Here is a 137,014-nt window from a genome sequence, read left to right as displayed (position 1 = left end):
AATCATTTAACTGAAAGTCTTTTAAGAAAGCAAGACTAGAAATTATGAATGATAAGTTAAAATCATATATAAATAGGCTCTGACCGAGCACATATTTTAAAATGAAGTACTTCCTTTAAGGAACCAGCGATCAAAATTAATTACATAATCCGCAACAACCATATTACATCCAAGACATTTCAGATTAAAGAGTAAGTCTAGCCCTAGGACGGCACCGACACCTCGCAATTTAGCACGCGAAAAACTCCAGCGATGCACTCATCACGTATCCTTACAAAATCCAAGAACAGACAGCCAGCTTCCCAATAGCGGAACATTCAACCGCGCACAGCATGCGGGTTTGCGGGATGTTCATCTCGCCCTTAACCTCAACACCAGTTCAAATACTAGTCAGCCTACAATCTTGAACTACCAAACACATTCCTTCAGTTACTGCATAGAAAGCCAATGTGATAGGCAAACAGACCAGCATATGATAAAAGCTTAAGCAATTTCCTTACTAGTAAACCCTTATGAGTAGTAGCCGTAATTTTTTTTAAAACGTGAGCACACCCACAATCAAAAGACAAACAACGCCAATCATAAGGACAGTAGCACGTAAGCAAGTAGCAATGGTAACTTCTGCTTAGATTGGCTACAAATCAGCGTGTGATTTAACACACCAGAGAACAGTCTTTACAACATAACCATCAATACAACAATACAATAGCAAATTACGCCCACATACTCCCACACGATTTCGATTCGCAAAGCCATAGACAAAACGTGGAGAACGTATCACTTAGACCAACGCAATGGTGCTCCCTTAGTTGCCCAAAATAACTGACTCCTTTAGTTGCACAGCAAAGAACCAGACCTAATGAAATCACCACAGTTTTCACCTCTAAATTGTCATAGTACACACAAATGTAATTTTACATCACCAGTTCCCATATAGTCAATACAAGCGCCTGATTTTCACCCATTTATAAAGGCAGGCAGCAACATCGTACGGAAAAGAGTGTAGACACAAGCTCTTACCAATTCTCTTCTCCGAAAGCAGCCAAGGCAACTCTCGGGAACCACTAGGACATCCAATGCAAAATCGTTACTGCTTCACACAAATTACAGGGTGGCCGCTTCCCGCTGCTGTATATCTCCATGCTATAGGTCCGGTCCCACACTCGCTGCATCAACCAGACAACCGTCCTCCATCACGTCCCGGTGCAGGACCTTGCCTCGTTACTCCTCACATAGGCCCCAGAGAGCATTGCTTACCGCCCTGACCGTGGCAGGAAAGATACACCACCTGAGTGGCACTATCGATATGAGCCGCCACGGCTTCGTTGCACACATTACTCTGAACGACAGTTCTCAGCTGAAATTTTGCCGAGCCAGATCTGTTCCTCTTGCCTTATGGGACAAAGTCCCTGTTGAACTTAAAGAATTGCAAGATAATGGAGTTACTGTGCCCGTATCAGCCACTCAATGGGCAAGCCCACGGTTTTTTTCCACAGACCTTCAAGTCGCATTAGCCTTCATGTTGAATTTAAGTCTACAGTCAACCCTCAAACTGTAATTGATACTTATCATTACCACGCCCAGAGGATCTCATGGACATCCTCCCGTCAGAGGTTCAAGCCCTCCCTCAGGCATGGGTGTGTGTGTTGTCCATTGTCCATCGTGTAAGTTAGATTAAGTAGTGTGTAGGCTTAGGGACCGATGACCTTTGCAGTTTGGTCCCATAAGACCTTACCACAAATTTACAATATTTTTCTCATAGACAAATTAGGCACTGGATGCTACTTTTCAAAAATTGATTTCCGCGATGCGTATCTTCAAATACCGCTCGATGAAGAATCTCAAAAAGTGTGTGTAGTGAATTCACTTGGGATTGTTTAAATATTTGCTTTTGCTTTTTGGCAGTGCTTCCGCACCCGCCATTTTCCAATGATATGTGGAACAGCAGACTGTACATGTCATAAACAGTAAAGGAGTACATCTTCTTCAGTCACATTTGTTGGCCATACGACATTTTGTGGATTACTTTTGCACAGAATTGGTGATAAAGACAGGCCTATCGCTATCCAAAGCCCAGTGTAACGATTCACAGATTGAAAATGTGGCTTTGGTTATTGTGTATGGTGTCACCAAATTCCACCACTATTTGTATGGAAGAAAATTCTACTTAGTAACGGGACACAAGCCTTTGCTGTCTGTGTTTCATCTGATGAAACTGGTTCCTGAACGACTGCACAAAATTTGCAAAGATGGGCTTTGTTGTTGTCTCAATACCAGTACGAGACTGTATATCATCCGACAGCTCAACATGGTAATGCGGACGCACTTTCATGTCTTCCGGTTGGCCCTGATACAGATTTTGACGCTTCTGCTGCATCTTGCTGTCATATCAATTCTCATGATTCTGAATTACTTCCGTCTTTTCCGCTAAACTATAGGAAAATCGCACAGGCCACGGAAGCTGATTCAGATTTCAACATTTTGCTAACATACATTCGCACATTTTGGCCTCGTTCCTTGCATAGCATAAAGAACTCTGTACTGCGCCGATACTTTGCACGCTGGCATAGCCTCGCTATACAGAAAAGTGTGATTATTGTTGAAAATGACAGTGGACAGTCACGTGTGTAGATCCCTAAAACTTTGCAAAAAGAACTATTGCAGTTACTTCACCAAGGACACTGGGGGGTTTGGTTTTACGAAACAGTTAGCGCATCGACACTGTACTTGGAAGGGTATGGACACCCAAATAGAACAGATGACGTCGCAGTGTCTCACATGTGCTGACAATCAGTCCTCTCCACCACATAAATTCTCTGTTCGGCCTAAGTCGCAATCACCGTGGTGACGTGTGCATATAGACTTTGCGGAACCTTTTTGGAACACTCGTTGATTGATTGTGGTTGACACATACAGCAAGTTCCCTTTTGCTGTGCCAATGAACTCGACAACTTCACTTAGCACAATTCAGTTGTACTCTATTTTTTTGCCTCGAAGGTCAAGCATTGCAACTGTTTCTCGCCTCCTCTCGTTTGCACCCACGAGATGGACCACCGCCGGTGGAACTGCTTCACGGACACCGCCATGAGACACTGCTCCACCATCCTCAGCATCCGGCGCTGAAGGAAGGCAGCAAGTATCGCTTCGCGTCGCATGATACTGTGTTTTACGCCTTCTTAGTGGCCGTAGACAGTGGGCGCGAGGTGAGATCGTCCGTTGACTTGGCGCTTGCATGGATCTCACTGCAGGTCCAGACTGATTGCAGCACCGACATCACTGTCAACTACGCAACTGTCATGTGCACCGTGATTCTTCTGTGTTTCTTCGCCCGGATTCACGAATACCGAGGACAGTGCGGCCACAGCAGCCACCAGAGGGTGTCATCACAACACCGCGGGACGACCCTCATGGAGTCTTCGCCTCCTCCATCTCCTCTCGTCCTACCGATGGAGCTGGACCCGCCCACACGGCAGCAGCCGACGCCTTTTACATCACTCCTCAGGTCGTCAAGAAAACTGGAATCGTGCGAGGCGCAATATTCTCAGGGCCCACAGAAGACAAGCTGGTCCCTATAATAGTAATCGACGAGCCTTCAGGGTAGCCCGGAGATCATGTGTATGTCCACAACTTTTCCGGGAGGGAGGTGCGTATTGGCAACCTTGGTAAGTTTACTCCCCATTTTCTGGGCTCATGTACGATTATGCGGATTTTAGGCCCAGTTGATCTTTTGATTAAGGACAACCGTACTGGTAAACAATACCAGGTCCACCTTAAATTAAGTTTGGTTAGGCCGCTAAGCCTAGGGAAGATCAATTTGGATACCGTAGAAATATTGGAATATGTGAGGCAATACTGACCCTACGGCTTACCTCAGAAGCTAGATTAAGGAAAGGCAAACCTACGTTTCTAGCATTTGTGGACTTAGAGAAAGCTTTTGACAATGTTGACTGGAATACTCTTTTACAAATTCTGAAGGTGGCAGGGGTAAAATATAGGGAGCGAAAGACTATTTACAATTTGTATAGAAACCAAATGGCCGTTATAAGAGTTGCGGGGCATGAAAGGGAAGCAGTGGTTGGGAAGGGAGTGAGACACGGTTGTAGCCTCTCCCTGATGTTATTCAATCTGTATATTGAGCATGCAGTGAAGGAAACAAAAGAAAAATTCGAAGTAGTTATTAAAATCCATAGAGAAGAAATAAAAACTTTGAGGATCGCAGATGACATTGTAATTCTGTCAGAGACAGAAAAGGACTTGGAAGAGCAGTTGAACGGAATGGATTGTGTTTTGAAGGGAGGATATAAGATGAAAATCAACAAAAGCAAAACGAGAATAATGGAATGTAGTCGAATTAAGTCAGGTAATGCTGAGGGAATTAGATTAGGAAATGAGGAGTTTTGCTACCTGGGGAGCAAACTAACTGATGATGGTCGAAGTAGAGAGGATATAAAATGTAGACTGACAATGGCAAGGAAAGCGTTTCTGAAGAAGAGAAATTTGTTAACATCGAGTATAGATTTAAGTGTCAGGAAGTCATTTCTGAAAGTATTTGTATGGAGTGTAGCCATGTATGAAAGTGAAACATGGACAATAAATAGTTCAGATAAGAAGAGAATAGAAGCTTTCGAAATGTGGTGATACAGAAGAATGCTGAAGATTAGATGGGTAGATCACATAACTAATGAGAAGGTGTTGAATAGGATTGGGGAGAAGAGAAATTTGTGGCACACCTTGACTAGAAGAAGGGATATGTTGGCTGGACATGTTCTGAGGCATCAAGGGATCACCAATTTAGTATTGGAGGGCAGCGTGGAGAGTAAAAATCGTAGAGGGAGACCAAGAGATGAATACACCAAGCAGATTCAGAAGGATGTAGGTTGCAGTAGATACTGGGAGATGGAGAAGCTTGCACAGGATAGAGTAGCATGGAGAGCTGCATCACACTAGTCTCAGGACTGAAGACCACAACAACAACAACAGGCCGCCAGTTGGGTTTGTCGCGGGTTTTTCCTTGAGGGGGGGGGGGGGGGGGTTGAACCATACTTCGGCTCGTGTTGGTGCTGTTTGTAGGTTTCCGCCCTCTATTGGAGGCCAGACGGTATCGGTGGATTGAAATGCACTCATCTTAAAGCTTGCTGGATCCGGTTTACGACGAGATCGTGCACCCTCATGACCACAGCCCTTCTATCCGGCAGTCCATGTGTGTCGCCAGCAGTCCGAGCATGTTATTGCACTGCGTGGACCTGGCTCCTCCTGAGTCCCCAACCGACCTCACACTCTCACACAACCCAGAAAAATAACGACGTCGCCCCAAAGATATGACAACAGTTACTACATACCGATAACCGCCGCTGCTGTCACTAGCGGACAGGACACGCTTGCGAAAGCAAGTGGTGCCAGTTAACGCGAGAAGAAGACAAACAACCGCCACCATGCCAACTAAACGATATCCTCTGGCCTCAAAGAGAGGGCGGATACCTACAAACAGCACCAACGCGAGCCAGAGCACGGCTAACCAATACCGTACCTGGACATCCACGCAGTGGCGACAGGTGGCCTTTTCAGATGAATCGTATTTTGTTCTCGATCAGACAGATAGCCATTGAGACGTATGGTGTGAAATGTCTGGAGGCAAATACCATGCAAGCAGTTGTCAAAGCATTATGGTCTGGAGAATGTTTTAGTGCCATTTTCTGGGTGATATCGTCGTTCTGTGGACACAGTAGATCAACTCTAATATGCATCAAACCTTGGGGATCATATCAACATTTACATCCACTTTAGCAACTACCAGCAGGACAGTGCAAAGTGTGACACAGGTCACAGTGTACATGCATGGTTCGAAGAGTACCCAGATAAGTTTACAGTAGTCCTATGACCACAAAACTCACCGAATTTAAAGCCAATTGAGAATCTGTGGGACCATTTCGATTGAGCTGTTCACGTCACGTGTCCTCAACTGAGCAACCTAGCGCACCTGCATTGGAGTAAGCATGACTCCACATCCCTACCAGTAACTTCCAGATCCTTATTGACTCTCTTCCTGAACATCTGAGAAATATGATTATTCAGACTTTAGTCAGGTCGTCACGTTAATGCGACTTGACAGTATAGTGGAGATACACCTAGGCTGTATGGATAGACCAATGTTTACACAGAAGGTATGCCTTTACATGTTACAGTTAGCTGTGCTGGAGAAGCCACCTGTGATTTGGCTGCAACATCTGGCTCGAACGGCGTCCTAAAGACTTTAATCTATCGATCCCTTATCATGCTGGACGCTAATAACGTCCAAACGGAATTGTAACACTGGCAAACTGTGATTCTGCGCCATGGATATTCGTCTCAGCAATATAGAGAGCGCTGCGGAGCAGACGTACAAACGACAGGTCAAGCAACAAGATGAAGCTTTCAATACGACTGTTTACCTATCATATACTGCAAATCTTTCAGCGAAAATAGGTAGAATGTTAAGAGGACATAAAGTAAATCCAGTCTTTCGTTCTCCTTCTAAAATCTTGGCGCTACTGGGGTCTGTTAGACACGACTTAGAGCCGGTTGTACAACGCCCAGTTCGTAGCCGGTAAAGCTCTAGCCCGGAATAGCGCGAGAAACGCGTTGTACGAACCCGCGCTAACGCCTAACCGGTGAATAAACTCGGGGATAGCTTAGCCGGTGATTTCTAGCCGGTAACGAGCTTAACCATGGAATAAGTTTTAAAGATGGCAGAATACCCATAGATTCAGACAGCGGTGACGAGTTTTTGGCTGAAGTGTTCATAAAAATGAGGAAGGAGAAGAAAGTGAGACGCCACCCGAATTATTTTGATGAATTCGACGACTCAGAATATATATGCAGATTTCGCTTGTCAAAGGAAGCCGTGCTTCGTCTTTTCAATCTTGTACGCCAGAAACTGGAACATAGGGTGGACAGGTGAAACTATTTCTCTGTTTCCTAAGATAATACTATTAAATTGTGTAAAATGTGTTTCCTTTCCGTACTTCGAGAATTCCGTTGTGTTATTTCTGTAAATTAGGCACATTAAAACGACGATTCGAGCCAAAATAGTCTTGCGTATCTGGCGTGTGCTACAGTTGTTGCAGTAGTAGGAAGGATTGACTCGTTTTATTTAGAAGACAGTCCCATAATAGACTTAAAGAAATCAAAAATCCACACCAGTTATGGGTACTATTTGTATGACAGTTTTAACAAAAACGTGAATTCTCATGTTGCAAAACGCTTTGATAAAACAGTAGTGTCCCAATTTCAGACACATGACGTCAATATTGATACACAATGTTTTCATTTGGAAATGTGCCTTTTTGTAAACACCACAGCAGTCCCAGAACAACTTTTTTTTCAATACATTGTGTAATTACTGTGTTGTTATAAAATCTGCAGTGTTTGTTACTCTTGATGATCAGCTGTTTGACCACTGCAGATTTTATAATAATAACACAGTAATTACACAGTGTATTTTTGAACCATCCATGTGTATTACTTTTCTTCCTTGATGATGGTTGAAAAAACCGCAAGTGGTAGAGAATAAAGTGACAATGTACAGCTATTGGCAAGAAAATGGATTGTTTCAAATACATAACAGCTGTTGACAGATATCTTTATAAGTTAACAAGAACAACTTCAGCCTTTAGTGAATATATTTGGATGAGAAGCCCATTTTTGCTTCAGAGCGACGACATTGTATTCCACCATTCTTCACTGAAGTCTGTGAACTGTTTGTGCTTACTCAAGCCACGTTTAACATAGTAAGATTATCAGGAAATTATGGAACATAGCTCTTGTGTTTCTCAACATTAGTATTATCCATGCCAGCCCATCTGAAAACAACTCGACCTCTCCTTCAGTTTATCTGTATATACTTTATATGGATTCCAGCTCTTAATTTTGAATAACTGTATTAAACAGGCTTTGATTTGGCCTATATAGTCAATAGTGATCTGTCTAATGTCACATTAATGCTCCATTTCAAAATAGTAGCTGAGTAACTGTAGAAGGGCATTACCTGTTTTAAAAAGAAATTATATCCTCCTAAGATACATATTTCTAAAGTAATTTTCATGATAGATTATCACCATTTGGAATGTGTTGTTCGCCTGGTTTACCAGAATTAGCCTGTTGAGTCCACTTCTGCTCCTTAATAACTTGTTCCATAACCTTCCATGCTCTTTATGACAGATTTACAGAAGTGTATGTATTAATTAGTAATTGAGTCTATGTGAGTTTAAAACTGAAAGAACAGGTGATTCAGCTTCAAAGGAGGCTGTAAGCACCAGACTTACATTGAATTATCTACTAAGAAAAAAGCTCAATTTTTAAGATTACTTTATTCATTTTTCTTTCTTTCTTTCTTTCTTTCTTTCAGGAATGATGCTGTTCCACCAATGATCAAATTATCATTAACACTAAGATGTTTTGCCTCAGGCGATTTTCTCATATCTGTTGGAGATTTCGCTGGAATCGACAAGGGGACAGCCAGCAGCATTATTAAAAAGGCCTCAGTGTCCATTGCTTCCCTAGCACCAGCATTCATCAAATTTCCGAAAACACAAGAGGAAATTTGCAAAAGCACAGGAGAAGTTCTTCAGAATAGCGTCATTTCCAAGAGTTTGTGGCGCCATAGATTGCACACATATAAGAATTAAGTCTCCAGGTGGTGACAATGCGGAAGAATATAGAGGAAGAAAAGGATATACACTCCTGGAAATTGAAATAAGAACACCATGAATTCATTGTCCCAGGAAGGCGAAACTTTATTGACACATTCCTGGGGTCAGATACATCACATGATCACACTGACAGAACCACAGGCACATAGACACAGGCAACAGAGCATGCACAATGTCGGCACTAGTACAGTGTATATCCACCTTTCGCAGCAATGCAGGCTGCTATTCTCCCATGGAGACGATCGTAGAGATGCTGGATGTAGTCCTGTGGAACGGCTTGCCATGCCATTTCCACCTGGCGCCTCAGTTGGACCAGCGTTCGTGCTGGACGTGCAGACCGCGTGAGACGACGCTTCATCCATTCCCAAACATGCTCAATGGGGGACAGATCCGGAGATCTTGCTGGCCAGGGTAGTTGACTTACACCTTCTAGAGCACGTTGGGTGGCACGGGATACATGCGGACGTGCATTGTCCTGTTGGAACAGCAAGTTCCCTTGTCGGTCTAGGACTGGTAGAACGATGGGTTCGATGACGGTTTGGATGTACCGTGCACTATTCAGTGTCCTCTCGACGATCACCAGAGGTGTACGGCCAGTGTAGGAGATCGCTCCCCACACCATGATGCCGAGAGTTCGCCCTGTGTGCCTCGGTCGTATGCAGTCCTGATTGTGGCGCTCACCTGCACGGCGCCAAACACGCATACGACCATCATTGGCACCAAGGCAGAAGCGACTCTCATTGCTGAAGACGACACGTCTCCATTCGTCCCTCCATTCACGCCTGTCGCGACACCACTGGAGGCGGGCTGCATGATGTTGGGGCGTGAGCGGAAGACGGCCTAACGGTGTGCGGAACCGTAGCCCAGCTTCATGGAGACGGTTGCGAATGGTCCTCGCCGATACCCCAGGAGCAACAGTGTCCCTAATTTGCTGGGAAGTGGCGGTGCGGTCCCCTACGGCACTGCGTAGGATCCTACGGTCTTGGCGTGCATCCGTGCGTCGCTGCGGTCCGGTCCCAGGTCGACGGGCTCGTGCACCTTCCGCCGACCACTGGCGACAACATCGATGTACTGTGGAGACCTCACGCTCCACGTGTTGAGCAATTCGGCGGTACATCTACCCAGCCTCCCGCATGCCCACTATACGCCCTCGCTCAAAGTCCGTCAACTGCACATACGGTTCACGTCCACGCTGTCGCGGCATGCTACCAGTGTTAAAGACTGCGATGGAGCTCCGTATGCCACGGCAAACTGGCTGACACTGACGGCGGCGGTGCACAAATGCTGCGCAGCTAGCGCCATTCGACGGCCAACACCGCGGTTCCTGGTGTGTCCGCTGTGCCGTGCGTGTGATCATTGCTTGTACAGCCCTCTCGCAATGTCCGGAGCAAGTATGGTGGGTCTGACACACCGGTGTCAATGTGTTCTTTTTTCCATTTCCATGAGTGTATTTCTTTGAAAGTGCAAACAGTCGGCAGCTATGATTTAAAAATATTGGACATTGTCTGTAGGTGGCCAGGTTCAGCACATGATCAGACCATTTTCAATAATTCTAGGCTGAAAGCTCGGCTTGAAAGTGGTGAAATAGGTAATCATGTGTTGTTGTGTGACTGTCAGAAAAGTGGCACATTTGGAAAGCAGGTAACATCTGATATACATATCCACTCTATTCCTGGGAGAAAGTAATAATTCCAAAACAGACAGGACATGACAGCAACGATGTTAAATGTAAGAGCACCTGACGATGGCAATCAGCCAAAATGAGCTCATTGTGAATGAGATAAAATATAAACAACTTACACAGCAGTGTAACTCTATATTGTTAATAAATAATCATGTCATTAAAAGACATAATTTGAACTTTAAGCCCCAAAGAACAAAAGTTAAAAAAATTCTTGCTGTAATAATCTTCAGTCAAGACTTGTACTAAAATCTGACATGATACAGAAAAACCAAAATCAGGTTTGAAACTAGAAGAGAAAATACTTCAACTATCACCTTATAGTCATCAAACATCGTTCCAAATATTTTAAAATGGACCATAGTGTGTATATTGACGTTAACAGTATTACTACTTTCACCTACCGATTATTTGCTGTAACTTAAACATACTTTTTTCTCATTCAATGTTACAGAATCTGTAAGCAATGGCTGTCATATCATGGAAAAATATAACTAATCATGACGAAATTAGAAGAATTCTGAATAACACAGCATCTCAGCAAAGGTAAGTCTAACGTCTTTCATCACTGATTCTTCTTGTTAGAATGTTTCTTTTAGATGATTAATCTGAGTTATATTTCTTATTGTTTCAATTCTTATCCTGTCCCTTACATTCTAATTTTTTGTAACACAATTCAAGAGTGTTTCTGATTCTGTGTTGCATTCCTTTTGACAGTTTCTACTCTATTCAGACCTTCTATGAATGCAGTTACGATGTCTTCCCAAATTCATCTGCTTGCTGTAACTTGGTGATGCTCTTCTTTAAAAAATCAATGAGCACCAGATGTTTTCTTGTATCCAATCGGAGAAACTATTGAAGGACTACAGTGCTTGTCAAGTAGTACCTGATCTGGGAGCAGTAATTGAGGAAGACTGACAAAGACGATTGATGGAGAAATCTCTCAATAAGCTGAACATCATGCCATCGTCATTGACTTTGAGATTAACCTAGTAACAGTATTGCATTCGTGAATTTATGCTAGTTCACAATAGTGGGTGAACTAGCACCAGTACACATTAAGTCATATCCAACAAATGATCTTGCATTGGTCACTGCTGAGTCTGCTTGTAAATACCATTGCGATAGCTTAAGGTCGGATTTTATGGAGCCTAGATATTTCTTGGGTTCCTGTTTTTAGGTTTTTGAGGCAGAGTTTGACTAATTAACAAACCTCTTAAAATCAAATTTCCACTAATCTACAACATTCTCTTACCCAAGTCAGGTGAAGTAAAACAAATGTTTCTCATAACAAAGAATGAGAGTTTAATGCTACTGAAATTATTAATGACTGGTACTCGGTTAATGTTATTGATAAGCTGTTACATAAACTTGAGATTTTTAAGAGAGATTCTAATTCGATATTCAAAGTAACAGTTCAACTATGTGTTAATGTAAATGAAAATAAAGGGCTTGCTGCAGGACCAAAAATAAAACAGACAAAAGTGATAAGAAATAAGTATGCAGTAATAAACGTTTGCTGAAAAAAACAGTGCTTGTTTCAAGGGGACAATTCTATGGGGATTGTGTCCTGCAAATAATTATGCAGAATGTGTAGCTAATTATAACCCATATGCAAACAAATTCAGATTTTCAAAGTACAAAATGAAGGTGTCCCTGTAAATGTGTTTGGCATCCAGTATTCTGCTTATGAATGGGTGGTCACAGATGAAGAGGGAAGAGAAAGAATTTCGAGATGTACTGTTATATGTCCCAAAGCACTGTCATAGCAAAGAAGTAAATCTATTAATGTTTCAGGTTGTTAATACGGATACATACCATTTCTATTGCATAAAAAACTTGCAGAAATTAGTATGTGGTACCATTACTGACCATAGTGAGACCATCAGCGTGTGTGAGCGTTGTCTGTGCTAATTTCATTCAAAGAAAAGTTAAATGCTTGTTCAGTTGACTGTGTACAGTTCAGACCAATTTACAGTGCCATACTCAGTCGCAAGAACAAGGTATAAAATTTCCACAGCCTAGGAATAAACTGATCCCAAATTTATGATTTATGCTGATTCAAAATGCACATTAGAGCCAGTAGTCACCTGCCATCACAGCAGTGACACTGATTGGCATTCCAGTCAGGTACATCTGCATACACAGTTCAGTGTAACCTACTACATACACTATGGCTATGGTGAGGTACATTCTGAGTCTGAAATGAATGGAGATAGAGGTTGTGTGAAATCGTTCTCTGAACAGCTGTATGTAATCACTGAAAGAGTAAATGAGACTTTATTGCAAAATAAAAAGATGGTAATAAGTCCCAAAGAAGACTTATGGTTTCACTTAGCAGAGGTATGCTATAACTGCCAGGAAGCATTTAAGGACGAAGATGTTCAACACATTCCATCAGTGCATACTGAGACACTACACATGTTGGCTGCAGATGAACCACAGGCTTCACTTTACAGTAGCAGTCGTCTTACACAATCTGTGTAAATACAACAGCCATTTATCAATCACAAACAAATGATGACAAATAGACACAAAGAAATTAAATTTGGACCGTGTTTCTATGCTTCCATCTAATATGGAGAAATATAAATCGTTTATAATGAGTTTGCCCCAAGAGAGATAATCCAGTTTATCGATTCACTACATTTTTAATGTGCTGCCTCAAAAAATGTGAGTCATACTTGAAATCAGGTGAACTCATGATAATGAGGACATATTTTCTTTATGATCAAGTGCTTAATCTTGTTAATCAGAAGGGTATGCTTCCATATGAGTAGATGAATAGTGAATAGTTTTTACTGGAAATGATAACAGAAGGCGAGTACCAAGAGCTTGCAGTGTGTGGAATGTACCCAAGTGTATAACACTTGAAGAGTATTCTGATTTATACCTGAAAATTGATGCGCTGCTACTTGCTGCCATGTTCTGTTTTGAATAAATGAACTAGGATCTGCGCATTATATTAGTTCACCTATCTTGGAATTGGATGTTCTGCAGAAAATTACAGGACCAGAACTGCAGCTTACTGCCAACATTGAACAACTCGTTTGTTGAAAGGGTCATTGGAGTCAGTATAGCCCAATATTCAAGCAGATATGCTGCTGCAAACAACATGTGCACACTATTAATCATAGTAGCCCAACATTTGCATGTCTGAATCTGCACCACTCACATCACCTTCGAACAGTACAAGGGAGCTAATTCATCCAGTCAGAATTAGGTTTCTAATATAGGTTTCTAATGTATTGCAATCCACAGGTTGATCTGCATTGTGGTTCTGATTGTAATCTCTATTTTTCATGTTTTCAGTGGTAATGTTTATTCCCTTTATTTTTCCATCACATATTATTTGTCCTTCTTGACGTAGTTCATTGTTATTGCGATTAGTCTGGTACTCGTCGCATGTGTTTTCGTGAATCGGTGTTTTCTGCCAATCTCGTTAATTCTTGCTTGACTAGCAACTGTTCTTTAATTTGTTCATGCTTGACTGCTATCATGTTGTAATCGTTTTGTTTTATACAGAAAATTAGTAATATTTTGAATGTCACATGGAAAAGCAAAGCTTCAACAGCATGTGACTAATAGTAGGCAACATCTCTGCCAAAAAGGTTGCACTGTGAGAGACTGTTAGTAAACATTTCCATGTGAGAGTCTTGTATTCTTGGACAGAGAGAGAGGAGTGAAATTATATCTTGTGATGGAGTAAGATGTGTGTAGGCCATACTGTTTGCTGGCAGTTATTTTCTTAATCTACATTTCATTTATGGAGAGATATTTTGTAAATTCATTAACAATAATTCAAAAGATAGTGTAATATAGCATTTACTGAGACATCCAAGCATAGTAATTAATTTGGTTCCAGGAGTTAGAAATGGAGATTTTTATAATAATGTAACAATTTGTCAAAGATGAATAGCATATGTGTTTGTAAGAAAGCACACATAATTTGTTTAGGTTTTTCCACTATCAATCTAAAGTGAATTTTTAATATTTCAAATGTTAAAATATTTTCTCTTAGTGACATACAATTTTGTTAATACAGTTATTTTATTGTTTTTCGATCAATCACTATTCTTCTCTCTGTTTCAAGTGTCACATATATATTTTAGCTTTTCCAAGATTCTCAGTAACAGAACTTTAATTGGCAATGGTCATTGCAGTAATGAGATTTATTAGCACAGAAGTTTTATGGATGTCTATATAATTTAAAGCATGCATTACACATCATGTTGCAGGTTGTTTCAATTTTTATTTTTCAACTAGCATTGCAACAGCAACTGCAGTAGTTTGAAGATACCAGCAGCACAGCATTTACTCACTGCGCAAACAGGTAGGCTGTTTATAATTTGTGTGTGACACAATTAACATATCAGTAGTAACGTACTTTTCAGAAGGGACATTTTTGGCAGTTATTTATATTTCATATTTTTCTTGCAGTCAGGTTACTTCTATTATTGCTAGCAGGCTAGTTTCTTAAACATACCAGAACTTATTGTACTCTCACCATGAGCATTGCAGTACACAGCTCAATGTCGTATTTCTGATTGACTTCTGAATTGCTGCTCACTTTTCAAGAATTACGAGATTACTTATAAACTTAAACACGAGATTAACTGTTTCTCTAATCACTAATTAACTTCACATTGCCACACAGACAAAATACTGGTAAATGTAACTATACAGTACCATAAAACAAAAACAGTTAGCCACTTTCAATGTGAGGCACAAGCATTAATCTTAGCACTAAACCTATCCTCTTTGTGCACATCCATTGTGTCATTGGGGTCAAGAATTTGTCCACATGAACAGGAAAAGTGACCAATTGTTCTCTGAACCTCTGCAGGAGATTTCTCTTTAATATTTTTAATACATCAGTAGGTGTCATTTCCTAACCTCAATATGTTTCATTTAAATATTTCTCATAGCATGTAAAGTACCTTACTTACTGTTATATTTATCAGGATTAACTACTTATTTTCGTAATTTTTCTTGGTGGCTTTTGACCAGTACTTGGCCAAACATGCTTTTCTGAATTCATCATATACTAACTACTTCTCTGATAATTCGGCGAGCCACAGTGCAAAATCTCTCTGCGAATGTACCTCCTTGAACTTACTGTTTTCTACATCATTCCAGCTATTCGAAATGGAGACACAAAAATCTTTTTCAGCACCACAGGATGGATTTAACATCGTTCTGGTTTAAATTTCGTGAATTGCTGCTGTTGGAGCATGTTTTCCTCCATGATATGAGCAGAAAAAAGTGGCATCAGGCGAACAGCACATGGTACATGAGCTGTCGCTATTTTTCTTCATGCGTTGGTGGCACCCATATGACTATTGTTATGTTTGTTAACGTTGTGTCCTGTGCTAGACATGCTATCTTCATCAAAAACAGATGAGTCATGTTCCAACAATTTAGTTTCTGTTCTACTCTCTCAGGGTGCATGATTTCATTTCAATGTGTGATTTTCACTCGCTAATTGTGGCCAAAAGCAGTTTCAGTCTTGTGCAACTGTTTTTCACTATGTTGCAAATGCACCCTCAGTAAGCAAGTCTGTTCCAACTTCGCTTTGAATTTGTTTAGTCGGATCATGGCACCATCATGCAGTGCAGTTGCTCTGCTATTTGCATGTACTCCAGAGTGGAAATGTTGTCATAGATGATTTCGATTATTTCTGTGCCAGCCTGTGTGGCTGAGCGGTTCTAGGCGCTACAGTCTAGAACTGTGCAACCGCTACAGTCGCAGGTTCGAATCCTGCCATGGGCATGTATGTGTGTGATGTCCTTAGGTTAGTTAGGTTTAAGAAGTTCGAAGTTCTAGAGGACTGATGACCTCAGAAGTGAAGTCCCATAGTGCTCAAAGCCATTCGAACCATTTTTGATTATTTCTGTATTCTGTTGCTCAGCTTAGTTGAAAATATTTTCTCACATTGGAGAAACTAGCTTATTATATATTCCCCTCAACATGATTTTCTATATTGTTCACAATGTTATCCTTTTGGTGAGAACGATTTTCAATACTTTGATTAGTCAAAGACTAATAGCTAGCTAAGCAGTTTTGTTCCACTTCGATTAGGCTAAATCTTTCAATTTTTGAATCTATGGTATTTATTTCATCTTCGAATGTTTCTTTTACTTCCAAGTTGGTTTACTTCACTAATTGTATAGTTTTGTTCTCTAGCCTTTGGGGTAACGCCACCTACAGTTTTTTGCAGTTTAGACAACATATCTCCCATATTCTCTTGTGTAATCTACACACGTGGGCTTTCATGTATAATTTGAGGGTCAGTAGTTAATGTTCTATCACGTTCTGTCCTAATCTCAGCTCGACTATATAATTCTGTTTTCATGGCAGCATATGTTTGAGGCCGCAAAAATTGGCAATAAACCCTTTAATTACTGTTATTCACTTATTTGACTTTAAATAAAAAGCTTTGTTGGAATGCTACTCATGTACAACAATGGATGATTGAAATACAGGAACATTCTCATAGTGCTATGTTCAATAACTGAATAAATCCTGTACATACACCATTACAACTACCAAAATCCCAAGTAACTACAGCTAACTTGATTCTGCATGATTTTACTATTACTATAACTGTACTGATAAGAACAAAGAGTTTCACTACTTGCATTCAATATAAAGCAGAGGTTTTCTTTGTATTAAATTTTTCCATCTCAACTTCTATTCTTCTTTCTTGCCTGAATCTGAATGGTTCATGTAACAAAATGTACAATAATGAAATATTATTTTGCAAATATTTGCACATGTAAAATTGAATTAACTTGTAAGTTTTCTATTGTTTCAATATTAGTCACCAGTTCTTTCACAATGTTTAAAAGTTACAGTACTCCTTAAATAATGGTTATAGTGGTTATGAACCATACAACCCACTACTTCAGACTAGGAATGTTATAACTGTAATATGAGTTCATTGGTAATCTGTGGATAAGGGTCAGGAAACATAAAATATTTTGCATTAGTAATACAAAGAAGACACAAACTGACTTTTAAATTGCCTTATGACTTATTTATGACTTTTTGAGTATAATAATCTACCGCTGATCCACTGGTAATGAAATGTGATACGTTTTATTTGACATAATAATGTAAGTATGCCATATTATGTTCATAATCTTTATGCTACATGTATGGGTGTGTATCAGATAATGGGGGATCAATTTTGAAAAAGTGTCAACCCTCTCAACGATAAACTACAAGTAACTCATCTGTCTTCAGAAAGAGGGACACAAACGATGCTCAGAGACTAATGTGAATCTTTGCCCCATATGGTAAAATCCACTGATGTTGGTATATTATATGACTTGTTGCTGCATTTCGGAAGCAGAAGAACAAAATTGGGATATAACATAAGGAGATTTTTCCTTGCAGCCAAGTTATCAGGTGTCCCATATTCTCCCTTCAACCAAATAATTATTGATCTGGAACTTCCTAATACCTTGTGGTTAAGCTGCTCAAAATGAGCTAACACATATTTAGAACAATAATAATTTTAAAAACACAGATTTCCACTTATCTTAAGCTACTTGTATAAGCCAAATTATCAGCATTATTTGCATACTATATTTGCTGCATTAAAAATCATCCTTTTCTTTCTTATGTTATAACTACATCTCTTTTTACATTTTTAATTTTGTCAATACTTTTGGTAATCCTACTGGTATCTCATTCTCATCTTATTACAATTTCTCTACATTTTGTTAGCTTTACAGTACAAGTAAGATCAAATCGTAATTGTCAACTAAATGAAACTTCAGTTATCTTATCCCAGTCTCACTACTGCTGATCTGCTAATTCCATCAAAACTCCCAGGAAATGCGAGTTAATTATTTGTCAATATCAAATTGAAACAGTATTTCTCAGGTTCACACAATGACAAAATTTCTCCATCTTTCTCTGTATCTCAAATGACATGCGAAGTTATCCACTCATAAGTCCTACATCAATTATACAGCAATTCTAATTATATAAATATTTTCCACTGGCTTGCCACAAAATAGAGAACATGCTTACTTCAACATTAAGTTCCCTTAATTATGTTGCTCTGGCTATATACTAGAATAGTAATATACATACAGGATTATCTTTATAATTAATTAATAAAAAATATATAGGATGATCCAGAGTGAGATTTTCACTCTGCAGCGGAGTGTGCGCTGATATGAAACTTCCTGGCAGATTAAAACTGTGTGCCTGACTGAAACTCGAACTTGTGTGTGTGTGTGTGTGTGTGTGTGAGAGAGAGAGAGAGAGAGAGAGAGAGAGAGAGAGAGAGAGAGAGAGAGAGAGAGGAAATTATGTATTATTAATTGAATTGTTATTTTTATATAGTACTATGAGGCTATGTTGAGTTGTTGAGTCACCTATTTTGAGAAGCCCTATATGTTAGTTCATCAATGCACGCACATAGACCAGTGTCAATAAACGTTTATAAGTTCTGCGTTTTGGCTTTTAGTTTCTTGCGATCCTTGTAATGTCTATTATGTCGCCACTCCTTTTGATAATTATTCGTGTGTTAGCCATAATGGAGGCAAATCAGACAGTAGTGTTCCTAAGTCTTCGTTCTTAGAACTGGCCTGCACTGAAATAGTCAACGATTCACTAACCCACAAACACTTGCATATTTTATACTGTATATTGTGCAAGTAAATTATACAAAATACAATTCGATTTACTCTCACAACTGTTTTGTCTGAACAAGATATAAGACCACCTTGGAGAAGTAACAAAAAGAGATTGTAAAGGTTCTTTCTTCTGTTCCAGTAAAGATTCTTTGACATATTCGATGATTTTACTGTGTTTTATGCAAAATTACACTTAGGTTTCTCTAATAAACATGTGCTTCTTCCTACAAACTTTTACAATGACCTTTTCTCAAAAAAAATTTATCAGCTACAAGTAACATCACAACTGCCCCCACATTCTGAAGAAGGGGCATAGATTACTTCCTGCTTCTGTTAGCAGACTGTATTAGTTGTTACAATGCTTATAAAATAGACGAGTTCCATTCTGGTTTTGAAAACAACAGGCTTTCATCTATGAATAACGTATGTACGAGGGGGTACCAAAATGTGGTGGGCAGAGCTTTTGTAGTACAGTGTTTTGACGCTAGGAGCTCATAGAGAGAACATTCAAAGTCAGTAAGCTGAGTGTCATCACTGAAGAAACTGAGGACTAGTTTTGGCAGAGTTTATAGAGACATCTGTTTTGTGTGACTGTCTGTTTTGCAATGGCTGTTTTTTGTAAACAGTCAGTGGCAGTGAAATTCTGCTTTTTGCTCTGAAAAAGTAGAACAGAGAGTCTTTAAATATTAAAAACGGCGTGCAAGGAGTATTATTGGGACATCTCAAGTGTCGGTGTGGTTCTCTAGTTTCCAAAATAGAATAAAAGATTAGACAAAGCTATTAGCGCAAGTGGAGCTCGCTTAGAAGGGGATTGAAAGTTTGTGCTTAAAATGTGAATAAGGAAGTTCAAAAAATAGAAGTTCGGTTTCCTCTGGGTACCCTTCGTATACGGTCCAGAGAAGTCCCTTTTGTTATAGGACTGGAGGATGGGGAAGGTTGTGAGAGATTTAACGTCTTTTTCTTCTCCCAAAAGCCATGTGTTTACCCAGTTGGAAACTAAAACTTACTTTCTCTACAAATAACATCATACAAAGAATTTCATACAGTGAAAGAAAATACTTAACATTAGATACTCTTCATTGTCGTTATGTTTATTTTGACTTCACTAATAACTGTTTTTGTTATTCAATGTTTTTGTCATATTTGACGAATTTATTTTTTTGGTCGGTTCATACCAGTTAAACACTTCAATTACGCAATTTTGACCCACCTTTCTCTCTGAGTCAGCTTCATGTTGTTGCAGTATTTGAGCCGGCCTTTGGAACTCTCAGTGTTGTTAATTCTCTGGCATGAGTGAATGTATGCAACAGTCTTGTGAAAGCTGAACACTGTATTTTGCCCGGTGACTTTAAGTCACATTCCCAGAGTATTAAGACAGTTCACTTGTTCCACAATGAAAATTGAAGATATGCAAGACATGGTGTTTGTGGACAAGATATCAGTTCAGTAAGTATGCCACACATTTGTAATTTGCTTCATGTAGTTCACCTCATATCACTCCACATCATCCTTTTGATGCGCTGCACATACTGAGTCTTACTTGCATCTTCTCTTACCTCCAAAAATTTCACTTTATTACAAAAACTAAATTTCTTTAGACTTGCTCATAGAGATTCATCATAATCATAACATTTTCCTTTTTCTTGTGAGTTCCATTGTTCTTTGATTGTCTCCACCTTATTTTGTTATCAGTAACAGAAAAGTTTGTCACTGGTACAAATGTTTAAATTTTTTACACACACATGTAGACATTAATTCATTTTTCATATTCAAGTTACAATAAGCTGTTATTGTGAGTTAAATATGTATCAGAAATTTCCTTTTACCTGCCTTGGGCATAAAACGTGACTGCTCAACTAATATTTAATCACGTTATTTGATTCATTGATGAAGTTTAGACGAATGAACATCCGGTGTTTTGCCAGATTCATAGGGCTGCTGAAGTTATAACAGGCAGAACATGGGGACAAGTACATTGAACAACGTCTACAGAAGAATTCACCAAGAAATCTGTTATTCAGCAGTAGAAGTAGAAGTAGAAGGCGAGAATCAATATCAGGTAGAGACATAAGCTACTACTAGAAAAAGACTTCGTTAAAGTACTATGGAAATATGCCATTGTAGACAGACATTTAAGTTCTGCAGTGAATCACACTTTAACACTTACCTATTTACTATTCATACTATGTGCATGTTTATACACCTGTGGCTGCATGTAGGAGGTCACAGTGTAAATCATGTCGTTGTGTCAATAAATGTTTTCTCCCACTATTTGTATTTTTTGCACCTCTCGGCATAAATATGATCACCATTCTAATGGTAATTTTATCTTATGGATAGTGGCAAAAATGTTTGCCTATTTTTATCTATATTTTTACAAATTGTTTTATCATCTATTGATACTCGTTGTGCTAGGTTTCTTCTTTGTATCACGAGTACTAATACGTTGATTTAAAATATGTGCTACACAGAGCATTTTACTTAAGATCTGCATTACAAAAATTCTTAAAATGTAAATTGGACAAACATTTAATCATCTCCTAGTGGTAACATAAGTTTTGTAAAATGTGTATGACCACATTATTGATGGGAAAAATGACAAAAGTTAATTCCTATGTTTAATGCTAAATGCATTGTGGTAACCAGCAAATGCCTAAGTTGTCAAATGTTGTGTAGCTAGATCTTCAGTCATTCATTTGCAATTCATTATCATGTGTCAGAACTAGTATGCTTTCTTATGCTGCTCTCATTATTATTTTCATATTTACAATAATGAGTGTTCCTGCATCTTTTACTACTCTATGTATCATTTGTCATCACACACATTTACATATTTATACATAACTATACTCATTGCTGGTAGTGTCCTCATGGTTTCTATCGCTATATTTATATATCATCTCCTAGGAACACGTGAGGCAATACTGACCCTACGACTTATCTTAGAAAAAAGATTAAGAAAAGGCAAACCTACATTTCTAGCATTTGTAGACTTAGAGAAAGCTTTTGACAATGTTGACTGGAATACTCTCTTTCAAATTCTAAGGGTGGCAGGGGTGAAATACAGGGAGCGAAAGGCTATTTTCAATTTGTACAGAAACCAGATGGCAGTTATAAGAGTTGAGGGACATGAAAGGGAAGCATTGGTTGGGAATGGAGTGAGACAGGGTTGTAGCCTGTCCCCGATGTTATTCAATTTGTATATTGAGCAAGCAGTAAAGGAAACAAAAGAAAAATTCGGAGTAGGTATTAACGTCCATGGAGAAGAAATAAAAACTTTGAGGTTCGCCAATGACACTGTAATTTTGTCAGAGACAGCAAAGGACTCGGAAGAGCAGTTGAAAGGAATGGACAGTGTCTTGAAAGGAGTATATAACATGAACATCAACAAAAGCAAAACGAGGATAATGGAATGTAGTTGAATTAAGTCGGGTGATGATGAGGGAATTAGATTAGGAAATGAAACACTTAAAGTAGTAAAGGAGTTTTGCTATTTGGGGAGCAAAATAACTGATGGTGATCGAAGTAGAGAGGATATAAAATGTAGACTGGCAATGACAAGGAAAGCGTTTCTGAAGAAGAGAAATTTGTTAACATCGAGTATAGATTTAAGTGTCAGGAAGTCGTTTCTGAAAGTATTTGTATGGAGTGTAGCCATATATGGAAGTAAAATGTATACGATAAATAGTATAGACAAGAAGAGAATAGAAGCTTTCGAAATGTGGTGCTACAGAAGAATGCTGAAGATTAGATGGGTAGAGCACATAACTAATGAGGAGGTATTGAATAGAACTGGGGTGAAGAGGAGTTTGTAGCACAACTTGTCAAGAAGAAGGGACCGGTTGGTAGGACATGTTCTGAGGCATCAATGGATCACAAATTTAGCATTGGAGGGCAGTGTGGAGGGTAAAAATCGTAGAGGGAGACCAAGAGATGAATACATTAAGCAGATTCAGAAGGATGTAGGTTGCAGTAAGTACTGGGAGATGAAGAAGCTTGCACAAGTTATAGTAGCACGGAGAGCTGCATCAAACCAGTCTCAGGACTGAAGACAACAACAACAACAACAACATCAATTGGGAAGTGCACTTGGATCATTTCCATTCAAGTAATACAAGATAAACTTTTTAATTGCTCAATGACCTGTACTATAGAACACTCATTTCTCATGCCTAACCTCAACACTTGTAGAGTGCACTATTCTCCATATTTGCAAAACATTGTCTATATTTCTTTGGCAGTTCATTCAGACGAAATTATGGTTCACAAAGTTATCTATTTGTCCTTTGTGTATTGACGCAGTGTTACAATACATTTTATTTTCATACAATAAGATCTTACCCTTCAAGTATTTTACCCATCAGAAAATATGAGAAAAATTGCACTTACTTCTCCTCACTTTAGTTGTAGAATTTAGTTATGTTATCTTTTATTAATCGTAGTTACTCATTGTCATGGTTAGTGTAAAAATTGTAAATAATATACTTTTAGCTGGCTAGTAGTGTAGTGTAGTTCCTCTTTTGTAGTTATTTATTTCTCTGCAGTTTATTTCCATATCGTAAGTCTAAAAACTGATAAGTACATATGTATAGGTCTTTTCATTTCTTTTTTCTAATTCTTGATTGTTATTTGAACCAGGTAATAACATATTTTGTTCTATCCCTGTTGGCTTTTAGCGCACAAACTTCTTTATGTCTTTGTGTGGGTGTAATCACCGTATATTTCCAGAACTGAGTTGACCTAAGAGATAACATCCAGAGTGTGACAAGTCGTTTATTGTATAGAGTCCTGCATGTAGTAGTTGCCTCTTACAGTCTCGTTTCATTAGTTTGCTGGATTTAGAATGCATGCATAAGACTACCTCCTCTCTGACTTTAAAAATGTATGTACATTCTAATCTTGTGTCATTCATTTGTTTCCTCTTTTCTGCTCATGCATTAAGGTTGTTAATGTCTGCCTGGCCATTTCTTCTAACTGTATTTCATTTCAGGGCATTTATGGTAGTGCTCTGACCCACTCATCAATTTCAATCTTTCCAAAAATCAACTTGGTTGTGTGACTCCTGTGGAGGCATGTGGAACATGAATTACTATTTGCTGAAATAGGGCCAAATATTCTATCCACTTAGTTTGTTTGTGAGGAGAGGTTCTCCTAATGAATCTGTACAACTTTTAAATACTCTCTGTACTGGACTTGCTTCTGTGTGAAACTAAAATGTGTCTTATCTGTTGTTCTTTCAAAAAAATCTCCCGACATATTGCTTGTAAAATTGGAAGTGTTATCAGTTAATAGTGCTTCTAGTTTACCAGTTCTCACTAAATAATCATTTGTAATCCTTCTGATAACAGGTGTGGAAGTTAGATTTGTAACCATGTACATGTGAAAGCATTTATTAATAACATCATATAATGCTGTTATATATTTACCCCACTTCTATCTTGTGACAGGGGGCCAGCTGCGTCTATAGACACCAACTTCCATTGTTTATGAGGAGTTATTGGATTAGTTGTATTGAACTAGATATAGGTCATCCACATACACGGTCAATCCATTTAGCAACCCCGGGCCAAATGACATATTTTCTTATGACTAAGTGTACCCTGCATTGGACATAAGGAAAATAACAGTACATAACGTCTCTGCACTTTGATATCCCATTGTATTCCAAAATGGGGTTCGCATATTTGATAAAGTCATTGTTGTATGCATCAGGTAAACATACTCACCATGGGATGTCTCTGGTGTGTGACGAGGTTAGATTAGGTTAGGTTAGGTTAATAGAAAGGACAGGGTTTGGTAACTGCAAAAAGCTTTTGTGTGCTTACCCCATAAATAGTGCCAAAATCTTCTGGACGATTAAAGGACTTTCAAAGCTTCCAGATCTGTTAACAAGTAAGATGTTTCACATTCTGTCAGGGATCTATTTCCGAATCTAATTACACATAGGGTACATTTTCTGTCAGTTTGTCTGATTTGAAATAGGCATGCCTTCTTTCCCTGTATTAATGCATCTGAGCTTAGACAAAAGTCTTCGCTTATACAGGCATGATGTAACTTCTTAGCATTGACTAGGGCCTCTTTAATTGCATCAGAATCTTTCTGGCATTGCATTGTCCACAACCCATGCTGATCTTCCTCAATAAGCTTAGGAGAGCATCACTCTTTGGCAGTTGATGTGGCACAAATTTTCTGAAAAAGATGTTAAGCGTAAGAACGCTTTGAGTTGCCTTTTATTTTGGCGTGCTGAAAAAATTTTTATTGCATCAGTCTTGGCTTTACCTGGTACTATGTTCAAACTTTCGTAGGTTTACTGTAACACCATAGTTTTTTTAAATTTACTGATGCCACATGTGACCGTTATTGCTGTTGTTATTGTGGGACTGTACATTTCCATTACTTTGGAAATTCGGTTACACACCTGAATTATTCATTTCACCTCAACTGTCGTAAATGAAATCAGCTGAGTACAATATGGAGAAAATGGTTATCCAGGTCTGTCTCTGATATAGTGACTAGCCTTTCTTGAATATCAGGTGGTAATCGTCCTTTCAAAGTTTTCAGAATATCAGCATGGGATACGTTCATATATCTTCTTTTGTTAATATATTTTTCAAAATATTTTCTTAATCCTCCCTGTCTGCTACTGAACGGTTGAATGCCATTTATTTCCTTCCATAATCGTTTTTGAATGGCTTTTGATTGAAATTTGTCTATAAGGCCAGTTTGAATTGGTCTACTATAGCTGCAGCCCAGGTCAAGGCATCACTTTTAGTTAACCCCACCATGTAACTTTTTTTTTCTTTTTCGGGTTCTTTCATTAATGTCCTGAATTTGCAAGGATGGAGAGTTATATTCTTGTCTGTCTAGCAAACCAGCTGATATGGTTGCTGTGATAGCATTGTTTGACTGTCATGAACTGATCCTGTCAGAGTTCAATTTAGAATGTATTTGCTACACTGCAGTTTTGATACCAAAGTCTACTTTATCACAGTTTTCAGTATGTTCTTGGACATCAACTTTTCTGTCTTGTCAACGTAAGTTCGTTGCTGTATTATAAATTTAGGTGCAAGTGTGTTATCACTGTCCAAACACTCCTGCTCTCACAGAATTGTTCCATTCCTTTAATTGGTAATTACACACTTTTGTCCAAGCTTTATAAACCCAACCTCCTCTGGCAGTTTTTGTACCTCGTTAGGTAGAACTTTGCAAACTGTTTGCAGTTCAGAATCTTCTGTATGAACTTCCATCGTAGTTTTTGTTATTTCATCATGCACAGTTTGCAGTTTGTCTAATCTAGTTGTAGTTTTCTGTTGTTCTTCTAATATTTGCAAAAACTTCTCATCATATCTTTGATCATGATTTGTGACTTTTTGATCGAATTTTTAATCAAGATTTGTAAATATTTAATTAAACTTCTTGATCCATTCTCTTGGACATTGGACTATCTGAATTTTCCTATCATCTCGTGATACCTCCTTTATAACTTTTCTGGGAAAAAATACTTTCAAGTATTTAGATATTACATCGAAAAATTCTTTCATTTATATTTTCTGTCAAATCCATATCATGACAGCCACTGATTCTTTCATCATTCTTATAAGGTTCCATACAATTGTTTGCACCATCACATCAATATTTACTAATTCTTGCATCTGGTTATTGAAAATATTCACATTAATCTGTTCACTTTTTGTTGCTTCCATTTTCAATGGCTAAACGGATGTTCACATGTGAAAATATTGATGTGAGTCATAATTATTCTTTATATACTGGAAAATTTTTGGCGTAGCATTTGTGCACAACACAATAGCTGCTACTTTCTATGAGAATGCTCTGTGTAGCACAAGATCGCTAACACAGAACATTACATTCTACTGAAAGTTGCTACTAGATAAACTATGTAGAAAAGCCTACTCTTGCTGTTGAATCTAACTGTACATCATTTGACTGACTACAGAAGAATAAATATCAAGCCTTTGTCTTACTTTCAATGATGGCATGTTATTCATTTGCCATTTCAAATATCGTTATTCTTTGTATTATAGTCACTAAGTTTTCTTGGTTACTATTGTCTTGGATTAAAATAGTTGATGATTAACTAACTCACAGACACTTACATGTTTTATACTGTATATTTTACATGTAAACTATACAGAATACTTTTCCATTTCGCCAAATAAATAAAGAGGTTTGTGCAGTTCACACCAGTTTCATCAGAACATGAGAAGAAACCATGCCAGAAAGATGACAAGAAGTCATAAAGATTAATGTTTTCTTTTCCAGTAACGATTCTTTGACATTTTCAGTGATGATACTGTGTCTGATAAACAAAATTGCAGTTACATTTCTCTAATAAATATGTGTTTTTCCTACAAATTTTTAGAGTGAATTTTTTTTTTTTTACAAAATTGTTATCACCTACTAGGTAACAAGACATCTTCATTAAACGATAAGTGACAACCTTTGTTGACTCCACGATACTTCCTTTACATGTTAGCTCTACAGGTTAACCAACTTCTTCACACTGCTCTGCCATCAAGAAAACACACTTCAAAGGCTGATTTACACCAGATGTCAGAAGAACAGGACGTCATATCATGTCAATGTCAGAGCATTTTACCACTAGACGACACATCACGTCAGTTGTCTTAGCACAGCCCTGAAGGGGAAAAGTGAGTTTATAAGACTGTGATACATAAAAACAGAGTATAGTATAGGATCTAAGAAACTAACAACTATAAAGTTTGTTACTGGTCAAAGCAAATTTCATAAAGGATATTTCTGATTAGTTTTATATGTTAAATTGTTGAGAAGTGTAACTACAGCGAAAGAGTGACTTCTTTCTCCTATGTAGCAAATGACTACAAAAGCATTTATATTTTTCTCCTTCAGTAGAGCTGCCTTTTTTCTTAATAAAAGCTTATTTAATGAAAACTGCTTCATCAATTTATGTCCTTATTTATATGCAATATAGGCATCACCTCCGTTCTGTAATTGTAAAAATTAAATCATTTTCCACTTTCATGTATTTGGTATCTCTTATGGAAAAAATATACAAGTAGTCATGTAGCATTTGCAGTTTATCATGAACACAGAGCAAAATAGTAAAATAAAGATTAAGAAGAAACAAAAGTGTAAAATCCACTATTACAACATAGGAAGTGCAATGAAATAAGTTAAGTTCCAATGTTAACAGACAATGACACAGTTTGCACCTCAAACTCAACTTCAAAACTTCCTTCTCAATAACCATTGACAGTGATGTGACTTGATGTGATGTGACGTTCTATGGCACTGACAGCCTGTGTAAGTGCTACCATTTGAAACACCTTGTGGAATATCATAACTTGATGTGATATGACATTCTGTTCCATTCCATCAATTCCATTAACTTGTCAGGTCCTTGGGCAGGACCACAACTTTATGAAATCGTTAGATTCCATGATTAATAACACCTTCTCCAATTAATTCCAGCACGCTCATCATGTTATGTAGTTCCAATAGCCCCTCATCTGCATTTTTGTATTTGTTTATTTTTTATTCTTCTTGTAACTGACAACAGATAAAATTATTTATGCCCCATTTCTCCTTACTTGGAGAATTATTACTGACTGCCATACACTTATGTACATTTACAGTGCTCACATTTTGAGTCGCCCTCATAACGAATATATTTCTTTACAAGCACACATAAGTAAATTGACGTACCTTTCCATGAACTGACAGTGACAATTTCTAAATCTGTAAACATTTATTCTCATTTGAAATTAATTTTCATCTCTGTGGAATGAGACTGCATGCTTTAAATCAGGCATTTAAAATGCAGGTAACTAGTCTAAACTTCACAGAGCGTCTTATAGAAAAACATTTTAGCTGTTTTGTGTACCTGTGGAAATATGGATATATCAGATGAATCACAAATCCTGTAATAATAAAATCAGTAGATCAAGGTAGTCACTGCTTAAATCGATAATTTACACACCCGTGGAATACTGTACATCAGTGAGAGAAAATTTTAATGAGATACCTTCACCAAATTTTGCAGGTGTGAGCTGAATGCTCTTCATGTTAGAAGATTTAGCCATTGTTTTTCTCATTCATTCTCATTCAACTGAGTCATCAGCCTGTTTTCTAAAATATCCAAGTACATAATGTCAATGATTAGAGGTTCATGAAATTAAAATTATCTGTAGACCACCTCTTTTAAAACAGCAAGCAATGTATTAACCATAGCGAGTCATATCCACATTCTAGTAGTTTTGCTTTGCAAATATGCAAATTCTGTTGATTCACCTTTCGTATTCCAGAAAAAGTTTTTGTAGCTAAACATGAGTGAACCTTGACACAATTTGTTGGCTTTACTCTTAGGCAGGCATAGTAAATACACACCCTTGGAAGGCAAGTGTGAGGCAGTGATCGATGAATGTCTGACTAGGTCAGGCTGTCTTAGACCCACCATTATCAGCCTTTCTTAAACACACATCTCTGAATTAAGTGATCTTGCTTAGCTGCACATCCAAGCTGCCTGGCAGTGCTGTCAAACTGTGGTGCCTTGGCTTTCATAACTGAGAACAGAGTGGGAAACATTCAGCTCAGCAATATTTAGTGGTATTACACAGGGTCGAACCCCAGACCAGTGTCTGGAGAAAGGCAAGTGGTGTTAGCAGGTTCTCAGTGACTCAAGTCTTGAGGACCTTAGTTTGACCCTCAGCCCACTTATGCTGCAGCTGGACTGTAAGGGGCTGACAGTTCCATCAGCTTCAATACACAATATGGCAGGCCATGTTGCTACAGGTGTCATGTAAAATGCTCACCAAGCGCCGCCGAAACAAACATTGACCATTGTCCCAACTACTGGGTCATGGTTGCAGAAATGCTGAATTTCGACATAAGTCCTTAGCGTGTCATAGAACCACATTAAAATTTTAATTGAAAGGACAATGATGTGCATCTGAATTTCTGACTTGAAATGAAGATTTCGAAATTTAAAATCAGGACACATGACAAATAAAAATAACTGAAAAACTACAGAGGCAAAAAATGGAAATGGAATTAACTATTTGATAAATAGACTAGAAAGATATAGACAGCCCATTACGTGGTAATACAAAATATGATGTATTTTCCAACACAGTTCTAGGGTACCTTTGACTCTGTTGGCCTAAGAAATTACTCTGCATAAATACATTAAATGTCCCTAATCCCTCAGCTGTAATGCAATCCGAACAGCAGACAAAACAAAGAGAAGATTCTGCTTAGCGTTAAGGGACGCTGTTAGTGACCATGCTAAATTACATTACAAACTGTTCCTTAAAATTGTAAACAGGTCCATGATAATGTCAGGATGTAATTACAGTTCAACAAATGAGTAAAGGAAAATTTATCGATTTATTGTTTTAACTTGATGATGTCCACTATGGACAAACGGTAGTTACTGTTATTCTGAAGAAGGTTGGGTTATCCTGACTGAAACCTAGGAAAATTCTAGGTAAACGGTGCTACTGAGGCTGTTGATTGTTAAAATTAAAATTAAATCAACAGTCATATAAATTGTGGCAAGGCACAGTAAATTCAACAAAAGAAACAAGATAAGATATCTTTGGAACACAGTAAAAAATGAAACAGTAAAATAAATCAGAAAAATGAAGAAATTTCATTGAAGATAGATAACGAACAGCTCAAATATTACCCCAAACTTTCCGGTATTTTTCATGAATTCCTTCTGTCAGTAGGAAATAACGACGACTGAAGAGAATCGTTCAACGTGACAGAAGTGCAACCCTTCAGCAAATGTTTTACGCCTCACTTGGCCCCATCAACACCGACTTTGGATTGTTGGTGACTGGAAACATGTTGCCTGGTTGGACAAGTCTCGTTTGAAATTGTTTCCAGCGGGTGGACATGTATGGGTAAGGAGCCAATCTCATGAATCCATGGACGGTGCATGTCAGCAAGGGACTGTTCAAGCTGGAGGGGGCTCTGTAATGGTGTGGGGGGTGTGCAGTTGGAGTGATGTAGGACCTCTGATACATCTAGATACGACTCTGATCACCTGCATCCATTTATGTCCATTGCGTATCCCAACGGACTTCGGCAATTCCAGAAGTACAATGCGACGCCCCACACGTCCAGAATTCCTACAGAGCGGCTCCAGGAACTCTCTTCTAAGTTTAAACACTTCCCCTGGCCACCAAACTCCCCAGACATGAACATTGTTGGGCATATCTGGGATGACATTGTCACATGGGCGTTTACCATGATAGTCATGAAGCAATTAATAGTTCTTCAGCGAAAAATGGAGAATTACATGTTGGGAATTAAAATTAGGGACTGGAGGATAAACAAACAGATCAGAAAACACAACTATGGGGAAGGACATAATTATGATTGCAATAAAAATTAAATGGAGATAGTGGGACATGTATCCAGTCGAATAAATGGTGGGTGGACCAAGGAATTGTTTTGCTAGATTCCAAAATATATGTTAACACTGAGACAACGATTTAACGAAAACTGGAAAGGTGACATTAAAACATACAGAATTGTGCTTGGCTGTTCATAACTGAAGACCAAAAATCCTACACTGGATACCTATTGCCTGGCGACGATGACCATTTTTTTGGTAAGAATGTGAAAGCTAGTAGAGTCCGCACAGGATACTGTGCCCAATACACAGTGACCAGTTTTTGTCCGAAGCTCTGAGCGAGTTCACTCAATTGTTTGGAAGGGGAGGCAGACATCGTTTGCCCACTTCCGGCAGGTCGGTGACACGCTATAATGATAAATCGAGGCTCACATCCAACAGTCTTTCTCAAACAATTTTACAGAGACTATTTAATAAAAAATATCGTTTTCCCCCATTACTTATATCTCTATATGTTAACTTCGTGATCACATGCCCATCATTCGTTAATGGTCATAGGTACTGTGATATTTGCACTTAAGTAAGACACAGCGCAAATTTCGAAAAAGTTTGCAATGAAAAATAGGAGTTGCTATGATTTTGGGTTTGGTACATGTTACATAATATGTGGTTGCATATGAAATTTAGCTAACATATTGTTTTTTTTTTAGGTTTGGGTAGATGTCTCTATCCATCATCAGTCCCCAGAAAATTGATCTGATATGATGTGATCGCACGCATCGGCGATAAAGACAGAATGAAATAGTCACAAAATTTCTCGTGTTTCATAAACTGTTGGAAATATAGAAATGAGATTTAGGCAAATGACAGCATGCAAAGAGAAGAGTATTTTGCCGTATGGTTACTATGCAGCACTTCATTATCTATCATGTTATTCCACTTAGTGCGTACTTTTTCGATGGTGAAATGAGAACTACTGTGGATTTTGGAACGACATAAATGAAGACATTACACGCTTATTTTTGTACCAAGGATGTGCTTTTTCATAAGCTATTGATGTTACATTTCCTCAGTTCTTAAGGTAATGAAATTAATAAACCACTCTTTCATAATTCTCTCACAATTGTGTCTGCACAATATGTTATTGAGGTGACAGTGTGTTAACTCCACTGTATTTTTTTTTCAAAAGAAGCAAGTTTTAACATGGCAACAAGAGAAGTGTAGGTTTTACTCAAAATTCGCCACTCGTGATTCTTCTGCGTAAGTTGCAAATAGTTAACAATCCCGGTGAAAATAAATCGCTGCTTTTGTTACATTTATGGCAGAATTCTTTTTAGATACTAATCAAAGCATAGGTGACATTAGAGCTTTTTGAATGGTCATCATGCAAGTGTCAGAGTGTAGGAGCTCCACGTAATACGTATATAAAGACTTCAGCTTAGAATGGCACTTCCCCTCCGTGCTCAGCATTTATCCTGCAACGCCTGCCTGCAACACCGACCATTACCGCTCTCCCAAAGCATGCCCTGCCGACTGCACATCTACCGACTTCGTTATTCTGCGTGCACTATACTGTGGCGATCAACCAACTGAAGTCTTGTTTGAAAAGATTTGTCAGTATCAATCAGATTCAGTGTTAGGTGAAATAGATAGAATAAAATAATTATTAAAGTCCATAGTGTCAGTCTTTCGTCGTTTCACACATTTGATAGCTAATTCTCATTAGTCGAAAAACGTGCCATAATTTTCTGTCGATATTTAGTTTTTTGGAAAGGATTTAGTTATTTTCCAATTTTATGGCACAAAAAATTCCTTCTATTTAAGTCCTCACTCTTCGTTGTTTCTTCCATTGTCTGTTGTTGTTGTGTGTATCGTCAACGCTGCCACCGCATGCCTGTCTACAAACATATTATTAGCCTTGAGAATAAACTAGGAGGAAATGGAACAGCCCAAGCAGTTATATTAAATGGATCTATATTCTTCTGTGGCTGTTGGGTTAATTTTACACTGGACGCGCCTACTGGAAATTCTGGTAGTGGTTGGTTTACCATAACCATCGTTCGTTGTGAATACGCCTCCCTTCCAGGACTTGAATCTTTCGCCGATCGAAATGTCATCGCATACAAGACCTGGCATTGTGGTATCGACCCGAAGACGCAAAGTAGACCTAGCTATGTTAATAGTCACATGCCATTTACATTGTATACACGCTCTTGTAGAAAAGTTAGTAATGATGAAAAAATTCATGTATGGATGAAAGGACTTGGTGTATTGCTCTACAGTGCCTCTCAATTTAATTATTTCTTAAAAGTATTTATTACCAAAATAGATTATGATCATCTGAAAATGATCTTCATACTAATTTCACAATGATACTAAAATTAGAATAAACCTTATGTTTGTTAACTGTATATTTAGCTGTGTTTACAACCAATAAGTATAAGCTGGCGGCTTAATATTCGACGAGTGTTGATTAATTGTTATTTGAAGGTTCCCGCGCATTCCCGTAGAACAACATCTCAGGCTAGATTCTAGCGGTGGTGCCATCTGGTATTTGCCGACGGAAATTTAGCGAATGTTTGACATTAAAGGCGATGCGGAATAAGCTGAGCCGCGTAGATTGTTAAAGTATTAGGCGTCGACGTATTATTTGTGTATAGTTTTATTTTTTGACGCTATGCTGGATGTTCAAAAGAAAATAAATTATTTTTAGCGCCTCGTGTTCTACGGTACTAATCAGAGCTCTCATACTGTTATGTATCTCAGGAGCTTTATTCTGAAATATTTATGTGATTTGTGTGGAATTTCTTTTTATTAAAGAGGCACTAAATGTCCAGCGGTGGATCTGGGCAGGGAGCGTTATATTCTCCCCTTCCCCAATCCATAAGCGACACCGATTCATCAGAGGAGGAACTGGTCAGCATTGTTCATAATGACAGTAAAAAGTTAACAGTTGCCTGCAAAGATATCTCGGAAAAAAGAAACGGTACGTTGCACGCTATCTTTTGTGTGACTAAAGCTCGCTTTTCCATATAACATTTGAGAAAGAAATTAAGAAGTTAGTAACAGTGGAAGCGTATTATGCTGCACGAAAGTTAAAGGTAAAACATCACAAAAATACGAACTGGAGAGAAAATAGCTTCGTAGCTTAACGCATTTGACTATTAGCTTTTGTAAGGCCCCATCAGAATTAGTAAAGGGAGCTTAAAATGTTTGAAAATGCAAACATTCTATATTTGGATATGTAATATTGTATATCAGTATTTTCCCAGTTTTTGTTGCACTACTTGATGACAATCCTTTCATTTAAGGCTCAGGGAGTCTGTTTTCCATCCTTGTCAAGCTGATTAAGTTCTTTAACTCCCAGGATATCACTAAAGCTTTAAAACAATAACGCATGGACATTGGTGATTATTTTTCCCATTGTCAGTGCCTCTGATCATTTAACCATTCCATAAACATTATGGCATATTTTCCTGTATGTTTTTGAAACCAAATTTATTTCTGCACTTCCTTAGAACATTCCTGGCATAATTTCTTGGGCTATTAGAGAGAGAGAACTTTATTATCTAGAAGTGATTTTTTTTTTGTAATTTGTTAGAATACCATAATTAATTAATTAATTGCTTTAAATAAAAGTAGAATGTAGAGGTCTTTTTTAGATGACTCTGGTACCAGTAATTTAAAATTGCTGTGGTTACTACTACTGTTGACTTTTTTTGTTTGCTCCTGATTGTTTGCGCTCTGTATCTGTGGTACCAAGTGGATGCTGTAAACTCAGAGAAAAATTAACTTCATTTTCTTCAGGAAAAAAATTACTCTAACTTCTGTAGTTATGTCTAATAGGTTGTCCTTGCAAGAACATTTCTTGAATACTTTTTTCCATTTTATCTATGAGGTTTGCTCTAGCCCATTCATTGGCATCCTGTTTATTGGTCAGAATCAGTGCAGTACTTACAATATTGCTGTTTATAGAAATTACCATACTTAGCCTAGATGTTGCTGTATAGTCTGTGAATTACCCTTAAAATATTGCATTGATTTCCTTACATCTTCCTTAACGACCATTCTAAATACTGTATTCCACCTTTTCAAGTTGAGTACCATAGTGGTACAGGTTTGATAGTGAGAAGTACATCATCTTGTTTTCGTTTTCTTGTATTATTGATGTTTAAGGGAGATACATTGAAGAAACATGAATTTGTAGAGAAAGGCAGTACTTCCAGGAGTTGGACTTAGGTGCTGAAGACCTCTCATTAGTTGACATTAACAGTATTTTATCCAGTGGAGCCAGTTGCATTTGCTAATTGAAGCAACATTGCCGTGAACATTGCATTTCTTCATGAGACTTTGAGTAGGATGTGGTACTCACATTTATCTACTTCAGCGCTATGTACAACAATCTGTAATTTTGGAACCTATATTTTAATGTAGAATGCAGATTTGAACTGGTTGCCCACTGTAAGAGCCAGTTGAACCTCTCAATACGACTTTGGCTTTGATATGTCGTATAATGATGTTGTTACATGTACGTGCACAGACAGAAGTAGATAGTATTTATTTTCCTTCTGTTATTTTATTAGATTGTAGTAGCATACTGACCTGCAACATAGCCTAGGGTCTAGGTTACGTTAGAAGGCAATGCTTTGATTGTGAATTGGTGAAATCTATACATGGGATGTCATGACATGGTGTTTTATGTATTGGATTTCATTGAGTGGTTTATGCTGAATTTTTGGTGATGCTGTATTTGCCACTGTAACCTACTATCACGTAAATTATCTGCAACCACGAGCAGTACACAGACAGTGGAGAATTTGCGATAACAGATAATACCACATGAGCTGCCCATTTCGCGTAAATATGCTGCATCTGTTATAAGAAATTGCTGTTAAAGTTGAGATGAGTCACATCACCAGCTTATGCACACAGATTATGACAGCAAAGGAGCATCATGCACTATGGTAGTAGTACTAAAGTCTTATCCTTATAACCAGCCTATTGTAAGCCTGTTGTCAGTTTTAGGCTTCTTACATATTTTTGATATGTATCAAAAGCAACAGAATGACCTGTGTAACATGCTTCTCTAGGGTTAGAAGTGGAATTATGTACTCCCTCCTGCAAATTATCTGGATATCTAGATTCAAAGATCAAAAAGTTCTATTAGCAAAATGGCAAGTAGCAGCATCCCCAGAATAGCTGCATGACAAGTGGCAGTATACTGTAAATAGGACTACATATTTACAGAGAGAATAGAGTTTTACTCATGTAAATATTAAATTACCAATAGCAGATAAACAAGATGCCATCTATTATAGCTGAGTAGGCAGTAACTGTTTCCAAAGTAGCAGTTTTTTAATTTACTTTATAAAATACAGCAGAAATAGCATTTAGAAGTATGGTGGTAGTTAATTGCGAAGACAGTAACCATGTTACATTTACAAGATTTGCTTGCATTTTGTTAATGTCTACCTTTATTTGTTTAACAACACTGAAGGTTCTTCTTCATATAAAATCTACAGGACTCAGTGAATGATTGCTGCCTATTTTCAGTCGCAGTAGTTTTACACTTATTCAGCCATGTTACCAGAGTACTCCTCAGAAGTGGTTAATGTACAGGACTAGGTTTTGGAAGAAGCTGGGTTGAAGTATCTGTGTAGCAAGACTAATCTAGGGTTTCTGCAGCTTCTATATATCACTACAAGTTAGTGCTGAGTTGCTCTTTTTTTCCATATAGGCTATGCCCAGTCTCCCTATCATCCATATCTGAATAAGCTCTTACTCTGTGTCTGTTTGCCTCATTATTGACAGAACTTTAGGCATTATCCTTTATTCTTATTCTGTGAACCAGATTGTTCTGTCATTAAATGGATATTGTTGTTGTCTTGGTTTATGGAGCTCTCCATGCTGCCATATCCTCTGCAAGTCTCTTCATATCTGAACAGCTACTGCAACTTACATCCTTTTGTATCTGTTTACTGTATTCATCTCTTGGTCTCCCTCTACAATTTTTACCCATGACCCCAACCCACCCTTCCCTCCAGTATTTAAATGCTGATCACTTGATGTGTCAGAATGTGTCATATGTGTCATAAATGTCTTGTCTTCCTAGTTCCGTTCAGTACCTTCTTATTAGTTATGTGATCTGATAAGGAACATCAACTTTTCCATCTTGGTTTGCCTGAAATGAGTGACTGAAGATAGTAAATCTTCTGACTCTAAAAATGTTGTGATAGGTGTAACACATTCTTCAGGCAAACTGTTCATTGTTATCTACTGGATAAAGTTTAAAGGCTTATATGATAAGTTATAGTATGGTTTCATGTAATGCAACAAATTTTTTGTACGGAAGATAGCTTTCAAGGGTCACTTCCCCATTATGTTTAGTGAGTAAATTTTCTTCTTGCTATTTGTTTATGTGTTCATTTAGTTATGAAACTTTGTGCCAAATATAAACTGTGTACTAGACCTGAACTTGAACCTGGTACCATGCCTTTTACAAGCAAACCTTTTATCAATTGAGCTACAGAGGCATGGCCCACATTTAACTCCTAGCCTCAATTCTGTTGTTACCTCTCTCCTTTAATAGAAACTGGACTATCACTTTTTCAAGAAAGGATTACATTTGAAATGTCGTAGATTTGCAAAAAAGAAAATTTCGTCCGTTACACAAATGGCTGCCTACTGACTAGTTGAGTAACGTAATTAGCCGAGATCCTGAAGTCAACTGCACCAGCCACAACAAAATTATAACTGACTGCATTGCATGTAGTTCACAGCAACCACCTTAATTCTTGCACTGTCAAAGCTTCTTCAATTCAAGATTGATGTGTTTCATATTTCATTTATTTTAATACTATACTATAACAACAGTTACCAAGTTTTTGTAATGTTCAGTTTTCTGGGCAGTAATGAAACGAAAGTACCCATCTTGTGTTCAGTGACTTGCTTCAGCTGTTCCATTGTAAATAGTTAGTTCACATTCATGTTCTGTTCATAATAATTGTGACCTCATACTGTGACGTGGAATGAGTCAGATGAGTCATTTTCCAATAATAATATGTCATCTCAGTGGAACAGGAATTATTCTGTGTAGTAGGTGTCGTTGAGCAGATATGATTCCTCATAGTGTTTGAGGAGTTAATTTTATTATACATTCAGTTGTATTTATCAGTTGGCAGGTGATCAAAGATTTTTATGGCTGAGTTCCTCATTCCTTTCTTTGTCACACTAACATGAGTTATGGATAGTGTAAATCATTCATCCTCATAGTAGAATATTCATGATCATTATTGTTGACCTAAACTGTAATTGTTATTGACAGAAAACATCACAAGGGGGTAAATGTACTGTGAGACTGTTTCAGTACACCCAGCTGTCTTTCTTCAGTTTCTTCTGATGTATCTGTTGATCTAACAATGCACACAGGTGTACTGCTGCTTAATAGTATCCAATGGACAGATCAGATGTGTCACCATCACCAGGCACACAGATGAATTGACCGCCTGGGAATCCACATCCGACTTATGTCCTCTCCCTCCATGAGCAATTACCTGTACAGTCTGCACCCAAGGGTGTGTATCAACAGCCGTAGAGGCGAAGGTGTCTGTGGTAGTGTAGGTGTAGTTACTTTGCCCAACAGTCATTGTTTTTGTTGTGTGTCTAATTAGACCAGGTTCCCAAGCCTGACTGAGAGTAAAGCTGCAGTCCTGATTGATGAGTTTGTCTGTGATGCAAATTTTGATGATCTCTCTAACAACACCCTCCAGTATTTCAAAATCTGTGGTAAAAGTGTAGAGCATTCATATTCCGTTGGACATATCGTGGACAGACAGAGCTCTGCAACGTCCAGTTTGTTGGGATACATTAGTTGACTGTGCTGTTGTGATACACTAGTGCACTACAGGGGACACACACTGAAACAGCACTGAGTAAAAATTGACTTTTTCCTGCCAGTAAAAAGTGGACATTATTGAGGAGTGTCAAAGATGGCCAAAGTTTGCAGAAGTTTGAGGTCTTATCAGATTCTGTGCCAATGTGGCAAGATATATTGGACATTTAGTGCACACCAAGATTAATGTCGAGAACACCAGATACACGGCCAAGATATTGGCCTGGTGGGCACTGTGAACAGGCAGTACACCCGTGGATTGTTCAGTCAGTATTACCAGCATTTTAAAGAGTTGTTGACAAGAGATGGAGAACATGCATTATCCTCGTTACATGATTCTTTGTAACAAACACTTTTTCCTCAATGACAAGCTAGCACAAAATGTTCTGCTGTAAAACATTAGTCAATGAAAATAGGACTAGTCAGTCAACTTTTTTTCATTTTCATCACCAATATCTGATATTAACCTTGATGCAAAAGTTGCAGAGCTAAGATGTGTAAGATGGTTTGTAACATGTGACTACCAGTTCAGGTTCTTATCAAAATAAACACCTAAGAATTAGTACCCTACCATGATATTATTGCACTTGGCCTCCCACAGCCATTATCAGAAATGTGGTAATATTGCAACAAACAAGTACATTAATGACTAAGAAAAACACACTGCATCGTGTATGATTTCAAGACACTTGTGCATATACTACTAAGTGGTTCAGCGTGTCCTCATGAAATAGCACCATAAAAACTCAAGATAAGTCAACTAAAGGGTACCTCCCCAGTGCAATAATGTTGTGGGTGACTTAATAGAACATTCTGCTTCACTTACTGATGTACCTTTATGAATTATTTCTTATTGTGCAGTCAGACCTTAGCATTGATGAATTGAATATATTGTGTTTTATCTAAGTTCATTAAAAGTCCATTTGCAGAGAATCGGCTACTAATTTACATTTCCAACTGTTGAAATTACTTCATTAGGCATGAATGCAACATTTCCATCAGCAGCAGAGAGAACTACTTCTCTTTCTCAGTTACGTAATGGCAGATCATTTTTATATATTGTACAACAGGAACCAAAGTGGACCCAGTATTCATCCTTGTGATACATCTGTAGTGATTATTCTTCATTCTGGATTTTCTGTTTCCCTGAGTTTCTTAATGCTAAACTCTGCATCCTTTTATTTACACTCCTGGAAATTGAAAAAAGAACACATTGACACCGGTGTGCCAGACCCACCATACTTGCTCCGGTCACTGCGAGAGGGCTGTACAAGCAATGATCACACGCACGGCACAGCGGACACACCAGGAACTGCGGTGTTGGCCGTCAAATGGCGCTAGCTGTGCAGCACACGTGGGGCTTGAGGTCTCCACAGTACATCGATGTTGTCGCCAGTGGTCGGCGGAAGGTGCACGTACCGGTCGACCTGGGACCGGACCGCAGCGACGCACGGATGCACGCCAAGACCGTAGGATCCTACGCAGTGCCGTAGGGGACCGCACCGCCACTTCCCAGCAAATTAGGGACACTGTTGCTCCTGGGGTATCGGCGAGGACCATTCGCAACCGTCTCCATGAAGCTGGGCTACGGTCCCGCACACCGTTAGGCCGTCTTCCGCTCACGCCCCAACATCGTGCAGCCCGCCTCCAGTGGTGTTGCGACAGGCGTGAATGGAGGGACGAATGGAGACGTGTCGTCTTCAGCGATGAGAGTCGCTTCTGCCTTGGTGCCAATGATGGTCGTATGCGTGTTTGGTGCCGTGCAGGTGAGCGCCACAATCAGGACGGTATACGACCGAGGCACACAGGGCCAACACCCGGCATCATGGTGTGGGGAGCGATCTCCTACACTGGCCGTACACCTCTGGTGATCATCGAGGGGACACTGAATAGTGCACGGTACATCCAGACCGTCATCGAACCCATCATTCTACCATTCCTAGACCGGCAAGGGAACTTGCTGTTCCAACAGGACAATGCACGTCCGCATGTATCCCGTGCCACCCAACATGCTGTAGAAGGTGTAAGTCAACTACCCTGGCCAGCAAGATCTCCGGATCTGTCCCCCATTGAGCATGTTTGGGACTGGGTGAAGCGTCGTCTCACATGGTCTGCACGTCTAGCACGAACGGTGGTCCAACTGAGGTGCCAGGTGGAAATGGCCTGGCAAGCCGTTCCACAGGACTACATCCAGCATCTCTACGATCGTCTCCATGAGAGAATAGCAGCCTGCATTGCGGCGAAAGGTGGATATACACTGTACTAGTGCCGACATTGTGCATGCTCTGTTTCCTGTGTCTATGTGCCTGTGGTTCTGTCAGTGTGATCATGTGATGTATCTGACCGCAGGAATGTGTCAATAAAGTTTCCCCTTCCTGGAACAATGAATTCACGGTGTTCTTATTTCAATTTCCAGGAGTGTAGATAGGATGAAAACCATTTACCAGCGAGATATCTAGTACCATAATATTTTAGCTTCTCTGGCGGAATACTGTGAACTGCACAATTGAATGCTTTTGACAAGTCACAAGAGATACTAGTGGACAACATTTTCTCATTCACATTTTATATAATCTGTCTCGTGAACTGAAAAATACTATATTTTGTGGAGAGATACTTTTGAAATCAAAATTGAGACTAAATTTCTTATGCATACATAGGGTGACCAGACGTCTTGATTAATCCGGACATGTCCTCCTTTTTAGCTCTTTGTCCGGGGTCCGGGCGGATTTTTACAGTGTCTGGCTTTTTTGCAAAGTTGAGCATAATGCAGTTAAATTTACAATGTTTTCTCTAATTACTACATAGTGGACTGATGAGAGGAATAGATTAAACCTTGAATCAGTGAAAGGTCTGTTGATGGTCCAATATAATTTAAAAGAATTTTCATGTGTGTCATTTTACAATTATCTGTTAAGTAAGCTTAAACTTACGCAAAAAATTGGTTCCACCGAGAAGTATCAATAATTATTAAGGAATGTATGTATGTTATGTCTATAAATAATAAACTCATTTATTAAAATTGAACGTATGTTTGATGGGGGAATATTGCAGATGAGGGGACCACACGTCAGCTTTGGACAAGTCACATGAAAGTAGCCAATCAGGAGTGGCGTTTAGGCAGCTGTCTTTATTAAATCTTAAAACTACGTGTACATATAAAAACAATTGATGCCACACTATCACCACAATCTATGTTTTTAATTTAAAATAAAAAAAAATATTGCTCTGGGAATCACCACCTGAACTCCAGTAACAATTTACTACTAGTTTTACTGGTAATTCCCGGCAGTCACGTGACTTGTCCAAAGCTGACGGGTGGTATCCTCATCTGCAGTTGACCCATTTAATGTGTCCTCTTTTTTTCTTCCTTTGTCTTCCTTTTTGAAGCTGTTTGTCCTCCTTTTTAAACAATTGCATCTGGTCACCCTATGCATACATATTCTTTTTTTCCCAGTACCTTTGAGAAGTATGTGAATAGTGAGGCTGTTCCGCAGTTATTAATTTCTGTCTTACAATCATTCTTACAAATGGGTCTGACAATAGCATATTTCAGTCTGTCTGATATATCTCCTGCGGTAGTGATGTGTTACATATGTGACTGTTTCAGATATGTGAAGAACAGCATTATAGTACTTTACATGAAGTATTATCAGCTTCATTTGAGTTTTTGATTTTGAAGGAGGCAATTATATTCTTCATTCTTTTTGCAGAACATGGGCCAATTGTAATTTGGCTGTATGTGGGATGCAACGCTTCCTACATACATTCTATTGTTTGATATCTTGAACTGTCCATGGCAGTCTTCTGAGCTATTTCAAGGAAATGACTGTTAATATCATACAAAGTGTCAACTAAAACTTTCTTCATTGTGTTCTGTAGACCTCATCTTAAACAGAACTCTCAGGGATATGTAATAGTAAAGATAAACACTGAGGTAACAACAGTCATGTGATAATGATATGCACATATACAGATGCTGATAGCATCCCAAACACAAGGTATAAAAGGGCAGTGCATTGGCAGAGATACCATTTGCATTCATATGATTCATGTGAAAAGGTTTCCGATGTGATTATGGCCACACAATGTGAATTAACATACTTTGAATGTTGAATAATAGTTGCAGCTAGATGCAGAGGACATTCCATTTTGGAAATTGTTAGAGAATTCAATATTCTGAGATCCACAGTGTCAAGAGTGTGGCGAGGATACCAAATTTCAGCTATTACTTCCCATCATTACACCACAGATTAGCGAGAACAGGAAATTCCCACAAAGTTAACCCACTCAAAATGTTCAATAAACTGCCAGTTCATGTTCAGTCTATGGATACAAATTCTTTTAAAATTAAGTGGTACAGCTGGCTGTCAGATCATTCATTCTATGACATTAAAGAATTCTTTGAGATGCCTGAGGAGAATATAAGCATTTAAAAGTTGTCTGTAGTTAAACATATTATTTTGTGCTGTGGTTAATCGTGTGTAATTACAAAGTTTATAGTATAAACAATAAAATACCATATTATATTAGATTATAAGATAGCTTGTTGCGTTAACTTTTAAAAGCTATCCTTTGTAATTTGGTACACTGCCATGCTTCAAATGTAATCTATAATGTATTGACAGAAGTTTATTTTATTATTCTGTATGTACTAGTACATCTTGTATGACGAAGCCAATATCATTGTAAAACGATCTATACTGAATAAAATTCTTGATTCTTGATCATGACAGTGCAGTGGCTGACAGCCTTCACTTAATGACTGAAAGTGGAGGTGTTTGCATAAGTGTGATCAGTGCTAGCAGACAAGCAACATCCCATGAAAGAACTGCAGAAATCAATGTGGACATGGGACGACAAATGTACGCATTAGGATAGTGTTGAGAAATTTGCCGTTAACAGGCTATGGCAGCAGAAAGCCGACGCGAGTGCCTTTGCTAGCAGCATGACTTTACTGGCAATATCTGTCCTGAGCTTGTGACCTTATCGGTTGGAGCGTAGATAGCTGGAGAACTGTGACCTGGACAGATGATTCTGATTTCATTTGGTAAGAGCTGATGGTAGGTTTCGAGTTTGGCACAGACCTAGGAAGCCATTGATCCAAGTTTTCAACAAGGTATTGTACAAGCTGGTGGTGGCTCCGCAATGGTGTGACTGTGTTAACATGGAATTGAGTGGGTCCTAGGTTATGTTCGGTTAGTTGGAGACCATCTGCAGCCATTCATGGACTTCATGTTCCTAAAGAACGATAGAATTTTTTTGGATGACAATGTGCCATGTAAGTGGGCGACAATTGTTCGAGATTGATTTGAAGAACATTCTGGACAATTCATGTGAATGATCTAGCCATTTATAGGATGTAATCAAGAGGTCAATTTGTGCACAAAATCCTACAATGGCAACACTTTCACAATTATGGATAGCTGTAGAGGCAGCATGGTTCAATATCTCTGCAGTAGACTTCCAACAACTTGTTGAGTCCATGCCACATTGAGTTGCTGCATTACACCAGGCAAACGGAGGTCCGACATTATATTAGGAGTTATCTGATGACTTTTGTTGTCTCAGTGTACATCAACAAAGAGAAGCATCTGATAGAAAGCACATTGATAATTGTCATTAAACTGCTACATGTACAGCTGTTTGTGTTTATATAGGCTGCATTTACTGTATCAAAATGTTATCTCTACATCAACATAGATTCTCCGCAAGCCACCATATAGTGCGTGGCAGAGGGTACCCTGTACCACTGCTTGTCATTTCTTCTCCTGTTCCACTCACAAATAGAGCAAGAGAGAATCAAATGTCTGTAGGTCTCCAATGAGACCTAATTTCTCTATCTTCTCTTTGTGGTCATTACGCACAGTGTATGTTGGCAGAAGTAGAATCATTCAGCAGTTAGCTTCAAATGCCAGTTCTCTAAATTTTCTCAGTTGTGTTTCTCAAAAAGAATGTCACCTTCACTCCAGGAATTCCCATTTGAGGTCCTGAAGCATCTGCGTAACACTTATGTGTTGTTCAAACCTAACAGTAACAAATCTAGCATCCCTCCTCTGAATTGCTTTAATGTCTTCCTTCAGTCCGACCTGGTATGGATCCTGAACATTTGGCCAGTACTCAAGAATAGGTGCACCAACATCCTATACGCAGTCTCCTTTACTGATGAACCAATCTTTCCTCAAATTCTCATAATAAACCAAAGTCAACCATTCACCTTCCGTAGCACAGTCACATGCTCGCTCGTTCCACCTGATATCACTTTGCAATGTTATGCCCAGATATTTAAACAAGGTAGGTGCTACTTTTCAAAAATAAGCTGTTTCCTCAGTCAGAGTAATTGTCACTAATACTTTGCATTCATCAAGAATACCAGTAGAACTATATGCTGCAAGAATAAATAGCTTTTTCAAAGAACTCTACTTCTTATATTGCAACTAACATGAATTTTAAATCTTTGAATCTATAGAACCAGGTAATTTGTAAGACTGACAAAAAATAATTTTAATTTTCTTTTGGTTTTTTAGGGATTTGGAGTTTCTTGTTTTAAGCTGGATGAGAGATTGTTGAAGACATTCACTCCAGAATACAAAACCCCAATCTGTAACCTAGATAACGATGTAGGCTCTGCATGGAAATTATATTTATGTGTTGTATTGTGATTAAAAAAATTGCAATTAATCTGAAGCTGACACCTCATATCAGCAACAGTAAAAATGCAGTGTACTGGGAAATAAGTTTAAGAATTCCACAATCTTTGTGGAAGCCTCAGCAACATGTGCAGTTATTTACTTAACACAATGTACTTGCTTCTCACATGTGCAGACAAAATGTGGCTTACCCTAAAATGTTGTTCGTGAAATATTTAGGAGCTTTCTATTCTTACAGAAAAACTCGTAGATTTGTGTTACAGGTGTACAGTGTGTTCCTCCTCACTGATTTTTTGTTGGTGACTGTTTTCTGCACTTAATTTAGGAGGATTGCATTAATCTCTTCAAAGGCAATTTAGATGCAATTTGATAGTGCTGGTAAATCTGTTGGTAACAGTAGTTCGAATACTGAATCCCATATAAAAAAAATAATGAAATTAAATTGAGTGAGTAGGAGACCAGGACTGGCATTTTTTACCATTGGCTCCACACACTGTGTTGTGTTTTATTATTCATAAACATTGATATATACATGAGGTGGTAGCTCCCAGTATCATGTTCGACTTCCTTTTACCCAGCGTAGTGCAGCAACTTGGTGTGGCATGGACTCAACAACTCATTGGAAGTGCCGTTCAGAAGTATTGAGTCATGCTGCCTCTATAGCCATCCATAATTGCAAAAGTATTACCTCTGGATGAGTTAGTGCATGAATTGACCTCTTAAGTTCCATAAATGTCAGGTGATCGGCATGGCCAAATCATTTGCTGGAAATTCCATTGTTTGAGCACATGAAGACCATAAATGGCTGCACACAGTCTCCAGATATCAGAACATAAATGGTTAGTCAATGATCAGTTCGGCTGGACCAGTGGAACTAGTCCATTCCAGGTAAATACAGCCCACACCATTATGAAGCCACCATCAGCTTGCACAATGCCTTGTTGACAACTTGGGTGCACAACTGCATGGGGTCTGCGCCATCAGCTCTTACCAACTGAAATTGGGGCTCATCTGACGAGGTCACTGTTTTCCAGTCTTCTGGGTCCAACCAACATGGTCACAAGTCCATGAAAGGCACTGCAGGCAATATCACACTCTTAGCAAAGGCACTCGCATTGGTCACCTGCTGCCATAGCCCATTAACACCAAAATTCACCAGAATGTCCTAACGGGTAAATTCGTCGTATGTCACATATTGATTTCTGTGGTTATTTTGTACAGTGTTTCTTGTCTGATAGCACTGGCAATGCTGTGCAAACACCTCTGCTCTCAGTCATTATGTAAGGCCATTGGCCACTGTGTTGTCTGTGGTGAGGGGTAGTGTCTGAAATTTGGTATTCTTGGCACACACACTTGACACTGTGGATTTTGGAATACTGAACTCTCTAGCGATTTATGAAGTGGAACATCCCATGCGTCTGTCTCCAAGTACCATTCTATGTTCAATTCTGTTAATTCCTGTCGTGTGGCCACGATGAAATCGGAAACATTTTCACGCAAATCACCTGAGCACATATGACTGCAGCACCTATGCACTGCCCTTTTATACCTTGTGTACACGATACTACTGCCATCAGTGTATGTTCATATCTCTATCCCACGACTTTTGTCACTTCATTGTAAGTGAATGGGACCATCATGTTGTTGATGATGACATACTCACGGTTTGTGGCTGTATTATGAAACAATTTTGCAGAATTTTGAGATACTTTTTTTCTGTAATGGTTTCTTCCACAAACAAAAAGGACCATAAACTAAAAGATTTAAGTTAGCACCGAACACATTTTTTTAAATTGTGAGTTGTAGATTTGTTACACAGTAGGGCGCTATTTTACCCCCTATTGTCAGATAGTATTGACAGTTGGTACATATTTGTGAAGTTGAAGTTGCATTCTAAAGTGACTCACCAGTGCTACAGACTGATGTAAATGAAATGCAAGTACAACATAAGTTTCCCATCACCTGTTGCCATTTTTATTAACACATAACAGTTGTAGCCTATACTGGTTGTAGAAAAAGTGAAAACTCCTGCAACAAAACAAATATTTTTGAGCTCCGCAGGATGACTGCAACATTGTGTAAAAAATATCTCTGCAGTACATTGAAACAACTTCATTCATTTCTAATGATCCTGTAGTTACTTTATATTGTATTACTAAACTTACTCGCAGATTGTGACTTCATTTGACATGAGCTGTATTAAATATAGATATACAGTCTATTAGGGACACACTTTGCCTGTGCTTGCCAAACAGGACTTTCATCTGCAAGATCACATATAATTTTATTTTTGAAGTATAATTAGTAAAAATCAGATTTTTAGTTTGTTAGGAAGACGGGCATTGAAAATTAGTCTATATTCTATTGAAAATGATCCATACACATCGCCTTGGTGGGCAGCTTGCATGCCTGAATGATATTAATAGCCTGATAGATGCAACCAAATTGAATAGGTATCGGTGGAGATACCAGAGTTCATACATCCAGTACCTCAAGAGGGATAGCAGCCTTCTCAGTAGTCGCTGGGGCAAGTCTGGATGGTAGACTGATATGGTCTTGTAACATTAGCCAACATGTCCTTGTTCTACTGTGTGATTTAATGATGATGGCATCCTCCTGGGTAAAATATTCTAAAGGTAAAATGGTCCTCCAAAAGGGGGGGGGGGGGATGTTGATCATCTGGAAAAAGAAAACTGACATTCTTTGGGTGACGGCATTGTGTATTATATCCTTGAACTGGATGTCAGGTTAGATAATATAAGAAGAGAAATGGATAGTTTGAAGTTAGATATGGTGGATATTAGTAAAGTGCAGTCTTGAAGAACAGGAGGAAATATCTTGGGCTTCATAAAGCAGCTAAAAGTAGTTTTAATAAGATTATGCAGATTTAACTGGAGAATCATTGTTTGCAGTGACTTTAATGTTGATTTCCTCTTAGACAGTACTGATTGATGGCACTCAGAATTGTTCATGTCTAGCTTTCAATCATTTTTTATTGTAGGATTCCCAACAGGGATGGAAGGGCATAGTGCAACAATTATTAACAATTAATTTTTAACACTACAACCTACAGTGATTTAACTGTGCAACCAATAGGTAGTGATTTGTCTGAACTTGGTGGTCAAATTTTAACAATTAACTTTACTGCCGAGGTATATACAGGCTGTAGGAAAAAAATAGTGTATTGCAGAATCATTATAAACTAGCCAGTGGCGATACATTTCCAAAGCACTTTGAGTACAGTTTTCCCCTAAAATAAAGACAGACAGGCAGAATGAAGAGAAGCAAGGATAAGAGTGACTAACTCATTGGGTTAAAGTATCATATGCTGGGTAGAGAGAGCTTTGCTTAATTCAGAGGACATGAATAGGAGTAAAGAAGACCATTCACCGAATAAGAGAAGTACTGAGTTGCCAATAGGCACACTCAAAAGAAAATGAAACTTTTGGAATAAATGCTTTACACACTCTCTGTAGTCCTCTATTGCATCAAAGGATTTATTCTGAGAGCTAGAAAGTTTTCATTCTCTTTTGTGTGTACATGCCAGTGACTCAAAGCTGCTCTTCAGTGGGGGCTCATTTGCTCTTAAATTATTTGCATTTTGCCTAAACTTTCCATACTGTAATTTAGCAGCCAAGTGCAAGATCTGAAACTCCATTTCCACCGGTATAGTAAAATCCTCCAGTCCATCATTAAGAAACCAAAATTTATGTAATTATGCTAAAAACACCCACGTCTGGAAAGAGTAAAAACAATTTATGACTGTTAAACAAACAAAAATAATTACCCAAATAAAATTGAGCCATCAGAAAATAACTCTGGCAAAATTAGATACACTGGCCACTAGATTCAGTGATTACTTTCCCACAGTGGCAGCAAACACTGCACCCAGTAATAATTAAAAAATACAGATGCATTACATTTACTTATGCAGGCATTGCATGTACTACCAACAGATATTAGTTTCAAAAATACACCCCCGAGATGTTTACAGATCAGATCATAAAAAGTAGCAATGATTGTCTTTTAGAAGAATATTAAAATATTGTGCTGACTTGGTAGGCCTACCCTAAAGCTGTCTCTCTGTAATCAGTCAATGACTTTGGATGTATTTCATGACAGACTTAAATGTGTTGCAGCAACACCCATCTACAAAATTGGAGGTAGGCAAAACACCTATAATTAAAGACGTATATCACTCCTTCCAATCTTTTCAACAGTGTTTTAGAAAGTGGCCTATGATAGTATACTGACTCATTTAACTGAACAAAACTTGTTAACTGGCCCTCAGTTTGGCTTTCATAAAGGATTCTCAATAGAAAAAGCAATACAAGACCTCGCAAATTAAGTACTGTAAGAGCTAAACAAGAAAAATTGTTATGTTGGTATATTGCATGACCTTGTCAAAGCCTTTGATTGTGAAAGCAACATGATTCAATTTGGTAAACTATTATGTTCTAATATTAATGGCATCCCTCTTGCATAGATGGCATAGTCCATGCGTCTCATTAACCGTCTGCATCTCTGCCCTCAAAATAACCCCACAATGGAGTGCTACAGGGGTCGGTATTGAAGCCACTCCTGTTTTTAATTTGCATTTCGATCTTCCAATGACTTCAAAGGACAGTTCAAAAACTGATGTTTGCTGATGACACAAGCATAATAATCATTAGTTCAAACTCATCCTTATCAGGCACAGCTTAGATGACAGCTCAGTACACCTACTTCGGGTTCAAGCTAACACTTTAAGTCTTAGTCTCATATGGACTCATATTATGCAACTTCAGACCAACAATAATAATGTATAAGCACTGTAAGTAGAAAATAATTATCATACACTAAATGACACACACTGTAAAATTCCTTGGGGTCCAGCTGGTTAAGAAGATAAAATAGAGTTAACACATACATAAACTAATGAAGAACCTTAGTTCAACGTGTTATGCCTTCAGAAGAATGTCTTATTGTGTTGACCTAATGAGAAAAAGTGTGCTTTCTTTTGCATATTTTCACTTTCTCTAGTGCTGTAGGGTTGTGTTCTAGGACAATGTACCTAAAGTAAATAAAGTGTATTGAGCAGAAGTGAGCAGTAAGAATATTGTGTAAAATAAATAACTATACATCTTCTAGAAGCCTTTTTAACACTCTTGGAGTTCTTATGTTTAGTTTCCAATATATTAACTCCATAATTATTTTTGTTGCTGATAATAAGTCAGTTTCTGCTGAACTGTGATGTATGCAACCACAATTGGAGAGACAAAAATAATTTTTGTGTAGATTTTGCTTCCTTGTGTAGGATTCAGAATGGAGTTACATGCTCTGTGGGAACATACTCAACAAGCTCTCATCCAGCATACCAAACTCACTAGCATTGTTGGGAGAGCTGAGAATTCTGTACGAGTGCTGAGCGACCATATTGCATCCAGTTTTTTTGCTACCACATCTTGGTAATATATTTTTCTGTAGTCACACACACATCAAATGAAAATACTCAGGAAAATGCATGTTTTGAGCTGTAATTTGTGGCCATGGCATGTTTCTGAGAAAAGAAATTGTGTTTTTTACCTCCTAAACAAACAGCATGAGCAGGTAGTTGATTTTGAAAGTTCACAACTTAAATAATGCAATACAGCAAAGACCTTATAACCACATCAGAAGCATATTATATAGAATTAATATATGGAAATTAAAATAAAGGAAAGGGGTTGTTATTGAGGAGATTCGATCCTACGTGAATATGAATGACAGTTTAGCGTGTTATCCATCACGCCACATAGACACTGCATGTATCTGCTCTACAGATGTGTACTGGACTTGGGGGGGGGGGGGGGGGGGGTGGTCTGTTGAGGCTACCGTCACTAATGATATGTGGTGAAGAGAATGTCAGTCATGTGTTGACAAAAAAAGTGATGAAAGCTGCCAGGAAGTAGACTCACAACGAAGTTATGCTTTAATTAGTTTGTACGAAGGAAGGCCAGTTTTATGTATAATTATTGGACTAAGGGAACCAAAATAGAAAGCAAAGTTTGTTGGCTACAGTTTTCAACAGCTACTCAGAAGAAATTTAGCTAAATAACCACAATTTAAGGAATATGGCAAAGTAGTTTGTAACGTAGATGAATTAATGTTGTGAAACAAGTGAAATTATGAGGGTTATTCAGTAAGTAAGGCAACACATTTTTTACTGAATGCAGATTGTTTTTATTCAGAATTCCAATACACCATATTATTCCCCTCTCCTTTGGTTCCAAACCCTTGTTTTTCAATACAATCTCCATTCAATGCAATGGCCGTATGCCACCTGCTTCACTGCCAAGTCTCCTTAAAGATTCTGCAAGCACCTATGAATATCTGTGATGCTCTACTTTCCAGCCTAAAGATACTCAATGACAGCTCTCGGCTTGGAACACATCTCCAATACAGACACTATTTTTAAGGCTACAAAAGTGCCACCACCTATTGGAACTTCATGAAACGATAAAGGGTAAAGTGGGAATGTTCCACATTGTCCCACAACATATTTCACATTTTTTCAACCGAAATTGGCCAAGGAAATAAAACCCCTTTTTTATTACTTATTGAACACCCATCATTTGTTTGAAAGTAATTATTTTGTAACTTGGAAAATTGCCATTAAACTTCAAGAATTAAAGCTGTATATACAACACTTTATGATGTAAATAAAATAGAAAGAAACTTCCACATGGGAAAATGTATTAAAAACAAAGATTCCAAGACTTACCAAGCGGGAAAGTGCCGGTAGATAGGCCTATCTACCTGCGCTTTCCCGCTTGGTAAGTCTTGGAATCTTTGTTTTTAATACACTTTAAAGAAATTGGTACACATGCCTAATATCATGTAGGGCCCCTGTGAAAGTACCGTAACACAACATGGCAAGGACTTGACTAATGTCTGAAGTAGTGCTGGAGGGAATTGACACCATGAATCCTGCAGGGCTTTCCATAAATCCATGTGAGTACAAGGGGGTTGAGATCTCTTCTGAACACCATGTTGTAAGGCATCCCAGTTATGCTCAATAATGTTCATGTCTGGGGAGTTTGGTAGCCATGGGAAGTGTTTAAACTCAGAAGAGTGTTCCTGGAACCACTGTGTTGCAATTGTGGACGTGTAGGGTGTTTCATTGTCCTGCTGGAATTGCCCAAGTCCATCAGAATGCACAATGGATATGAATGGATGCAGGTGATTAGACAGGATGATTACGTACATGTCATCTATCAGTCATATCTAGACATATCAGATGTCCCATACCACTCCAACTACACATGCCCCACACCATTTCAGAGCTTCCACCATGTTGAACAGTCCCCTGCTGACATGCAGCAGGGACCATGGATTCACGAGGTAGTCTCCATACCCGTACACGTCCATCTACTTGATACAATTTGAAATGAGACTCGTCCAACCAGGCAGTGTTGGTGTTGACTGTCCCAGGCAAGGTGTAAAGCTTTGTGTCCTGCAGTCGTGAAGGGCTCACCAGTGGGCCTTCAGCTCCAAAAACCCATATCAATGCTGTTTTGTTGAATGTAAATAAAACAGAAAGAAACTTCCACATGGGAAAAATATATTAAAAACAAAGATTCCAAGACTTACCAAGCGAGAAAGCGCCAAGACTTGCCGGCGCTTTCCCGCTTGGTAAGTCTTGGAATCTTTGTTTTTAATCTGTTTTGTTGAATGGTTCACATGCTGACACTTGTTGATGGCTCAGCATTGAAATATGCACCAATTTGTGGAAGGGTTGCACTTCTGTGACGTCGAATGATTCTTTTCAGTTGTCGTTGGTCCTGTTCTTGCAGGATCTTTTTCTGGCTTCAGTGATGTCAGAAATTTGATGTTTTACTGGATTCCTGATGTTCAGAGTACACTCATGAAATGGTTGTATGAGAAAATCACACTTCATTGCTCCCATGGAAATGCTCATGTGTCAACTATACCACCACATTCAAACTCACTCACATCTTGATATCCTGCCATTTTAGCAGCAGTATCTGGTCTAACAACTTCGCCAGACACCTTTTGTCATATATAGGCAATTGCCGACCACAGCACCGTTTTCTGCCTGTTTGCATATCTCTGTATTTGAATACACATGCCTATACCAGTTTCTTTGGTGCTTTAGTGTAATATTGGGTGCTGAGAACAGTCTTTCAGGCATTTATGAGTTGTTCCTTAAGTCAGTTCAAGTAAAAATGTTCAAATACATGTATGTCTGGAAATGTTGCATCTATCAAATATCTGCCCTATTTGGTTTTTGAAACAGTGTGGGTAACAAGATGAAATCTGGTGTAATGTTGTTTCATGGTAATTGTTACTTTACCAAATATTAAAGAGGTCAACATATCTGATGATTGAAATCTTAGTGTCACAGTCTGTCGTCAACACTAATGGATTTATGCATAATGATGTCCTGGTTGACAGTTTTTAGGTCCAGTTATAAGGAGTATTTCTTTCATCTCCATGCTGTCAGTCTCATAAAATTTTGATATTTTTGGAGCTGTTCCATGGCAAGCTTTACAATGAGATTCTTGACTCTTCAAAATCATCATGCTCTCTATTCCACTATCTTATCCAACAGGAGCATGTGGGTTTGTTTTTATTTGCCACTTAAAGCATTAAAACTGCAGCTGCAGCCTGGTGCTCTTCCACTGCAACCTCTTCTTTCCCACACATAACTATGATGGAAAAATCTCAGGGAAAGTGATATTTCAGCCCTGAAAGACCTCCATCCTTCTGTGCATAAACACTTCTGACATCTGCTTCCGCAAGACTCACACACTTACAGAAAGTACTCACAGGTAACTAACAGTAAAAATTCTTATACAGTGTAAATAATTCTGTGATGACTATCTGAGATTGACAAAAGGTGTGAGAGCAAGAACCTCTCACATGTACCTCTGCCCTTACAAGAGAAAGTGTACTTTATGGTTACACCATTGTGGTCTTCCCCTGCACTGCTGTATGGATTTTCAAAATAGGAGTTCGTGATCTTCCGTATTTTTGTCATTTCCCTGACTGTGTTGCCGTCTGGCTTTTCTATTGCTTTTATGTATTCATTGCTTCTTATATTTCTTATTGTTCAGTACAGTAGTTTAGGAAATTAATCCAAGCTTTCTGTTTTCTTCGACCACAGTTCTTTTTACTTTTAGATTCTGATTTTTTTAATGTCTACTGTAATTCATTTACTCTGTATTCATTTCTTCTACTACCCTTTTGCATTTCTTTATCCCTGGATTCATTTTTTCCTCTTTCACAGCACTCGTCATCCTATCATTCTACCAAAAGGTTTTTTTTATTTTCTTGCTTGTTTTACCACATACTTGTGCTGCAGCTCCAGTAATGCTTACTTTGAATCCCGTCTGGTCAACCAACTTGTTTATCTTTCTTCCCCAGTTTGCATGCCTTTATTTTTGGTTTCCAGTATTTCTAACGTCTGTGAACTTCGATGTGATTCATTGTTGCAAGTAGCAATCTGTTGACATGGTGTACACTTTCACTTGATATAACTCTGAATGCACATATGATTTTCCCTGCTTCATTGTGTAATATGATGTAATTGGTCACAGTTTTAGATCCTCAATTTCAACTATATATTGTTAGTCTCTGACTTAACTGTTTCTGGAATCTTTCCAGTCTACACCTTACATATAGCTCTAGAAGGTTTTCAACTTGTGGGTTGCTGTTGCCATGATGATGTGGACCCAGTACATTTTCATATCAAGGTCTGTGTGATCCAACATCGATACTCAGATCTCCCACTATAATTAAATTTTCTTCTCTTTCTGTAGCTTCTAAATCAGTTGTTCTTTTTCTTCTTCACTACAGCCTATCTATGGGGCATATGGCTGAACAGTTATCAGCACTCTCTTGCTAAGTGATATGTGCAGTTTAATAATTCTTTAATTCATGTATGTTACCTCTCTAGTAACATCTCTTCCTTTTTTTAATAAAAAACATACACCATTTTTGGCTTCAGTTTTTTGACCACTCCAATGTAGTTTACAGCTGTTCCTTAGTTTTGTTATTCCTCTACCTTTCCACTTCGTCTCATTCAGATCAGGGTACAGAGGTTTCTCCTTTACATATATCTATCAATTCTTCAGTTTTACCAGTCAGGATGAGGATATTCAGTTGTTCCAGTCTGATGTTTAAGGCAGGAAAAAAATTATTAACTGTCTGAATAATGAAAGAAATTGTTCAGAAAGCTAAATGAAGTGAAATTTAATAGTGAGGAGGGCTTGGAATTAGATAAAGTAGGAAGAAGAAGAAAAAGAAGAGAAGGAAAAATGTCAGGAGAACATAGACTGAGAAAAAAAGTGATAGAAGAAGCTGCCTGGTAGAATTTTGTGCACAACACAATTTAGTCATTACCAACACATGATTTATGAACCATGCAAGAAGGTTCTATACGTGGAAGACACATGGATGTTTCAGATGGACTATGTAATGGTAATCCAGGTTTTGTAATCATATTTTAGAATGGAAGATCTTTCCAGGAGCACATGTAAACTTTGACCATAATTTGTTGGTTATGACCTGTCAAATGAAAGTGAAGAAATTGCAGGAAGACAGGATCTTAAGGAGACAGAAGCAGGGTAAATGGAAATAATGACTGTTGAGAGTTTCAAATGGAGCTTTAGGCAATGACAAATTGAAGCAGGGGAAAGAAATACTAGAGAAGGCAAATGGATAGTTTTTAGATATGCAAAGTTAAGTCAACAAAGTATCAAATAGGCCAAATACAAGGCCCTGTATAAATCCTTAAACAGCGCATCAGATATTAAAATTAATCGATGAAAATAGAAAATATAAAAGTAATCAGCCAAAACCGAATACAGATATCTAAAAATTGACATTGACCTTAAATGCAAAATGGTGAAGAAGGAATTATTAGACTACATGTGCAAAGCTGTAGAGACATGCATGAGTATGGGAAATATAGATGTCGTGTGTGGGAAAATTAAAGAAACCATTGGGGGAAAGAAAAGCAAATGTATGAATATCAAGAGGTCAAATGGCAAGCTAGTACCAAAGGTACACAGAAAGGTGAAAGGGCTACACAAAAGAAATAGATCAATGTTGAGTAAAAGGAAGGAGAAGTAGATGGTGAGATGGGGGTGTGAGATGTGAAAGGAATTTGACAGAGCACTGAAGTATTTAAGTTGTAACAACACACCTGAAGGAGACGCTGTTCCCTCAGAGTTATTAAGATCTTCGGGAGAACATACTATCACAAAACCATTCCACTTGGTGTGGAAGATAAATGAGACAGGCAAAATATGACAAGTATTCAAGAAAAATGTAATAAAATTCCAATTTCAAAGAAGTTAGGTGTTGATGGGTGTGAATAACACCAAACCTTCATTTTAATAAGTCAAGGTTGCAAACTATTTATATGACTTATTAACAGAAGAATGGAAAGTCTGGTAGAAACCAGTTCTGGGGACGATCAGTTTGAACTCTGGAGAACTATAGGAACACACAAGGTGATACTGATCATGTACATTACCTTAATAGAATTAACTGGAGAAAGACAAACCTCTGTTTGTAGCATTTGTAGATCCTGAGAAAGCTTTTGGCAATATAGACTGGAATATACTCTATGTGTTACTGAAGTTATCAGGGATAAAACACAGGGAGTGAACCAGACTGCAGTTGTGAGAGTCGAAAGACATGAAAGGGAACCAGTAGTCGAGAAGAAAATGAGATAGGGTAGTAGCCTATCCCAAGTGTTAAGCTCTCTGGACATTGAGCAAGCAGTAAAAGAAACCAAGGAGAAATTTGAAAAGGAATTTAAATTGCAGGGAGGAAAATTAAAAACTAATGTTTCCCAACAACATCGTAATTCTGTTGGAGACAGCAAAGTATTTAGATCAGTTGAATGGAATAGACAGTCTCTTTAAAACAGATTATAAGATGAATGTCAGCAAAAGTTGTGGAATGTAATTGAAGTAAATCAGACACTGCTGAAGTAATTAGAATATGAATTGAGACACCAGGTGTAATAGATGAGTTTTGCTATTTGGGCAGTAAAAGAATTGACAATGGCTGAAATAGGGAGGATATAAAATGCAGACACAATAGCACACCACTCACAGGTTAGGCCATAGGCTTGTTCCAACTGGCCAGCTGGTGCTTACAAGGCACTAAAGACAGCACGAGGAGCAACCTACAATCATTGGACGTGTGATCTATTAATCTCTCTGGCCGTTATTGCCAGTAGATGGATACTGGTGATGACTGCTACTTCTTTAGTCAGGCAGTATCTCATTTGGCCACATGATAGCTGAATGGCACCCATACCAGACCTCCATACTCAGGGAAAAAATTTGAGGGGTACCAGGAATTGAACCTGGGCCTTCTGCACCAAAGCAGCAACCCTAAACATTTAGCTGCAGAGATGGGTAAACACGATAGTAAACAAAGCATCTTTCAAAAAAATAAATAAGTTAACTATGAGTCTAAATTTAAGTGTTTAGCTTGCCTTTTCTGAAGATATTTGCCTGGAATGTAGCGTAATACAGAAGTGAAACAGTTCAGGCAAGAAGAGAAAAAAAACGTTTGGAAAATGATGGTACAGAATAATGCTGAAGGGTCAGCTAGGTAACTGATTAAGAGATACTGAAGCAGATTAGGAGCGTAAGAAATTTATGGCATTACTTGATAAAAGTGGGGATCCTGTAGAGGGAGACCGAAGATTTAACTGCAGTCAGCAGGTTCAAATAGATGTAGGTTTCAGTATTTATGCAGAGGTGAAGAGGCTTCCACAGGATAGACTGGTATGGAGAGCTGCATCACATCAGTCTTTGAACTGAAGATCACAACAGATGTGCTGTTGCAGACTACTTTCTCCAAAATGTCTCTAAATACTGGAAAAAGAAAATGGGTATATAGTGTCTCAAGGGTAAGATTTTGATACTCTATGAAGAATACCATCATAGCCAGAAGAACTCTATTGCATTCTAATAAATTCATTATATAATGGCCCCCTGCTTCTTAAAAATGCTCATGTAAAATTAATTTTTGGTTTGAGCAGTGCTGAATGCTCACTTGAGCATCCTAAAATGCTTCATCAAATAATGAAAAATATTAAAAAGAAGATTGATTCCTGTGCAGACAGGCACAATTAAGACACGTAGAGCTTTTGGACACAGCCTTCATCAGCAAAAGAAAAACACACACGAGCAAGCACACCTCATGCACACATAACCACCACCTCCAACATCTCGGGTCAGAAATGGAACTAAGGAAAGGAGTGGTGAAAGACGGGCAGGCACATTGGCCGAGGGTGGCAAATAAATAGGGTGCGAGATGGGAGTGCAGAGGGGATGACAGGACAGATGGAGTGGAAATTGTTGGGTGGAGGGTGGAGGGACAGTATGTTACCTTAGGATGAGGCCGGAATAATCACATGGGCAGAGAATGTTTCATAAGTATAACTCCCATCTGTGCAGTTCAGAAAAGCTGGTGGTGGATGAGGGATCCGGATGGCTCAGGTAGTGGAGCAGCCATTAAAATCAAGCATGTTATGTTCAGTGCCTGTTGTGCCACAGGGTGGTCTACTTTGCTGTTGGTCACCGTTTGGCAGTGGCCATTCATCCTGGTGGACAGCTGGGTGGTAGTCACACCAGTATAACAGATTGGGAAATGATTGTAGCAGAGTGGGTAAATGACATAGGTGCTTTCATAGGTGGTCCTGGCCCTTGATGGGGTAAGATAAACCTGTGACAGTATTGGAATAGGAAGTGCTGGGTGGGTGAGTTGGGCAGGTCTTGCACCTGGATCTTCCACAGGTTTATGATCCTTGTGGCAAGGCATTGGGATTGGGAGTGGCATCGGGATGGACTAGGATATTGTAGGGGTTGGGTAGGTGACAGAACACCACTTTAGGAGTGGTGGGAAGAATCTTGAGTAGGATGTCCCTCATTTCAACGGAAGACCGCACTGCAGTTCCTTCTCTAAATCCTCGCAAAAACGAAAAAATGGCTGACATCGAAATAAGTGTCCAAGGAATAGAAAAGCAACTGGAATCACTCAACAGAGTCAAGTCCACTGGACCAGACGGGATACCAATTTGATTCTACACAGAGTATGCAAAAGAACTTGCCCCCCCCCCCCCCCCTTCTAACAGCCGTGTACCGCAAGTCTCTAGAGGAACGGAAGGTTCCAAATGATTGTAAAAGAGCACAGGTAGTCCCAGTCTTCAAGAAGGGTCGTCGAGCAGATGCGCAAAACTATAGACCTATATCTCTGACGTTGATCTGTTGTAGAATTTTAGAACATGTTTTTTGCTTGAGTATCATGTCATTTTTGGAAACCCAGAATCTACTCTGCAGGAATCAACGTGGATTCCGGAAGCAGCGATCGTGTGAGACCCAACTCACTTTATTTGTTCATGAGACCCAGAAAATATTAGATACAGGCTCCCAGGTAGATGCTATTTTCCTTGACTTCCGGAAGGCGTTCGATACAGTTCTGCACTGTCGCTGATAAACAAAGCAAGAGCCTACGGAATATCAGACCAGCTGTGTGGCTGGATTGAAGAGTTTTTAGCAAACAGAACACAGCATGTTGTTATCAATGGAGAGACGTCTACAGACATTAAAGTAACCTCTGGCGTGCCACAGGGGAGTGTTACGGGACTATTGCTTTCCACAATATATATAAATGACCTAGTACATAGTGTCGGAAGTTCCATGCAGCTTTTCGTGGATAATGCTGTAGTATATAGAGAAGATGCAGCATTAGAAAATTGTAGTGAAATGCAGGAAGATCTGCAGCGGATAGGCACTTGGTGCAGGGAGTGGCAACTGACCCTTAACTTAGACAAATGTAATGTATTGCAAATACATAGAAAGAAGGATCCTTTATTGTATGATTATATGATAGCGGAACAACCACTGGTAGCAGTTAATTCTGTAAAATATCTGGGAGTATGCGTGTGGAACGATTTGAAGTGGAATGATCATATAAAATTTATTGTTGGTAAGGTGGGTACCAGGTTTAGATTCATTGGGAGAGTGCTTAGAAAATGTAGTCCATCAACAAAGGAGGCGGCTTACAAAACACTCGTTCGACCTATACTTGAGTATTGGTCATCAGTGTGGGATACGTACCAGATCGGGTTGACGGAGGAGATAGAAAAGATCCAAAGAAGAGCGGCGCGTTTCATCACAGGGTTATTTGGTAACTGTGATAACGTTACAGAGATGTTTAGCAAACTCAAGTGGCAGACTCTGCAAGAAAGGCACTCTGCATCGCGGTGTAGCTTGCTGTCCAGATTTTGAGAGGGTGTGTTTCTGGATGAGGTATCGAATATATTGCTTCCCCCTACTTATACCTCCCGAGGAGATCACGAATGTAAAATTAGAGAGATACGAGCGCGCACAGAGGCTTTCACATAGTCGTTCTTCCCGCAAACCATACGCAACTGGAACAGAAAAGGGAGATAATGACAGTGGCACATAAAGTGCCCTCCGGCACACACCGTTGGGTGGCTTGCGGAGTATAAATGTAGATGTAGATGATGATAGGTTATCAAAGCTGTGACGAAGAATATGGTTCAATTGTTTCAGTCCGGGTTGATGAAGGGGACACGCCATTGTGGCTGGGTCTTGTGGGTGGTGAGAGAATTAGAGCTGTGAGGGAAAATGGCACAGGAGATCTATTTATAGACTAGATCTGTGAAGACCTTGGTGAGACCCTCAGCATACTGAGCAAGGGAGTTTTTGTCACTGCAGACATGTTGTCCCTGGGTTGCCAGGCTCTATAGAAGAGACTTTTTGGTGTAAAATGGATGACAACTGTCAATTTGCAGGTATTCTTGCCACTGGTGGGATGGTGCCATCAGAGAGGAGGTGGTCAGCATCTAGAAAGGTGGCACAGGGGTTGAGGAGGACCACGTGAAGCTGATGGTAGAGAAGGTGTTGAGGTTGTGAGGGAACGAAGATAGGTTGTCATGGTCCCAAGTCCAGATCATGAAGATATCTTCAATGAACATGAACCAGACTAAGGGTTTGGCATTTTTGGAGATAATGAAAGTTTCCTATAGATGGCTCATAAACAGATTGGCACTGGAGGATACCACACAGGTGCCCATTGCTGTGCCACAGATTTGTTTGTATACCTTCCTCTCAAAGGAGAAGAATTGTGGGTTAGGATAAAGTTAGTAAGGTGTATGAAGAATGAGATAGTAGGTCTGGGATCTGAAGGATGTTGTGGAAGGTAGCATTCAGTGTCAGTAAGATTCTGGGCATGAGGGATGTTGGTGAATAGAGAGGTGGCGCCAACAGTGATGAGTAGGGACCCAGGAGGTAAAGGGGTGAGGATGGTCAGAATCAGTGAGGGAAGTGGCTTGTGTCTTTGATGTGGGAGGCTAGATTTTGGGCAATTGGTTGGAGGTGTTGGTCAATGACGGCCAAAATTCTTTCAGTGGAGGCACAATAATTAGCCACAGGTGGGGCAGCAAGGAATGTTGGGTTGTGGATTTTGGGGAGCATATAGGAGGTGAGTGTATGGCATGTTATAGAGGTGAGGAGGGAAATGGATTCAGGGGAGAGGTTTTGGGAAGGGCCTAAGAATTTAAGCAGGGATTGGAGATTGTGTTGGACTTTTGAGATGGCATCATTCGCAGAGTTTATAGGTGGAGGATCAGATAGTTGATGGACGCCTTCTGCCAGGTAAACACTGTGGTTCATAACAACAATCATGGAACCTTTGTTTGCAGGTAGGATGATTAGGTCAGGATTTGTTTTGAGGTTGTACACGGTAGGGTATTCTTCCTTCTACTGAAAGGTTGGTGTTGTGAGAAAGGAACCTGGGGAAGGATGGTGAGGATGAGTTAGAGGTAAGGAATACCTGGAAGGTGACCAGTGGGTGGTTAGGAGGGAGGGGGAGGATCACAGTTGAACTGGAAGAGGCAGTGTTCAGTGTTGGAATTAGGGTGGTTTTGGTTGGAAGGATTGGGAGCAAATAAGTGCATCCATTGCAGGGATTGGGAGAAAGAGAGTATGTGTTTAACAAGTCCAGCTTGGTTAAATTTGGGTGTATAGCTATAGGTGAGACCTTTGGATAAGAGTGAAACTTCAATGCAGTGGAGAGTTTTGGTGGAAAGGTTAACAACAATGTTACAGGAATGTTTTGACTTTGGATTTGGTGGAGAGTTGGTAGGGAGTTTTGGTGGATGTGTCAAGTTGAAAAGGTCAGCTAGACAAGGTTTAGGCACTATGAAAGGTGGACTAGGAGGAACAATGTGGGTAGGATAGGGGTTGGATAGTTGTGCTCTGAGATGGCAATAGTATGTCAGCAGGATGGATAACTTATGGAGCTGGTGTCTGGAATATTCCTTCAGGTGCTGGAGAGCATGGATTCAGTTTCAGCAATGTGAGTAGGGATTGCACAGTAAAAGTATCTTGTGGAAGGAGCAGAGGTGGTTCTGGGATGCCTGTGCCATGGAGATGTGTTTTTGTAGTACCAGGCTTGTGAAGGCCGGAGATTGGCAAAATCTGAGCAGGTATAGGTCATTGTGAAAGGAGGGATGGGATCCAGAGAAAGGAATCAGTATGGTTAGGCCACTTGGGAGGATTCCATTGTATAGGCAGCATTTGAGAAATAGGATGTGGGACTGGGTTTTAACTATGGAAAGGTATAATTTTCTGAGCTGGTGCAGAAGGACAGAGCAGTGTCCATTGTGACAGGAAGGGTGTGAAGGAGACAGGAATGAAGCAGAAATGGGCAAAATAGCTGTTGATGGTTGTGAGAGGAGCTGGATAAACAAAAAGATGCATAAAAAGTGTGAAAATATACAAAGACACACAGACATGTGCACAGAAATGCAAAAATATGCACAGAATACTTAAAAATATGCAACAGTGTTTGAAACCACATAAAAATATGTACAAACACATTAAAAATGTACAGAAACATGGGAGTAAAGGAACAATAAAGTGAGTGTGTGTGTGTGTGTGTGTGTGTGTGTGTGTGTGTGTGTGTGTGTGTGTGTGTGTTGTGATAAGGGAAGATGGTAGGACGAGGATCAAACATTCATATAAAATGCTAAAGTAAATCAGGATGGGGTCAGTAGGAATATATCCCCCAGACGTAGTCCGCAAACACATTTATGCTATTTCTGCTCACACCTCCAATCCTCCCACCATCCCTAAGAACCAGCCACAAAGGAGTGTCACCCAGCACCACCCCAGACTGGAACTATCCTTCATCGTGGCTTTCATTTCTTATCATCATGCCATGAAATGAGGTACATACTACCCAAGATACTTCTCGCCCCCTCCTAAAGTGGTGTTCCATCGCCCATCCAACCTCCACATCATCATAGTCCATCCCTGTGTCACTCCCAATCCCAATGACTTGCCACAAAGATCATATCCTTGTAGAAGACCCAGGTGCAAGATCTTCCAAATCTACCCACCTAGCACTTCCTGTACCAGTGCTGTCACAGGTCTACTGTACCACATCAGGGGCCAGAGCCACCTGTAAAACAACCATGTCATTTGCCAATTCTGCTGCAATCAATGCACAGCTTTTTATGTCGGTGTGACTACCACCCAGCTGTCCACCAGTATTAATGGCCACTGCCAAACTGTGACCAAGAGCAAAGCAGGCCACCCTGTGGCACAACATGCAACTGAACATAACATACTTGATTTTAATGGCTGCTCCACTACCAGAGTCATCTGGATCCCTCCTCCACCACCATGTTTTCTGAAATGTGCAGATGGGAGTTATCCTTACAACACATTCTCCGCTCCCGTAATTATCCTGGCCTCAACTTACGGTAACATACTGTACTGACACACTCCACTGAACAGTTTCCATCCCCTATGTCCTATTATCTCCCCCCCCCCCCCCCCCTCAGTTTCATCTCCCACCCTCTTTGTTTGCACCCTCTGCCAACTCACCTGCCCATCTTTCCCTCATTTCCTTTTTCACTCCTTTTTACCTCACTTTCCTGCCCCACAACCTCTTGACGCTGCTCCTGTTGGCATTCTGGTCTGTACAAACTCTGCCAGATAGCATTCATCTCTGTTCCCACTCATACCCTACTATCCCTTCCTCTTCCCCACCTTCAGACTGCTGCTTGCATCTCACGTGATAGTTGCATTCTGGTCCAAGATAACTGGAGATGGCTGTCGTGTGTGCATGTGGTAGGCTTGCTTCTGTGTATGAATGGTGTATGTTTCTCTCTTGCTGATGAAGGCTGTGGCCGAAAGCTCTGTATAAGTGTCTTGTAATCGTGCCTTTCTGCAGCTTAATGTGTCTTCTTTACAGTAAGTAGCAATTTACCTTTTCCTACACTGTTGATACTCCTACCTGGAGTTTCCCTTGTTTGATTGATTCCTCTATCACGCTGATTAGTATTTAGAGAGTCCAAACAGAACTATAGTTTAGATTTCCATGCTTACAGAACTTAATGCAGATGGTCTGAATCAAATTGGGAAACACCTGTTTCAGTAGTTGGCTGGATAGACACTGCTGTCTTATGGGACAGTTACTGAAATGATGAGAAGGTGAGGGCTTATAGGGATGAACTGATGTGTTATAAATCCCAAAGTATTGAAAATATTAGTAGTCGAAGGCAACTAATCCATTATGTCTCCTTTATTATCCAGTTTTCCTTATGAAAATTTATTGCTTCTGCTAAATGTTTCCAAGGAATCTTCATTGAACTTGTTAGTGCAGCAGTTTAGATTCTGTATTTATACTTGGAGGCAGTTTCAAATTCTAGTCTTGCCATTATGATTTTGGTTTTCCTTGATCACATTTTACAAAAAAGGATGGATTCTTCAAGAAAGTCATTGAAAATCCCCTTGCTTGTCAGGATTCAAATGATACAATGGGGTATGTCTAATGGTCTTGCTGTTGACATCTTGTTAAACTATGATGTAAAATGACATGTCTTCAACTATCCTCATTGAACATCTTTAAGTCTCATTGACTATAATTCCTTTATAGAAGAATAAACTTGATTGATAATTTAATTATGTACTATAAATTATTGATTTCTTTTTTATCAAACAGTGGAAAATCCAGGATGGAATGTAACAATATTATGAAAAGGAAAGTTGCCACACTCTAGGTGTGTCTACAGTTGCCTGAGACTGCAGAGAGATCTGTCTCTGTTTTTGATAAAGGTCTTATGGCCCAAAAGCTTTATTTGTGACAGTATTTTTTTTGTGCCTATCTGTGACTCAGCATCTCCACTATATGGTAAGTGGCAACTTTCCTTTTCATAATAATGTTGATTTCTTTTTTATGTGTGCTTTATCACATACTAGTGAAAGTTTATAATCTGTAGATACTGAATATACCTATTGCGATAATTTTGCCATCCCATCAAGTGGAAACACACAAGGTAAGTTTTCCATAATTTGCCATTTTATGTTGTTATAGAAACAAGAAACAAAACTTAATTAATACGGAACAACATTATCATGTTGCAGATGGTAGCACAAGATCACCTTTTTTATGTTTGTGTCTAGTTAATTTCATGATAAAAATAGATTCTTTATTGCTGTTTCACGAAAGTTAATATTATTATATTTGTGGCACAGGGCATGCTCTGTGAAAATGCAATTAGCAAATCACAGTTTTTACTCATTGGAGACTTTATGTGGAATCTTTCCATGTGTTTCATTAAAACTTTCAACTAATCTTGCAATTGGTTTGTTATCTCTTTGTAGGTCACAAGATGGCTGAATATCGTCCTTTGGATCATGATAATGAATGTGACTTGCCGATAAATGGTCTTACAAATAGAGGACCAATGGTGTCAGACGATGTACCAATCATCAAACCTGAAATGACAACGTCTAATCATCCAAGACCAATGTCCTTAATGCGTAAGGTGTTCTTCGTTTTGTCCATTTTATTGTGTTTCTTGACTGCTATTATCTTCCTGTGGGTAGTGCCATGTGACTGGGCTACTTGCCCTTCCTACCATGTGAAGCCTGGAACACAAGCCTGGGAGAAAACATTGGATGGAGTTGGCAAGTATTTTGCCTATTGTTGCCATAGTTATTTAAAACAAAAAAATTAATTGGTATTAACAGCTGTACACATTTTCTTTTTTTTTTTCCAGAGCTGATTGGGAAAATAAGTGTTGTTCCAGGTGTATCAGGTCACAATTTGATTTTCTTGTTACGGGCAGACATTATGACAAATCCTGCCTCACATGGAAAAATAGAGAATGCTGAATGGTTTGCACCAGGAGGTGGTGGAATAATATCTTTACTGGGATCAACTGGTGAAGTAGCATGGTGGAAAAAATTTTATCTCCTCCCATCAGACATAGACTGTTCTTTGATCGACCTAACTGGAGATGGAATCTTGGACTGCATTGTAGTTGGTGCTAAAGATTTGATGTGTGCTGTTGAACCTCTGTCAGGTAAATCATCTTACTGGTTAAAACCCTCTTGTTTAAGTTTTTTCTTACTATCATTTTCTTATGGTCATAAGAGCAATTTGTGATCAAGTGGAATTTTGCTTTTATTTCCTACTTGGAAAAATGTTTGATTAAACCAAATATCTTGTTTTGTTATGTGGAATCTGTGGGATAAGTATGCATGACTTTTCTGTTTTTTAGTGTTAGATGAAAAAGAGGAATATGTATAGGTTTAAGACCAGTGCTCTACAAACTGAGCAGTTTCTGCTCCATGGCTTAATGTGAAACACAGTTTTCTTACCTCTTCCAGTTCTTTTCATATGCTGACAGCTGTCCTTAACTTGACTTCATGATCGAATAATCAATAAAATACTTTAAACAAAAGTAGCCTGCAGTCTTACGAGGGTAATTGCAGGATAGGAGCAAAACATTCACGTCTTAATTAAAGTAAAATAAGAAAATATTGGCAGAACAGCAAAAAAATACATTTCTGAGCTACATTAAGCAGTCACCTATGGACAATATTTAGCTTTTCCTGACACTGACTGTGAACCTTGCTGTCCTGAACTGGGAATTTCTTTCATTCAGAAGTCTCAAGAATTATTTAAAGTATATCATTAGAGAGCTAGTGTTGGTGCACTTTCTTGAACGAGTATGTAAATCATAAAATACTCCTACCTCTTAGAAATGCTCCCTAGGGAATGCAGTAGTTGGATTATTCAAAAGATCACATTTTCCGTTTATGTATTGTGGCACACGTGGAATATTTGCATTGACTTAAGCATAAGCAGCAACAGTGGTCATTTGAAGGCCACTGCTATATAAAGGCCTACTGTAGACATTTCCAAGCATTACGGTCTTCAGTAACAAGGTGTATTTTTAAATTAAGTACTGTTTTGAAATCGTGCCACTGCAGCATCGCGGTCAGCATTTGGCACATGCACATTGTGTACTGCACTGTGTTGGCAAGCCACAGATGCTATTACAGGCTCCTTTGGTGTATTTATGTTTGCCATTTGCAATTGAAAAAATTGCCAACTGTGGAATATGAGCTGTGATTCATTTTTGTAGTGCTAAAGATATGAAAGTAGCTGAAATTCAATGTCGTATTAGTGAAGTGTGTAGAGATAATATTATGAGCTATGGGATGTTACAGAAATGAGTGAAAGCTTACTGATGATTTGGTGCAGAAAGTCTAACACTTTAGACAACCCGAAGTGATGTGAAGTTGGATTGCAAAATTCACATCTCTCTTCACATCAGTTGACTTACTTGATCTGCACAGCATCTTCTTCTCTTGATTTCCTGCTACATCAATCTTCTCCGAAGAAGTTAAGGGAATTTAAAAGGCTCCCTGTCTACTTTTGAAATGATTTAGTACTCGAAGGATAGTTCTAGTTCCCTCATGATATATTTCAACTTCCACAAGTAACATATTCACCATTTACCACATTAATATTCAAATGTTTACAAGTCAGCTGATTTGTGTAGCATTAGACTCAATTAAATATGTCTGCAATACATTTGATTTACCAACCACATAATACACTCCTGGAAATGGAAAAAAGAACACATTGACACCGGTGTGTCAGACCCACCATACTTGCTCCGGACACTGCGAGAGGGCTGTACAAGCAATGATCACACGCACGGCACAGCGGACACACCAGGAACCGTGGTGTTGGTCGTCGAATGGCGCTAGCTGCGCTGCATTTGTGCACCGCCGCCGTCAGTGTCAGCCAGTTTGCCGTGGCATACGGAGCTCCATCGCAGTCTTTAACACTGGTAGCATGCCGCGACAGCGTGGACGTGAACCGTATGTGCAGTTGACGTACTTTGAGCGAGGGCCTATAGTGGGCATGCGGGAGGCCGGGTGGACGTACCGCCGAATTGCTCAACACGTGGGGCATGAGGTCTCCACAGTACATCGATGTTGTCGTCAGTGGTCGGCGGAAGGTGCACGTGCCCGTCGACCTGGGACCGGACCGCAGCGACGCACGGATGCACGCCAAGACCGTAGGATCCTACGCAGTGCCGTAGGGGACCGCACCGCCACTTCCCAGCAAATTAGGGACACTGTTCCTCCAGGGGTATCGGCGAGGGCCATTCGCAACCGTCTCCATGAAGCTGGGCTACGGTCCTGCACACCGTTAGGCCATCTTCCGCTCACGCCCCAACATCGTGCAGCCCGCCTCCAGTGGTGTCGCGACAGGCGTGAATGGAGGGACGAATGGAGATGTGTCGTCTTCAGAGATGAGAGTCGCTTCTGCCTTGGTGCCAATGATGGTCGTATGCGTGTTTGGCGCCATGCAGGTGAGCGCCACAATCAGGACTGCATACGACCGAGGCACACAGGGCCAACACCCGGCATCATGGTGTGGGGAGCGATCTCCTATACTGGCCGTACACCTCTGGTGATCGTCGAGGGGACACTGAATAGTGCACGGTACATCCAAACCGTCATCGAACCCATCGTTCTACCATTCCTAGACCGGCAAGGGAACTTGCTGTTCCAACAGGACAATGCACGTCCGCATGTATCCTGTGCCACCCAACATGCTCTAGAAGGTGTAAGTCAACTACCCTGGCCAGCAAGATCTCCGGATCTGTCCCCCATTGAGCATGTTTGGGACTGGATGAAGCGTCGTCTCACGCGGTCTGCACGTCCAGCACGAACGCTGGTCCAACTGAGGCGCCAGGTGGAAATGGCATGGCAAGCCGTTCCACAGGACTACATCCAGCATCTCTACGATTGTCTCCATGGGAGAATAGCAGCCTGCATTGCTGCGAAAGGTGGATATACACTGTACTAGTGCCGACATTGTGCATGCTCTGTTGCCTGTGTCTATGTGCCTGTGGTTCTGTCAGTGTGATCATGTGATGTATCTGACCCCAGGAATGTGTCAATAAAGTTTCCCCTTCCTGGGACAATGATTTCACGGTGTTCTTATTTCAATTTCCAGGAGTGTATATGAACCCATCTTCCTCTATAGAGTCAATACGTGCAATGTTTTAACTGTTCTTCTTTTTTCTTGTTACAATAATCAACGATATAAAACACCATAAGATACATAAACACTCCTTGTTCTTCCAATACGACTTCTGTGGTGCTAATGACAAACACTTGTCGATTCCGTTCAACCGTCACGTCTACTTTGTGCTCGTGACTCCTTTCCAGTCTGCACACACAAACATGGGTTGTGCAGTATGTACGTTCTCTCACACTTATTTTTAAAATGCAGTGTGTTCGAGATGATAGAAGGCTGAGTGGTTCTAGACTTTATGCAGAAATTGTTGAAACACTACAAAAGTTGATGAGAAAGTGTGGGAGAACAGGCACTTCGTGATTTCTTCGTAATCTAATGAGTTTCTTCAAGTGCCAAGAAGTGTGTATTGTGCAGCTGTTACAGAATGTTTAAATTACCAAAGTTGTATGCATACTGGGTAGCAAAAATGCTGATTAAGATGCACAAAAGCAAACATTTAGCCAGTTCTTTGACTTTCCTAGAGTGGGACAGCGAGGAAGGTGCCAACTTTTAAGCCAAATTTTCACAGGTGACGAAACGTGGGTAGCTTGCATTACACTTCAATCAAAGCAGCAATCCATGGAATGGCTCCGTACAGCCCTGATCTAACATCCAGTGACTGCCATGTGTTCCTGCATTTGAAGAAACATTTGTGTGGTCAGTGTCACCATGATGCTGAAGATGTCTAATCAGATAGCAGATTTCTACAACGATGGCATTAAGAAACTGGATGTGTGATACTGTAAGTGTCTTAATATTGGTGGGAATTAGGTAGAAAAGTGGATTAAAAGTACAAGCTTTCATGTAAAAAAGAAATCTACTTGTTAAATTTTTATATCAAAACTATACTTACTTAAAAAACACCTCATACAAGCACTAGTCAATGTAGCAATGCTTCACAGTTGCTAAACATTTATGGGGACTGGATATATGCCCTGATGTCCTTTTCACCCCCCCCCCCCCCTCCCCCACCACAACCTCTCCCTACCCATCTCCTCCTCTTCCTCCCTCCTGACCCTGCCCATCTCCTCCTCCTCCCTCCTGACCCTTCCCATCTCCTCCTCCTCTACCCCCCCCCCTCCCCCCCCCCTCTCTCTCTCTCTCTCTCTCTCTCTCTCTCTCTCTCTCTCTCTTTCTCTCTCTCTCTCTTTCTCTCTCTCTCTTTCTCTCACTGTCCCCCTCTCCTGCTCCCTCTTCATTCTGTCCATTTCCTCTTTTTCCTCTTTCCCCTCCTTCTGTCCATTTTCACTCTCTCCCCCCCCCCCTCCCCCACCCCCCCATGTATTTATCTTTTCTTGCCCCCTGTCACTGACCATCAAACCTACATAGTTAGTTATGTGTTCTATTGATAAATCTCTCTGCAATTGTTATGATGTGGGATGTGTCAAGTGCAAAAGAAATGCACAAATGAATCAAGTCTTTTTTAAGCCAATGAAAACTTGATTGGGAAATGAAGCCACTCAAATAAATGGGCAAATCAGTTGGGAGATCTGTCCTGCTGCTGGATTTGTGATGATAGTATCTTCAATGACAGTATTTCATATAGTTTCAATCTGCAATTGAATAGAACTACAAAGGTCTGGGTGATACAGACTCCATAGCAGTACTCTAATCATAAGGCGACAAACCATACATACAACTTTAATGTTTTCTGTTAAAACAGATTGCAAGGCAGAGAAGAAAACAGCATGTAGTTGTGTATACAATTTTTGTTTAAAATTCAATGAAGGGCGGAAACATATTCATGGGAGAAACAATTTGTATATGGTTTGAATGCCCTGCTATCATGGTTAAAACCAACTGCGAGAAAGAAAGTGAAACTGGACATTTTGACAGTGTGTTTTCTTTCTTGCAGTTGGTTTTAACAAAAAAAGTGTACATTGTCATTTTAAAAAAAATATAGAATTTGTCCATCTGAATGTTTATTAAATTTCCATTTAAAAATTTGAAATATCCATCCGCACATCATGTGTGTGTATGTGTGTGCGAGTGTACACCTGTCCTTTTTTTCCCCTAAGGGAAGTCTTTCCGCTCCCGGGATTGGAATGACTCCTTTCCCTCTCCCTTAAAACCCACATCCTTTCGTCTTTCCCTCTCCTTCCTGAAGAAGCAACCATCGGTTGCGAAAGCTAGTAATTCTGTGTGTGTGTTTTGTTAATGTGCCTGTCTGCCGGCGCTTTCCCGCTTGGTAAGTCTTGGAATCTTTGTTTTTAATATATTTTTCCCATGTGGAAGTTTCTTTCTATTTATATATATATATATTAAAAACAAAGATTCCAAGACTTACCAAGCAGGAAAGCGCCGGCAGACAGGCACATGAACAAAACACACAAACACACACACAGAACTACTAGCTTTCGCAACCGATGGTTGCTTCTTCAGGAAGGAGAGGGAAAGACGAAAGGATGTGGGTTTTAAGGGAGAGGGTAAGGAGTCATTCCAATCCCGGGAGCGGAAAGACTTCCCTTAGGGGAAAAAAAGGACAGGTGTACACTCGCACACACACACACATATCCATCCGCACATACACAGACACAAGCAGACATATTTAAAGGCAAAGAGTAAGGCAACATATATTGTGTTGAAAAATAACAGAAAACGGACTCTCGTGGGTCACCACATAACAAGACACAGTATGTGAACGATACACTGGAAGCACATGCAAGAGAATCAGTTAGCACATACCTCCCACAGGCAGCCTCCAGCGGCTGGCCTTCACTGACACAGTTGGCAGTCAATTCAAACATGCATGCGTAATGACACCGCACTTGGTGTACTCACACTTGCCTGCACTAGTTGCAACCCTCGTGCGAATTAGGTGTCCAGGTGATGGAGGATACACTGGCAGCCCGAAGAGAGACACATCCATCAGATCATGACTGGTGACAGCTGGTGAGTATGATGTGCTATATGGGTACCTGAGCATAGGGCTGGAACGCCCAGCGACATGGGCACTCCCGGGATAGTGAGCCTGTGCAGCACCTGGCAACAGCATTGAAAAGGAGGTTGCCATCACAATCTCTACATGGTCATCAGCCAACAGAGGCAATCGGGCTGGACCCACTGACAATGGTAGCTGATGCGATGATGGCGAGGGGGTCGGTGGGGCTGGCCTAACTGGAACAGCAGGCTATGGAAACTGACCCAAGACCGTAAACAGACCAGTGCTGGGAAGCAGGGATCCCAGGACACCACACAAGGAGGAGGCAGCTGGTGGGACAGGGCCGTCTCCACAGCAAGCATTGATAGGTTACAGGTGGAGGGTGACGAGGCAGACTGTGGTGACGCGTGCCACACCTGCGGACCAGTAGTTTCCAGCAGGGAATGGGGGTGCACCTGATCAAAGCGACATGCCACCAACATGTCGGCTGTACAGAAGTTACACAGACAGACAGTGTTTCAAGTGGTGGACAGCAAAGCCTAGTATCCACTTGATTCAGTGACAATAGCCTCATGCCCACATCGATCCCAGTGTGACGTGGGTAGATGAACCCAACCATGGCAGGCTGTAAAAGATGGGGAGTGTGCATGGCTGCTGGCTGTGAAACAACTCAGCCGGGCTCCACTCCCCAATAGGCATAAAGCATAGGTGTTCAGAAAAAAGGAGAAGGGTGCCATCCAATGCAGAATCACAACAAACTTTTTCATTTAAGACTTGGACATGAGCACTAGTCATTCTGCCTTGCCATTTGATTGAGGGTAGAATGCAGAGTCATAACGTGATGAATGATATGGTGGGAAAAAACCAGTTGAAAAGTGTGAGAAATGAACTGGGGCCCATTATTGGAAATCAAGGTACAAGGCAACATCTAAATAGAAAAAAATACACAAAAGCGTACAAATTGTGACCTCAGCTGATTTCGATGCACACTTCAGAAAGAAAGGAAACTGGAAAAATGCATCCACAACCAAGAGCCAATAGGACTTCAGCAAGGGACCTGCAAACTCTACATGAATGTGTTCCAATGGTTGGAATTGAGCAGGCCAGAGAGACAGAACACCAAAGAAACTGCTTGTCGTCGGGCACACTGCTCACAAGCCGTGACGAAACAGACAATTTTGCCATCAATCCCTAACCAAAAAACATGTCCCCTAGCTAGTTATGTGCATGAATGTCCCTAGTAACCCTAGTGGATAAGGTGTAGAACCTCGCCCCGTAATGCAGTGGGAATGACTAACCTGGGAGAGATGTCTTCCATAGACAACAGAAAAACACCATGAAAAACAGAGAGGTGATGCCATAAGGAAAAATAGTTGCACATAAGGCCCAAAGCCCAAACCAGCAGTTCATCTGGCCAGCTCTGTTGGTCAAACTGAACCACCTGGCAGAGAACTGGGTTGTCAGCAATGAAAGCTGCTATGTGTGATCTCATAATTGGGAAACCCTCAATTGTGTTATGTGTTTCATTATCAAGATGGAAGCAAAGCAATTCTTCACAATGAAAGTCAGGGTCAGTATCCACAGGAAAGTGGGACAAGGTGTCCACACTGGCACATTTAGATGTAGGTCGAAAATGGATTTCATAATTGTAGCGAGACAATAACAGCTCCCAGCATTACAGATGGTGTGCTACTTTGTCAGCCAAGAAACTGTGAGGGTTAAACAAGGAAACCAAGGGTTTATGGTCAGTAATAAGGTAAAACTTGGAGCTGTACAAAAAACCATGAAATTTCTGGAGAGCATAGAGTATGGCAAGAGTCTCTTTTTCCACTTGAGAGTAACACAGGTGGGATGTTTTAAAAGCACATTTGCAATATGAACTCCAGCAAAAAAAGTACATTCTTGTGTAACAAGGCATACAATGGATGGGTCAATGTGCCGCCCCCAGCACAAATCTATACTAGTAGGCCATCTTCTGTCGGAAAACCTGAAGCTCCTTTGTGGATGAGGGGCAAGTCATAGGTGTAACAATGGAAATTTAGTCTGGCAGAGGGTGATCCCAATCCTGCAAGACCTCAAACCCCAAGTAAACCAACGGAAGGTAGAAAAAAACTGAGATTTTGCGAGGTTACACTATAATCCTGCGGAAAGTAAGACCGAAAACAAAGAGCACCAATTTTTCAAGTGACCAGTCATGAAGGAACCCGTGACGACAATATCATCCATATAATTAATGCAATCTGGGACAGGCATAGACAAATTCTGAAAAAATCGTAAAATAGCAGGGGTATTAGCCACACCAAAAGGAATTCACAAATATTGATAGAAACCAAAAGGAGTATTCAGAACCAGAACTTGCTGAGACTCTTCAACCATGGGAACCTGCCTATATGCTTCAGACAAATCAATTTCAGAAAAATATTGGGCACCCCGTATTTTTGTGAACAGTTGTTCCTGGTGTCTGAGAGGATATGTATTCATGATTGACTGCGCATTGACACAGTAGTAATTAAGTCGCCACAGAGAAGTTTTCCCAATGGCTTCCAAACTGGTTGCACTACCCCTAGAGATTGAAGTTGGTCCAATTCTGCTATCACTTGATCTTTCAGGGCGGCAGGAACATGACACATATGACAAAAACAAGTCTGGGCCGTAGATCTCAAAAAAATTTGAGCAAATGAATTTATAGCACACCCTACACCTTCCGAAAACAATAAAACAAGTCCGAAAACTCTTCACACAGTGTTTCCAACTGAGAATACGGTACCTGATCCAACACGAGGTGAACTACTTGGTGATAGAAACTCCTAAGGCCAGAAATGTGTCCATCCCAAACAAATTCTCAACACTGGCATCAACAACCACCAAAAATGTAATGGAACAAACCACAGTAAAAAGCAAATGTCATAAATTGTCCCAACAGTCCAATGTTTTGTTTGTTACAATTGACCAGCTTCCGCATCACTGGTGTCAATGATGGTGAGCCTAAACTCACATAGTTTTGAGAATTCAATAGCATCACTGCAGCACCTGTGTTGACCTGTAGCCAGAGCATTCAGTGAAAAACACGTAACTCAATAAACAACATGTGAGAAGTCACAAGCACTGGAATCACACAGTTGACAGTCATGTCTATGTCCTGAGTGACCTTTAGTGAATAACACAAGGAGGCAATGGGGCCTTTCTTCGAGCATGCATTAAAAGTAGCCCAGTGCTTAGGACACACCAAAAACTTTTGCTGGACAAAACAGAAAGGACAAGATTGAAAGAGAATGCTGTGGCAATTGCAACTGCTTGGCCGGACCTGGGTCTGCTCAGTGCTGGACTTGCATGCTTACCGCCACTACTGCCACTTCCTCATGCAGGCTATCAGTCATCCTAGTGGACACATCTTGTGACGCTACTCCCACATTGCCCCACGGTCACCAGCTGCATGGGGAACTTCAAAAGATTGTGCTATTTACAAAACTTCTGCCAACAGGTGATTTTCACAGAGTAAAGCCTTATGGCATACTTGCTTGTCTGGAGCTAAACTGATAATTGCATCGTGCACAATAGTGTCTGGATAAGAGTCATTATAGACATTGGTAGCGAATTGACACTTAACGGCTAAGGCCGAGAATTTCGGCGGCCAAGCCCAGTGTGACTCTTTTGCTTTCTTGTGGCAATGGTAGAATTCAACTCGCACCACTGCTATGTTTATTTATGATAGTAGTTGGACAATAAACTGCACATCTGATAAAAAATAAGAGCTACCATTTCTTGTAAAGAGGCAAGCTGCCTCAGTTTTCGACACACGCATGGGAAGAAGAAGACTTTGCAAAAATTTGAGCCTGACACATTGAAAGTCAAAAAGCGCTGTCTGAGTCTTTTTTTTGTATGCATCCCAGTTCTTGACTGAATCAGCAGATGTAGGGAACATGTGTGGGTGACCTTTGGAATGGTACCCTGTCTCTTAATGGAAGTCCACAGAGTAGTCACAGCCAAAGTAAGATATTCAGTAAGGGCTGATTGCACAAAGTCTGTAAAGAATAAATCGGATGAAACCGCACTTAAAGATTGCACATGCAGAAACCGTTCCAAACTCATTGCCAATCATGTAGTTACTGAGTAATACAAGAGACCAGTTCAAGTAACACAAATACGGCTTCATTAATGAAGGACTGAACAATAACGGAAAATGGACTCTTTTGGGTCCCCACGTAACAAGATGCAGTACACTGCGTATATGTATGCATGAGTTGCCGGCAGATGATGCAGTGGAGACCTTGCTGCACAAGCGCTTCTCGCAGGTGGCCTCCAGTATCCATCCCGCTCTGATACAGTTAGCTGCCGATTCAAACATGCATGCGCATCATCACCACACTCGGCACACTCATACTCTGTAAGGTTACAGTCTTCCTTTCACATTGATGTTATATCCATGTTTTGTAGCTTCAAATAAACAAACAATCAGTATTAGCTGAGAAGTAGAGTGTTTCTTGTTAAGGAGATAATTATCTTTTTTTTATTTTTAGAATTGTTTCATTTTCATAGTCTGCAGTTGTTGTATTCTTGTCTGAGGTATTCCTTTTGAGCTATGTGTGGCACCAAGAGCAGTTGGGCTGCCCGTAGTGTCTTCACAAGTAGCAGCAAAGAGATCCCAGGACGTGCGCAGCTCCCAACCAACACTGAAGACTAGAATGTAGAGTCAACAAGAATGTATGAGATTAGTCAGCCCTGCTTGTCTGTAAAATTGTTATTCTGTATTTGAGGAGTGGTGCTACCCCTTTAGTAGAGTAGTGTGACACAAAAAAAATGTCAAGAATCGGGCGCTGTTTGCTCCACTGAAGACACAAGATAATCAAAGAACCTCACAACTTACACGCACTAGTCACAGGATACAACAACCTGTATCTGTCCAAACATTTATTAGACTATTGTGTAAAAATAGTAAGTAAATTGGTCAGGGACTTTTTGGAGATTTTTGCTAACAATGATTCCTGTATATATATTATTCTATTCATACTTATATACCATATATATATATATATATATATATATATATATATAAATGTAGCCTATGTCTGGCTTAACATTTATTAGAGTGTTGTTTAAAAATCTGAAAGAAATCAGGTGTGTGTGTGTTTGTGTGTGTGTGTGTGTGTGTGTGTGTGTGTGTGTGTGTGTGTGTGTGCGGGCGGGTGCGCACACGCGCGTATTTGAAAAAAATTGGGCTGTTTCCATACAACTGTTTATTAGAGTACCGTGTAAATTTCACAAGAACCTTTCAAGATTTTTGGTAATAATATTAAATGACAACATGCCTTTGTATAGTGGTATAGAATAATGATATTCTTACATGTATGCTAATGGCAACCGCATATCTTCTATGAGGTTGTTGCCTTGCTGTTTTCTTGTCTCTTTGAACCCAGTGAAAACTGCCTTGGTCCATACTTTAGTGGTCCCTGTAGCACCCATTCCCAGGGCTATGTATTCTCCCCACATTTATTTCTTTTTTATGGCAGTCTTATTTATATTTTTCATACATAAGTTAATATGAACAAAGGTCGTAAAGATATGTAGCAAAGAATTGATTGTAAACTAGTTCTCTTGAACTTCCCCATGTCTCATCTTCTCTTTATTCCAAACCTTGTGTTTACAGTTTTGATTCTTGCTGATCCCGTTGTGTGTCATTGCACATGAATAAGGGAAAAGCTGTGACTACAAAAGGTATTGTAATTCACTCACAATAAGAGAAACTGCAGTTATGTCACGTTCAGTAGAGCATTTTCATGATTATTTTATCAATATGATGTGGACAAGTCAGACACACACACACACACACACACACACACACATGAATAGTGCTGATATTAATATTACTGAAACTTTTAGTCCTACACATGCAACTACATTTAGAGGTACTCCTTTTTACCAGTTCTGAAATGGAAACTCGTCCATGGAATAGAAGGAACTGCCCAAAATAAATGATTTTAAGCTAGATTTAAAACTTGATCTGCTACCTGCTGCCAGACACTTTTTATGTTGCTGGGAAAATGATCAAAGATTTTTGTTGCTGAATAATGTACTAATTTTTGAGCAACTGACAGCTTCAATGATGGATAGGAAATGTCATTTTTCCCTCTAGTGTTGTACATATGAACATCACTGTTCTTCGCGAATTGAGATGGATTATTTATAACAAATTTCGTTAGCGATTATATGTACTCTGGTGGTGCAGTTAAAATACCCAACTCCCTGAGCAGGTGCCTACATGACGCCCTTGGGTGAACACTACTAATTATTCTCACTGCTCTCTCTTGTGTAATCAATAATTTATTCATAAGTGGTGAGTTACCCCAGAAATCTGTTCGATAAGACATTATTGAGTGTAAATATGCACAGTATGTTAGGAGGCTCATCAGTTTATTACCAAGACTAGTGATTATACAAAGAGCAAAAGAAGATGAACTTAATTGTTTGAGAAGCTCAGTAATATCCTTCTTCCAGTTCAAGTTGTCATCAGTGTGAACACCCAAAAATTTGGAGAAATCTACCCTGTTAATTGAGCTTTTTTCATATGCTACATCAATTGTCAGTATGATTCTATTCGGTGTACAAACTGATTATAGTGAGTTTTTTTCAAAATTAAGGGAGATTCCACTTTCTGAGAACCACTCAATAATTCTTTGCAAGACACCCTTAACAATATCTTCAGCTGCTTTTTCTGGAATGGGATTTATTGTAACACTTGTGTTATCTGCAAAAAGTACTAGTTCTGCTTGCTGAATTTTAAGTGGAGGTTATTCTCATGAATAGGGAACAGCAGAGGATCCAAAATTGAACCCTGTGGGACTCCCTTTGTGATAACTCTCCATTCACTAGAATTTACCACCCTCCTAACGTTACTTGTGTTATTCAGCACTACTTTTTGCTTTGTGGTAGATAAGAAAATATTTAACTTATTCATTTTAGACTGGTATTCATATACTCTTCTATGGTATAAAATCAGTTTTTCTGAACTAATGTTTTTACCTTTGTTCTGAACCCTTCTCTATTTGATGTTTGGGTAACTTGTATAAAACAACTCCTTTGTGACTTTCACTGCTGTGTTCTTTACATAGATGGATACATCTTTTGAATGTCAGATCTGATGATAGTGTTTGTAAAAATATTGCTGTGAGCTGTGCTGCTTTCCGGAAAGCTCTCAAAATTTTTAATGTTTGTGTTTTCTGGATTATGGCAAATTTGTATAAATGGCAATGTTTTCTGTCCAGGTGAGCAGTTATGTTCTAACTGTATATTGATGTTCGTAATAAATCTGCTTTCAGTGCTAAGTATTGTACCTCATTGATGATGCTGCTTTCACATTTGGATTTGATTCTGCTTAAATTGTGACATTGTTTGGTGAAGACACTGGATACTTCAAAACATCTACATCACAGTGGCTCCAATTATGCAACATGAAAGTTGCCACTCACACAAACAAAAATTGGAATACAAGCAGTACATCATTCCAAAGGTCCATATATTCTTCCCTTGCAAGAACTATGGCAGTGGAGGCGACTTTAACTTGCTGAGTGTAGAGTGGGATGTCTGTGGATTCATTGCAGGGGAGGGGGGGGGGGGGGGGGGAGGGGTTACAGATAGACAATCAATCATACGAAATACTTTCGAACAAATTTTCTGAAAATTGTCTTGAGTAGCTAGACAAGTCAGCTGCACTTCAGGCGCCCATCACTGTTTTCCGGAGATGCTGATCAGGATCAGACAAAATGGCTGAAAGGATTCAACCAAGTCACCAAATACAAAAGATGGAATGACATGATGTATTTGACAAATGTGTATTTTTACTTTGATGGGACGCCCAGCGGTGCTTAAAGATCAACAAAGAGAAGCTCAATACCTGGGACTAACTCCAGGCTGAAATGAACAAAACTTTTGATGACAATCAGAAGCAATTCTACTTAGTGGAAGAACAGAAAACAGCACAGTTGTATGTACAGAATGATTTAGCCATATGCCACATCATTAATTCAAATATGACAGAAGTCTACTAGATCTTATATTTGGTTATACAAGTGGCAGAAGATGTGTATCAACCTCTTTTGGTAAAGAATGTTACAATGACAGAGGAATTCATGAAATGTTGCCAGTAAATTGAGGAAATGCAATAAAAAAAAGAGTAGGATGAAAGACATGATCGATTGCCAAATGTTGTACCTATGGCAATTATGGAAGTCCATCATGAGCTTTATATGCCAGATAGTAAGAGAAGAGATACAGCATTTTATGGCATCCAGAACTCACCTTGAGTAAGCAAGAGATAGCAGCTATGAATGTTGATCTCATTTGCCTGGAGGTTATAGGGAATTTTGAAGAAGAGTTGTATTGATTTTAATGCCAGTCAGATGTGCCAGGAAGAATGGAGTCAACCATGTTGGATTTCTACAGTGTCTGACCATCCAGTTGCAGCCAACTCTTCAACTAAGTATCATAGAACAAAAGACTTTTGGAGGACAGAGCACAATAAACTGAGATGCTCTCACTGTGGATGCCCTGGACACTTTGAATAGCTACTGCAAAGAAGAAGACAGGATTTTAATTACTAATATGGTACTGAATAATCATCACAGCAGCTCTACTCATGGCCAGTAAACTGTAGACAATTATAATCGACCTTTAACTGAATCCCACAGCCATATCCCTCGACAAGGTCACTCCCCAACATGCCATAGCTGTTCCATGTGACCATACAGAGGTACCAGCTGCTCATATTTGAATTCAGGAAAACTTCAGCAAGTTGACCATCTATGGAGGAGAGGCTGGCACAGGTGAAAATCCTGCGTGGATGACAGTCACCAAGATGTCAGGTCTCTCACTAACATTATCATCAATGGCCAACCTGTGCAGGAACTAGTTAATTTAGGGGCTTCTTTTTCTGTAATGTCGAATGCTTATTGTCGCCATCTACAAAAGCAACTGGGCCGAAGGTAGTAAATGGGAACTACGTGCAGCCCACAGGTACATATGCTGCATGAATAACTATCAATCACAGAACATACCCCTTTGAATTTATTATTTTAACAGAATGTAGTCATTATGTAAATCTCAGATGGGACTCCTTGCAGACATCACATACTTGTGGATTATCAGAACTCCAGGTTGTCAAAACTATTCCAAAAAGCACACTATCAAATATTGTTCTGGTCAGTTGTCTGTTGGTCAAGGCATTTTCCTGCTTTCATCGTCAAGACAAGTTCAGGTGCCTATCTAGATGCTTAGTTTAACTGTGAAGCTTATGACGATTGCAAAAAAGCTCCTCAGGCTCACAAAAGGAATTTACATGCCTGTGATGATTATAACCATATTAGGTGCTTTAGGAGAACTTTGGATCACTAATTACCATGAGCAGCCACAACTCATCCCAGTGCAGGAAGGGTAGTTTAATGCTATTGATGAAGAAATATACTGCACTACCACTATAGTCAATGCAGCGGAATGGAATCTGGCCTGATGCAGGAACACCTTCAAGGAGTGATGGCCATTTTACATCAATTTTTAGACTCTTTCAGAGTCAGAGTGGAGAAAAGAAGACCAAGCAGCCAAAGGTAAAATACTGTATCAACACCAGTGCTCATCCACCAATTAGCCAGCACTTGCGTAGGATGGCACCAGCTGCCACTATGGACAGTCCAGGAGGAAGTGGAGAAGGTGGTGCAAGAGGGCATCACGAAACTTTGAGAGAGTCCTTGGTCCTCTTCTGTGGTTCTTTTGAAAAGAAGGATGGCATGTATGGCATTTGTGCATTAGCTACCAATGACTGACAATAATTAAGGAAAAAGGTACCTACCCATAGCCAATCATTTGGTGACACCTTGGACTGCTTGAAAGCAGCAAATTACTACTCAGCTACAGACATGAGGACAGATTACTGGCAAATTGAGTTTGACAAGGCTGACTGAAAAAATACTAGCTTCATAACTCCTGATGGCTTCTATGAGTTTAGAGTGAAGCTATTTTGACTGTGTAAAGCTCCAACCACCTTTGAACATATGGACAACCTGCTTTAACATCTTATGTAGATGATATGCTATCTGCATTGTCATTTTTTTAAAGACAGTTGATGAACGTCTAAGCTGCCTGACACCCTTGTTTAAGCACATTCAATTGGCCTCCGTCTGAATCTGAAGAGTGTCTCTTTGTCACTCAAGAAATAAAAATCTTGTGGCACCTAGTTAATCACAATGGAGTCTGTCCCAATCTAGAGAAAATGACAGTCATAGATTTTCCAACTCCTCAGCACATTTTCTCAGAATCTGCTCATAGGACCAGCAATTCGAGGACTTCCTTAGCAAGGCTCGTCCCTTGCAAGCTCTATGGCAGTGGAGGTAACTTTAACCTGCTGCGTGTAGAATGGGATGTCTATTGGATTCATTGCATGGGGGGGGGGGTTACAGATAGATAGATAGACAGTCATATGAAATACTTTTGAACACATTTTCTGAAAATTGTCTTGAGTAACTAAGTAGCTCACTTGGGAGCCCACACACAATGGACATATCTTAGACCTTGTAGCTACAAATTATTATTGACAATGTCAGTATAGAAGTGGGAATTAGCAATCTTGATGTCGTTATAGCAACTATGATTATAAAAATAAATAAATTAGTCATGAAGGCTAGGAGACAGTTTCTGCTAGATATAGCAGATAATTAGTTATGAATCTCGTACTTAGATAGTGAATTGGTATTACTTAGTACCAGTAAGATGGATGTAGAGGAAGTATGGGCAAAGTTTAAGCAGATTGTAAATCATGGTGTGGAGAGTTACATGCCTAGTAAATGGATAAATAATGGAAAACACTCACCATGGCTACAAATGAAATTCATAATATCTAAGGGAGCAGAGGGTGTTGCACTCTAGGCTGAAAAGGGGATGCATAAATAACAATGAGTGAAGATTTGTGTCTGTGAAAAGATCTATGTGCAAAGCATACAACAAATACCACCATCACACCTTAGTAAAAGATCTGGCAGAGAACCCGAGAAAATTCTGGTCATATGTAAAATCGCTAAGCAGTTGCTTGTTGTTCAGTCTGTTGTGGCAGTTGAAGATAGCAAAACGAAAGCTGAAGTTTTAAATCTCACATTCAAGTAATTGTTCGCAAAAGAGAACCATACAAACATAGCGTCATTTGACCATTGGGCAGACTCCCTTATGGGTGACACAGAAATAAGCAAACCTGCTGTAGAGAAGCAACTCAAAAGATTTGAAAACAAATAAATCACTACCTCTGGATGAAATCACAGTTGGATTTTACTAAGAGTACTCTGTGGCACTGGCCTCTTACCTAGATTCCATTTATTGTGAATCTCTCACCCAGCACAAAGTCCCAAGCAACTGGAAAAAGGTGCAGGTGACTCTGATATATAAGAAAGGTAAAAGAATGGACCTGCAAAATCAAAGACCAATATCCCTAACTTCTGTTTGCTGTAGAATCCTTGAACACATTCTCTGTTCATATATAATAAACTGTCTTGAGGCTAAGAAGCTTATGTCCATGAATCAGCGTGGTTTTAGAAAGCATCGCTCGTACAGAACTCAGCTTGCCCTTTTCTTGTATGATATAATGAGAACTATAGATGAAGGACAACAGGCAGATTCCATATTTCTAGATATCCAGAAAGTATTTGTCATGGTGCCCCATTGCAGGCTGTTAACAGAGGCATGAGCATATAGAATAAGTTCACAGATATGTGAGTGACTCAAAAACTTCTTATATAATAGAACCCAGTATGTTGTCCTCAATGGTGAGTGTTCATCAGAGGCAGCGGTATCAACAGGAGTACACTAGGGCAGTGTGATAGGACCACTGTTGTTCTCTATATACATAAATGATTTGGCAGACAGGATGGGCAGCAGTCTATGGTTGTTTGTTGGTGATGCTGTGGTGTACGTAAGGTATCAGAGTAGAATGACTGTAGGAAGATGATTAGACAAAATTTCCAGCTGATGTGATTAATGACAGGTAGCCTTAAATGTAGAAAAATGTAAGTTAAGGTGGATGAGTGTTACTAGTGTCCAGCTTAACAAAGTCAAGTCGTTTAAATATCTGGGCATAATATGGTAAAGCAATATGAGATGGAATGAGCATGTGAAAACTGTGGTAGGGAAGGCAAATGGTCGGCTTTGGTTTATTGGGAAAATTTTAGGAAAGAGTGGTTCACTTGTAAAGGAGACCACTTATAGGACGGTGGTGCGAAATATTCTTAAGTACTGTTCAAATATTTGGGAGCTGTACCAGGTCGGATTGAAGGAAGACATCAAAGCAATTCAGAGGAGGGCTGCTAGATTTGTTACCAGTAGGTTTGAACAAAACGTGTTATGGAGATGTTCTGGGAAATCAAATGGGAATCCCTGGAGGGAAGATGGCAATCCCCCCCAGGAAACACTATTAAGAAAATTTAGGGAACCGGCATTTCGAGCTGACTGTTAAACAATTCTGCTCCCTAAGTCGACATACAGGAATCAGTGGATAATAATCTTCACTGACCAGCCCACCCACTGTCACCAAAGTTGTACCAACAGCTGAAGCTCATGAAATTGCAAGATTCCTTGTTAGAAAACATCATTTTGAGTCACAAAGCACTCCATGTGACTATCTTTTATTGTGGAAGAGCTTTCCAGTTGAGACTAGTATCAGAGATAATTTTAAATTGTGACATCACCCACAAGATGATAACTGCCCTACCACCCACAGATGAATGATCTCATAGAACTCTGGCAAATATGCTCTTGATGAATGTTTGTGTTGACCAGAGAGATTGGAATCAAGATACAGTACAACCTACGACCTGTCATGACAGCATATGACAGAGTGAAGCAAGACTCTGTTCTTTATGGCCACAAGACTGAAACGTGAGGGTTCTCTTCTTCATGATGCAATCTAACTTGTTTAAGAGGGATCTCACCTTCCACCAGAATTTTCCTATTAAATGAGTACTATACGTAGTAATAGGTGCACGCGAGTTTACAAACAGTTTGTATTATCCCAGTTACCAATTGGTTTAACTTCCGATCGACAATAACTTATTATAAGCAAAACAAGAACAGACTCTCATTATGGTTCCGAGTGAAATTCAGTTCTATATTATGCTCTGACATCACAAGCAGCTGCCTGGTGCCCCTAGAATATCTCCAACATATATCACAACACCAATCCAAACAGAACCTAATTTCCTTTTACCTATAGCTATTATAACTTAAAACTAGGCTTTTGCAATCCAGTTCCCAGCCTTATATCTATTTCTATAAACACAATCACACTTGATCTTGCAATGCCAGATCAGCAGTAAGAGAGCATGTCAGCAGTTCCCATTTGCACCCTTATTTCTGCCGCTCTTCAAGGTTGCGTGATCATGTCTGCTTACATATGCATTAATAATAAATGAGGGTATCCCGTAACTTACCTACTGCTGCTCTTTTATTCATAACATATGCTTATTCCCCTAGATCTTCTTGTCCTAATTATATCTTGCATTATTACTGGGAGAAACTATCTTTCAATGTTGCATAGCCACCATAAGCACATTGCTTCTCAAGTCCCCAACTGTTCCTGTGCTAAAACCCTGGTTCGTATATACACAGTTACTTCATTATTTTGGAGCATTCTCACAATTCTAGTACACATCCAAGTACTGTCATACCTACATAATACTTATGGTGGGTCCCTTATGTTAACAACATTTATAACCATTATTATTCTAGTAAAAATTGTTATGTCCATGAAGTTTGAACTGTGTCGTATGGGCTTACATTAACTTTCAGGTGGAAACCATGAGATATCATTCTTGATGGTCTGACTTTCATTACAGCTTCTTATCCTCTAAATGTTGCTTAACATGCACCATTGAATATCAGTACCATGTATATTTAATTTAAATTGATAGAACAGATTATGTAATCTTAAGTAATATGCCCTGTTCACAAAAAAGGTAAAAAAAATCCAGGAATTTCAAATCTTTAAAGAACAACACACTGGGCACTTAATAGCTATTTTTACTAGAAACTGTAATATTGATATTTAATTCTACTTAACCAGGTACCTCACATTAACCATGACTTTCATAGTGGCCATTCCATTCAGCTCATATTACAGTGCATCACTTGATTACTATTTAATTTCCATAATTAGTCCTTTCACTTCTCTATATACAGACTACTGTTGAATACTCCCTTGCCTTTAACATCATACTTTCAAACATAAAAAATGGTTGTGGGATTTCATTGAATCCCACTTCACCTTAAATTTTAACATAATATAGTGAAAAATTTATTGCTCACTGTCCTCACCCATCCATCCCCCTCCCTATTCCTATTCCAGCACTACACAGCCGTCATTTCACCGCCACACCCAGTCTTTTATTTTCTCTCCTTTCTGCTACTTACCCCCTCCACATCTTCTCTCCTGCCCTCAGTCTAAACTGCAACACTTGACAGTCCGCCAGTCCCACCACACTACCCCCCCCCCCCCCTCCCTGCCCCAACCTCCTCCTTACCACCCCCCGGGCGCCACTCCCAGTGTGGTCTCAGCAGGTTGCATTTATGTGTGTGTGTCTCCGCTATATGGTGAGTAGCAACTTTCCCTCTCTGGCATTGTTACATTCCATCCTAGATTTTTCATTGTTCAAATAGAGATTCAAATAGTTACAGGGTAATTCCATGTGAATATAACAGAGATATTAGTCCATCCCTAGTTTGCAATATTATTACTATGTCATCTACGTATACCAAGATCTTGTGTTTAAGATCATCTGCAATTGACTTATTAAGACCTGTTATGAAGACCAACACCGAAACATTCAATCCATTCAATCCAAATGGTAGAACCTTGGATTGATAAGCATTACCCTCAAACAGAAATGCTGTACATTCACGTGATGTCTCGTGTAGTGTAATTTATCTTAAATACATAATACTAATGTACTTCACCCCTGCAAATTTTGTCAACAGCTCATCTATTATGGATGAGTGGTCTGTTTCTTTCTACTCCGATTATCCTATTTAATGTTTTCATGTCAGCACTAGCCTGACTGTTCCACCTGGTTTCTTAATGACAGCCAGTGTGGTATTATTACAACTATTAGGTATTTCTATTACATCCCAATCAATCATCCTATTAACTTCATGCTGTACCATGTCCTTTAATGCTATTGGTATCTTGTATCATCTCACGACCAATAGATCATGAGGTTTTATCCTTAGTGTACATGTGAAATCTTGAATCATTTCTAGTTTCAACAAAATTATCTCTTTATGAGTGATGAACAATTGAGTAATGTCTACTTTCTCCTTTGCATTAAGTCCTTACGATTTATCAATGCTAGCTACTACCGTTAGTGTTACAGGTCGTTGACTTAATGACTGCAGTATCTGAGTATGGGATGTCTTGTGTGTTTGACATATTATTCAGCTACGACTGTAACATATTTTCTTTGTACTCATTGCGGCATTCCAGTGTTTGAAAATGAACTATATTCATCAATTTTTGCATGTTTGATTTAGTCTGTAGCAACCCAGTTTCTACTGTTTGGAGTTGTTTAATTAGCATGTCTTGGGCTGTCTTAAGGGAATATATGTGTTGTAACTGACCATCTGCTTGTCATCTAGTAATTCTAACTGTATATCTATTTCTTCTGTGCTGTTTAACCCTATTTCAAGTCTTAGTTTCCTATCTATCCATTCTCCCATAGACCTGTGTCATTAGATTACTGATATTTAAGGCCATCTGTTGTAATCTGGTGTCCATTTCGTTTAGAATCTAATTGGGTAAAATTATTAATCATTTGACCTTTCATATTTTCTGTAACCTGATGACAACCCAATTCCATCTGTGAAAATCACGATTCCATCTGTGAAAACTTTTCATTGATCTGTTGCATGAAAGCATGTAACAATGCTTCAGCTGTTTGTGATCTCCAATGAAAGCCATGGTTGTTAAACTCATGTCCTAACTCCTTAGTGTATCGACACAAAGTTATTACTATACTGTCATATTAAACAGGTATGGCCTGACCTTAAAAAAACTTTAGAGATTGGAGGTTGTCTATGAGTCACTGATGGCTAGTTACCCACTGAATTCATTCAACACATTATATTTATCACTATACAAACAAATAAACATATCTCATTTTTGAGCCACTGGATATTTATAGCTGGAAAGGTAGATGTTGATGTACACTCTTAAATGGCATGTGGCAGTGCTGTGAGGTGTTGACATACAGTTCTGGAATGTCTGCTTGGTACTTCTAGTATATGGTTGTGATGCTGTGTGCTGAAGTGGACACCTGATATACAGGTATTCAGTGTCTCTTCGTAGATTTATATTGGTGTGCTGGAAATGTCCTGAAGTGTTGCTTGATTCATGTGTAGCAATCTGTAGATGCGAACCAGCCACAAGCTTGATGTTGGTGATGAATAAACTAATTACTGGTTGTTTATAAGCATGGCAGCATGGTCGTTGATTCTTGTCACTATGGTTAAATTGTTATTCAGTGTTGCAATAAAGTTTTCACTGGTAAATATTGATATTCTGCTGTATAAGAGAATAAAAGACATTTAGCTGCAACTTTATTGTGATTCTTACTGTTTCTTCCGTCATAATTGCACACACTGTATCACCTATTGATGTATATTTTTATCACTGCAGTTGTAATTGAACATTGCAGATTAGTAGTACATATCTATACCCACTTTTGTTTGGTTTCCCCCCCCCCCCCCCCCCCCCCCCCCGGATACTTGCCAGCACAGGTTTACAGATTTACAGATCCATGGTCGCCATGTGCAAGGATTCTCTTCTTCTTGATACAATCTACTTACTCATTTTGGAAGGTCCCCACCTTTCAGCAGACTTTACCTGGGAAATGACAGTTACAGGCACTGGTAGGTTGAGAGAAAGCTTTTATTATTTCAATTACAAATCAGTTTAACTTATGAATGACAATAATTTTGCACAAGCAATGACAAGAACAGACTCTCCTTATCGTTCTGAGTCAAATTCAGTTCTGTATTGTACATAGATTTGCTTACCAAGTCCCACGATCACAGAATTTCGCCATGGATGGAACTCCATGGCACACCACACTGCTCTGCAGACTCTGAGCTCCTGCTTGCTCTGACGTCATGAGCAGCCATCTGGTGCACATTATCTTGCCATCTCATACCAGCAGTAAGGTGCATATCAGCAACTCCCATTGATCACCATGTGCATTTGCACACTTACAAATGACAAGGGATGCAGTGTTTCTGTTTCAACCAGATGATAGTCAGGATGACCAAGAAAGTGGAACTGTTGGAAAAGTTACTAAACCACTACTTTGGACTGTATTGTATCCTTCATTGCTTCTTGGATGCCAAGTATGAAGTCGAGGATTCTGACACATACAGATTGATGATGGGAGGTTCAGGGAAACTGAAGGCTCACTCGATGATCACAAAGCAGCTGTGGGAGGGCTATCTTCGATGCTTGTCATAATGAAGAGAGCATGGCAACACAATCAGAACCCAACGATTGGCCAGTGCTGCCATATAGAGGACCATTGACAAGGTTTAAATACAGAGTGCTGAAGTCAGCTCCACTGAGAACTTCTGAGACAGCAGGTTGTTGCTTCTCTGGAAGATCTGCTCTGCATGTAGTGTGGCATAGCTGTTAGCATCACTGGATGATATGCTGTGGGTCATCAGTTCACACTCAACCACAAGCAAGTATTTGTTATTTAGTATTTATCATTTCTGGAAGGTTCTTGAAATTTCTTATGTTAATAATGTTCTTATATTCTGGAATATTATATGTTTGTGTAAATAGCAGCAGTGTCTGTCCCAGATGGCAGTTGTGTTCTGGCTGGACATTGATGTTCATAATAAATGTGCTTTCAGTGGTAAGTGTTGTACGTCAGATATGGACTTGATTCTGGTCTCGATGTGACATGTAAATTTTATTGAATAAACTTACTGTTTTGTGAATATAAAAATAAGACACTGCCAGGGTACTGAGCTCCAGATACAGATGTTTAGTGCTGGAGGAGAGAGACACTTGATTCATTATCTTAACTGTACTTTTGTGTACAATATCTCTCTGTTTAAGGCACACAAAAATACAATGTGCTGTGCAACTATTGAGTGTACAACTGTAAATTACACACTTTTTATTCTTTTAATGTCACAGACTTTATTGCAAACATTAAATGCATAGAGTAACTTTTTTTTGTATGTCCCAGTGAGAGTGTCATCTGTGCACACCATAAAGAATTTACCATTTACCTCTTGATGTATACTAACATTTTCAAATCTGACATAATCTATTCTTGTGAAACTATGTGCAATGGGTGAAAATTTGGCTTTATTCAGTAATCACTAGTTTGTCTTTAACCCATTTACTATCTTAATTGTGTTATAGAGTTCATTAGCACAGCGGTTTGAGAACAGTTGTAACTACATAGCTGACACAACTATAAACAGTTCAGTTTCCACTAGAAACAGAGCTTTCAGTGAAAGCAGTATGTGTACTTAACTGTTTTAATTTTTTTTCTATAAATGAATAATATACTGAAGCACCAAAGAAACTGGTATAGACATGCGTATTCAGATACAGAAACCACTAAAGAGGCAGAATATGGCACTGGTCGGCAATGCCTATGTAAGACAACAAGAGTCTGGTGCAGTTGTTATATCGATTACTGCTGCTTACAATGGCAGGATATCAAGATTTAAGTGAGTTTGAACACAGTGTTACAGTCAGTGCACAAGTGATGGGACATAGCATCTCTGATGAAGGGTATTTTTCCTATACAACCATTTCATGAGTGTACCATGAGTATCAGGAAAAACATCGAATTTCCCGCGTCTCTGCAGCCAGAAAAAGATCCTTCAAGAATGGGACCAGTGATGACTGAAGAGAATTGTTCAACATGACAGAAGTGCAACGCTTCCGCAAATTGCTACAGATTTCAATACTGGGCCATCAGTCACTGTCAGAGAGTAAACCATTCAATGAAACACCATCAGTGTGGGTTTCCAGAGCCAGAGGCCCACTTGTGTACCTTTGATGACTGAACAACACAAAGCTTTATGCCTCACCTGGGCCCATCAGCACCGACATTGGACCGTTGATGACTGGAAACATGTCTGGTCGGACAAGTCTCATTTCAAATTGTAACAAGCAGAGCGACATGTATGGGTATGGACACAACCTCATTAATCCATGGACCCTGCATGTCAGTAGGGGACTGTTCCAGCTGGTGGGGGCTCTGTAATGGTGTGGGGCATGTGCAGTTGGAGTGATATGGAACCCTTGATACAAATAGATATGACTTTGACAGGTGACATGTACGTAAGCATCCTGTCTGATCAAATGCATCCATTTGTGTCCACTGTGCATTTCGACGGACTTGGGCAATTCACACGTCCATAGTTGCTACAGAGTGGCTTCTGAGTTTAAACACTTCTGCTGGCTGCCAGACTCCCCAGACATGAACATTATTGAGCATATCTGGGATGCTTTGCAACGTGCTGTTTAGAAGAGATCTCTATCCCTTTGTACTCTTAGGGATTTATGGACAGCCCTGCAGGATTCATGGTGACAATTCCCTTCAGCACTACTTCAGACATTAGTCTAATCCATGCCACGTTGTGTTGTGGCATTTCTGCATGCTCGTGGGAGCCCTACATGATATTAGGCAACTGTACCAGTTTCTTTGGCTCTTTAGTGTAAATTTGAGTTCCTTATAACATTCTACTTTATTTCATAAACTATAGTGAAAATCATTTGCTTTCCTGTTGCTAACTATCAGCCTGCACAAAAAGTACTGTAACAAAGTGACATGTGGCTTCCTGATGATGCAAGCTTTTGATTCATGTATCTTTGACAACTTTTACATCAGTTACATTCATCTTTTCAAAGAGCTTCTCATTTTGGCTCATGAAGTTGTGTGGATTCTTTTCCAGACAGAGTTTTCCATGGAAGAAAAATGTAAAAGTTTTCCATGGCAGAAAAGTGTAAAACAGTCATAAGGAATTAAATTGTAAACTATCACAACAGCAGCTGTCAATAAAAATATCTAGCTTACAGATACACTCTCAAACCTATACGCATCTCTTGTGTTCATGGCAGTCAAACAGTGTAACTCAAAATAAAGTATACGATTTTTTTCTTCACTCACTATATGGAACTGCAGAACTAACAGCTTTTGCTTAACATTGTTCACTGTGCATAGAGGGATAAACTTCCATTTGAGAACCAGCCTTTGGTCACATTAGGAAATAAGTCAAAGTTTGCTCTAGTTTTCAGTGTGCCTCATAAGTATTATGTAAGAAACATGTTTATCTTTTCAATACTCTTGTAAGACATGGTTTGTCTGAAAAGCATAGAAAAGTTCTCGAACTTATTGGGACATATATTCTCATGTTCTGTCCCTGCTGATAAATGCCACCAATCATCTGCATATGAGTACTTTTAGTTTCAGTAATAAACTGTAATGTTAGGGTGGAGCTTTTGGGTTTACCACCTAGATCATGAAGATGAAATTGCCTCCAGTTTCCTTTAAAAATTAAAATGTTGTTTCAGTTGTGAGCAGAATGCTAAAGATATGAATGTCTATTTAGGCATAATATAAGGGACAGTCAAATGAAAATGAGACAGATTACATAACAAGCATGGTGTGGGCGTTGGTAATGCAGGTAGGTGTGTGTATCAAAGTGCCCTCCATTGGGAATCAGGACGGATTAACACAAACTTTCACCACTGTGCCATTTGTCTGTTAGGTGTACACAACATGAGAACATGAGCTCAGTGAGTCGTGTGTGTGTGACTTCTCTATGGAGGTCGAGAAAGAGGAACAGGGAGGTGAAGTGTGATTTTTGACTGCAGAAGGAGTCAGGAAGTGAAATTCATGCATAAAAGTCGGCTGTGTATGGCAAAACAATGTCACATGGACATGTATTTGCATGGAGAAAACGATTTTGAGGAGGTCAGGTGTCACTGAAGATAGCAAGGTGGCCAGAACAGGCTCATTGTGTTGTTGCCCCTTCTGTCAGTGCTGCAGTGGATGCTGGAGTCAGAAATGACTGATGACAGACAGTATAAGACTTTCGGCTCATTTTAGGTATTGGTCACAGTACCATTCACGCCATCATGATAGATGAAGTTCTGGAAAATCTGTGCACAGTTTGTTCCCCATTGATATCACTGCGACTTATGAAATCATACCATGATAAAGAAAATCATTTCCTGTCCCATACTGTCAAGGGAGATGAAATATGGTATGATCATTTTGAGCTGGAAGCAGGCATCAGAGCCAACAGTGAAGCACGTGGGTTCACTCCCACCAAAAAAAATTGGAAGCTGTGCAATCCAGCTGCAGGAATGTCATGATAACCATTTTCTTTCATGGCATGGGTCCACTGCTCGTTGACTTTCTGGACCATTGCACCACAGTTAACACACAGCAGTGTGCCATCAAGTTCGAACATCCAGGAATCATTGACGGATGGCATCATTCTGTTTCAAGCAAATTCCTGCCCACATGTTGCCAAGGTTGTTTAAACTATGCTGCAGAAGTTTGGCTGTGAAGCCCTTACACATCATCAAAGCAGGAGTTGTCTTAGGATTTCTTTACTGATTGTTGACCTGCCTGCTAATGGCTATTTCACAGAAGAAGTAAAAATATTGTCTCCAGCGAGATTAGAACCAAAAATTAACACAGCCTTCGACTTGAAGAGTAAACACTTTACCAGTAAGCTAGCATGCAGCTGCATCAGATGATGGCGAAGATTGAGAGTTATTCGCAACATAAATTGTGATGTATGCTGCAGTTTCTGTTTGAACCGGCTTCCTGGACTCAAAAACAGACATTTGCTACTTCAGTGTCATCCCAAAAGTGAGAAGAATACAGAATATTTAATTTAAATGACAAGATAATATTAAGTGTATTTACTGGGATAGTTCTGATAAATGTATGAAGGAAATTGATGGACATACCGTTGCGAAACATTATTCTACAATGTTGCCAATTCTCGATTAAACTAACAACATGCAGTATATTTTTGGTCTGCTGATGTTTCTTGAGCTGGCTGACACTGGAGAAAATGACCCTGTAAATACACAGTGTTGCCAGCTACCACTGCATTGACAGGGTGTAGTACTACCTAACTTAGGCCAATGAGTTTTATTCGCCTTTCTGTAACTGTGATTCAGGTCTAAAGCACAGTTACAAATAATATCCAGATGCACTGATGGCAACATGAACATCATAAATGAGGAGCAGGGAAAATTATTTTGCGGTTCTGTTCTTCAGTGTATCTTGCAGGTACCTTTCTTGTTCTACCTTAAGTGAATTCCAAACTAAAAAAACTTGTTCATCAGAAGGGATTCACTTTTTTACCATCAACAGATACTGTTAACTTTATGAGTGAATAACATTCATTTTAATATTATATAATTTAAAGTATTCTTCCTTAGGAACACTTGCATTGGCGCCATCTCTCATACATCATAACATAAATGAATAGACAACATAGCACTGTTTGTAGATGCTCGTGTTTTGTAATAAAACTTCATAGGCTGCAAATAAAATATAGTTTCAAATCACAAAAGCAAACCATGCAAGAAAATCTTTCGCAATCACCAAAAAATAGAATTCAGAAGCCACCAAGATGATTAATCAAGTGAATCGTTGTAGTGCAAGTTCGATTCCAGCTTCTAATAACATGAAAGAAGAAGCAGTTGTAATGAAAAATATGAAACAAGAAACAAACAGTGCCAATAGTAATGTGTCGAATATGTCATTCGTAAGCAGAACTGTCATTCATTCGAAACCGTCCAGTCACATTAATGTAACTATTACCTACATTCAGCATCAACAGGTAATAGCCATGTGCAGCAGTAGCAGTAGAGGGTATATAAAGTGTGGTAGGGAATATGGAAAACAGTGCAGTCATTGTTGTAATGCAGAAAAGGAGTGATTTATCTGATGTCCAAAAGGGCACGATCATTGGCTTTTGGATCAGGGGTGGAAGCATTTCTGAAATGGCTAAGCATTAAAATAGTCCATGTGCTGCCGTTGTTAAAGTATGTGATTCATGGTAAAATGGTGCTGTCCAAAAGGGACACCAAGGCAATTGTGGTGCAACACAAGTCACACATGAAAGAGTTGAAAACAGAAGTTGAGATGCGAACAGGCAAATAGACATACAACTGTTCAGCGTATGTTGCTGCATATGGGCCTCCACAGCAGCCACCTGGTTCATGCCTCCACATTGACTGCTGTTTGTTGGTGCTGAAGGCTGGCATTTGTGTGCCAATATCACAACTGGATGTCCATCGAATCAATCAAGTTTTATTCCTATCGGATAGATGGCCATTTACGTATATGTCTTGAAATGTCTGAAAGCAAACATCCTGCAATAATCATCAGAAGAGAGCAGGCCAGAGAAGGGAGTATTATGGTCTGGGAAATGTTTTTGTAACATTCTGTGGGTGATCTCATAATTATGGAAGGCACAATGTTTCAAAACAAGTACATATCTATCCTTGGGGAGAGTGTCCATCCCTAAATGCAGTTTGTTTTCCTCAGCATGTTGGCATCTGCCAGCAGGACAGTGTAATGTCACACACAGCTTGCAGTGTATATGCATGGTTCCAACAGCACCAATCTGAGTCTACCATCCTGTCCTGGCCACAAAGCTCTTCAGATTTAAACCCAGTTGAGAAACAGCGGGACCACGTCGATTTTGCTGTACATGCCGTGGGTCCTCAACTGAGAAACCTAGTGTAGCTGGACATGGCACTGAAGTTGGCATGGCCCCACATGTCTTTTGGTACCTTGCAGAAACTCATTGATTCTGTTCCTCCACATGTCTGCTCTGTAACAGGTGGTTATTCAAGCTTTTGAAGGAGATCTCTTTAATGTGTATGGACTGTGTATAGAAACCAAATAGAAGAAAAGTATCATCTACTCATAATAATTACAATATAACTGCTGGTGGTGGTTTATCAATAAAAGTGAAAAGTGCCTGAAGATTGAACTTTTCAATTTCAGACGACTTAAAACAGAGAGGAACCAAAGCAACAAATTGAGGTTATCCTAGGCAAGCATGGAAAGAAATTTCTGTGCAGTATCTCACAGATTGCGCATTTTGTATGTAGTTTATTCCCCAGCTTTTTCAAACTGATAACCCCTCTAGGATATCACAATATTCGTATGAGAATCATTGAGGTGTAATTGGAAAGACAAACTGCTGCTTTAAATAGTACAACACTTGTGGCCAGATCTGACTCAGTGGGCAAGGCTAATTGTAATTTCATTTCATCTTGGAGACTATCAAAAAGGCTTAATAGCACTATATCGTATGCACATCAACTTGTCTTCTCTTACAATTGCTCATCGGTTCTTGGTTGAGGGTTACATAATAGGGTAAAATCAGAAGGACAAATAGACATGGTAACTAGACAACACACTCTTTAACTACCATGGGGTAATTTGAAAAGTTAAGCAATGGTAAGGCAATGAATTGAGATTAAATGGAGGTGTCCAAATAAATTAAACATATCTATATGAAGCCAAAATCATTTTTTCTGTAACTATTTCCATTTTGAAATCACCCCCTCTCAGATAGTAAATAACAAATGTAAGATATGAGTAATCAAAGAGCTCTTAAAGTCATTTTAAACGCTTTGGTAATTCGAGATGACAGTGGGGGAGTTTCCACCCACTGATATGATTGTCATCCTAGTCTCAGTGAAATACAATCCCTAACTAGAACTTTACTACTTCCTCATGAAGCTCATCAATGATATAGTTACAGGAAAAGTGTCAAAAAGAGAGAGTGAAAAAGTCCACAAATCACAGGAAATGAAATATGCTAGTTTCTGCAGAATCAGTGTGGTTTAATCTTACTTTAATAAACCTAATATCATTATAGCAGTCCTGAGGGATGCAGGTCATGGTGATTAATTTCAATAGTATATTAATTTCTTAAGACAGATATTTGGGAACCATAGGGATGGGTGGAGCCATGTTTCTTGTGTAGAAATACTGAACAAACACAATCAGCACAAAACCTGTATCTTACTAGGGGAACCTGGCATTGGTTGCTCTCTGACACAGTTGAATTTTCACTTGGTGAAAGAAGGTTGGAAATGAAGGAACACTCACTTTGTCTTAGATGCCAACAGTCAATAGTCACACAATAATATGGGTCAGGACGCGCCACACTGACCATCCCCCCCTAGAAGGTCGACACCTCATCCAAATGCCCTTGCATGACAGGTCTGCGTCCTCCTCAGCTCTGGCACAACATTTTAGCAAATTGTGCACTATCAGGGGTGACAGTCCATTGCCATTTGTTATGGCGTGGGTTACATACACATCATCCACTTCTCTGCCTACCTTTGGTAAATGTACAGAAGCATGCTAGACAGCAATAGTGTATGGAGTGACATTGCTGGGTACAGGAATGGCATCAGATAATGTTTTCAGAGAAATCCTGTATCTGTTTGTTTGAAAATGATGGCCATATTTTGGTAGATCACAGTGACTGCATTTGCACAAGACCTACAGCACTAACTCAAGGCCTTATTGTGTGGGGTGTTATTGGGTACAAGCACAAACTACAGTAAGTATTTGTCCAGGGCAGGGTGGCCAGTGTGACCTATGTTAATGACATCCTGTGACCTGCAGCCAAACCCTCTCTGCACATCTCCCCCAGACACCATTTTTCAGAAAGACAATGCACGACCACATGTCGCTTCATGAACACATGCCTTCTTTGTATCATAGGATGCTAGGCTTTTGCCCTGGCCTGCCAGATCACCAGTCTTGTCATTAATTGAAAATGTGTGGGATATGGTGGAACGATGGGTGCAGCACTGTCACCCAGAGCCGACCACCACAGTTGAATTTTGGAACCAGTGAATGCAGCATGGATAGCTATACCAGAGGATGCCATTCGAACCTTTTACATATGATGTCATCATGCATGAAACAAGTTATCCATGTCTATGGCAGACCCTATGCCTCCTAGGCAACAGGAAACATGCTGAACTGAGGTGACTGAAATGCTATTCATTTCTGCAGAACATACTAATGTCTGTCCTGTGAATATGAATGCTCTATTCCTGTTGTTTAAGGTGTGCTGTTTTTTTTCTGAACATGAGTATGTTTTTGTGAATTTGAGAAATAGAATGGATTTGTTGAGAAGAGGAATAAACATTTTAACCTTATTAAACTAGATTTTGTCATCACAGATCTTATAAAACTTCACATATATCCTTATATTACAATTTTCACATTTTTGTAAATTCAGAAGAACCATTGTATTTCCCAGGGTGATACATATCACAAAAACATTCAATGTATAGAAATGCAGGGCATAACAAGCAATATGGGAAGACATATATGCCACATTCACATATTTTACTGTGAATATCATTACGAAAAGCAACCTCATTAATGTTGCTAAATACCTCATTGTCAAGTGGTAATTTTGTGACAAACCAAGCATATAAAAGCCTTTTCTCAACAGCTGGAGCCTGCAATTAATTATTGATCCATGCATGCCTGTATTTTATTAACTACATCACATCTGCTTGTGACTTGCGTTTGCTGTGCGATGAGAATAGGGCACTTCTGCAATGAGTGAATGTAATTCTTTACCGGTCAGTAAGAGTATATGTCGTAGAGTTGATAGAATGACATAGGCTTTGACATATTTACTTTCAATCAACATGTTGATATTCTGATTTCATCGACAATGGGCAATCATACAAGGAGTGGTAGCTTTGCCTATCCCACACCTCAGTTGTGTACAGAAGCAGCTACATTTTAAAATAAGGTTGGAAAATTTTGTGCGAAAGCTGATGGTAGGTTTCTACTTTTCAAGTGGCTGACAGCTGTTTACATAATTTTATCACCTCAAAGCATAACATTATCTTACTAGAGATACGGTACACTGTTTGATCCACTCATAGAATGAACTCGTGGTTGAATTCAGGAAATGTAGTGAAGGTTTGAAGTTGGAAGAATCCTGCTGTTTTCAGTAATTCATCAAATGTAAGCTTGTCATTGGTGCTGACGTATGTGGTGCCACAACACTGCTGAATTTTGGAATCAGTGACACCAGGTTTTGAATTCAAAATTTTCTGACAGCAATGAGGCGGCTGCAGCCCATTGCCCACTGCCAAACTGCTCATGTAGTAACCACATGTCTGTTGTTTATAGCTTCTGTAAAATGATTGAAACTTCGCAAATCAGTCATTTTATATTTATCATGAGCCAATCCTCTACTTGTCACATGGATCTTTCATTGTGGTACCAGTTTTGTACTTGCGAGATTGTGCACTCGTACACTGCCCAGCACACATTAACACTTTCTGAAAGCCTATTACTAGCAGTTTTTGTTAGTCTCCAAGATACCAATGGCAAATGTAGTCATCTAGACCAACAAGCTGTAAACCAGGCAATGGAATGCCATCATAATGTGCACACATCATCTGTAAAACTTTGGAAAACTCACAAAATATACCTAGAATGTTTTTGTTCAAAGTTTTGTGATCTAATCTAAAAATGGACCTGTTTCTGTAAATTATTGAGACATAGGATGGGCAAAGGTATCCCTCCTTATATGATGCCCTGGTTTTCGATGAAATCAGAATATTGACACTTCATATACCTAGTAGCTGTTGTGGATAAGCTAACTTCTCATGTTCCGCTGCTCGCAAAGTGCTGTTGGTGTGTTTAAACATGGCCCCCTGGGTTTCCCTTAAGCGCTATCGTTGTGTTTAAGCATCCTGTTCCCTTTGAGCATCTCACTGCTGCCGATGAGTTACTTCCGTATCTCAGTGAATAAAAAAGTTTCAAATATTTATCAAGCAACAAACATGTCTCTTTGTGTGCTATCATTAGCAAAAACCTTGTTTCAGTGTCATGAACCATTTATGAAATATGATGATTGTTGTAGCCACAATTCCTGACACACAGGGACAGAAATGGTCACATCGTGCATGACTGTCAACTGGATATAAAAACTAATAGCTTGTTCTGCTCTCAGTTTTAAATAATATTTAGATATCTTATATATATTTCATATATAGCAATGTATGGGCTAAATCATTCATATGTAAAGTCTCCAAAATATGTTTTTACATCTGCAAACCCTTTAAAATTTTGTGCAGTGCTTTACTTAATGTGATGCAGCATGGTAACTATGATGAACAATGAATGCAAATTCAGTGCTTTATCAAGCAGAGACATCAGTCAAAAGTAATTTTTTTTCACTGAATAGTTTGTTTTTTTCTTTTTTTTTTCAAATTTGATGATTAATATTTCGTAGTGGCTGAAACACCGTTTCTAATCACAGGGAGCAGCATTAGGTGAGCAGTAGAGCGAGAACAGCACAGACTATAGAGATCATATCTGTAACCATCAAAGGTTTAAAAGTGATTCTGCACATGTGTATACATTCTATCAACTCTGCAACATATACTATTACTGACAGATGAGGAATTGCATTTGCCCATTATAGAAGTCCCCTCTCTCATTGCACAGCAACAGAAACCACAAGTAAAAGTAATGCGATTGATATAATTCATGCCTTGATCTGTAATCAATTACTAGCTCCAGCTATCAAGAAAATGCTTTTATATTTTGGCTTGTTGCAAAATTATCATCAGATCGCAAGACATTTACAAGTTGCTCATGGTGCTCTGAATTTCTATGCTATGAATGTTGAAAATACTCTTCGCCTTTAAATATGTCTGCTTGTATATATATATATATATATATATATGTGTGTGTGTGTTTTATCCTTTTTTCCCCCTAAGGTAAGTCTTTCCTCTCCCGGGATTGGAATGACTCCTTACCCTCTCCCTTAAAAACCACATCCTTTCGTCTTTCCCTCTCCTTCCCTATTTCCTGAAGAAGCAACCGTTGGTTGCGTAAGCTAGAAATTTTGTGTGTGTATTTGTGTGTTATTTTATTGTGCCTGTCTACCGGCGCTTTCCCACTTGGTAAGTCTTGGAATCTTTGTTTTTAATATATTTTTCCCATGTGGAAGTTTCTTTCTATTTTATATATATATATATATCCCTGGAGAATACATTGGTTCTCTTGAAGTAAAAAAAGGTCAAAATTGAAATACTAGAATTTATATGTTTTTCCTGAGAAGTTTTACAAGATGTGTGATGATAAAATCTGTTTTTAATAAGACTTGAAATGCTTGTCTTTCTCTCAACACATCATCGTATTTCTCAATTTCACAAAAAATCTAGATGTCACGGATGTTACCCACTTAACTGGAAGAAAAAGAGAAAAGAAAAGAAGAGGATTGGACCTGAACAGAGAGCACAAAAATTTGAAACTGTACTCTTAGTCACTAACAACTGACTGAGTTGGCCTAATGCAACACAGGCTAAGCGATGAAATAATGTCAAAATTTGACTGTCATTTTCTCAAAAACTATTGAGCTAAGACAAAAGGAGTGTCCCTTCATTTTCACCCTTCTTTCACCAGTAAAGTCTTGACTGAGAGTGACTAATCTCAGATTCCTATAGAAAATATAGTTTTGAGAGACTGCTGATTCTATTCATTCTTTACCTCCACACAAGAAACATGGTTCTGCTAATTCCTATGGGTCCCAATTGTTTCTCAAGAGAAACTAATACATTATCAAAATTAACCACCATGACTTGGGTCCCTCACAACTTGTATGAACTAATCCTATTAAAGTTAACAGACAGTTAGGCATTTAAAGTTAACAGACAGTAAGGCCTTTTAAAGTTAAGACAGTAAAGCTGTGCGGGCCAACATAACAGCGAGGTGAGCAGTCTCAAAAATTCTGTCACCGACTATATCTATTTGATGACTGTGGCTGAACACCACATTCTTACTGCTCACTTATTTGGAATCATTATTTGCTAAGTGATAAGTTACCCAGAAAATTATTTCACAATATGTAACTGAGTGTAAATATGCAAAATATGTCAGCAGGTTGATTCATATGTTTCCAAGACTAGCAATTATACGAAGAGCAAAAGCAGCTGGACTTCATTGTCTGAGAAGCTTGGTAAGGGGCCTATGCTTCTTTCAGTTCAAATTTTCATCAAAATGTGCACCTAAAAATTTGGAGCATTCTACTCTATTACTGACTCCTCTTCATGTGCTACATAATTCTTTGTAAAACATCATCACCAGTTTTTTTCTGTTTCTTTCTCTCAATGGGATTTATTATAACAGTAGTATCTTCTGCAAAAAGTACCAATTCCGCTTGTTGAATGTTAATTGGAAGGTCATTCACATGTGTAAGGAATGAGTGGACCCAAAACTGAACCCTTTGAGACTCCTTTTGTGATTTCTCCCAAGTCACTAAAATTTTCTACCTTTGCTCCATTGCTTGACTTACTCAGTACAACTTTTTGTAACTTGTTTGATAAATGTGATTTAGACCAGTTGTATGTGGAAAGCCATCAGTTCTATAAAACTTAAGTTTTTCTAAGAGTGTAACTTGATCTACACAATTGAACACCTTGGAAAGATCACAAAAATACCATGTAGTAGCCGGCCGGAGTGGCCAAGCAGCTCTAGGTGCTGCAGTTTGGAACCGCGTGACCACTATGGTCGCAGGTTCGAATCCTGCCTCGGGCATGGATGTGTGTTGTGTCTGTAGGTTAGTTAGGTTCACGTAGTCCTAAGTTCTGGGGGACTGTTGACCTCAGAAGTTAAGTCCCATAGTGCCCAGAGCCATTTGAACCATCTAGTGAGATTTTAGTATTTATGCTTGTAATATTTTATGGATGAATGTGTAAATAGCACTCTCAGTTGAGTACTTTTTTTTTTAAACAAGATGTCTGAAAGGAAACTGGACAGTAATTATTTATGTCTTTCTTGTCATGGCATTTCTTATATTGTACTTTAACAATTGCATATATTAATCTGTCTGGGAAAATTTCTTGTGCCAGTCATGCATTACATGTATTACTTAGGATATTACTTTTTATGTTAGAGCAACTTCTCAGAATTCTGTTTGAGATTCAGTCAACAGCATATGAGCCTTTATTTTTTAGAATTGTTTTAATTTCAGTGAAGGCACTTGGTCTTGCTTCTAGCTGCTTAAAGTTTTGTGGAATGATGGTTTTAATATATCTTCTTGCTTCTTCAATGAACCATTTAATCCTATTTTTGCTGCCACATTTATAAAGTTATTGTTAAAAAGCACTCACTACTTGTGAATTGTCAGTCACACGTTGCCGCTTTGTTTAATTGTTATGAAATTTTTGTCACTTACTGACTATTCTGTCTCCAATTTGACTTAAACCCATGTAATTCCAGTCTTATTATCTGCAATATTTATGTTTAATTATGAGGTTCCTCTCAGAGTATGCTCCACATTTAGCAATTATATACAACCACTTGCTCGCATAATGATCCATACCTAAAGACTGGAAAATGGCTCAAGTCACACCAGTACCCATAAAGGGAAGTAGGAGTGATCCTCTGAATTACAGGCCTATGCCACTAACATCAATTTGCAGTAGGGTTGTGGAACATATACTGTATTCAAAAATTATGAAGTACCTCGAAGAAAACTATTTATTGACACATAGTCAGCACGGTTTCAGAAGATATCATTCTTGTGAAACACAAGTAGCTCTTTGTACTCATGAAGTAATGAGTGCTATTGACAGGGGATGTCAAACTGATTCCATATTTTTAGATTTTCAGAAGGCTTTCGACACGGTTCCTCACAAGCATCTTCTAACCAAACTGCGTGCCTACAGGGGGGTATCGCCTCAGTTGTGCAACTGGATTCGTGATTTCCTGTCAGGAAGGTCACAGTTTGTACTAATAGACGGAAAGTCATCTAGTAAAACAGAAGTAATATCCAGCGTTCCCCAAGGAAGTGTTATAGGCCCTCTATTGTCCTGATCTATATTAATGATATAGGAGACAATCTGAGTAGCCATCTTAGATTGTTTGCAGATAATGCTGTCATTTACCGTCTTGTAATGTCTTGTAAAGTCATCAGATGACCAAAACCACTTGCAAAATGATTTAGATAAGATATCTGTATGGTGCGAAAAGTGGCAATTGACCCTGAATTAGGGAAAGTGTAAAGTTATTCATATGAGTACTAAAAGAAATCAGCTAGATTTCGATTACATGATAAGTTAGACAAATCTGAGGGCTGTAAATTCAGCTAAATACTTAGGGATTACAATTACAAGTAACCTAAATTTGAATGATCACACAGATAATATTGTGGGTAGAGCAAACCAAAGACTGTGACTCATTGGCAGAACACTTAGTAGGTGCAACAGGTCTACTAAAGAGACTGCTTATACCACACTTGTCCTCCCTTCTCTGCAGTATTGCTGTGCGATGTGGGATCTGCATCAGGTGGGACTGATGGATGACATCAAAAAAGTACAAAGAAGGGCAGCTCATTTTGTATTACCGCAAAATAGGGGGAGATAGTGTCACAGACATGGTACGTGAATTGGAGTGACAATCATTAAAACAAAGGTGTTTTTCGTCACTACGGTATCTTCTCATGGAATTTCAATTACCAGTTTTCTCCTCTGATTGCAAAAACATTCTGTTGGAACCCACCTACATAGGGAGAAATGATCATCACAATAAAATAAGAGAAATCAGGGCTCAAACAAGAAAATTTAAGTGCTCATTTTTCCCACGTGTTGTTCGAGAGTCGAATGGTAGAGAGACAGCTTGAAGGTAGTTCATTGAACCCTCTGCGAGGCACTTTATTGTGAATATCAGAGTAATCACATAGATGTAGATGTATCAGGGCATGCATACTTCTGGATATTTTAATGAATTTCCTTAAATACTACAGTATTTCTTGTAGCATGCAAGTGAAGCTAGAGCTTGATGTACTCTGCCCTGTATGTAAATTTTGTTCTTCCTCTTACATGAGATTTTAGTTCCCTTAGTTATCCATGGCTTTCTTGTCTTCTTTTTAAATGAGTTTTCTGATAAATGTTTAGCAAAGCTGCTTTCAAATATTGATTCAAAATCGCTATGGAATAAACTGAATATGATATGAGCATATCTTTCTGTACGTACCTCATCTCATGCCATGTCGTTTAACTTACCTGTAAAACACTGTATCCTGTTCTCATTAATAAGCCTCACTGCTTTGTATGAACCTGCTTGAGAACTTTAAGATGTTATATTGTGCCTGTTAATTGTGGATAATGGTCAGGTAATCCATTAACAAGTGAGTAGGCATTGATTGTTTCATCCTGAATACTGACTATAAATATGTTAACTATAAGAGTCTTGCCACCTTGCTATACACAGGTTGGAGAATTAACTACTTAAATGAGACTAAAACACTAAAATAATTAACCCAGACAACTTTTTCTGTCTGTACCTTATGAAAGCTACAACATTATCTCCAAAACCTACTGACTGTTTTTTCTTGTCTTACAGGTGTCTTAATAATGCATCTAAATTTCCCATAAATAGTTGAAAGTTTGCTATAGGTAGATGGTCACAATTACAACAGAAGTAACAATGCACAAGCACATGGTTCTAGGTTCTGATCTCAAGAAAAACTGCTTGTGTCAATATTTTTCACTTTGTTTCTAACTTTTACATATGTTGGAACTCCTGTTTTTCCATGTACACTCACATGAAAATGATCCTAGTTTATAATCCCTTATATTTAACTTTTCTATCCTTGTGGCTATATGGTGTTCAGAGAGACACAGAACATCTCCCATTTCAGAATTTTCGCATCTTGTAGGCATACAAGAAGCTTGTGTGGATTTTTCAGCCCCATAATGTCCAGATGAAACAAATTAATTTAATGTAAATTGAAGGGGGATCACTGCTATCAGCTGCAGTGGTACATTAAGTGAAATCAGCGATGATGAATGAAAATGTGTACTGTATCAGGATTTGAACCCGAGATCTCCTGCTTACTAGGCAGGTGCAGTAACCACTGCACCATCCAGTACACAGCATTATTGCAACTGCACAGACTATTTCGGTATGCCTCACAGCTGATCCACACTACCGTCTGGCACCACCTATCCGCAGCCCCTGTCTATTATACTTCTGTTCGCTACTTAGAGATTCCCACAGGAGGCCAGACATATTTGTGCATTCACACTGCAGAAAGTGGATCCAGTTCTTTCGAAAGCTCAGATACAATGCAGATCCAGCAGCTGTGAAATACTATATGTAAATTGGAGAGAGATCACTGCTATTAGCTGAAGCGTGACTTTAAATGGAATAAGCAGTGATGAACGAAAATGTGTACCAGACTGGGATTTGAACCCGGGATCTCCTGCTTACTAGGCAGGTGTGGTAACCACTGCACCATGCGGGACACAGCATTATCACAACTGCATGGACTATCTCAGTACAAGTCAGACCGATCCACACTCCCACCGAGTGCCACCTATTCGCAGTCCCTGTCTATTATACACCTAGCCATCCTGATCATCTGACTCCTGCCACGGGTATATCTGTAAGATGATGCGTTCAGTACCCCAATTATGAACATAGCTGAATTGACACTGCACAACACATTCTGAATGTGACCCGTGAGAAACTCCAGTCTGTTGTGGAACATTTTGTTTCTCTAGTTCAACTCAGGCAAGGAAACAGTGGAGAGCAGATTGAACATGTCTTGTGCTAGTCTCACAACTATTAGAAACTGATTACATTTTTTGTGCAGTTTTTGGCTCCAGGACAATTAAAAACTGATGTCACTCTACTCTTTTCGTGGATTTTGGCCCAAGGCCAATTAAAATCTGATGCCATTCTGCTCTTTATGTGGTTTTTGGCCCAAGGCCAATTAAAAAAAAAAGTCATTTTGCTTTTTATGTTGTTTCTGGACTCAGGACTGTTAAAAACCAATTTTTCCAATTCAGTATGGTACAACCTTCTCATGGTGATGCTCTTACCTAACTAACAGTGCCATAAATGTTGACTGCTGAACTTGGCCTGTCATGCAGATTACACAGTACAAACAGTGTAATTTTAAACTTAAATCATAGCCATCATATCGTAATTCATCTGTCATTTGTAGCTGATCCCATTTACACTAAGATGGTTACAGCATCAGACAATGGTAAAATTTCATTAAATTGTTTTCTTCCATGATGTTTCTGCCTGGATCAATAATAAGCTGTACAAACTTGATGTCATTTTGAGCAGTATTACTCTTTCTGCAGTGTTTTGAAACATTAATTATGGACACCCTGTAAAACAAGGGTAACACTTCCAGCTATAGAATGTGATGTAGAGTAAATTTTTGGAACAGTAACTAATGACAGAAGCATTTCTAACTTCCCTTCTCATTATTACCAGTCTGAGATAATTCTACTATTACTTAGCAGACCTCATTAACTTCCAGTGTGATCTGCCTTGTGTTCAGTTTACTCATACCGTAAGAAGAAATAAGAGTAAACATTTGTTCTACTGACCTTGTATTATTTGCCCATCAGTCTTCATTCTCATTATTGGTGCAGTTGTCTAATAAGAGATTCCTGTTTGCAAGAAAGGAATTTCTTGACATTCAGGGTCATTTCATGCACAGTTTTAAATGAATTCTTCACAGGCCTTTAGATAAATTATTCCATATTTTATTCATTCTTTTGTATTTTTTTCATATCATAATTAAGTTTACATGCAGTACTTTCCCAACACACCCATACAGTGCAGAATCTTAACCAACAGCTGATGTCACACATGGCTTTACAGCAAAGAAGATACATCAAAGGGGCTCCACTCCCAATGCTATTGATTGTCTATCCAAATATCATTAATTTTCTGTATGTCATTTGCAATTAAAATTTACAGCATCATTAGTGTAACCCATGTATTTTAAGTTGTAAGTTTTTCATACACGTAGTTAAGGTTTTTGTGGTGTCCATTTTTAACATTTTATCTCTGATTTTAGTAGTCTCAATATCAAAATTTTAATGAACTGAAAAAATTTCAGTTACGTCATAGAATTTTCTGATATCTTGCACAAATGTTTCAATAATGTTAGTTACAAATGTGTTATAATTTTAAAAGTCCAAAGTACAAAATATATAAAGAAATGACAGACGAGAAACTGAAGAGATTCCAGAAGAGTGGAAAGTGGCTCTTATCCATCCTCGGCACAAGAAAGGTGATAAGCATTATATAAATAACTGTGGAGAGTGGAAATATTTTCAACAATATTACTCAACAAGGTGGAAACAACACTTGACTGCCATATGGGAGAATATCAGAGTGGATTTAGAAAAGCAGATCTTGCACAGAACAGATTTTTGACTAACAGTCCATAATATATCACAGACTTACAAACTCCATAGACACATTTGTAACATTTATAGATTTTAAAAAGGAATTTGATTCAGTTGATGGGGAAATATATATGAAGTGATTTGAGAATTAGGCATTAAATCTAAACTACCCAACTGCAGATACCAAATAGAAATAAAGTAACGGGATGAAATATATAAGGCATTCAAAATGAAAACAGATGATTTCTTCAATTGTGTCCAAGAGAAATAGAAAGTGAATGGAAATAAAAACTAAAAGAACTGTAGTGATTCGAGAATTTCCATGTAAATTCTGTAACCACTTGACCTTCTGCCACCTCGAACACGCGATGTTTTAAAGATAGACGGCCACGGTGGTCGAGCGGTTCTACGTGCTTCATTCCGGAACCACGCAACTGCTCGGGCATGGATGTGTGTGATGTCCTTAGGTTAGTTAGGTTTAAGTAGTTCTAAGTTCTAGGAGACTGATGACCGCAAATGTTAAGTACCATAGTGCTCAGTCATTTTTTTTAAAGATAAGTGTGTGTGTGTGTGTGTGTGTGTGTGTGTGTGTGAGAGAGAGAGAGAGAGAGAGAGAGAGAGAGAGAGAGAGAGTGCGAGAGTGCGAGTGAGCCTATTTACTGCACAACACAAGTCTGTGTGTGGAGGATAGACCTTTATCATGGGAAGACAAGAGTTGCGTCAGATGAGCGACATCAACAAGTGTTTGCCGCTAACACAATAAAATCTATATGGAGAATGCAAGGAATAATTACGTATTATTCCTTGGTGGTCAAATAACTGTAATTGTTATAGACAATTGAAACATGATGTGTCTCGAGACTCTTGCTTAATCTTGGTATTAGGCTTGCTAAAAGCAAGATCTGTTTTGGAATTTCTAGTGGTTATTAAACCCACCACATCGTAATTATTGTTAATAGTATCTGATGGTTATTGGCGAAGTTGACTTCGAAGAGTTTGTATGCTTATTTGAAACTCATGGAAATAAAAATATACCAGAACTGAACCCAAAGTGTTACGCGAGTACCAAATTATTTCAAGAGAGAGAGAGAGAGAGAGAGAGAGAGAGAGAGAGAGAGAGAGAGAGAGAGTGTCTTTTTTAGTTCCTCTAACCACCATTATTTCTTCGGAGAAGTAGTCATGTAGATCGACGCAGCCACATATCCAGAGAAGAGGATCGGCTAAACTTTTCAAGTAAGTCAGCTGTAGTAAGAGAAGTGTGAAGTTTGTAATCCAGTTTTGCACCGCTCCACATTCTAACATCAAAATATTAGAATGTGGTGACCAATGTGATAAGGACTCGAAGAAATAGAAATTTTGAAACGAAATAAAGATAAAAAGATATTATGAGTTGCTATAGCAACCAATAGAAACAAGGCAGGGAAATTGTTTCGCAGTGTTGGATTCAGCATAAATGGTAAAAACGGGTGAAAATTAATAAGTGCCATACAAGAAAAGACACAAGTAAAACCTCAACAGTTTAGACTAAGAAGAGTTACGACAACGAAGATCCCGTGCGGAGAGTAAGCAGCCCTCACGCACATATTGTCCGGGCTGTTGTGCTATGGTCGGTTGATGAATTCTGTGTCAGTTCCCAACGTTTCATCTCCGACTGTGGGAGACATCTTCAAGGGGGTCCATAGCTCGATGGAAGGTCCAACACACCCACTGGCTCACTACTGACTGCCGCTAAATTCCGTGTCTGTGCGCTCCCATGCCGCGGCGTGACGTCACATGTTTTGAAAACGTCAGTGCAATTGGCCGCTGCCCATCGCCGTCGATCGCAGTTGCCATTACCCAGTATTGGACGGGTGGTACACATCTTCTTTAACACCGGCATCCATGTACCATTTTATTTCACGCCCTCCTCCTTTCGGTTGAAATTATTTGGGTGTTCAGTGATTTCTATTGCCTCCCTGTAGAGCCTTTCGTAATATCCGCTTGTGGCCGCTAGTACTTGTGTCTCCTCGAAACGAATATTTCGGTTCCCTGGCTGGAAAGCATGCTCCGCAACAGCTGATCATTCCGTTCCTCCTCTTCTACAATTTCCCTTGTGCTCTTACAAACGTTTAGAAACAGTTCTTTTAGTGGTACCCATAAAAACATCACCACAGCTGCATGGGATCCTATACACTCCAGCTTTTTCCAGTGGTTTGCGAGCGTCCTTGGCAGGCTTAAGGTATTCCTGTATCTTCCTGGTGGGCTTGTAAATTACGGTAATATTCCGCTTCGTCAAGATTCTCCCTATTCTTTCCGTTACATTTTTAACAAATGGCAGGAATGCCTTAGATTTTGCAGTAGCCTGTACGTCAGTATGATTTCTGCGTGGCTGTCTCAACGCACATTTTATTTCGGCGCACTAATATCCGTTCATCATTAGTGCATTGTGGAGATGTTCCATCTCAGCGTCGAGCAACTCATGTTCACAAATATTTCTAGCTCTGTCCGCTAACGTTTTGATAACACCCTGCTTCTGTTGTGGGTGGTGGTTCGAATCCCAGTGCAAATAACGGTCCGTGTGCATGGGTTTGCAGTACACTGAGTTGCTCGACACTGAGATGGAACATCTCCACAATGCACTAATGATGAACGGATATTCGTCCGCCGAAATAAAATGTGCGTTGAGGTAGCCACGCAGAAATCATACTGACGTACAGGCTACTGCAAAATCTAAGGTATTCCTGCCATTTGTTAAAAATGTAACGGAAACAATAGGGAGGATCTTGATGAAGCAGAATATTACCGTAATTTACAAGCCCACCAGGAAGATACAGGAATACCTTAAGCCTGTCAAGGACGCTTGCAAACCATTGAAAAAGCTGGAGTGTATAGGATCCCATGCAGCTGTGGAGACGTTTATGTGGGTACCACTAAAAGAACTGTTTCTAAACGTTTGGAAGAGCACAAGGGAAATTGTAGAAGAGGAGGAACGGAATGATCAGCTGTTGTGGAGCATGCTTTCCAGCCAGGCAACCGAAATATTCGTTTCGAGGAGGCGCAAGTACTAGCGGCCACAAGCGGATATTACGAAAGGCTCTACAGGGAGGCAATCGAAATCACTGAACACCCAAATCATTTCAACCAAAAGGAGGAGGGTGTGAAATTAAACGGTATATGGATGCCGGTGTTAAAGAAGATGTGTACCACCCGTCCAATACTGAGTAATGGCAACGGTGATCGACGGCGACGGACAGCGGCCAATTGCACTGACGTTTTCAAACCACGTGACATCACGCCGCGGGGTGGGAGCGCACAGACACGGCATTTAGCAGCAGTCAGTAGCGAGCCATTGGGTGTGTCGGACCTTCCATCGAGCTACGGACCCCCTTGAAGATGTCTGCCGCAGTCGGAGACGAAACATTGGGAACTGACACAGAATTCATCAACCGACCATAGCACAACAGCCCGGATAATTATAATGGACATGACTAACAAATAAATCATGACTAACACAGAACATACACCACACCTTTCAAAGGACCCTCGCAAACAGGTGTGACTGACTCTTCACCATTTTCCATTCCATAGGGGTTGCTAAGATTTTCTTCAGGGACTTCAAAGGCGAAGGTGAGAATGTCCATTCTGTAGGAGACGTTTAACTCCATACCTTCATGTCCACTCAAGTACCGGCGAAGTAGGGATTGTGGGGAAGGGGTATGGGAAGGGTTTCCTATATTCGGGGCTATCTTCTTTCTCTTCATTGATCTTAGCAAAAATTTCTACTTTTTTCTTTCTTACTTCTCATTTGAGTATCTGTTTATCTTCCCCTCTTTCCAAATTCAACTGCTTCTATCGCGGAAGTCCTTCTCATTTTCCGTGGTTTCCAATATTTTATATAAGTAGGCCAAAAAATCAGGCTACACAGATATACATATGCATACACACAAAAAATATGATTACACAAACAATGACCAGAACCGTCAAGTATTGTGGGGGAAGAGGTATGTGTACATCATGAAATGTGCACACATTGAAGAACAATGATCATTCCATTTCACAGAATATAAGAACTATGCTTATTTTACATCACGTATACCTTGTGGGAAGCATGAGTAATGTAGGAGAGCATAAGCCAGAGAGGAAGAGTTTGTGATAATTGTTAAGGAAGGTCAGTCAAACAAAATATTCTGACGACTGGTGGGACTCCTATAACACGAGTAAACCATTTTGTATGAATACATCTACATCTACATACATAATCCGCAATCCTCTACATGGTGCGTGGTGGAGGGTACACAACTAGCATCTTCTCTCCCTGTTACACTCCCAAACAGAGGGAGGGAAAAATGACTGCCTATATACCTCTGTATGAGCCCTAATCTCTCTTATCTTATCTTTATGGTCTTTCCGCGAAATATAAGTTGGCGGCAGTAAAACTGTACTGCAGTCATCCTCAAATGCTGGTTCTCTAAATTTCCTCAGTAGCAATTCATGAAAAGAACGCCTCCTTTCCTCTAGAGACTCCCACCCGAGTTCCTGAAGCTTTTCCATAATACTTGCGTGATGATCAAACCTACCAGTAACAAATCTAGTAGCCTGCCTCTGAATTGCTTGTATGTCCTCTCTCAATCCGACCTAATAGGGATCGCAAATGCTGGAGTGGTACTCAAGAATAGGTTGTATTGGTGTTTTATAAGCAGTCTCCTTTACAGATGAACCACATCGTCCCAAAATTCTACCAATGAACCGAAGACAACTATCTGCCTTCCCCACAACTGCCACTACATGCTTGTCCCATTTCATATCGCTCTGCAATGTTACGCCCAAATATTTAATGGAAGTGACTGTGTCAAGCGCTACACTACTAATGTAGTATTCAAACATTAAGGGATTGTTTTTCCTATTCATCTGCATTAATTTACATTTATCTATATTTGCTGCCATTCTTTACACTAATCACAAATCCTGTCCAAGTCATCTTGTATCCTCCTACAGTCACTCAATGACGACACCTTCCCGTACACCACAGCATCATCAGCAAACAGTCGGGCAAGAGATTTACGATAAGTGCAAGCTAAGTAAGGAGCCAGTGCAATATAGTACCCTCTGTAAAACCGAATTTGAATCTCATCAGGATCTGGCGATTTATTTATTTTCAACCCATTCAGCTGCTTCACAACCCCAGGGATGTCTATCACTATGTCCTCCATACAGGAATCTGTATGAGACTCAACCGGCGGTATGTTTGTACGATCCTCCTGCGTGAAAGATTTCTCAAATGCTAAATTTAAAATTTCACCTTTCGTTTTGCTGTCTTCCATTGCCAGGCCAGACTGATCAGTGAGTGACTGAATGGAAGCCTATGACCCACTTACCGATTTTACATAAGACCAGAATTTCCTTGGGTTTTCAGCAAGATCTTTCGCTAAGGTATGACAGTGGTAGTGGTTGAATGCTTCGCACATCGCTCTTTTTACAGCAGCATGAATCTCTACTAACTTTTGCCTGTCCTCATTCTCCCGATCTTTCTTGTACCGCAAGTGCAACTGCCTTTGCTTCTTGAGCATTCTTAAAATTGCGTTGTTAAACCACGGTGGGTCTTTTCTGTCCGTAACCCACTTTTTCGGCACATACTTGTCCAATGCGTGATTTACAATGTGTTTAAAATTTGCCCATAATTCTTCCATGTCCATCGTCCCAGAAGTAAATGAAGTCAATTCATTTATTAAGTGGGATGCTAACAACTGCTTATCTGCTCTTTCTAGTAAGAATACTCTCCTAGCCTTCTTGACCGACTTTTTAACTTGTGTAACCATAGTCGTAATGACAACATCATGATCACTAATCCCTGTCTCAACACTGACACCATCGATGAGGTCTGGTCTTTTTTTGGCTACCAGATCTAAAATATTTCCGTTACACATTGGCTGTCGATTTAGCTGCTTGAGGCAGTTTTTGGTTAATGTGTTCATAAGTAATTCACACGACAGCTTGTCTGTACTACCTGTAATGAATCTATAGACATCCCAGTCTATACTAGGTAGGTTGAAGTCGCCTCCGACTAATATAGCATAATCCGGGTACTTCTGCGATACAGAATGTAGACTCCCTTTGAATGATTCTAGAACTGTCACGGTGGAACCTGGTGGCCGGTAATAACACCCAACAATTAAATTTATTTCCCCTAGCCCTGTTAAACGAGTCTAGATAGCTTCACAATCAAACTTTACTTCAACCTCAATAGACACAATATATTTGTCAACTGCAACGAAGACACCACCTCCTAAGGTGTCTAATCTGTCTTTCCGATACACATTCCAACCCTCACTAAATATTTCAGAACTTCCTATCTCAGGGTTCAGCCAGATCTCAGTTACGAGAACAATTTGCATGCCACACACTTCCTGGAGGGCAGTAAATTCAGGAACTTCATTCTGAACACTCTGAAAATTTACTGCTAATATCTTGATAGCTGAAGTGTCTTTGCACTGAGTCCTGATTTCCCTGCCTGCACGTCGACTGGTGAATGTTCGTCAGGACACCTCACACTACTGCCTAGCCTAAAAAAAACCCATGTGCACGCCACAAATACTCTGCTACCCGAGTAGCTGCTTGCTTTGTGTAGTGCACCCCTGACCTATCTAGGGGCCTCCTACAATTAGATGTATAGAGGTACCAAGAATATAAAAGTTGAAAAGTAGAGGAGGACTCTAGGATACTAAATGAAGTATTAAAAAGAGATTGTGAAGTGTCAAATACATTTTGTAATTTTACCAGATGCTATTTAATTATAGTGTACATAAAGATGTATACTTGGGTAATGAACCTAGAGGCCTGCTCATAAAGGATAAAGAGGGCACACCCAGCATTTATTGGATATAAAGGGAAGCTAGGCAGACCTAAGATAGGCTGACTATACTGTGCAGACAGGGGCTCCAAGAAGGGGATTGACGTGTACCATAGGAGAATAGGAATTTAAAGGGGTGTACATACTGAAATGAATGGAGGAAGGGCACTCATAGGGTCAACCCACGTGTAAGGTATAGATGATCGAAGGGGAAAGGACAGTATCGTGACAGAAATCACACATTATGTAGGAATTATTCTGGTAAGTTTGAATTCTATATTTCACTAGCATTATTATATTTTCTGAGTGCCAATAGGAAAACTTTTATTTTGCCCAGATTTCCTCCAGACTACAGACTAAAGAGGTAGTACAGAGAATTAGAATAAAGGATGAAATATTCAAGGATCCATGACATCTGGAATTTATGATTGGAAAAAGAGCAGAAAACAAAAATTTTGGTCCTCTCGATTTTTAGATATTGAAAGAGGTAACTCAACATTGATTGAAAGGTTCGTATTTTATAATTGTAGTAGAATGGAAAAAAGGAATGACCAAGCAATAAGAACAAGAGTATTTACGGTTATTAATAGAAAAAGATGTATTGTTGAAAAATGAAGTGTTATCTTATGTGATATTAATGTACATGGTAATTACGCATAAAGTATCGTGTGTTCGCCAAGTGTGGGGGGGGGGGGGGATATGTAGTGATTCGAGAATTTCCACATAAATGCTGGAACCAGTCGACCTTCTGCCTCCTCGAACACACAATGTTTCAAAGATAAGTGAGAGAGAGAGAGAGAGAGAGAGAGAGAGAGAGAGAGAGAGAGAGAGAGAGAGCACCTATATACTGCACAACACGTCTGTGTGTGGAGGATGGACGTTACCGTGGGAAGAAAAGAGTTGCATCAGACGAGCGACGCTGACAAGTGTTTGCTGCTCATGCCATAGAACCTGTATGGAGGATGCAAGGAATAACTACGTATTATTCCTTGGTGGTCAAATAACTGTAATTGTTAAAGACAATTGAAACATGATGTGTCTCAAGACTCTTGCTTAATCTTGGTGTTAGACTTGCTAGAAGCAAGACCTGTTTTGGCATTTCTGGTGGTTATTAAACCCACCAGATTGTAGTTATCATTAATAGTATCTGATGGTTATCGGTGTAGTTGACTTGCAAGAGTTTGTGTGCTTATAAGAAACTCATGGAAATAAAAATATACCAGAACTGAACCCAGTGTGTTATGTGAGTACCAAACTATTTCCATAGAGAAAGTGTCTTTTTTAGTTCCTTTAACCAGCATTATTTCTTCGGAGTAGAAGTTGTGGAGATCGACGTAGCCGCATATCCAGAGAAGAGGATCGGCTAAATGTTTCAAGTAAGTCAATTGTATAGTAAGAGAAGTGGGAAGTTCGCAATCCAGTTTTGTACCACTTCTCTCGTCACTGAAACTGTTAGAGAACATAAGTTATTATTGATAAGGCTGGGGACTAACAACAAAGGTAGTGAAATTCACTGTCTAGCATTTGTGGATTAGTTTGACATTCCTTCTGAAACCTAACAAATGGAGAAATACAAATCATTCTCTAAGAAGAATAGCCAACAAAGCAGGTATAAGAATTTCTGTAGAGAAAACAAAATTTAGGGCAAACATAAAAAATGCCCCAGAAATCCTAGTAACAGATACTGGACAGATAAAGATTATTAATAAACTTAAACATCTGGGAGAAATGATTCAGGGAAATGGCTTAGAAAAATTTGCTGTAGAAGAAAGAGTATATAAAACGGAGAGTGCGTATAACCAGGAATATTTACAACAAAAGGTCTCTGTCTAAAAGTTTGAAAATATAGCATTACAACACAGTAGTCTTTAGACAAGTGAATGTTTAGTGCTGAATTACAAATTACGCAATCGTTTTGGTGGTTTCCGGCAACTAGAGGGAGCAGTGTTCCAGACTCACATTCCCACTTTATTATTGAGCTTAGGTGGAGTTGCTTTGCCGATCTTCTTTTCAGGATAGCTAGCTGTGATTGTTTTCCCAACTTCTCTGAAGATAAGATGCTCTCACATACTTTATAACAAATACAATCTAGAAAGTCCACCATCCGGACCTCACAAAAGTAAGTGAATAAGTAAGTGTCTTTTCTTTTCTTTAACAACATTCAGCTGTTCTCAATAATGACTGGCGTAGCACCGTCACAGAGTACGGCACGTTTGCTTCTTGTGCTGGGCATGTAACTTCTGAGACGAGCACTGCGACTACCTGCCCACGCCGATCAACCATCCGATACACACCAGTCCTGCACACACATGATCGTTGTGCAGTAGACACAGTTCCACTTTCACATTCCCATCTTTAAAATAATGCGTGTTTGAGACGGTGGAAATACGAGTGTCTCTGGAATTAACCCCGAAATTCCCAAGGCACTACAACGTGAAGTCCTAAAAAGAAGAATCATTTGAAAAATACTTGGTCCACTAAGAAACACAGAGGTATGGAAATTGAGAAAAAATGAAATACTACAGAAGAGGTGACTGCTATTTTTTGAACATTTATACAGAATGAATGGCAGCAGGTTAACCAAACAGATTTTTAAGTATCTTTGGGACAAGAAGTCAACAACAGCATAGATTTGAGAAGTTAGGAAAGTCATATTAACAGAATCTTCTGTCGGTTCTTGGTAGAACAACATAATAATAATAAATAAAAAGCACCAGTTTGCTTTTGTTCTACAATATTATTTTTATTGCTAACCCGTTTTCGGCTTACAAGGCGATCTTCAGACATTTACTGAGTATTATCACCAAAGAAGTTAAATGTTAGCAGACAACATTGGAAAAGAAGTAACACATCTAGAGTGAAGTAGAAACATACAGTAAGTAACATCTGTGCAATGAAATAGTAAAAAGTAAACAGTACATAAATAACAATGGAGTTGACAGGAAAACCTTTAGCACAAAATAGGAATAGCGTGCCTATTATGTAGGTGCAGTCCTTTCTTTTGTATATATGGTACCTAACACCCTACAAACATTTATCTTTCTTCACTTTAGGACGTGTTGATGCTTCGTGTCCTGCAAGAGAAACCTTAATACTAACTTAAAACTAAATTTTCATAGTTAAGTGTATAGTGGCTTGATGGCTATTAATACTTTTTTCACATATTCAACCATGTATTCATTCATTTCAGTGTGCAATCTGGCTATCACAAAACTTATTTAATTCATGTGTGCTTCTGTACCAGCCTTTACAAGTCTGAAAGATAAAGCATATTAGAGGTGTAGTGTGACCTCTTATCCAATTTGCCACTTATATTGTACTCACTTGTTTACCTGCAGCAACTCTTTTCTCATCCATAAATTGTAATTAGTGCAAGTACTAATATTTAAATTTATAAATATTGTGCATATATAGATGTAACGTATATAGTAGCATAGCTTAAGTAAATATCTCATAGTTTAGGATCTCTTTCCTGTGTATATAGTCCCTTAGCTTATCTTTGTGGGTGTGTACTGTGTAGATAGTTATAGTTGTAGTATAGACTCTCTCCTAATTTTCTAAATCACTGTTTATTCAATAGGCTTGCAGTTTGTTGACTAGTTTGCTCCCCAATGCTGCTGCATCGCTCTGATACCACTTGCGTTGCGGAGAGTTGGGTATTGCATTGGATGCTACCGTGTGTTTTACAAGTTCATTTATGTGTTTACAACTGGGCCATGTACAAGGCAAAGGGTTGTATTTAGAGTGTTGTCATCCCTAGACATATAAAAGTAAAATTCTTACTTGTTACAACCACTCATCTTATCATTTACACATTTGGCATATAAGAAAAAACACAAACAAAAAATTTTTCTCATCATCTAAGTACATAAATTCTGAAATGTGACTTCCAGCAGCCTAAATCTAATATTAATATACAACATAGAGGGTGTACAGATCATCTTTCACACCTCTACCATCATCGTACCAGATAAAGCAGGTGTTGATCAACTAGTGCCCCCACAGAACGAGGGCCTACCGTGACCGGTTCGATTTTTCTGGCATCATGGCAACATCAGTTCTACTATATGGACAGTTAGTGTTTGACCATGCCAATTAGTGTCTTGTGAGGCTCTCGACTGAAATTCTCTTTGCCTTTGTGTGTTATTTGGCATATGTGCGTTACTTTGTTGACCAAATTCCGCCACCTGTGGACTATTCGACTGTTGTATTGTTTTGTGTTTGCCAAGCAAATGGCTGATTATTGCTGATAGGCTGTGCGTCTGTACATATTGTACAGGCTGGTCATACTGTGCTGACCCATTGTAGTTGTTTTTGTTAAATTTTTGCCTATTTCTTTTATATCCACTCTTGAATTTACAGCTTTTGCCATTGTCATTGTGATTGCCATCACCATATGTCTGTGTGGGTTAAGGATACCATTTGTGTTGAACTACGAATCCATTGTTTACTTGTTGGTCCATAAATGTCTGTGGCACTATCTGTGTATTAACAAGCTTGAGTTGTACTGGTCTCTCTTCATATATCAAATCTATTGAGTCCAGTATAGATAGAAAGTATCCGGTGTCGTGTTTTGGAATGGTAATGAGATTTTCCCTAATGTGAGCAGGAAGATGGCTCTTAAAATTTTCAGCATGTCTACTTGAGATACTGGGTTTATCCAGTATATGATTTAATTCAAATATTTTTTCAAAATAGCCGCTTAAACTTCCATGTTTGCTATTCACTGGAGCTGGGTTGAATACTTCACATCTGAGATGGCCTCAGAACAATATTTATCCAGAAAGGCTCTCTCAAACTGATCATAGTCATGGCAACGTTCCACCACATTCATAGCCCATAGTAGAATGTCACCTGTGTGTATCCAACAACAAATCTAATCTGGGCTTCGGTTCAGGTATGAGGTAAACCGTTTCAAAATGCTCTGAGAAAGACCACGGGGTTTGTTCTTTTCCCTTCAGAGGTTCTTTTCCCTTCAGAGGTTCTTTTCCCTTCAGAGGTTCTTTTCCCTTCAGAGGAAATCGTCAATGCCTGAGTAATCCCTCATCTGGAAGTAATGTTGATAAGCACACTGTGCTGTCTGTGACAGGCGTGTTTATGTTCACTTGGGGTGTAGTGCATGGTGGTTGCGCTTGCTTGACAGGTACAGCTGCTGGCAAGTGTTGTTGCATTCTGCAACCTTCGCTATTTGCTGTCAATGGACTAACCACGTATTGTGGGTAACCAAAGTATCTAAATTTTCTAAAAGCATGGGTTTGGTTTCTGTCAATTTTTTTTTTTTTTGGAATGTCAGACACTCGAGCAATATCAACCCGATACTCCAACTCGTTCCACACTCTCTGTAGCATATCAGGTGTAACAGTTTGGATAGCTGCTGTTATTTCTCGTTTCAAATCATCAATGGTGGCTGGGAGAGGTGGCCGAAACACCATATCCTTAACAGACCCCCATAAGAAAAAATCGCAGGGGGTAAGATCAGGGCTTCTTGGAGGCTGCCTGGCGGCCGATCCATCGCCTCGGGTTGACGTTCAGGTAGTTACGGACAGATAAGTGCCAATGTGGTGGCGCTCCATCCTGCTGAAATATAAATTGTTGTGCTTCTTGTTTGAGCTGAGGGAACAGCCAATTCTCTAACATCTCCAGATACTGTAGTCCAGTTACAGTAGCACCTTCGAAGAAAAAGGGACCAAAAACTTTATTGGCTGAAATGGCACAGAAAACATTCACCTTAGGCGAGTCATGTTCATACTGAGTTGTTTCCCGCGGATTCTCAGTGCCCCATATACAGACATTGTGACGGTTGACTTTCCCGTTAGTGTGGAAAGTTGCTTCATCACTAAACACAATCTTTGAAACGAAAGATTCATCTGTTTGCATTTGAGCAAGGATAAAATCACAGAAATCGATTATTTTAATCTTATCAGCTGCAGACAGTGCTTGAACCAATTTCAGACAATAAGGTTTCATAACTAACTTTTTTCGTAGGACTCTCCATACAGTTGATTGTGGAATTTGCAGCTCTCTGTTAGCTCTGCGAGTCAATTTTCCTGGGCTGCGAACAAATGCTTGCTGGATGCATGCTACATTTTCATCACTCGTTCTCGGCCGTCCAGAACTTTTCCCTTTGCACAAACACCCATTCTCTGTAAACTGTTTATACCAACGTTTAATACACCACCTATCAGGAGGTTTAACACCATACTTCGTTCGAAATGCACGCTGAACAACTGTCGTCGATTCACTTCTGCCATACTCAATAACACAAAAAGCTTTCCGTTGAGCGGTCACCATCTTAGCATCAACTGACGCTGACGCCTAGTCAACAGCGCCTCAAGCGAACAAATGTACAACTAAATGAAACTTTATAGCTCCCTTAATTCGCCGTCAGATAGTGCTTAGCTCTGCCTTTTGTCGTTGCAGAGTTTTAAATTCCTAAAGTTGTGGTATTCTTTTTGAATCACCCTGTATACTTAATGCTCTGAGGGGTCAGATAGATAAAAACTATTTTAAAACTTTACGCCATTAATTTTTTTGTGTTCATATAGTCACTTTTTGTGGCACTATGACCAGTTAAGTTCAGTTATTATAAGTTAAGCAGCCTGAACTACAACTATATAAATGGTCAGCATGTAGCCATAAAAACTCTTGAAACATGTAAGACATTTATTATGACTTACTGATGCATTCCAAATTGCGGTGAATTAATGAATATATATTTCACATGATAATTAACTAATTGTACCTAGCAACAAAAAAAAATGAAGATTGGATTTTCCACTGGGTTTATAACTGCTTTTCTTTGCCTGTGTGGATTGTAGACAATGTAAAATTGCTGAATATGATTTTTGTGTGTGATGTCAGTCTCCCAATGTTTTTACTGTCTTTTGCAGGTAGTACGGTATGGCATCTCAGACATCGGTTCCAGTTTACTGTAGATGACATACAGTTTCCCCTTATCTTACCAGATTTAGACCATGATGGAACTAATGAACTGCTTGCAGCTTGTGCAATTACAGAGAATCACAAAACAAATACTGCAAAGCGAAACCATTTAATACTAATATCAGGAAAGATGGGCCAGTTACTGGGACAGCCACTGATGGTCTCTGACTGTCCTAGAATAACAAATATCATTTTGGAAACAGACTGGAGAATTACTTGTACATGTGAAGAGGAAGCTGGGAAAGGTGAGCGTAGTTATTTTTAGTTGAAATTAGGATAAATATAAGCATATGCATAATTACAACTTATGCTTATGGTTTGTTTTCTCTTCTGACAGATTCTGTGCAGATTATAGCAGTGAATCAACTATATACCGAAATTACTAATCGCACATGGCACATAGATCAGAGCACATACAGAATTCAAAATTTGAAACAGCATGGCCTTCGGAGACCTCCACGGAATACTCATTTGGAAATACATGATATAGGTGACCATCACTTGACAGTGCTAAACAGTGGGAAATGCCCTGGTACATGTCAGACAGAAATAAAAATAGTTTCCAAAGGTCAAAGTAGTATTCTGTACAATTACACTGGCAAGAATATGTATGCTATGATCCCCACTGCACTTGACTTCAAGAGGCAGTCAATAGAAGGCTTTGTTCTTAAATTCTGGTTGTGGAATCATCAAAACAGAGAACTAACTGGCAACCCATTCTCCAGAATTCGTCTCAGAAGAAATGTTCCTGTTACATCAAAGAATCATTATACTGATAATATAAGTGAACATTGGTTGCATGAACGAGTTGTACTGATTACATTTAATAAAACAAGTACACACATTGTCAACACCAGTCAGAGTGAAATATTGCAGCTTTGCAACAACCAAAGTGATAGCTGTCAGCCAGATCATAAGCTACAAGAGGAATCATGTAAGCAAAATAGTCCTTTATGCACTAACCTAATCTACAGAGTATAAATTAATGTAGATCTCCTTTATAAACATGGATAATTTTTTAAGTATTAATGTAGGTACAGATTTCCAGGTATACTAAAGAGGCATTTGCTATACAGTGTAAAATGAAATGTCTGAGAAGCATCCTCTACTATAACTTTATCTTGTACTAAGATAGTCTCTATAATGTAAAATACAGTTCATTGTCTGGTAACTTCATGCAACAAGACCATAGGTGTCAGAATTACAAGCCTTGCCTTTTAAGTTATACAGACAATCATTAAATGGTATATTTGAGACTTGACATTAGTGTTGTAATATTTTCTATTATTTAAACAGTGGGAACTCAAAAACGTGCCAAGTACTTTATTGACAGTGAATATTTAAAGCAATAGTGTTGCGAAAAAATGGAAATTTCAGGTGAAAGTTTGTGTTGGTTGATTCATTGTGATTGTCATGAAGGTCCAACTCTATTACATCTTGAACTGGTTTGTTATACTTGCGGTATTATTTACAATTAGTTTGCAGTATTTCATCCTGATCATACTTCTGTTAGCAGTGATTTTTTTGTGAAGATTGACCAAAAGCAGATATTGTGCCAGAAGACATTGATGCTACACACATCATTATTGATGAGGGCTGACATGTAACTTATCTTGAGATAGAGACATTGTTAGGCATATCTTAAGTTGCTGCACATTAGATTTTAACATCAGATGCTTATTTTGAGCCAAAATTAAGCAACAATCAAAAGTTTTGTGTTCCAAGATGAATCAAAAGTAACAAAAGTTATTCATTTGCAAATAACTTACAAGAAAACTATTGCTTGTTTCTTTGGTTAAACTGGACTTGTTATGACTAAATAGTACCAGCAATTTGTTTGCCACAAGTCATCCATGAAATCAGAAGAAGCAACCAAAACTCCTGACTCATTCTTTTCATGAAAAAGCCAGCTGTCACACACAATATCAAACAATTGATTATTTGATGAAGAAAACATTGACTCACTGTCTCATTGCCCATGCATATCTGATTTATTGCTCAGTGACTTCTTTCTGTTTTCTTATCTCAAACAGAAAATTCATGCATAGCAATTTTCATCAGCTGGAAAAGCAATTAAATGCTGACAAAAGCATGACCACAGTGAAGTTCTGTAAACTAATTTTAAGTAGTCTTTTCTGTAGGTGATTGATTACCAAGAATTAAACAAAGTGATTTGGGGCATTGTTGTCTAGTTTAACCTTAATAAAAAATGTGACAAATCATACAGTAAAAAATTTCACTTTTTTTTTCCCACAACACTTTTTCTTCAGACTCTCATTGTAAGTCAATATTCGTGCAGTTTCTGATCATAGATCATGGTTTTGGTCAGTCTTAGTTCATTTTAGGTGTATGTAGTGAGAGATCACATTTAAATTATCATGAAGAATTTATAGCTCTGAATTGTAATACTGTATTTCTTTATTGCTATAAAAACATTGTGAAAAATCATGTCACACTGGCACATTTACAATGGCAACATTCATATTACACATTTATAAAATCTTGCAGTTCGGTCTCCCTTTCTATTTGATAGATGTCAATGCCACTGTATATAATTACAACATTTTCTTTTTAACTGGCTTGTTTCTGCAATAATATTTTCTATTACAACATTTCTCCCCCCCTCCCCCCCTCCACCCCCCCCCCCCTCGATGAAACATGGATGTTGCGGTCAGTGGGTTAGCTTGTGTGCCTCAGCGATACAGATAGCCATACCATAGGTGCAACCACAATCAAGGGGTATCTGTTGAGAGGCCAAACGGACATGTGATTCCTGAAAAGCAGCAGCAGCCTTTTCAGTAGTTGCCGGGGCAATAGTCTGGATGATTCACTGATCTGGTCTTGTAACATAAACCAAAACAGCCTTAATATGCTGGCACTGTGAACAACTGAAAGCAGGTGGAAATTACAGCCATAATTTTTCCCAAGTGCATGCAGCCTTACTGTGTGGTTAAATGATGATGGCATCCTCTTGAGTAAAATATTCCAGAGGTAAAATGGTCACCCATATGGATCTCCAGGCAGGGTCTACTCAGGATGATGTCGACATCAGAAGAAACATAACCAGCAGTCTACAGATCAGAGTGTGGAATGTTAGAGCCCTTAATCAGGCTGGTAGGTTAGAAAATTTACAAAGGAAAATGGATGGATAGAAGTTAGGTATAGTGGGAATTTGTGAAGCTCAGTGGCAGGAAAAACAGCCCTTTTGGTCAGGTGAATGCAGGGTTATAAATCTAACATCAAATAGGGGTAATGCAAGAATGAGTTTAATAATGACAAAGAAAATAAGAATGTGGGTAAGATATTACGAACAGAATAGTGGATGCATTATCGTAGAGAAGATAGGCACGAAGCCCATCCTTCCACAAAAGTACAAGTTTATATGCCAACTAGCTCTGCAGATGATGGAGAGATTCAAGAAATGTATGATGAGATGAAAGAAATTATTGGTATAGTTAAAGAAGATGAAAATTTATTTGTGACAGGGGACTGGAATTCGATAGTAGGAAAGGGAAGAGAAGGAAAGATAATTAGTGAATGTGGACTCGGGGGGATAGGATTGAAAAAGGAAGCTGCCTGGTAGAATTTTGCACAGAGCATAATTTAATCATCACTAAAACTTGGTTTAAGACTCATAAAGGAGGTTGTATACGTGAAAGAGACATGGAGATACCAGATTTCAGAATGATTATAGAATGGTTAGGCAGAGACTTAGGAACCAGATTTTATATTGAAAGCCATTTCCAGGAGCAGATATGGACTCTGACCTCAATTTATTGGTTATGAACTGTAGATTAATATTGAAGAAATTGGAAAAAGGTAGCAGATTAAAGAGATGAGACCTGGATAAGTTGAAAAGAACCAGAGGATAGCTGACTAGACAGGGGAAGAAGATGAAATAGTCAAGGCATCAGAGTATCAAATTGGTAAAAAGAGGAGGCCTAATACAAACCTGGGCTAAAACAAGAGATGTTGAATTTAATTGATGAAAGAAGAAAGTTAAAAAAATGCAGCAAATGAAGCAGCCAAAAGGGAATACAAACATTGAGAAAAACAGATTGACTGGAACTGCAAAATGACTAAGTACGATTGGCTAGATGGCAAATGTAAGAGTTTAGAAGCATACGAGGTGTGTTCAAAAAGTAAGGTGACTTTATGTTTTATGAAAAAATATTTATTTATTCATCAATATTTGTGTTGTCCTCTTGAAAGTAATCCCACTCACATACAATACACTTCTACCAATGCTCCTTCCAATCCTCAAAGTACTTCTCATAAGCTCTTTTTGCTACAGCCTTGAGTACTTCTGGTGATGCAGTTTTTATTTCCTCAATTGTTGAAAATCTTCATCCTTTCATATGCCTCTTTAGTTTTGGGAACAGGAAAAAGTCGCAGGGTCCAAATCCAGTGAATATGGTGTCTGTGTCATGATTTTCATGTTGTTTTCGGCCAAAAAAATCTCTTGCAAGCAATGATGAATGAGCATGAGCATTTTTCCACAATTCCATATGTTTTTTTTTCGTATTGCTTCTGTCAAACAGCACATTACATCAAGGTATTATTCCTTAATAACCATACGACCTTGAGGCAAAAATTCATGATGCACTATGCCACGGTAATTGAAAAAAACAGTGAGCAAAACTTTGACATTTGATCGAACTTGATGTGCATTTTTCAGTCTTGGCTCTCCGAGATGCTTCCATTGGGATGATTGGGCTTTGGTTTCAACATCATAACCGTAAACCCATGTTTTGTCACCAGATGTAACCCTTTTGAACAAATCAGGATCATCATTGACACCATTCAAGTTCATGCAATGGTTGTTCTGCTCAAAATTGAGAAGTTCTGGAACAGACTTCGCTGACACACATCTCAGGCCCAAAACATAAAAAAAAAAATTGCACCACATGAGCCAACCAATAAGCCAACATCCTCAGAAACTTCTCTTACAGTAATTCAATTATTTTCCAGAACAATTTTCTTCACAGCTTTGATGTTCTCAACTGTTGTTGATGTGCTGCTGTGTCCAGAGCGAGGTTTGTCATTGGCATCTTCTCAGCCAACTTGATAGAGCTCATACCACTTGTAATTTTTTTATTATTTATAGCAGACTCACTGTATGCCACTGTCAACATTTCAAGCACTGTATTCCATTTTTAATTCTTTGCAAGGGTTCAACCCTTGTTCACTAAAGTACGAGCAGCCCTTAGCGGCTCGCCATCTTACTTACATGACATCACCTTTCCGGCTTAGATCTTTTTTAATATGTGACTTGTAAGTCCTGCATCTTTTTCCAGTCAGTACAAACTTTAATTTTATTAATGTATTATATACTTAATATGTTTTAGAACAGTTAGTCTAATTCTGAAGACGACGCTCATAGTAGCGTCGAAACCTGGTCAATTTTGACTTAATATTTGAGACCGAGGGCTTATTTGTTCTAATACAAAAAATGAAGATTGATAACAGAATGTACATTGCCTGTGCAATTTGAAAAGTCAACTTAGTTTTTGAACAGCCCTCGTATTTCACCAGGGGATAGATACGTACCACCTACAGGAAAATTAAAGATGCCTTTGGGGGAAAAGAGAAGCAGCTATAAGAATACCAAGAGCTCAGATGGAAAACCAGTCCTAAGCAAAGAATGGAAATCTGAAAGGTGGAACGAGTATGCAGTGTGTCTATACAAGGGAGATGGGCTTGAAGACAATATTATATGAAGAGAAGTGGTTGTAGATGAAGATGAGATGGGAGATATGATACTGTGAGAAGAATTTAACAGAGTTCTGAAAGACCTAAGGCGAAACAAGGCCCCAGTAGTAGATGATATTCTGTCAGAGCTACTGACAGCTTTGGGAGGGCCAGTCATGACAAAACTCTTCCATCTGATGTACAAAATGTACAAGACAAGTGAAATAACCTCAGACTTTAAGAAGAAAGTAATAATTTCAATTCCAAAGAAAGCAGATACTGACAGGTGTGAATATTACAGAACTATGGGTTTAATAATGGAAAAATTGTTAGAAGCTGACCTCAGGGAAGATTAGTTTGGATTCCAGAGAAATTTAGGAACATGCAAGGCAATAATAACCCTATGATTTATCTTAGAAGATAGGTTAAGGAAAGGCAAACCTACATTTGGAGCATTTGTAGTCTTAGAGAAAACTTTTGACAATCTTGACTGGAATACTCTCTTTCAAATTATGAAGGTGGCAGGGGTAAAATACAGGGAGCGAAAGACTATTTACAATTTGTACAGAAATCAGATGGCAGCTATAAGAGTCAAGGGGCACGAAAGGGAAGCAGTGGTTGGTAAGGGCGTGAGACAGGGATGTTGCCTATTCCCAGTGTTACTCAAGCTGTATATTGAACAAATAGTAAAGGAAATCAAAGAACAATTTGAAATAGGTATAAAAGTTGAGAGAGAAGAAATAAAAATTGTAATTTTGTCAGAGACAGTAAAGGACTTGGAAGAACAGGTGAACAGAATGGACAGAGTCTTGAAAGGAGGATATAAGATGAACATCAACAAGAGCAAAACAAGGCTAATGGAATGTAGTCAAATTGAGCTGGATGGTGCTAGGGAAATTAGATTAGAAATTGAGACACTTAAAGTATTAGATGAATTTGCTGTTTGGGCAGCAAAATAACTGATGATGAACAAAGTAGATAGCATATAAAATGTAGACTAGCAATGGCAAGCAAAGTGTTTTTGAAGAAGAGAATTGAATATAGACTTAATTATATGGAAGTCATTTCTGAAGCTAATCGTCTGGAGTGTAGCCATGTGTAGAAGTGAAACATGGGATGATAAACAGTTTAGACAAGAAGAGAATAGAAGCTTCTGAAATGTGGTGATACAGAACAATACTGAACTTTAGATGGGTAGGTCACATAACTGATTAGGAGGTACTGAACAGACTGGAATTGGAGAGACAAGAAATTTGTGGCACAACTTGACCAAAAGAAGGATTCAGTTGATAGGACACACTCTGAAGACATCAAGGGGGTCACTAGTTTACTACTGGAGGGAATTGTGGCGCAGGGGGGGGGGGGGAGTTCAGGGGGGGTTACAATCACAGATGGAGACTAAGAGATGAATACAGCAAACAGATTCAGAAGGATGTTGGTTGCAGTAGTTATTTGGAAATGAAGAGGCTCACACAGGATAGTGTAGCATGGAGAGATGCGTCAAACCAGTCTTTGGACTCAAGGCTGCAACAACAACATTTAATGGGGCACCAGGTTTAGCTTTTGTAAATACTAAATGCTTTGTCCAGACATTTTCATGGATGGGTACAGATAGGTATTTTCCATTATTGTTGGCATAAAGTAGGAGCATTTTCTTCCCATCAGAATTTTCCTATTTGAAACTTTACCACATGCTTTCTTGTTGCACTTTATATCTCCTGTGCTGGTGGTTTCATCACAGATTCTTGTACCAGAAGCTGACTTAATGATTATCACTGGAGATATACTTAAAGCTATGCTTCGTTATACATTTTATTTGGCACATGCCGTGTTTTCCGAAAAGAATGACCATTAACAACTATGCTGTTTTGGGTTAGGCAGTGTTTATGATAGGTTCTATCAAATTCTTTCCAACTCTTTATATTTTGTCACAAATTCTTGAAATTTGAAGTTGATTGTCACTATATTTTCTGTTAAGCACTTATTTTTCTTTTTGGCTGTGGTGTGTTCCTTATTTAATTATTCACAGCACTCATACACCCAAGGATCCAGGTGATAGTAGATTAAGGATGGTGGAGAGGCATTAAAGAAAGTGGTTCATGTACTTGATGCAAGAAATTAGGCTCCAAATAATGGGTTGGAGGTATTGGTCAGCTAAAGTTGAAATGTTTTCCATGGGATTACAGTAGCCTAATACAATTAGGTGCCACTTGTGTGGTGTTCCATAGGCACCTTTGTACCCTGCCATCAGCATGTGGAAATGTGCACCACTACTCATGGGTCCAGACTACATTTGACTAAGAGGAATAACAGCTTCTGTATTTCCATAATGAGTTAGCATTTCTAATACTGTTTTGTTATCCAACATTTAAATGGTAAGTGATTTGCTGAACTGTTGTCCCTCTGTTCTTTATTACAAGCAGTGACTGTCAGTGGTGCCTGTTGTCGTAACGTGTTGACCATGGTAATTTACTTCGGCAGAGATTGCTTTCCCTTAATTGTAATAATCTAATAATCATATGAGGGTAAGTCAATTATTATCTGCATAGTAGTTATAAAATTTTATTGTAATCAAATAGGAAACTTAAAAGAACATCATTTTTCAACATAGTCTCCTTGCATTTCAACATACTTGGTCCATTGTTGTACAAGCTTCCTGATGTCCTCATAAAAGAAGGTTCTCGGTTGAGCTGCTAGCCAGGAATGCACTACTTCTTTCACTCCTTCGTCCAAGGCAAATCGACAGCCCTTTAATGCCATTCTAAGTGCACCAAACAAGTGATAGTCAGAAGGGGCAAGATCAGGACTATATGGAGGATGATCCGGTACTTCAAAGTTGAGTTATTGGAGTGTTTCAGCAGTGTGGGCAGCAGTATGCAAACAGGCATTTTCATGCATCAACACAACACCTTTTGACAGCAATCCTCGGTATTTGCTTCGAATTGCAGGCTTTAGCCTGGCAGTAAGCATCTCACTGTAACATACACTGTTCATTGTTGTGCCCCTTTCCCCATAATGTTCCAGTACTGGACCTTGTGTGTCCCAAAAAACCATAAGCATCAGTTTTCCTGCAGATGGTTGGGTCTTGAACTTTTTCTTGCACAGCAAATTTGGATGTTTCCATTCCATACTCTGCCGTTTACTCTGTGGATCATAATGATGGATCCATGTTTCATCATCAGTAATGATCCTGTCTAAGAAGTTGTCCTCTTCCTTACCATAGCGATCCAAATGTTTTTTGCAAATGTCCAAGTGCATTTGTTTATGCAACTATGTAATACGCCTTCTGACCACAAAAAACAGATCATTGAATGTTGCTCATCTTTGGTGCAAATAGACAGCAGAGCAGCCATAATCAACAGCACGGCAATGATAACAAAACTAACCCAGCAGCTTGAAAATTGCAAAGATATGACAACAAATAGACGAAGCATGTGTCATCATCATAAAATGACAGTACTACCAAAATAAACAAAAATATAACTAAGTTGTGAATAATAATTGAGTTACCATCATATTACTTTGTTGATGTTGTGGCATGTGAAAACACCAGTGCATACACAGCCTCAGAAGATGAAGTGTCCCATATGTTGAGCATTCACTATCTGTCCATGATAAAATGTACGCTGATTTGTGTCTTGCCCATCCTGCTCTCACTATGATGCCAGTGGCTGGTACAACATTTTGATTGTGTGTCATGCTAAGTATTCCATTCACCAAGATGACTATTTTGCCCCCTCTATCATATCAGCTATTCCAGTGCAAATATTAATGACTGTACACCATACAGTTAACCAATATTTTTAATTAAATTAATATGGTACTGGAAAATCCCGACTTGAATATAAATAATGGAAGAAGTGAAAAGAAAAATTAGAGCTTACCATCCCATTGACAGTGAGGTCATTAGAAACAAAGCACGAGCTCAGTTTCCAAAAGATGGGAAATGAAATCAGCTGTGCACTTTCAAAAAGGATGATTTAGGGTAATCATGGATAACCTAAACGTGAGTGATTGGACAGGGATTTGAACAGTCATCCTCCCAAATAAAAATCCATTGTGCTAACCACTGTGCTACCCCACTTGGTGGAAAAAAGTGAAGATAATCACTCACCAAGTAGTTAGGGCATTGGGCAACTGATAGCTTCAAATGTTTGATGTTGTTGCTATACTTTTGGAAACTATTCTTTCTCAGACTTAAACAACAACATATGCACATACACACCAATGGCTTCATTGTCCAGATACTACACTGTGTTGAAGCTGAATCCTGACCTGGGCCAGGAAGTGGGTCTGATGGAGTGGGTGAGAGGAAATGGGAGGAGGAGGGGGAAGTGTGGAGGTGGGAGGGAAAGAAAGCCAGATACCTAGGAAGAAGAGACAGCAAGAGCATGGAGTAGGCATGTGGGACCAGTTTCAGTTAAAATATTCATGAGTGACACACAGTGAAGTGGAGAAGCAGGTTGGGAGTGGAGGGAGGGAGAAAAGAGCAGAAGGAAGACTGCAAGAGGTCAGCGTGGTGTACATTAATGTAATGAAGTAGGATGCATAGTGGCAGGGACAGAGGTGGGCATGGAGAGGGGCTAGCAAGTATTGAAGTTATGACGACTGCTGGTTCGAAGGATGTGTCACAGTAATTATTCCCATATACATAATTCAGAGAACCAGATGGCATGGGCTATGAAGCTTCCATCATCACCTCCCATCGTTCCCACTGTATTACCGCTTACCTATATGCTTGTCAGTGTCGAAGAACCTTCCTCTTCAATAACAAGCCGTTCCTCTTATTCCTTTGTGCCCTTGCTTTCCTAACATCTTACAAACTCCAAACCCACTACCTCATTCGTTGTACAGCAGACCATCTATATCTTTATTCACAATGCCTACTCCTATGATAGAAAGATATTCAAAGTAGCTCACAGTACAATTGTGGCACCATCATATCCCATCCAGTTAATTGATCATCCAGAGAAAATCTTCATAGCTACCTACTAAGCTCCCATACCCCTTTTACTGGTTCAGATTCATTGAAGATATCTTCAGGAAATGGGCTCAGAGCCAAGATACAGTCTTTTCTTATTTACTTTTCCCAACCTACCTACTGGCCCAACACATTTAATTTATTTTTCTTTAAATGATTTCTCAGCTGTGGCATCAATACTGATTTCAGAGCCTCATTTTACCACTGCTATATATTTCATAATTCAGTCAAATTTCTGGGTGATGTGACTACCTCCAAATGAGATGTCTCTGACAAAGGGACAGATGAACTTTCTGTTTAGTCCCTTAACCTTCAGCCAAGCTTCCTATCCATTTTATCTGATCCTCTTTTTCTCAGCGTACCACATTCCTGAACATTGATCTCCACCTCTCCTGTGACTCCGTAAGAATGTGCATATAAAGCTCACTAACCATTGAGAGGACTTCCACTTAAATAGTTACTAGCCTTGGTACACTAAAAAATCTGTTACATATAATAGACACCTGTGGACAGCACACTTTTAGTAATGAATGATCTCTTGCCCATCTTGCTGATGGTCTTACGAAGGTCTTCACAGACAAGCGCTATCCTCCAAACGTAGTCCACAAACATATACCCCTTGACATACCCACAGATGCCCTTAATTCTCCAAGCACACCTTTGTTCCCCTCTCACCTGCCCCCCACCCCATACCAACTGGAAAGGACCACCTATCTAATTACTTAATATCACCACAAGACTGGAACTACTCACCCATATCCTCTACCTTGCATTGTGCCCTGAAATGAGGATTATCCTTCCCAAAACCTGTGCAGCCTCTCCCAAGATGGTATTCTGCCACCCACTCAATCTATGAAATATCCTAACCCATCCTTATGCCAAACCTATTCCCATATTTCACATACCTGGGGAACACCCTGGTACAAGACCTATGCTTTGCAGCCACCGAGTATATATTATTCCAGTCCCATCAGAGGCATATTCTACTCTCCCGTGAAAACAGTCATGTCACTTATCAATTGTGCTGTAACTTCTGCACAGACTTTTTGTGATCATCATCATCATCATCATCATCAGTCAGCTGTCCACCTAAATAATGGCTACTGCCAAACTCTGCATAACAGCAGAGTCTATCACCTAGTGGCAGAAAATATTGATGAAAACAACATTTTGAACCTGAATGGTTACTTCATCACCCTGCTACCTTGATCATTTGATCCCAAAATACCCCTGACCCCAAGTATTGATATCTTCTGTCCCACATCCACCTCCACTCTTGTCCTTACATCTTCTCACTTAATTGCATTAATTAACAGCTCGTAGTGCAGTCTGCCAGCTTCTCTGGTGTACATAGGTGTCCTTGCCCCACACTGACCTCCACTCCAGTCATTATGCTTTTTCACTTAATTTCATTAATCAGCAGGCGATAGCCCAGTCTCCCTATTCCTCTGTTCTACATCCCTCCTTTCTCAATCCACCTCCCACTTTATCAATTGCCACATGCGACTGCCGTTGCTGGTGCCAGTGTGGACTCACTGATGCCACCCTTGTTGCCTCTCCCTCCCAGCTGTCAGTCTGTCTTATTTTCACACCGAGCGAGGTGGCGCAGTGGTTAGCACACTGGACTCGCATTCGGGAGGACAACAGTTCAATTCCATCTCCGGCCATCCTGATTTAGGTTTTCCGTGATTTCCCTAAAACTTTTCAGGCAAATGCCGGGATGGTTCCTTTGAAAGGGCATGGCCGATTTCCTTCCCAATCCTTCCCTAACCCGAACTTGCGCTCCGTCTCTAATGACCTCGTTGTCGACGGGAAGTTAAACACTAACCACCACCACCATCTTATTTTCACTCCGCCCCATCGTTTTTCTCCACTCACCCATTCCATTATATGTGGGTTGCAATGTTGCCAATTACTTGCCATAATTTCATAGAGTAGTGGTCGGGGGGGGGGGGGGGGGGGTGTTACTGGTAGCAGAGTAAAGATATAACACTTAGAGTTTACTGATGGCATATTATTTCTCTTTTCAGTGTTGGTTGCCGATCTGGATGGTGATGGTTCCCACGAGCTGATATCATATCTTTCAACATTCAGTGACGGGCAGTCTCCAGGAAATCTCCAATCTCACATTCGTGTAATACGACTTGAAGCTGAATTGCCAAAGCTATATGAAGAAGTTGTGCACTAGCACCACTAGCACTGGATGCAGTAGGGTTAATTTTTCAGTTATAAATGTGTTGTTTGTGATTTAACACACAAAATAATGAAATGGTGTGTTTACACTTGAGTGGAGAAATGTGAATTTTTATGTGTGGGCTACTAGCTACCATCTTATAATTGCAAATGTTTTACACAGGTCATGCATTTGCTTGACATGTCATTCATTATCAGTATGTTTGAAAATTTGAAGAGAAAGGATATCTATTGTGTGTTTTTTTCATTACTTTATTGGAGAGTGATCATGCACACTATGTAGTGCAACGAAAGTAAAGAACTATAATAATAATAATAATTTTTATTATTGTTATTTTCCACTAGTCACTGATTTTATGGCAGCTCTTGATCTTTAAAAGATGTACAAACATTGAATAGTTTCTTCATTCATTCTAATGTGTGTTTTTAATTTATTATTTTATTTAGGTAATGTACTATGTGTTTCCATGTATGCAGTTTAAGCAGCCAATGCAACAGTCCCAAATATGATAACTAGTTTTGTATTCTGTCCCCTCTTTTGATAATATTTCATTTTCAGCACTGTAGAATCTGTGTGCAAAAAAAAAATGAAAGTCATTACATTAAAAGCTTTCCTTTGAAGTTAATGGATTTTATAATATAATTTGATTCTGAGCAGAAAAAAAATTAATCAATTGGGTAACTTTTTGCTTAAAGAATAGAAATGTGTGGCAGGGTACATTACAGCACATCATTAAAAAAGGTGTTACAGTTCATGGGTAACCAGGTAAGTTTTATATCCTCGGTATTATATTAGCAATAATGTTATATGTAGGTTGGATTGTTGCCAAC

At 39.3% G+C, this 137,014-nt stretch overlaps 1 protein-coding gene across 2 annotated transcripts; it reads left to right on the top strand.

The window, feature by feature from the left end:
* The first annotated feature begins 33,895 nt into the window (after positions 1 to 33,895).
* On the top strand, positions 33,896 to 136,809 carry LOC126354532 (uncharacterized). Of its 2 annotated transcripts, XM_050004261.1 has the most exons (7): positions 33,896 to 34,115; positions 34,207 to 34,372; positions 66,642 to 66,947; positions 67,040 to 67,345; positions 123,267 to 123,563; positions 123,656 to 124,252; positions 136,021 to 136,809. In XM_050004261.1, exons 2-7 carry the CDS (start codon positions 34,216 to 34,218, stop codon positions 136,176 to 136,178), a joined length of 1,821 nt encoding a protein of 606 aa, XP_049860218.1. In that variant the 5' UTR covers positions 33,896 to 34,115; positions 34,207 to 34,215; the 3' UTR covers positions 136,179 to 136,809. The 2 variants fall into 2 exon arrangements, with proteins under 2 accessions (XP_049860218.1, XP_049860219.1); XM_050004262.1 differs by lacking the exons at positions 33,896 to 34,115; positions 34,207 to 34,372 and adding an exon at positions 34,400 to 34,487.
* The last annotated feature ends 205 nt before the right edge of the window (positions 136,810 to 137,014 follow it).

Source organism: Schistocerca gregaria, chromosome 3 (assembly GCF_023897955.1).
Source record: "Schistocerca gregaria isolate iqSchGreg1 chromosome 3, iqSchGreg1.2, whole genome shotgun sequence".
Lineage (NCBI taxonomy): Eukaryota > Metazoa > Arthropoda > Insecta > Orthoptera > Acrididae > Schistocerca > Schistocerca gregaria.
The sequence above is the reverse complement of the archived record's forward strand: the minus strand, read 5'-3'. Positions and strand labels throughout refer to the sequence as shown.

Coding starts and splice junctions, on each gene's coding strand:
- LOC126354532 (XM_050004261.1), top strand. CDS start 34,216: ATGTCCAGCGGTGGATCTGGGCAGGGAGCGTTATATTCTCCCCTTCCC. Junction 67,346..123,266: donor TGCTGTTGAACCTCTGTCAG/GTAAATCATCTT, acceptor TGTCTTTTGCAG/GTAGTACGGTATGGCATCTC. Junction 123,564..123,655: donor TGAAGAGGAAGCTGGGAAAG/GTGAGCGTAGTT, acceptor CTCTTCTGACAG/ATTCTGTGCAGATTATAGCA.